The 137,357-nt window shown below is 53.4% G+C and overlaps 5 protein-coding genes and 1 pseudogene across 5 annotated transcripts; all 6 read left to right on the top strand.

Moving 5' to 3' along the window:
- Positions 1-23,456: 23,456 nt before the first annotated feature.
- LOC133626772 (forkhead box protein J1-like) lies at positions 23,457-35,429 on the top strand (annotated as a pseudogene).
- A 2,413-nt stretch (positions 35,430-37,842) lies between these two features.
- On the top strand, positions 37,843-58,616 carry LOC133626771 (histone-lysine N-methyltransferase EHMT1-like). The gene is made up of 11 exons (XM_062007827.1): positions 37,843-38,031; positions 40,717-40,818; positions 44,289-44,365; positions 53,898-54,065; positions 54,453-54,597; positions 55,069-55,146; positions 55,965-56,080; positions 56,795-56,881; positions 57,358-57,433; positions 57,988-58,163; positions 58,427-58,616. The coding sequence occupies exons 1-11, from the start codon at positions 37,843-37,845 to the stop codon at positions 58,614-58,616; spliced, it is 1,404 nt and encodes a 467-aa protein (XP_061863811.1).
- A 7,604-nt stretch (positions 58,617-66,220) lies between these two features.
- On the top strand, positions 66,221-82,531 carry LOC133626770 (histone-lysine N-methyltransferase EHMT1-like). The gene is made up of 11 exons (XM_062007826.1): positions 66,221-66,346; positions 68,713-68,789; positions 70,734-70,931; positions 77,734-77,901; positions 78,288-78,432; positions 78,904-78,981; positions 79,881-79,996; positions 80,711-80,797; positions 81,274-81,349; positions 81,904-82,079; positions 82,342-82,531. Exons 1-11 carry the CDS (start codon positions 66,221-66,223, stop codon positions 82,529-82,531), a joined length of 1,437 nt encoding a protein of 478 aa, XP_061863810.1.
- Positions 82,532-90,106: 7,575 nt separating this feature from the next.
- On the top strand, positions 90,107-106,063 carry LOC133626769 (histone-lysine N-methyltransferase EHMT1-like). The gene is made up of 10 exons (XM_062007825.1): positions 90,107-90,232; positions 92,599-92,675; positions 101,346-101,513; positions 101,901-102,045; positions 102,517-102,594; positions 103,413-103,528; positions 104,243-104,329; positions 104,806-104,881; positions 105,436-105,611; positions 105,874-106,063. Exons 1-10 carry the CDS (start codon positions 90,107-90,109, stop codon positions 106,061-106,063), a joined length of 1,239 nt encoding a protein of 412 aa, XP_061863809.1.
- Positions 106,064-113,670: 7,607 nt separating this feature from the next.
- LOC133626768 (histone-lysine N-methyltransferase EHMT1-like) lies at positions 113,671-129,980 on the top strand. The gene is made up of 11 exons (XM_062007824.1): positions 113,671-113,796; positions 116,160-116,236; positions 118,181-118,378; positions 125,178-125,345; positions 125,732-125,876; positions 126,348-126,425; positions 127,325-127,440; positions 128,159-128,245; positions 128,723-128,798; positions 129,353-129,528; positions 129,791-129,980. Exons 1-11 carry the CDS (start codon positions 113,671-113,673, stop codon positions 129,978-129,980), a joined length of 1,437 nt encoding a protein of 478 aa, XP_061863808.1.
- Positions 129,981-135,825: 5,845 nt separating this feature from the next.
- LOC104552933 (olfactory receptor 14J1) lies at positions 135,826-136,770 on the top strand. Its single transcript, XM_062007207.1, has one exon. It carries the CDS (start codon positions 135,838-135,840, stop codon positions 136,768-136,770), a length of 933 nt encoding a protein of 310 aa, XP_061863191.1. The 5' UTR covers positions 135,826-135,837.
- The last annotated feature ends 587 nt before the right edge of the window (positions 136,771-137,357 follow it).

Genomic DNA, 137,357 nt, shown 5'->3' with positions numbered 1-137,357 from the left:
ACTCAGTTTCTCCTGAGCTTGCCAGGCAGCAGCCAGCTAGAAAGGAGGGACAAGGGGAAGGCAGAGAAACAAAACAATCGGCATCAACACAGGATAGGTGTGACAGACGTGAACGTTTGTTTATGCTGGAAAAGGCCAGAAGCTGAGCTCCCCCAGCCCAGGCAGGCAGGAAACACAGTCTTGGCTAGAGCCAAGGGGTGAAACACCAAAGACAAAGGGATACTGCCATGGCTGGATGAAGAAACAGAAAGAAGAGGGAAGGAAAGCCAGTGTCTCTCGCCCATCTCACACCTAAGCCAGAGAAGCTAAACCTTGACTTGGAAAGAAGGAACCAACACCTTCCATGTAGAGCCTCCAGAAGAGTTCAGCCAAAGGACATTCTTACCCAAGCACCAGACATCACTATGAGCCACCAAAGCCCCTCACAGAAGCCCCTCAGAGACTGAAACCGCACGTGTGACGATGGCATCAAGATGACAAGTAGGTCTGGGAAATGGAGCAAATCTGTGTCCCTATTGCAGGCAGGTTGGTCCATCTGTATGGAGCAGGAGGGGCCATCCCCCAGTGGCCTGGGCCCAAACACAGCACTGCCTGCTGGTCAGCTCTCAGTGCTGTGGAGAACCTTCCTCCTGATTTCAGTGACACCTGCTGGTGACCCAGGTGGGACTGAAGTGAGCACAGAAAGCTCAGTGGGCTACCCAAACCCAGAGAAGCTACATCTCAGCTTTCTCTAGGTGAAGTACATTTGCTGGCAGCTGGAGAGACCCCTCAGTCCTTTTCTTCCTTTTCAGAGCCCAGGACAAGCAGGACACTTTCCAGAGCTGCTTCAACTGGTGCCTGGGTCAGCCTTTGGAAAACAGAACCATTCAAAATACACAACAGTGTGGATCTTCTGCCAAAGAAGGAAAGGCAATAGATTTGAAACACAGATACTCTTCAGTGAAGTCAAAACACAGACCAATCTATTTTACAGCCTTTGGTAAGAACTTGCCCCAGAAAGGAGCTGCAGTGTCCTGTGATTACAGTGGGATGCTCCTGTGCTACAGGAAACCCAGGAGCGTGGGGCAAGTCGTAAAAGCCACCAGAACAAGATGAGACGGGACAGGAGGTCAGGGCACTGTCCCACGCAGGGATGGCTCCATTTGTCTTCTCCTCTGTGTTTTCACCCTCCCTTTACACCCGTGCCCAGTGGTGCAAGTCAGCAGCTACAGCCAGGTACTGCATGAATGTCCTTGTCACTGAGCACACCTGGCAGCATCAACTCACTGCACTGGTATTCCATCCCTAGCAACAGAAGGAAGGGATGGCTTTCACTCCTGAAGCCCTCCTGCCTTCACAGCCTCTGCCCCAGCTCACCCTGTGCCTGCTGAGCTCTTCTCCATGTCAGCCATTCTCTGCTTTAAGCCTCTGCTTTTTTTCCTGGGCACCAGGCTGGAGCTTCCCATTCTCCGTCTTTTCCTCTCAGACACGGCAGCAGCTGGAAAACAGAAGAAAAACAAACCCCAAGTTTGGTCAGCAATGACAAGATGAAGAGCTGCAGAGGAGAGGCTGTCCTGGGGGGAATCACATTGGAGGGCACGATCTGAGAAAACCGCTTCCCACTCCAACGAGCTGATTGACAAGTCAACCAAAAGGTGACACACACCCCCGTGCCAACACACCAAGAGCTTTCTGTCAGTGCAGAACCCACTGCAACCCTGAGAATCCTCCACAGACTCCTTCTGGTCCCTACACCACCACACACAGGATCAACTCCTTCCATTACCCGTGTTTGGCAGCGCTGCTGATGCCGCAGGAGGCTGAACAGAAGCCAACTCACTCCAACAGATACTGACAGGCCACTGGCAGAGAAGTGGCTGCACAAAATGACATCTGTCCAACCAGGTCCGTGGCAGCAGCCCTGCTGACACCAGCAGGAAAGGAAACCCTGGAGAGATTCAGTGAGCAAAAGGTGCCAGCAGAGAATTCAGTCCCTGCTAACCTGCCTCACCCTCCACTCAACCACACAGACACATGTTTGGGAGGTGGGTGCTGTGAGGGATTTTAACTCTGTCCTTTTTTACCTGTCTGGGACTTCAGGGGGGCCACATAGCTCTGGTTCCCAGGCCCTGACTGCTGAAGGCCTGGCAGACAGGGCAATGGCACTGGCTTCCCAACCTCCAGGATGGTTTTGCTGCATTCCTCCTGGGATTCCTTTGGTGTGGAGTCTTGACTTGCATTCTGGAAAACAACCTGCAGTTACATTGAGCTTCGGCATTGAAACACAATCAGCAAAGAGATGCAATGCCTTTCTCTCAACTATAATCACTTCCATGGAAGACAGCACCACACATTCAAAGCAAAAGCACACAGACCCTCCTCCGGCACAGAACTTTGCCAAACGACTCCAAGCGACTCCCAGGCTGCTGCTCCTTCCCCTCCTGAAGGCTCCTGCCTTGGAGGGTGAGTGGCCACCTCACAGAAGCAGACTGGCAGGGCCAGAGTAGCCACAGATCATGAAAAGGATCAGACACTACTGACACAGGCATTTGCTTGGCTCTGGAGAAGGCAAACAAGTGCATCAGAGACAGCTGTTCCCTGACACGTGCCTCGAGCGCGGCTGTCACGTCCAGCACGTGTGACACCAGCCCTGCAGACACGTTGCAGAAGAGTAGGCAGCAATGGGAAGGGATCCTTCCTCTGGGGCAGCATTTGCCACAGCCCAGGCTGACCAAAGGCTGCCCACTCTAAGCTGGGCTTCCAGTGTGACTTGATGCCAATTGCACCCATTTGTGGGCAGTCACTTATTCTCTAAGAGCATGGCCCTCTAGGCTGCCAGGCACACTGTCCTTAAGGGCAGATGTTCCTCAACCAGGCTGCAAGCCTGTGAAGGGTTTCTGAACCAGCATCCTTCAGAGGTGTGGACTCTGCCAGGCAGAGATACCCCTCTTGGCTTCTGTCCCCTCCTACATCCAGCAGCTCCAGGGGAAGGGAGCAGCACACATCCCTCACAACTGAACAGGGCAGCTCAAACCACTTCCAACCACAAACCTCCTGACAGAAATCCCTCTGATGGGGACCTGGCACTGGCAGGCTTCTTTCTGCAGGCTGTGCTCAGCAGCTGGGGCAGCACCTTCAGCAGCACGGCCCAGTCACCAGCACCAGCACAACCAATCCAACACCAAACTGAAAGCACTGCACAACACTCAGTCACTTTCTACCTCCCTCTGCAGCGAATCCTCTGCACAAGAAGTCCGGTGGCACTCTATGGCCTTGCCGCTCCTGAAGGAGATTTCCCACAGGAGATATTGAACTGCAGCCAAGCTCACACACACATGGAATCCACAGGTCTCAGTGAGCTCCTGCACATATGGGACCCATGGATGGGTGACCTTTGAAGTTCAGGCAAGCTGACAGTCAGAGGGACAGCTCTATTTCACTAGAACCTGTACTCTTTCTTTCTCTTTTTCTCCCCATGGAGACAATAACCTCACCAACATCCCCATTAGGACCTGCCCTGCAGTTGCCACCTGCCTGGCTCCAGAAGATGAACACAAGATGCAGCAGCAGCAGCAACCCCAAGCACTTCACCAGCCCTGGCATCAGAGACTCAATTGCAACACTGCTTAAAGGGATCACTGGCTCTCACACCCTCCTCCAGGCCACAGCAATTCACAGCTTGGAGACCTTCCCATCATATCACTGCTGTGCTGCAACACCTGGGGGATAGCTGAGCACCACTTGCCATTGTCTTGTCCATAATACACTGGTAGCTGACAGCAATCCACTGCACCAACCCTGAAAGACACCTTTCTCTTCACCTCACTCCAACATCAACACACCAGGTGACCTCACGTCTCCTTTTCATTCCTAAACAAAAACACAGAGCTCTGTTCTAGTCAGGGATGGCAAATCCACCAGTGAAGGTCTCGGAACAAGTTGCATTACTGTGGGCAACAGACACCGAGAGAGAACATGATCTGGTTTGCCACTGTAATGGTAGAGCAATGCAAGCAAGTTGCCTGACACCTCAGTTTCTTGACAGCTTCCAAGCTTAGGAGAAGCCTCAAGTTCACGTGTCATCCTTAATCTCCTTGGTGCAACTCACAAGAAGTCTGCTTTGTTTCACAAGCAGCTCTGGCTTTCAGCAGACAGATGATGAGCAACAGAGCCAAGAGAGAAAGGCCCTTTAGTGTCTCTCATGGATCTGTTGCACAAGGTATGTGATCAATTATGTATTTAGACCCACATGGAGGAAGAGAGCTGAGGGTGGCCTTGAGACTCTGTTTTAACACCTCTGTCCCTCTGCAGGAAGAGAAGAAATAGCAGGAGGGACGTGGATGCTGAAAAGCCACCATTGCTAACGCTGAAGTCAAGGTCCAAAGAGCAGGAGAGGCAATGGCTAACCCCACCCCCAGCCTGGTGATGGATATCCCCAGCAGCCAGTGTGGCTGCAGCTGCTGCTGCTGTGGGTGCTCTGGGCTCTCCTGGAGTGCATGAGAGGGATGCTTTGCTGCACACTCTGTGTAAAGTCATTTGCTTCCACATGGCTTTGCTTCCCAGGCTCAGCATGGCCTTCAGAAATGCCCCTTTCTGCTCTCCTATGGAATGCAGTGTATCTCAGCTGGGTCTGGCTGGCCACCAGCTTCACTGACCTCACAGGAAACGTTGGGGTCACCATCTACTTCTGCTTTTCCTTCCTCTGCTTGCTGTTCTGCAGCACTTGCATCTTCAGCTGTGACATGAAACCCTGCAGAAGGAGGGAGGAGAAGGAGGATGAGAGGAGAAAGTGCAAGTTCCTGGCAGGACCTGGGCACCTGTGCAGAAAGGAGCACAGGCCAGACCAGGTTTGCTGCCAGGACTTGTGATCTCAGGGGGACCCACGCTGGAGCAGTCTGCTCCTGAAGGACAGTTTCCCCCGTGGATGACCCACGCTGGGGGCTGTACCCTGTGGGAAGGAGCCCTGTGGGAGCAGCTCATGAAGAACTGTTGCCCATGGGAAGGAGCCACGCTGGAGAAGGTCCTGGAGGACTGTCTCCCGTGGGAGGGACCCCACACTGTGGCAGGGGGAAGGGTGAGGAGGCCTCCCCCTGAGAAGAAGCAGCGGCGACGTCCATCTGTAACAAACTGACCCCAACCCCCATCCCCCATCCCCTGGGCTGTTGGACAGGGAGGAGTGGGAGTCCTGCACAGAAGGACTCCCCCCAGGTCAGGGGGAGTTTAGGATTCCCAGGGTTTTAGGATTCAGGTTTTACTTCCCATTTTCCTTGCCGTGTTCTGATTATTTGTTAATAAATCAAACCATTTCTCCCCAAGTTGAAGCTGCTTGGGGTGATCTCCCTGTCCTTATGTTCTATCAGGAACCTCTTGATACATTTCTCTCTCTCCTGTCCAGTGTAGGAGGAGAATGACAGAACGACTTGGTGGGCACTTGGCACCCAGCCAGGGCTAAACCACCACCAGCACTTTGAAAGCCATTCTAGACTAAAACAACCACAGGGCTCAAACACAGAAAGATTCCTGCAGACTGCCCAGAAGCTCACACGTGGGGACAACAGCAGCTTCTTTTCTGAACTCCCTTCCACACATTTCCATGCTCCCCATCAATCAATCTTTCCCAGCACACATTGCAGACCTGAGATGGACCACAGCCAAGTCTGAACACCATGGACTCACAGAAAGGTTTCTGACATGACCCCACACTGTGGCAGGGGGAAGGGTGAGGAGGCCTCCCCCTGAGAAGCAGCAGCGGCAACGTCCGTCTGTAACGAACTGACCCCAACCCCCATCCCCCATCCCCTGGGCTGTTGGACTGGGAGGAGTGGTTGTCCTGGGAAGAAGGGCCTTGAAGCTCACACATGGGGAGAACAGCAGATTCCTTTCTGAGCTCCCTTCCCAACATTTCCATGCTCCCCCATCAATCAATGCCAGCAGGCATTGCAGACCTGAGATGAAACCCAGTCCAGAACAAACGCTGTGCACTCGCAGGAAGGATTCTGACATGACAACCCATCAGCTCCCCAGGCCAGCAGCAGTGACAACACCTCACTGGCACCATCAGCCAGGTGGTGCCATGGACCTGCTCTTAGGGACTCCCGCTGTGCTTTTCCCTCCAGAGGCCAGAGAGGAAAAGCATCCCAGGCACGGCCAGACAGAGCTGTGCCCCAGGGGGCCGGCAGAGCAGGTAGGGCCGATGGCCAGGAGCTCCAGGAGGGGCGATTCTCACTTACAGCACCGGGAAAGCTCCCGCCGCAGAGCGGAGGAGAGCTCAGCCAGCCAGGACAGCATGTCGGGACCCCTCGGCAGGGCGGCGCGGGGCAGCGCAGGGACCTCTCGCTCTCTTACAGCGCTCGGACGCTCCGCAGGAGCCGCGGCAGCAGCCCCCGGACGAGCGGCCGCAACTCGCCGTTGGGGCGGCAACTGCCAGCGGGCGCCGGCGAGCGCGGGCACAGCGGCCCCAGGGACAGCTCCGGCTGCCGCCCGTCCCGCGCCGCCCCCGCAGCGCAGCGCAGCGCAGCGCCGCTCGCACGCCTCACACCGTTCCTGCAGCAAAGACACCGCGGGCACCTGTGCTCACACTGTCACCACGCACCCAAACAGCAACTTAATTCCTTCTGGCTTGAAAATCAATCCCGGACTGTGACTATTACGGCTCCCATTGCCCAGGGACAGCGTGACCCTAATGCTCCTCAGGAGCTGATAAAGATGAGTCCACTGGTGCTTCTGGAAAACTACAGAGCAGGAGAAACTCTCAGCAATGTCACAGGGTGTGAACAATGATAGGAAAAGCCACCTTTAGAACGGGAGAGGAAACAGTCAATTGCAGTTGGGAAAGTTCCACTCTGCTGTAAATTAGATAAAGATATTAGATATAGATATTAGATTAGATACCAGTCAAGGTATTGAGAAGGGCAAATTCTCTTCCCAGCCCATAAAGCTCAAGTAAAAGCCACAAACCTTCCTGCAGAAGGTGGAGTTCAACTCTCACCTCTTAGGGAAGGCTGTGGGAGCTGACAGCTCTCCTTATCCAGCAAGAGAAAGCTCCCTGGCTTCAGAACGGGATGTTCCTCACACCCTGTGAACCTTTCTCTCCTCCTGGCACTCCAGAGCAGAGGTGCAGAAGGAGTTAGAGCTAGGAGAGGGACACACAGCCCAGTCACACAGCTCCATGTGGCATGGCACCAGCTCTCTCCATCTCTCTTGCCTGCTGAGAACTTGGAGGTACTTCCCACAGGGATTGATCCAAATGACTCTCCTGCAACCACACACTGAAGATTGACATCTGTATGTTGAAGTTGCCTCCACTTCCAGTCTCTGCTGCAGGTTACCTCCCCCTTCCCTCGGGCACTTTCCACACATACACACTCACACACACAGACACACAGACACACACACACAGAGACACACAAAGACACAGACACACAGACACACATCCCCCCACACACACCCCAAGCAATGGGGGTTGGCATGGCAAAACTTGCAGTGCTCTGAAGGATTACACTCCATCTTCTGCCTTCTTTAACAACACTCAAAAAGCCAAACTACAACTATCTAACGAGCTCCTAAAGCCCAACCAGCCCTTGCTGTCTGTTGTCAGGGTCATGTTCCACTAGGGACCTGGCTTCAAGTCAAGGGCAAAGGACAGTCCCCATTAACCGCCCTGTGGTCGCTCACCCACACCCCAGCACAGCTACGGGGCTGATGTGCTGAAGAAGAGCAACGTATTTGGGTACCAGCTCTCCAGCAGGGTCTGATCCTGACATCCTTGTTCCTTGCACAGTGCTGATGGCACCAAGCTCAGGATGCTTCTGCTGGAAGCACAGACTTCACCTAACCCTAACCAAGCCCAATCAGGATCCTGACTCTCACACAGACAGAGCCTTAAATATACACACCTTAAGTTATCCTGGAAATGAAACCTCAATAGGGTCTTAAAACCAGCTTAAACCTGAAATCAATCTCGCATCAGTTAACACTGAACCAGCCCAAAACCCAGCAGTGCTTTAAGCATTCACCATTCATAGTCCTAAATGGGCAGGATTTGAACTCAGCCTAACCTAGCTGAAACCCCAACATCCTAACCTAGTCCTGATCCTACATATACAGCAGTTCAATTCATCCTACACCAGTCCCAGTCCCAGGGGGTACAAACCCAGGCCTAACCATTAATAGATAGATTTAACCTCATCCTGACACGGTCAAAACCCCCATGGGACTCCAACCCAGTCCTAACCCTAAACAGACAGGATTTAACCTAAAGCCCAGCAGGGCTCTAAGCCCAACGCAGCTGTAACGCTCACCCAAGGGGATGCTCAGCAGCCGGGGTTGTGTCTCCACTCAGGCTCAGCCCCAGTTTAGGGAATGTCACAGCCCCAGCTCAGGGCTGATCCCCTCATTTGCTGTGACTCCCTCCTTACCAGGCTGTCTCTCCTCCTCCAAAGGCTCCACCTATTTCAGGAACTCTTGCCATTGTCACTGCAGCATTGTCTATTGTTCCTGGGACAATGCTGACCCTGATGCTGTGTCCCAGGCAGGCAGCTGCTGGAAGTGGGTGGCTCTGAGGTGAGCAGGGACACTGTGATGCCTGAGGGGGGCTTTGTGGGGATGGGATGATCTTCAGAGGGATGAGGTGCAGCTGGAGGGAAGCCCATAAAGCCAGGTTTGGGGTCAAACCACTTTTCCCACACACTGCTGTCCCAGCCAGACACCCTCTGTTTGAGGCAACACCCGCAGCACCTGAGACATTTCTACAAGCTGGGACGGAGATTCCCAGGGTCAGAAGCGCCTCTTCTGCTGCTTGCACAGAAGCACTGAGCCACCTGCCTGCCTGTGAGCCTTTGCAGGGCCCAGCTCACAGCAGCACGGCCTCGGGACTGCTGCTGCCCTGCACCCTGACACAGGCCGAGACGCCGGGGCTGTGCAGACACCGACCCGCTCTGCGCTGGGGCATCTCCCCCAGGCTGCTCAGAAGGGGCTCCACACGAGCCAGGCGTCCTGAGAGCTTCAGCCAGAGTGTCACCACCACCTCCAAAGCACCAGTGAACATCTGGTACTTGGCCAACTCCCTGGGGCTGCAGAGCTTGCTGATCAAGAGCTCCAGCTCCTCCCCAAGAGCATGACTCCTCTTCATTTTGTCCATCAGGCTCTCCCTGGCTTCCTTCAGGATCTCCAGCTTGTGGGTCAGGCTCCAATGAGCTCAGCCCGTTGGAAGGGAAACATTGCCAGTGTGCTCATCACCACCATCACCCGGGTCACAGGGATGTCAGCAAGAAGCTGATGTGGCCACAGGGCCTGAGGAGCAGGGTCACATCAGCAACAGCTGACAAAGAAAACATTGAGGAGGAAACAGAAAACTCCACATGCAGGTGACAAACTGAGCACCTGATCAGATTGCATGAAGAGGTATTTGCTCTACCAGCAATGAACATTTAGGGAAGAGATGTTTGGTTTGTTGGGCCATATTCTGACTCCCCAGTTCTAGAAAGTGTCTGAGGAACAAGAGCTGCAGCCACATCTCCTGCACGGCCCCCACTCCCTGCTCCAGCCTGACATTGCCTGCTTGGATGTGACCCAGCAGGAACCTGCAGAGGCTTTCAGGAAGACTGAGCTGCTGAGAGGTGGCTGTTGTTCCTCCCTGCTCAGGGAGCTTTGCTTAAGGTGCAGACCTGCCCTCCAACCCTGCTGGGAGGGATGGACCTTTCTGCTGCAGGCGTGGGAGCTGGGACTCACTTTGTGTTCATTCAGGGGTGACTCTCGTGTCGTCCCAGATGCTGCTTTGCATATTTACAAGGGAAGGGAGCTTGGTTTATGCCAAGGACCTCTCAGAGTAGCTGCCTTCTCAGACATGGCCTATGCAAGCGTTCTTTCACACAGACCATCAACATGACAGGCAGACCTTGCTGCCTGGACCACATCACTCCCCTTTTTGTCTGGGTTTCCATGCAAAGGGAACCTTGGGGGCCCGGCACGTGTCCTCCAGGGCAGGCTCCCATCTCCTGGCAAGGCTGTCAAGAGGCCTGAGCACGTGCTGCAAGGAAAGGCTGCGGGACCTGGGACTGTTCAGCCAACAGAAGACTGAGGGGAGATCTCATCAGCACTTACCAGGATTTCAAAGCTGGATGTCAAGAGGATGGGATGGCACTTTTTTCTGCTGTCTCCAGTGACAGGACAAGGGGTAATGGACAAAAGCTGGAACACAAATAGTTCTACATAAACACAAGGAAAAGCTTTTGAGTGTGAGGTGAGGAAGCCCTGGCCCAGGCTGCCCAGGGAGGGGCTGGAGGCTCCTTCTCAGGTGCCTTTACAAACTCACCTGGACATGTCCCTGTGTGGCCTGATCTTGGTGGATCTGCTTTAGCAGAAGTTTGAGCTGGATGAGCTCTAGAGGTCCCTTCCCACCCCCACCACTCTGGCATTCTGGGACTCCTTGGAGCAGTTCTCTCATCATGGTTCATCACTCCCTGCCTTTCCTGTCAGGATGAGCAGGCAGACAGGGCTGGGGCACCCCAAGAACCCACCAAATGCTACAGACATGGCAGGGGCAGCCATCACCTTTGCAGCACACTGCTCTACAGCCAGTATCTTGGGACAGAGAATTACAGTAGCAAAAGCCACAGGGAAATGCTTTGGATTAGCAACACACAGGGTGTGTGGGCACTCTCTGTGGACACTCTCTGTGTGCAGTGGCTGTGCAGAATCTGAGCAGGGACACAGCAATAAGAGGTGGCAGCCACGTGCATGTCTCTCACCCATTCCAGCACCACAGGATGACAGCCTCCAAAGACTTGACAGGCTCCTGCCTATAGCTCCCATGCTCCACAGAACAGGGCTCATCTACTCATTTAGCGCTCATGCTCTGTGTTAAAGAGCACTCTGACATAGGTCCCATTCCAGCACTCATTCCATGAAAGCCTGGTGGGGAGCAGACTTTGCCGAGCAGAAAAAAGCTGAGAGCAGAAACACTGAGGCCATATGAAAATGAGAGGGCAGCTGTCCCAGCCAGAGCAGCAGGACAAGCTGCAGACTGGCACCTCCCTTCTGTGTCATCGTCTGTGTCCTACGATTAGGACTTCTATTACTACACTCTTCTGGTTTTAAAAGCATTTCTCTCTCCCCTGTTGCTGAGCAACATATCCTGCCTGCACAAACAACAGCAGCCTAAAGCTAAGTTCCCAAGTCAGCAAGCTCAAGGACATCTCCTGCTTTCCATCCACACAAACGTGCACTTGCTTTTGGGGAGACACAGTCCTCAGCTGGAGAAACCCAGACAGTGGCACTGCAAGGCAGCTTTCCTATAGAACCCTCCAGTTCTGACAGCAGCTGGATGGGAGCTCTTACATTACACCAAACACACTTTGGAAGCCACACAACGGGAAAGTTGCCCCAGAGACATGCTCCAATACATGAGGAAGAGCTGAGTGTGAATCCACGTCTGGATTGAAACAAAGCTCACAGCAGCTCACTGCTCCCAAGGGCTGGGCACAGCCCACCCAGAACCATGCACGTGCAGACGCTTTCTCTAAATGCTGATGATCCCTCCATTGACACAGGCAACACACAACAACTGCTGCTGGCAGCAGGATGGCAGGAGCCCATCCTGCAGGGACACAGGGGCCGTTACCACACACCTACCTGGCTCCTGTGCTGACCACGTGGAAATGAGCTCTCAGGACAGGGCACAAGCCAATGCTTTCCCTTCTCAGCATAGCCTGCAACACAAAGACAGTGTTAGCAGAAAGCACACCACCACAAGCAGAAAGCACAACAAACCAACACAACACTGATGCTGCCCAGGAAGCAGAGAGCACACCATGTGCCAAAGACAGCCAGTGGAAACTCTGTTGTAGTGTACCACTCTCCAGCAGCCTACTTCTGCTTGGAGGAGCTGTCTGCCTGTTTCTGGATGCACTGTGGGATAGACTGAAGAGAGATCTGTGCAGAAAAGGGGGTTTAAAACCTCTCAGCAAGTCCTTGTCTCTTCTGAAAACACTCTCAGAGTGTGACCAGTGCTGTCAGACACAGGTACCATGTTATTCCAGTTTCAGGTTATCATGGAAATCCAGCAGGTTACTGCTTGAAATATGCCAAGATATTTGGAAGGAAAAAGAAATGCAAGAAGCACCTCTCTATCAACTCCAGCACTCATGGTTCAGAGCAGAGTGTTTCTTCCACTGACACCTTCTCTTTCCACACCTTCAGGCAGTTTCCTGCCTGAGGCAAAGCACCTCCTCCCTTCTCCAGTCAACTGGAAGGCATATTTCAAATGGGCATGTGCCAAAGCCACACTGTAATCAATTGTAACAAAGCCCAGCAGCTCAGGCTGCAAAAGAAGGATACTTGCCCTGATCTCCTGGGAGTGCCACTGGGGAGTTGTCTCAGTGAAATACACATTTCTTGGCTTCCCCAAACAGAAGCAGCAGCTACAGAAATGGAAACCACTGCCTAGCCGTGACTCCAGGACCATACAGGAGGTGCAAAGGATGCCAGGCTAGAAGGTCATTGAAGCAGTCAATTCATCAGGTCTGGCTTTGTTTCCTCTGCCCTGAGCCACCAAGGGAGAGAATGTTTCAAATAGGGCTGCCATGCTGTTTGGCATCACACCCCCACAACGCTTAAAAGGCACAAGGAAGGAGCAACATACTCAGAAAAACACCTTCTCTTCCCTTCTCTGCCCAGAATGGCTCTGCTGTGGCTCTTTGGCACTTCAGCAGAGGAAGGCAGGAGGGTACAGAAAAAAGAAACAGAGGTTCCAGCAGTCAGTGAGAACACTGTGAATCCCATGCACCAAGTTAACGTGCTGTGCTGGCTCTGTTGTACCTGCGCCAGACTCAAACAACGTGTCTCGTCTTCGATGGGAGTGACAGAGAAAAGCATTCCTGTCAGCTACAGACACGCTTCCATCTCTCTGTACAGGACTATGGTCTGGTCAAAGTACCAGAGCATTCTACCATTCTTCTACCATTGCAGCAAGTGGCACACATGCTTTTTTGTTCATACTCTGGATAACAATCTGAGCCTTTATGGGACACTACTGCATAAATGATGAAAGAAATACTTGCTGGGATCCTTTGTCACAACTGACAGAGGAGTTCTCCAAAGCACTGCTGCACGTCTGGAACAAAGGAACCAGAGCAGTCAGTCGGGCACCTTCCTTCCTGCCCCTGATGGCAATGATCCTGCCTTTTCCCACAGTACTTTGTGTCCATGAGAGAGCATCGTTGCCTCATGTTTTCACCACAAACACTGTGGTTATGGCCAGCTTATGTCTAACTCTTCATACAGACTCATGACTAACTCACTACTGCCAGAGAAGCAGTGGTTGGCTTTAGTGCTCTTCCCTGAAACCGCCTTAAGATGAGAGGAAATGTTCAGTGCACTTCTGAAAACACAGAGCTCCAATGTCTGCATGAACCTGCCAAAGTTCCTCTCCAGTGACTCTCTTATGACACTATTGAAAAACAGACTCAAATTTATTCCAGTATCAGAGTCCCAGGAGTCTCAACAGAACTCCTTGCTGCAATGGCTGTGCTTGATGAGAATTCAGTGTGTGCCTTGTGCATGAAAGAAGTCCCAGAACTCCCCAGACAGTGACGCTGTACATCACAGTCTGGGAATGGCTGGGACACACAGAAGCGTGCAAGTGGCAGGTTTCCTTCCAAACTCCCTGGAAAGGATTTGTTCTGATGAGCTGCAAAGCACACACACACCTGATGGCATAAGGGAACCCTCCCCAAAGGGCCTGCACCCAATCCCACTAGTTCTTCTCTTTACTTAGACAACAGAAACTGAGGAAGCTTCATGGTGTTCTCAGCTTCTTTTCACTTTCAGGGTTTGAAAGGCTGTAGGCAACACACCATGGCTGCAGGAACAAATCAATAACTAATAACCCAAATTCAAGGCAAAGCTTTTAGAACTAGAAAGCAATTAGGGAAACGTGCCTCTCCCTCCACTTCCCTGGCCTGCGTTGGTCTCACAGATGTACCCACTGCTTAAGGAGTACTTCCACCATTGGAAAGAACTCTTACGACTAAACCTCCGTAACCTGAATAATCAGTCACTCGGTGGCTTCCTCTGGAAAATAACTCTCTATTGCACACTGCTGTCACATATAAACAAGCACAGAACCTTGCAGCATGCACCATATAAGCATTTCAACCACAACATCATGCAACCCCCTAGCCGAATGCAACCCCGCTAGTGAGATGTCTAGTTGCCTCTGATCTGCTTGCAGGACAAAAAACTTACCAGGAATGCTACAGAGCTAATTGACTGATTGGATTCACACAGATGATTCCCTGGCCTAAAAATCAGAAAAGTGAAACAAGTCAATACTAAACGTTTACTCATCAGCCTGCCAAAGCTCTGCTGTGCATTTGTGTAGCCTGAAGAAACCACTCCAAAAGTTCAGGACTCACCACGCTTCTCCTGCAATCCTGCCAAATGCATGTGTTAGCTCAGGTCCTTCATGTGCCTGTTCCAATATACAAGTTACCCTGTCAACAAATTAAAACCAAGCTGTTGTTCTGCTGAAGGCCACAAAGTCTGCACCTATCTGCAGCATCACTTCCCTATGGCAGGATCAAATTGGCCAGTCCACACTTCTACAGAACAAGCCCATTCTTGCTTCTCTCGTCTACATTTTGAGAGCAGCATTCCCAAATGCAGTAGCAAACATTCCCTTCTGCTAAAGGCTGCAAAACCAAGGCTGCTGCTGACTTTGAGCTGCGTGTCATGAAGGTGTTGAGGTAGATCTTTGCCAGGACAGGAGTGTTTCACCACCAAGGCACTCTCAGGAGAAACACAGACTTTGTAGAGAAATAGAGAGAACGGACAATCACAAAAGGACAGGTGGAGATTGCCAACACACCAACTGTAACCCAGCTGTACTGTGCCTCATCACTACTACCTTGTCAAGCCTGGATGTTGGCTCATACACACAAGAACTGGACTGACCCCAAAATAACAACCTTGGCCCTTCAGCACCGATGATCCAAGTGAGTTCAGGTGGAAGCACACGTCCCAGTCAGACACAAACTCAAACAGGCTGCAGAAGCATCCCAAGAAGTCCATCCTCTGAATACACTTCTGACTTGGCAGAATATTACTTCCTTGTTTTAACTGTGGTAACTCACCTCTCCTTTACTGAGCCATAAAAAAGAGCCAGAATGGCTGCTACAGTGAGTAAAACCTGTTAATTTGATGTACAAGTTGGAAATGTAATAACAGATGGTAATATATGATGGAGCAGATTGGGAGAGTGTGATTGGGAAATGATCTCTTGGGGAAAAAAGGAACTGTTACAACTGATGGCTTGTTCATTGGATTACCAAACAGACTGGTGGGTACAAGTAAAGCAAAGTCAAGGTTGCTCTCAAAATAGTGAAAAGAAATCTGAGTGACCCTGACTCAATGGCACCTTGTAGCAAATGCTTTCCATTCATGGCTGTTCATGTGAGCAGGAAAAAAAACACCTGAGATTTCCTGCACAAGCTCAATGGAACACAAACAAAACCCTTCAAAAAGGGCTGTTTGGAATTCCCCAAGGTTAGGAAGAGAAGCAGCACTACAAATGTCATGTTGAAAAGACGTGAATAGTGATCATGAGAAAAAGATGCAACAAGGAACAAGAGGAAAGTTGTAAAGATCACTTATGAAAATAAACTCCTGATGCCTCTTATGGTTGTGTTTACAAGGGCATATGTCCCCCAAATCCCTTCCCCAAATGGACAGCTGGATTCCACACACCACAGAGGAGAGTCACTGGGCTGCTGGGATCAGTCACAGATGTGACTGAGGGAAACAAAGGCATCCGAAAGAAGGGATTTGACCAAGGGAACCAAACACAGACCAAAACATCCCCTGTGTTGCTTTCACCAGCAAATAGAAATCATATTGTCTTTCCCTAGCGTGGTGGGAACAGCAGCTCAGCAGTGGGTTCCAGCTGCACCTCAGGGCAGCAGTCAGCACAGGCTGAACTGCAAATGTCTGCTGAAATCCCAACAGCTGCCTCTGCAAGGTCACATCAATCCCAGAGATACAACAACAACCACCACCAGTCAACACTACCCTGTGTTTTTCACTCCTGAAGGACATCAGGTTGGCATCAAACCAGGGTCCCTACCTGGGTGTGTGAACTTGCCCGTCTGCAGCCAGCAAGGCAGAGCTTTTGTCCCCTCCTACCCCGCGGCGGCTGCCAAAGCAGCGGCACAGCCAGGACGGCGAGCTCCCGGCCGGGCTGTGCCTGCGAAACCTCTGGCCCAGCACCTGTGGGGAGAAGGGAAATGGAGTGAAAGCCCTGCCAGAGCGACCAGCACCACACACTGCTGCTGTCAGGGCAGGGACTGAGATGCTGGGGCGGCTGCGGGGGCTCTGGCAGCTGGGGCACCCGGGGCCTGTGCCCGGGGCCTTGTCTCCATCTCCTGCCCCTCCCCAGCTCTCGGGTCACCAAGGGGCTGCCCCAGCCAGGCCCAGCTCCAGCCTGGAGCTCCCATCACCAGCCCCGGGTGGGCAGCAGGCAGGAGACACCCCCAGAGCTGCCCAAGGGCCTGGCTGGCCCCAGCCCTCACCTCAGCCAGGCCACAGCTGCAGCACAGCCTGTGCCTCACAGCACCGACACGGCTGTGGGCAGCTGAGGGGGCAGCGACAGCTCCCAGAGCGCCCAGCAATGAACAGGGACGGCTGGCAGCCCCTGCCCAGGGCTACAGCTCCCACATGGCCCAGGAGCCAACATGGCTGGCCGGTAGCCAGTGCCCCAGGCCTACAGCTCCCACGTGCCCCGGGGCCTCCTTCCTGCTGCCTGACCCTGCAGGGACACCAGCCCCTGGCCAGGCCCCCCTGACCCTGCAGCCCCATGGCCGCCTCCCCGGGGCTGCACAGGCCCAGCCCCAGGAGGAGCCAAAGGAGGAGGAGGAGGAAAATACGGGGAGGAGCAGGGCAGAGGGACAGAGCAGGAAAGGGATGGAGCTTAGGGAACTACATTAGCAGGAACCTCCAGAAATGTGGTGCCTGCAAAAGGCCTGTCCTGGGCCCAGCCCTGCACCCTGAGATTGGTGTCGACCAGCACCTTGTTGAGTGGCCAGCACTGGGGAAGGGAAATCACCCAGTTGTATCTTTGGTCATCTTTCTCTTTCTCTTTGCTCTTGTGTTTCCCACAAGTGTCACATTTCCCCCATGGGAAGAGTGTTTTGGTTTTCTCTTTACCTCTATCATGGATGGTGAGTTCTGCGTGGGGCTGTGGTGGTTCAGCCCTGACTGGGTGCCAGGTGCCCACCAAGTTATAACATCACTCCTTCTCCTAAACGGGACAGGGGATAGAAATATAACGAGTGGGTTTGTGTGTTGAGATAGGGACAGGGAGCTGGCTCGGCAATCACAGTCATGGGCAAAACAGACTCAACTTGTAGAGATGAAACACAGCCCGGTGCCGTCGCTGATGAAACACAGCCCGGTGCCACCCGGCGCTGATGAAACACGGCCCGGTGCCGCCCGTCGCCGCTGAAACACAGCCCGGTGCCGCCCGTCGGTGATGAAACACGGCCCGGTGCCGCCCGTCGGTGATGAAACACGGCCCGGTGCCGCCCGGCGCTGATCGGGGCGTTCTGCGAGGAAAAAAAACTCTACACAAGAGTTTTTACAAAGTCAGAGAGGCGAAGGGGCTCCGGAGCAGAGCCCCCGCGGGAGAGCTGCTGCCCATTCGAGCCCAGCCCGCCGAGTTACCCCTGGGACGACTCGCAGGGGAATGCCGAGCGGGCAGAGTCGGGCGGGGTGCGGCGCAGGACGATCAGAAGAGTGGGGGAGCGCGACCCCGTGTTAGACTGGGCACCATCGGGCACGCGAGGGGAGACAAAGAAAACACGGGAGAGAGTAACAGCGGCTGCGCCGCCGGCGCCGGGGCCGGCACGGAGTGAGCCAGACGCCCCCCGCCCCTTCCATCCGCAGCCGCCGCCGCGCAGCCGCTTCCCGCGCCCGGTCGGTGTCTCCGGAGCCCCCCCACACACACCGCGCCGACACCGCCGGCCCCGGCCCTTGCAGACCTCTGGGCTCGTCCTTTCCATCCTCAGTCCCTTGCCTCAACGAGTGTAAAAACTGTTGGTCGTGATGTTATGCATTTTGCTGTAAATGTGATGATGAACAGTGGTTTTCTGACAGTGGAAACTTTCTGAGGTGGTTTAGGTGCCAGGAATGGAATGTGGAAGAACAGAACATTTTGGCATTGAGCAGCCAGTGACACAGTAAAGGAAAAAACAGTGAAAAAGGTTTATAAAAAGTGGTTTGTGTTTTAGACTCACTGGTGAAGGATTTTTTTTGATCAGGAGTAAAAACTGGTTTTGTCACACTGTTGATGCTTCAGATGATTGTGGTAAATGGTTTTAGGCAATTTCAACACCCCAAGCAAAACACGTGGCCAAAGCAACCAATCAGTCTACAGTATGTTTATCAATGGAGTTTTGAGGGGAAAAAAGTAGACACTTTGGTGAAGGTTTGAGGGAAAAGTTGAGGTTTTGGGGGGAAAAGTAGGTATTTTGGTGGGTTTCTGAAGGAACATGAAGTAATGATTGATGGGACAGGAGGAAATGGGCAGGAGTTGCCCCAGGGGAGGTTGTGATTGGAACTGAGGCAGACTTTTTTCCCTGAGAGGGTTGTCAGCCCCCCGTGCCGGGCTGCCCAGGGAGCTGGGGCAGTGCCCAGCCCTGGAGCTTCTGCAAAGCCGCAGAGCTGATGGCCAAGAGCCTCCATCTCATGCCCAAGGAAAAAAGACACGACTCGCTGGATCATCTTCCTCTACACACACAGCACAAAGTACAAGGCGATGACGAGGACCACGCAGCCCATGATGGCCACAGCTTCTGCTGCGAAAAACGTCGTCAGATATTTGGGATCCACAACATTTCTCTCGCCATCCACACCTGGAGCGACAATTCCACAGGTTATGGTGTTGATTTGGGGGAAAATATGGGATTTTGGTGGAGTTCTGAGAGAAAAGGTGGAGTTTTGAGGGAAAAGGTGGGGTTTGAGGTGGGATTTTGGGGGAAAAAAATGGGGTTTTGGTGGTGTTTTGGTAGCATTTTAAAGGAAAAAATGGGGCTTTCTGGTAGAGTTTTGAAGGAAAAAGTGGGGTTTTGGTAAAGTTTTGAGGGAAAAAAAGTGAGGTTTGGTGGTATTTTGAGAGAAAAGTTGAGGATTTAGGTAGAGTTTTGTGGGGGAAAAATGGGATTTTTTTAAATTTTAAGGAAAAAAGTGATGTTTTGGTGGACATCTGAGGGAAAATTTGATGGTTTTGGTGGTATTTTGAGGGAAAGGGGTTTTTTTTCCATATGGTTTTGAGGGAAAGGATGGAATTTTGGTGGACAATTGGGGAAAAGTGCAAAATAAAAGGTTATTGGTGGAGTTCTGAAGGAAAGAGGAGGGTTTTGGTGAGCAACAGAGGGAAAAAGTGTGGTTTTGGTGGAATTTTTGAGGGAAAAAGTGGGGTTTTGGTTGACACTTGGCGGAAAAAGTGGTTTTTTTGGTGAGGTGGGTTTACTTCTCCCTCCCCATCATCACCCACAGCCTGAGGCCACAGAGTCATCCAATCAGAGAATCATTTTGGTTGGAGAAAACCTTTCAGCTCCTCAACCAACTGCCAAACAACCAACTCAACCAGCCAACCACTGCCAAAGCTGCCACCAAACCAGTGCATCCAGAGCTAGGGCATCCTTTTGGAGCTCAGTTCTCAGGCAGCTCTGGGATGCAGGGACTGAGAGACATTTCCCATCATCTCGTCAGTGGGCTTGAAAGGTTCCCAGAGTGGCAGAGGGATGAAATTCCCCATCCACAGAGGGTCATGAGTGCATGTCCCTCTGGCACGATGTTGACAACAATCTCCACACCCCCAGAGGTGACAGTCAACCTCAGAGAGATGTTCCTGTCTTTTAGAACACTTGTTCTGCTCTGAGAGTTGGGCTGTGGACACCACGGTCCACATTCCACCACGGAACCAGGGGAAGAGCTTGCAGAACCTCTTGGCTTTGATTCATGACTCTGAGGGACAACAATCACCTGGCACTGCTGCTGGTGGAATTGCCCCTGCTTTGTCCTCAGAGACACCCACGGCCCGGTTGCCTCCTTCCAGAGCTGACATCTTCTTGACGACCTTATGGTCTGTCTCTGCAGAAAGAAACAGAGTCAGAGTGGTCAGAAAGAACAGTTTAATTGGGAAGAAAGAGGGCTGGTTAATTAGAAAGAGGGTTTAAGTAGGAAGAGATTAGAAAGTTTAATTAGCAGGAGGGGAGGGGAGGGGAGGGGAGGGGAGGGGAGGAGAGGAGAGGAGAGGAGAGGAGAGGAGAGGAGAGGAGAGGAGAGGAGAGGAGAGGAGAGGAGAGGAGAGGAGGCTGATCAGCAAAAGCGCCTTTGGGAGAAGCACTTCCCATCCTGCCAACTCCATCTCACATCCAGGGGAAGAGACTCACAGAGTGGATGGAGCCCCAGGGTCTTGCAACCACACTCTGGGCACGTTCACAAGTGGCAGTGAAGAGCCCACAGTCATGGAACCACAAAGTGGTGGGAGTGGAAAGGACCCTGCAGAGCTCATCCTGCCCATGCCCCTGCTAAGGCAGGTTCCCCTTGATCACGGGGCACAGGAACGTGTCCAGGTGGATTTGGAAGGCACCAGAGAAGGAACCTCCACCCCCTCCCTGGGCAGCCTGTGCCAGGGCTCCCTCAGCTCAACACCAAACAGGTTTCTCCTTGGGTTTAAGTGGAATTTTTTTGTGTACCCACCATCCAAGAGCTTCATAAATGTCTTTGAGAAGCCTGTGGAGAGCTGGGGAGGTTTTCCAGATTCAGGTTGATTCTCAGCTCTTTCAAGACCTGAAGGGAGAGAATCAAGTGAAATTTCTGAGGAATAAATATGTAAATGGAGGGTGTAGTCTGTGAGGTCAACCAAGAGGGAGCACTCACTGTTGAGATCTGAGGTGGCTTCCAGAGCAAGATCCTTCTCAGGAGCTGGAGCCACATCTGCAAGGAAACCCCTATGATGAGCATTGAGAGATTCACCCAACAGCAGAATCCCCCCCACTCTGGGCACCATCACAAGGGGTAGTGAAGAGTCCACAGACCCCAAAAGAAGAGGAAAACCTCAGCCAACTTCTCTAAACCACAACCACAAGCACAGAGACGCAAAGCACCCAAGGCTGAGCTCAGAGACGTTGATTTTAGCTCCTTTAAGGTGTCTGACCTTGAGCTGGAGGGCAACTTCCACTTCTCGCTGACCCCAAGGTGCCACCAAAAGACTGCTCGTAATGAAAAGTACTCTACTTATATTAATTATTAATGATTTACTAATTATTGAGCAACAGGCTCTCATGAGGAACACCAGATCCTCAGGAGACACGGGCTTATCAGCCCCTCTGTGCTGGGCCTGATGGATTAACGCACCATCCGGTAATTTCTCCATGTCCTCCATAAATTTCCTTACGACATCTGTGGATGGTTGGGAGGATTTTCCAGATTCAGATTTATTCTCAGCTCTTTCAGGTCCTGTGGGGAGAGAACAGAGTCGAATTCCTCAGGAATAACGATGGAAATCGAGTGTTTAGTCTGTGCAGTCTTTCAGGATGGACCACTCACCTTTGTGATCTGAGTTGACTTCTGGAGCAAGAGCAACCTCAAGAGCTGGAGTCACCTCTGCAAACAAACCCACGTGAGATGTTTCCCTCAAGTATTGGGAGGATCACTCAACAGCAGAATCCCCCACACTCTGGGCACCATCACAAGGGGCAGTGAAGAGCCCACAGACCCCAAAACAAGAGGAGAAGCTCATCCATCTTTTCTAAACCACAACCAGAAGCACCCACAACTGCATCACAGCCCTTGATTTTAGCTCCTTCACGGTGTCCGACCTTGAGCAGGGGAGCGACTTCCACCTATCCCTGACCCTGAAGTGTCACTAAAGGCCAACAAACCCAAGAGAGAAGCTCCCATGACACATCATTTCAATAAATCTCCTCAGATCTGAAGGACGGGGAGCGCAGGGCAGAGCTGGGACAGTGGCTCTAGGGCACTCGCTTCACCCTCCTGCTCAGAAGTATCGTGCAGACAGTTCCTGGACCATCCTGATCTAAACCAAACCCAAAAGATGGCAAAGTGCACGGAGCTGTCAGGAGAAGGGACTCCCTGGAGGTCACACACGCTCTGAACCCCACCCCAAGGGCACCTTTAGCTTTGCAGCAGCCACTGGATCAGCGCAGAGAGAGCAAGAAGCTGGCAAAGAGCTTTGTGAGGCAGAGCCCCCGAGGCACAGCCCTGAGCCCACCCATTCCCTCTCTGCTCCTCCATGAGTTTGAGCATTTGCCAAGAAAATATGGAGTTAAAATTACAACTGAACTCCATCTTTCAACCCAGCTGCTGGTTCCTTCCAGGGACAGACCTATGGGACAGCCCTGAGGCTCCTGGGCCGCATCTGGCTGAGGCGGCGGGTGCCCAGTGCCCGTGGGCAGAGCTGCAAACAAGCACATTGCCAACAGAGGTTGCCATCTCCTCCTTCCTCAAGGACTGCAGGAGTGGGGTCAGGGAATGAGGTGAGACTGGGGCCTGCGGGGCCATTGCTGCAGCCACAGAGGGGCCCGAGGGACCTGTTCAATGGCACCCAGGAGCTCCCAAAGCCCCATCTGCAGGCCCTGGGCAAACCCCCCTCAGGGAGCAGAGGGGCCAACGCGCAGCCCCGTGGGGGTTCCTCCTGGGAGGTGTCTCCTGTGCCCCACAGAAGCCCACGGGCACGCAGGGGAGGGACAAGACGCTGGCTGGCACGGGGCTGGGGGAGAAGAGAGAGGCGGCAGCAGCAGCACCGGGGCTGCGCGCCGGGCACCCAACTGCAGCCACGCAGAGCAGAGCGGGGCTGGAGCAGGAGCTGCCCCGTGCCCCAGGGACACTGCCAGGGACGGACGGGCCCGGGGCTGGAACCCAGGAAGCAGTGCAGAGCCATGGCCCCCATGACGGCTGTGCCCAGGCTGGGGGGACAATCAGCCCCGGCCCTGCCCCACCACGGCCACAGCCCCGCTGACACCCTCAGGGCTGCCACACCTGATGGCCGCGCTTGACACGGAGCTGCCCGGGCGTCCTGGGCTGTCAGGGCTGCCAGGGCGAGGAGGAGAAGGAGGTTGGTGGGAGCCCCCTGTGCTAGTGCCATAGTGACAGTGCTGCTGATGCTGCCGCTGCCGCGGTGGCGGGGTAGGGCCTGCACCTGGCTCAGCACGTGGGGCACGGCACAGGGGCTCTGTGACATCGCCAAGGGCCAAGGAATGGCCAAGAAGGTCCCGCCCTCCTTGGGAACCCGAGCGAGGGGAGGAGTGGGGCTGCAACTCAACCTCATCCTCTTCCCATAAAGCAATGACCAACCTGCTGTTCTGTGGGATTCTGAGGGGAGACGTGGGGTTTCAAAGGGGTGGTGAGGGGAGAAGTGGCGTTGTGGTGGGCATCTGAGGAATGGCAGATAGGGTGGGATGGCAGGTAGGGTTTGGAGGGAAAAAAGTTGGGTTTTGGTAGAGGTATGAGGGAAAAAATGGGATTGTAGGTCACGTGAAGGGAAAATGGGAGTTTTGGTGGGGTTTTGAGGGAGAAGGTGGAGTTTAAATAAAATCTTGAGGATAAATGGGGTTTTGAGTGGAAAGTTGGGGTTTTGGTAGAGTTATGAGGTAAAGAAGGGGGTTTTGATAGACATCTTAGGAAGAAAGTGAAGTTTTGACGGGTTTAGGGGTGTTCTGAAAGCAAAAGGGGAGTTTTAAGGGGAAAGTTTGAGGCTTGGTGGTGTTTTAATGGAAGAAACGGGGTTTTGGAAGAATTTTGAGGGAAACAGGATTTTGTGGAATTTTGAGGGGAAAAGTGAGGAATTGGTGGACTTTTGAGGCTGCATCTGCAGCTTCCGAATACCTGAGCCATGGCCCACCATGCCAAAACCCGAGGCAGGAGAGGCTGCTGGGCAAGCTGGGCTACAGGCTGGGCCAGACCTTAGGGGAGGGCAGTTTCTCCAAGGTGAAAGAAGCCACCTCCACCAAATACAAGGGCCCCTTGACCATCAAGGTGGTGGACCGCCACCAGATGTCCTCAAGGCTCGTGCACAAGTTCGTGCCACAGGAGCTCTCCATCGTGCGCCAGATCCGGCACCCTAACATCGTGCGTGTCTTTGAGGCGGTCGAGGTCTGCAGGAGATGGGGACCAGGGACTGTGATGGAGAGGCAGCTCTCAGCTGTTCGTAGAAGGCCTCATCCACTTCCTCCTCCTGATCAGGCAGCCTGTAGCAAACTGCTACAACAACCTGCCTTGCCCTGACCATGAATCTTCACCCACATGTTTAAATTATGTTTAATTGGAACTTTGTGTTGCAGCTGATGTCCAGTACCCCTTGTCCTATCACTGGAGACAACATAAAAAAGTGTCACCTCATCCTCCTGACATTCACCTTTTCAATATTTGTGTACTGAACTGTTGCTGAGGTGCCCCTGAGCTCAGGCTTCTCTTCCCCAGGCTGAACACCCCCAGGGCTGCAGCCTTTCCTCCTCACACACATGTTCCATCCCCTCAGCATCTTGAGAACCCTGCACTGGCCTCTCTCCAGCAGTTCCCTGTTTCTCTGCAACTGGAGAGCACAAAAATGAGCTGCAGCTTTCTCATAGTGTTTCTGCAGACCTTCCTGTCTTGGAGACAGAAATGGTGTGGCTGTGTCTCTCCTCCATCTCTACTTCCCACAGAGCTCTGGTTTTCATTTTCCAAATGGAGGCATGGGACAGGGATGTGAGGTGCCCAGGCACCACAGGGCAAGAGACAGAGGCACAAGGACATAAATGGTACAAGGCCCAAAGTCACAACAACAGGCAACACCGGCACGGGGTGCAGGGCTTCACTCACCAGCCGGGCGACCTGAGGAATGGGCAGAGGAACTGCTCGGGGGTCCCAAAAGGGACCTGTCAAGTGCTGCCTTGGGAAGGAAGACCCTGGTGCTCCCGAGTGAGCTGGGGCCTAGCCAAGTGGAAAGCAACTTGACAGGACAGCAAAGAAAGTCCAGTGCAGGGCCACTGAGATAATCAGGGGACCGGAACATTCTTCTTACGAGGAAAGGCTGTGGGCATGGGGGCAGGTGGGATGGGAAAGGCTCACTGGGAAGCACAGTGAAGACCTGATAGGGCCCAATGTCTGCAGGCAACACTTCTGCAGGTGCTTCCTACAGGTCTCACTGCATCAGACAATAAAAGCTGGTCTGTCCTGGCTGCAAGTGGATGGAGGAACAGCTTCACTGCCACTTCAGCTGCCCTTAGGAGCTGCTGCCTCAGATGGTTTCCTCTGGAAATGCTCCTGGGGAGCTGCTGCAGTATCCAGACTCATCTGATGATCTGGGCACCACTTGCTTCATCCCCCTCATCCTCACATCCCTTACGCAGCATCCAATCCTCATGACACACATTACCCTTTGCCTGAACAGCTGGGCCTGTGCTTTAGGAAGAGAAATGCACGAGAAGAACACAGGATGAACAGAAGGTTCCCTGCTGTGAACACAGCAGCCAGGCCAGGTGTGGTCACTCAGCAGTTACCATCACAGGCAAAACAGACTCAGCGTTGGGAGAAATGGTTTGATTTGTTAATGAAGAATCAAAACAGAGCAAATGAGAAATGAAATCTGAATCTTCAAACACCTCCCCTGATGCTAAGAAGGTGCCAGTCGGATTCAGTAGCCAAAGTGACTGTCAGGCAGGTGTTCTTTGTTGCAGCACTGGGCACACAGGGGATCGCTGCTTTGTTCTGCTCCCATCTTACTTAGGAAACTCAGTTCTCTCCTGTCCCTGAACTAACACAACAGAGCTCAGCAATATAATACACCTTCCATCCCTCACCATTCTGTGATTCTATGATTCTATATCTGACAGAGGGATGAAGCAGTGGCCTCACTCTCAGTGCTGTGGCCCCACTGAAACTGTTTTGATGTGGTTTGTCTGCTCGGTCCCACAATTTGTAGTCAAACCAGAAGTGTCTGCTGCTTCTCAGGCTGATTCTGAGGGCCTCTTGCTCACAGGTGTCTGCACAACAGATGAGTGGGCACTGGCACTTTTAAATCCTTTTAACCCTTTGCTTACAATTCTCTCATCATTCATCCCTCAATCCCGAGTCATACTTGTATGAAATAGTAAATGAGGATCGGGATTTGAGGTCTATAAATGAGAAATCTCTGAAGTCTGGTCTCCCAGGAGTGGCTTGGTGCCCTTTGGGACTTGCCAGCTCTGACTTGAGGCTCATCAGCAGTGCTTTTGCACCTCTTGGATACTCTTTCCCAGTGCCCCTTGTGCTCCCACCCCCTACCCCAGATGCATGGAGCAGTTTTGGAGAATGGAAACAACAAAAGGACTCAAAACCACACACAGCTCCTACTCCCTGCATCCCCATCTCAACACTGTGGTGAGTCTCTCTCCTGCCACCCCTGTGCTGGCTGCCAGAGCCCTGCGCTTGCTGCACGGCTGTGAGGAGCTGCCCTTTTTCTACTTCTTCCTCTGCTGCTCTGACACAGCTGGGTGGGACAGCCAGTTCTCCATCCACCTCACCTCCACTCATCCAAGCCACACTGCCTGAGCTTTCTGATGAGGATGTAGTGGGAGATGGTGTCAAAACGGGATTTCTCCTTGGTGAATCCATGTTGACTCTCCCTGATAACCACCTTTGCCTTCATATGTTCAGTGATAACATTCAGGATGAGCTGTTCCATCACCTTTCCAGGGATGGAGGTGAGGCTGACCGGCCTGGAGTTTCCTGGGTTGTCCTTCCTGCCCTTTTTGCAGCCTGCAGTGACATTGGCCTTTCTCCATCCCTCAGGCACCTCACCTGTCTTCCATGAGTGTTCAAACATGATGGAGAGAGGCTTAGCAATCACATCAGCAGCTCCCTCAGCACTCTCAGATGCATCCCATCAGCACCCATTGACTTATGAGCCTTAAGCTTGGCCAACAAGTTTTTAACCTCTTCCTCTTCCACCCGGGGCAAGTCCTCTGCTGTCCAGACCATCCTACGATCCTTGCTGGACTGTTGGAAACCACATTGCCAGCCACCTGCACCAGATGATTTGTAGTTAGTGTGTGTAGTGTAGTGTGTGTTCATGCTTTAGATGTAAATAAAAATCAACCTGTTTTTTTTGACTTGGTGCCCGTGTCCTTTGTGCTGACCCCACTGTTACCAGAACAACTCTTGATCTGCTGATGGGTTTTGCCTCCAGAATCCTTGCAAAAGTATTTGAGATGTTCATTTTGCACGTCCATTTGTAGTTCCCTGATGCTCAATTTTAACTGTTTCCTTATTGCCCTAATTGCTTTTAGTTTTGCCTGTTGCTTTTAATCCACTCACTGCCTTTGTGGTGCTCTATTTGCTTCCCTTTTCCGTTGCCTTTCCTCGGTTCTTTTTTTCTTTGCACATCCATTTTAGTCTCTTTCCCCATTCCATCACGCTTTTTCCTGAGTTCCCAAACACCCATGGAGTTTTCATTGCTCTTTCTGTGCCTGTTTTGTTCCCTTTACTACTTCTTGGTGTTTTCCTTACTTCCTTCATCACTAGGCATTGTTTTCTTCCCATTTCTTTTCTCTTTTCTCTCTATTTTCTCCTTCCCTTTCCCTTTCCTTTGCTTTCCTTTGCTTTACTTCCCCAGCCTTTGCTTTGCTTTCCCAAGCTTTTGCATCCCCAACGTTTTTCTTCCCCAAACTTTGGCTTCCCCAAACATTGCTTTACTTTCCCAAACTTTGTTTTCTCAAATTTTACTTTCCTTTACTTTGCTCCCCGAAACGTTGCTTCCCCAAACTTTGCTTTGCTTTGCTTCCTGAAACTTTTCTTTGCTTTCCCAAAATTTCCTTTGCTTTCCTTCCCTAAACTTTGCTTTGCTTCCTCAAACTTTTTCTTCCCCAAACTTTTACTTTCCCAAACTTTTGTTTCCCCAAACCTTTGCTTCCCAAGCTTTTACTTCCCCAAACTTTGTTACCACAAACTTTTGCTCCCACAAACTTTTGCTTCTCCAAATTTCTGCTTTGCTTTCCCAAGCTTTGCTTTGCTTACCCAAACCTTGCTTCCCCAAACTTTTGCTTGCCTAAATTTTGCATCCCCAAACTTTGCTTTGCTTTACTTTGCTTGCTCAAGCTTTGCTTTTCTTTCATCCACTTGCTTTCCTTTTCCATTGCTTCCCCAAACTCTGCCTTCCCCACATTTTGCTTCCCCAAACTTAGCTTCCCCAATCTTTGTCTTCTGCAAGCTTTTGCTTCCCCAAGCTTTTAATTCACCAAACTTTGCTTCCCCAACATTTTGCTTCCTGTCTTTTCCACAGCAGCTCTTGCAATGCTGTGCTTACTGTTGGTATTGATAGCACATCCACATTTTGGCTATTGCTCGCCCAGCATCAGGGCTGTCCCTCCAGCATTCCTTCCCCCACCTTCACCCATAGCTGCGGCTGGGAAGGATCTTGGCAGGGGCCATGGCCAGGACAGCTGACCCAGGCTGACCAAGGAGATATTCCATCCCATATGACATCAGCTCAGCAAGAGAAACTGGGGGAGAGGAGCAGGAAGAGGAGGGCAAGATTCATTTTTGGCCTTCCACAAGCAACCGTTCCACATCCCGCAGCCTGGCTTCTCGGGAGGCAGCCGGACGTGGCTGCTGATGGGAGGGAGAGAGGAACAGCTTGATTTGCTTTTGCTTCGCTTCTTGCACGCGGCTTGCTGCTTCTTTGTTAAACTGCTTTTATCTCAACTCAGGAGACTCTCATTTTCTCTCCTCCCTGGCTTGCTGAGGAGGTGGATGACAGAGCGCAGTGGTGGGCACCTGGCATCCAGCCAGGGTCAAACCACCACACACCTTGTTAGCGCCCAAGATGGGGCAAGATAACAGCAGTTTCACATCAAATGCATTGTAATTATAGTAAGCTCATGAGTGCAAAGCTCCTGTGCTGGTCACAGAGCCTTGCTGTAATGCAGCTTATCTCTCACTTCCCAATGTTTGGGAACACGCTGCTACTAACCCTGGCTCTGAGCTGGGCTCTAACCTTGATAGCTTTGCTAAGTTGGCTGCATGACTTTGTGCAAAGGATGAAGGGGCCTGGGAACGTGATGGCCCAAATAATAGCTGTGTACTGTGGGAGCTGTCTTGTGGAGGTCTTGAGGCAAAGCACCTCTTTCCCCTCAGCTCGGACTGATGGAGACAATTTTGTTACACAGACTTCCCAGATCCATAGTCACCCTTAGATGAGAGTTGTAATATTGGCTGCTGTGTTACATATTTTGTGGAATCTGGACTCATCTGGGTATCAGAGAGGACAAATTTGGGATGGAAAGATGTTAAAGTGCCCCCTGAAGCGGCCAGTCCCTGGGTGGGGTTATCACCTCCTGTAATCTGGGATTTTACACCTGAACAGATAAAAAACCTGCTTTACTGGCACGCCACCTGACAGAAGGGTGTCTTGCCTACCCCAATGAGGCCCATCAGGTTCAGGCACTATACTGGGGCCTAGACTCTGCCTACTGAGACATTGTCCAGTCCTCTCAGAGAACTATGGTTGAGGTGGAAACTCAAACTGTATCTGAATCAGGGAATCAAACAACAAGCACAGTGGTTGCCTGATAGTGAGAAAGAAACGGTGGGTAAGGAGGTCAACAAGTCCATATCATCTATTAGCAAGGGCAGAAAAGGAAGAGGAAAGGTTAGAAGAAGAAGCTGGTCCTTCAGTAAGGAGATCAGGAGAAGGAGTGAAAGAAATCAAAAAGGAAATGGAAACTCCTCGGTCCCTGACCTCATCAGAACTTGGAGAGATGCGAAAAGGTTCCAGTCGCAGCCAGGTGAGCGGATCAGTGCCCGGCTGCTCCGATGTTGGGATAATAGGGCTGACAGTCAGCAATTGGAAGGGAGAGAGGCCAACAGCTGGGATCTCTTGCTAGGGACCGGGCAATTGATAGAGGCTTTGGAAAGAAGACGTCAATTTGCAGTCTCTGGAAATGGCTCCTCTCAAGTCTAAGGGCAAGATACCCATTCAAGGAAGATGTTGTAAATGCCCGAGGAAAGTGGACTAGAGCAGGTGAAGCCATCATTCCCACCTAAGGGAATTAGCTGTGGGGCCTGGGCTATAATGAACGTTATGGAGTCAGGCAAAGTCGGAGGAGGTCAGCAGTTCATCTCTGGATCACCTTTGGCAGCAGAGAAAGAAAAGAAAGGAATGCCCATGGGACAGCAAGTTTGAGCAGGGAGGAACCCAAAACTACAGACTGTGACGGAGGCAAGGTCACACAAGAAGACAGGACAGAGCATTCACTAAGCATTGTTAGAAGACAAGATAGAGCATTCAGTTAATCATTGTGTGATGCATGTACGTAACTAACAATAGTATAAAGCTGAGCAAAATGTCTAAGTTGTTACAGAAATGAAACCTTCTGCACAGCGCGTGATCCTCAGTGGTAACTAATTGCCATGAACTGTAGCACGTTACAGCATTTGGATGAGTATATGTGATGATTATGTGACCATAAATTTGGAGTTGATGCACATCATATTGGTCGATGCATATCATATCTCTGTCTCTTTTTGCGTGGCCAAGGAGAGGATATGAGGAAGTGGGATGGTGAACCCACTTTTAAGCTGGAAGCCTGTATACGTGAACTAAGGGGGAAGACAGCTGTTAGAAAAGGACCACCCAAGAGGGCTGTCAGCATAGTAGCTGCCAGAACAAAAGAAGACAATCAGCAACCTCCCAGACATAGAACTGCAACCACCTCCTTTGATGCCAATGAGGAGACTTCAGGTCTGCAATTGCAAGGATCAGATAGCGAATACTCTGATGAGGAACAGAAATAGAGGGTCCCTGCCTCCAGCCAGGAGGAGGAAAGGCATGACCGAATCTACTGGACTGTGTGGGTTCGATGGCCTGGCACATCAAACCCACAAAGGTATAAAGCCTTAGTAGACACAGGGGCACAGTGTACATTGATGCCATCAAGGTATAGAGGCACAGATTCTGTCTGGATCTCTGGAGTGACAGAGGGATGTTAAGAATTATCTATATTAGAGGCTGAAGTGAGCTTAGCAGGGGACAGATGGGAAAAACACCCCATTGTGACTGGTCCAGAGGCCGTATGTATTGTTGGCACAGATTAACTCAGGAGAGGCTACTGCAAAGACCCCAAGGGCTATCGATGGGCTTTTGGTATAGCTCTTGTAGACACAGAGAAAATCAAACAACTCTCCAGTTTACCTGGTCCTCTCAGAAGACCCTTTTGTTGTGAGATTGCTGCGAGTTCAAGAGCAACAGGTATGAATTGCTACCAGGACGGTGCACCGGAGGCAATATCACACGAACCAAGACTCCCTGGCTCCCATCCGTGAGTTGATTCATCAACTGGAGGCTTGAGGGGTAATCAGCAAAACTCATTCCCCATTTCATAGTCCCATATGACCTCTGAAAAAAATCTGATGGAGGGTGGAGGTTAACAGTAGACTGTCGTGGCCTGAATGAGGTGACACCACCACTGAGTGCTGCTGTACCAGACATGTTAGAGCTCCCCTATGAATTGGGGTTCAAAGCAGCCAGGTGCTATGCTACTATTGACATTGCCAATGCATTGTTCTCAATTCCATTGTCAGCAGAGTGCAGGTCACAGAGTGCAGGTCACGTCCCGGGCCGCGTGTGCTGCCGGCGCGGGGCTGGGCACGGGCTGTGGCTGCCCTGAGCCTCGTGTCGGGGCAGAAAAGGCCGTTTGTGTGTGCGCGGGGCAGCGCCGGCCCCGTCCCGCGCCTGCGGCGTCTTTTGAAGCGCGGGCCGCGCGGCTCGGGCCGGGGACCGGTGCGCGGCTGCGGGGGCTCGGCCGGGAGCGGGGCCCGCACTCACAGCCGGCTGCTCGGGCTGCTCGCTGCCCGCTGCCTTCTGCCTCACACACGCCGGCGCTGCGGCTTTCGAGCCGAGAGAAAACAGCCGCGGAGCCTCGGGGAGCCTCAGCCCGCTGCCTCTCGCCCGTGCAGCGGCTGCCCCGGGTCTCCTTCCCTTCCCTTCCCTTCCCTTCCCTTCCCTTCCCTTCCCTTCCCTTCCCTTCCCTTCCCTTCCCTTCCCTTCCCTTCCCTTCCCTTCCCTTCCCTTCCCTTCCCGTGGGCTCGGGGAATGGAGGAGCAGCCAGCACGCCCAGACATGGCTCAAGGCAGCTAGCAGCGACTGGGAAGCCACTGCGGCAGGGAGGAGCTTCACCTTGGAGGACTCAGACCACAACCTGACCAGTCTCCTGTGGCTGAAGGACTTCTCCTTGGCCAACACCAGCTTGGCCAAGTCCTCCTGCTGCCTGGGCGGCCCTGACCCCCCCAGCTCTCAGCGCTGCTCCACTTTGGCTGCCCCGTGCTCAGCCCTGGCTGCTGAGCCCGTGTGTGTGGCTCTGTCCCACACCCCCTGCAAGTCCATCTCCTCCTGCAAGTCCAGAACAGAGCATCACACCACGATGCTGAGCCCTCAGCTTGCACAGGACATTGACTACATGAGCAACCCTTAGATGGCCACCCTACACCTACGCCAGCCTCATCTGCATGGCCATGGAAGCCAGCCAGAAGCCCAGCATCTCCCTCTCTGCCATCTACAAGTGGATCAGGGACAACTTCAGCTACTTCCGACACGCTGATCCCAGCTGGCAGGTAGGAGACTGGCAGAGCTCTTGCCTTTGAGCCCCTGTGCCCACAGGGCTGGGGAGGCTTTGCAGAGCCCCAGCGTGCAGGGGAAGGGTCTGCGGGGATGCTGGGTGCTGCTGGGAGGAGAGCAGCACGGGCAGCTGCTGAGGAGGGGCTGGGATGGGCAGCAGCTTGGGGCTGAGGCTTTGTGGGCCGGGGCAGGGCAGGAGGGACCCGGGTGGCTCATCCTTCCCCTTGTGTTCCTGCCAGCCCAAAGCCAGAGCATGCCAACCATCCTGGGGGCTGCTCCAGGCAGGGCTGGGCACGACCCTGCAACCCCCTGCCCAGATGTGGCCACCTTGTCCTCAGGCAGGGGGGTGTGCAGCAGCTCCTGAAGCCCAGCACAGGGAAGGGAAGGGGACCTGCTGGTTCCTCTCCAGGCCCACCTGGGCCGTGGCCATCCCCTGTGCTGGGCGCAGCTATGGGAGGGATTCAGGACAGGAGCTGTGTGCCAGTGAGGTGGCTTCTCCTCCGACTCACGGCTGCATCCTCACCATGCTTCTCATGAACTGTGCTTAGTAACAAAGGCAGGAAGGTTTCTAGCCCTTCTCTGCAAAGGGCTGTTGCAGGCAGGAATGCTCAAGGTGTGAAGCAGCCAGGGAAGAACAGAGGCAGCCCGGGCTGAGGGGAGTTTGGGCTGAGGAGGGCAGATGGGGAGCAGAGACTTGAGCTGCAATTCTGTGACCATTAAAGTTCCGTTCAGCTGTCCCTGTGCAGTGACCACAGCCTGGGTTGTTTGCATTTCTGTGCTCCTGCTCTTGATTTACACTTCTTCTTTTTTCCTGTTTTTTAGTGTTTTTTCAACTTTGTTTTTGTTTGTGTATTTTCCCCTTTTTAAAAATTTTGCTTGCTTGCTTTCCCAATTCTTTCTTCTTTTCTCTTTCTTTTCCTTTCCTTTCCTTTCCTTTCCTTTCCTTTCCTTTCCTTTCTTTCCTTTCCTTTCCTTTCCTTTCCTTTCCTTTCCTTTCCTTTCCTTTCCTTTCCTTTCCTTTCCTTTCCTTTCCTTTCCTTTCCTTTCCTTTTCCTTTCCTTTCCTTTCCTTTCCTTTCCTTTCCTTTCCTTTCCTTTCCTTTCCTTTCCTTTCCTTTCCTTTCCTTTCCTTTCCTTTCCTTTCCTTTCCTTTCCTTTCCTTTCCTTTCCTTTCCTTCCCTTCCCTTCCCTTCCCTTCCCTTCCCTTCCCTTCCTTCCCTTCCCTTCCCTTCCTTCCCTTCCCCTCCCCTTCCCTTCCCTTCCCCCTTCCCCTTCCCCTTCCCTTCCCCTTCCCTTCCCTTTCCCTTTCCCTTTCCCTTTCCCTTTCCCTTTCCCTTTCCCTTTCCCTTTCCCTTTCCCTTTCCCATTCCTCTTGCTTTGTTTCTTGTTTTCCTTTTTTTTTGGCTATGCTCCTAACCAAGCTCTGCACATGACACACAAAAGCTTCTTCTGCCCATGGAGCCCAGGATGCCCTGACATTGCTGTCTCCTCTCTTTGCCCCCAGGGCACAATGTGCCTTTCCCCAGCCCCACGCCTCTTGGTGCTGCGGCACCAGCCCAATGTTCACCATTGCTTTTGCTTTGCTGCTTCTCTTCTGGCTCTAGAGCTCCATCCGGCGCAACCTTTCCTCGAGCAAGTGCTTCATCAGGGTGCCCCGGGAGAAGGGGGAGCCAGGCAGAGGCGGCTTTTGGACATTTGACCCCCAATATGTCAAGAGGCTCAAGAGCGGGGCCTGCAAACAGCGCAGGATGCCACCAGCAGACAGCCACCCAGCCTGGCCCGCGACAGCCCCGCAAGGCACAGGCAGCCTGGCCACCACAGACACCTCTGGCACCTACACTTCCATCCTCAGTGTCAACAGGGAGATGCTGCAGCTGCTGGAAGACTTTGAACAAGCCACCAGCAGCGAGACCCTGACTGCAGCAGATGGCAAAGCAGGGCAGAGGCGCAAGAAGCCATCGCCCTCACGAACAGCCGAAGTGTCTTGGCTTTGCAGCCCTGTCCTGCTGAGCCAGGAGCAGCAGCCTGAGCTGGGGGCACTGAAAGAGGATTTTGACTGGGAAGCCACCTGCAACACCAAATCATGTGGAGACCTTGACACCAAACTGAGCAGAGACAATACTTTCAAACAGTGGGGGATGCCCCCAGCACACAGCCACCCGGCCTGCCCTGCAACAGCCCCGCAAGGCACAGGGAGCCTCACCAGCACAGACATCTCCTCTGACACCTACATTTCCATCCTCAGTGTCAACAGGGAGTTGCAGCAGCTGCTGGAAGACTTTGAAGAAGCCACCAGCAACGAGATCCTGACTGCAGCAGATGGCAAAGCAGGGCAGAGGCACAAGAAGCCATCGCCCGCAGCAACAGCCAAGGTGACTCGGCTTTGCAGCCCTGCCCTGCTGAGCCAGGAGCAGCAGCCTGAGCTGGGGACACTGAAAGGGGACTTGGACTGGGAAGCCATCCTCAACATTGACCCATGTGGAGGCTTTGACACTGAAAGCAGCTTCAACAGCAATGTGAAGAGTGACTCTGACTCAGAAAGCAGGTTCATCACCGTCTCAAGCAATGACTCCCCCACTTCTGTTGATCTGGAGCTCCCAGAAGCAAACAGCTCTGCAGAACATGACCCAGAGCTGACGGCACACGGACACCAGATCGACCATCTCCAGGATGGACAGGAGCAGGAGCTGCTCCTCAGCAAATCCAACATGAACAACATGGCCTTTGATGAAACATTCATGGATACTTATTTCCTGCAACAGGAGTTGGCCAAAGAGCCAAACGACTGCCTCCACAACTGAGTCAACATAGAGCAGTTGTTTGAAGACACCAATGCCTCTTTGCAAGCAGCTGTGAGTGAGTGGAGGCAGAGAAGCAGGGAGGAAAGGACCTTTTCAGATGGTGCTGAGCAGCTAGAGAGCTGTGGTGAGCCCGTGGATGCATGGCAGCAGGATGAAGCAGCTGCATCATGAGAGCACAGTGCCAGACAAGAGGCTGAAAATGAAGTGGGGAATCCCAGCATGTGGGTGATGCCTCTGCCAGGAAAGTGAGGAATGGGAGAAAGTGAGAGAGACAAAGAGGCCAACAGAAACTGAGATGAAATGTGAATTCTGACTTTAATACAAGAGAAGAGAAGAGAAGAGAAGAGAAGAGAAGAGAAGAGAAGAGAAGAGAAGAGAAGAGAAGAGAAGAGAAGAGAAGAGAAGAGAAGAGGAAGAGAAGAGAAGAGAAGAATCTGCACTGTCCTTTGGAGAGAGTCACCAGGAAGCACAGCCTCTCTCTGCAGCAGTAAATGGTGTCACAGTTTACTGGTGAAATGTCTCATATTCACTTCCTTTGGGTTTCCAGCAGTGAGGGTGTGCAGGGCATCACCAGGCCATAACAGCCATGTGCATCACTCACTGCAGAGCTGGTTTGATGTGTTGTGCCAATTCCATCCTGACCTTTTTAGAGCAATAAAGCGTGAAATCCTCACAGAGTTATTCTGTCTTCTGTCTGAGTTATTAATGCTCATTGCAGGTCCTCTGGAGTTCTTTACCTCCTGGCTCCTTTGGTGCTCCACTTGTCAGACTCTTTCCCTCAGAAAACTGTAGTGTGAAACTGGAGATTGAGCTGTGCAGCTTTGGTGGGAGCTTGTGTAAAACTCCTTTACATTTCAAGTGCACTATATAAAACCATCGAATAGCTCCATGAGAGGCAAGAAATGCTTGCTGACTCGTGCAAGACTCCTCCTGACATCACTGGGCAGGGTGAGCCTGAGGAGTTTACAGGCACAGCTCAGACCTGCTGTCCCTCCAGCATTCCTTCCCCCACCTTCAGCAGTAGCTGTGGCTGGGCAGGATCTTGGCAGGGGCCATGGCCAGGACAGCTGACCCAGGCTGACCAAGGAGATATTCCATCCCATATGACGTCAGCTCAGCAAGAGAAACTCGGGGAGAGGAGCAGGAAGGGGGTGTAATTCATTTTGGCCTTCCACAGCAGGCGTCTTGCGTCCCGCAGCCCGGCTTCTGGGGAAGGGGCCGGACGTGGCTGCTGATGGGAAGGAGAGAGGAACAGCTTGATTTGCTTTGTTTCCCTTCTCACATGCGTGGCTTTGCTATTTCCTTCTAAAACTGCTTTTATCTCAACCCAGGAGGCTTCCATCTTATTTTCTGCCCTCCCTGGCTTGCTGAGGAGGGGCTGATAGAGCACTGGCATCCAGCCAGGGCCAAACCACCAAAGATTCTCTGATTGTGGCACAACACCAATATGACTGAACTGGAAATATATTTTAGATACAGCCCCAATCAAGATCCAAAATCTATGTTTGCACAACACACATTCCCCAGTTGGCTTTGGGTTTCTTCCTCTCCATATGTTTATGTCAAAGTGGCTTTCAGCTGCTGACATAATAGGACTGCAAACTGAAGAAGTTACTGACAGGGGAAAACTTCTGTGCACAAGACAGAGCAGCTGGTGTGTTGTTAGAACAGCACAGGAAGGGCAGGTCCATTTCCACTTGCTCCCATCACATGAACTGCCACAGCTGTTGATTGGCCTCAGGTGGGGCAGCCTGGCCTCAGCTGGAATGTGAACACCCACATTGGTCACTACTCCACAAGTACACGCAGGACAAATCCCTTTTGTGTCAGTAAGATGCTGAAAGAGCAAGTCAGTGGCTACAGTGCAGCACCAAACATCAAGAACACACGATTTCGCCTGAAGGCTGGAAAACTCAGCTTGAGAATTCCAGCTTAGTCCTGTCCCAGTCCTTCTGTGGCACCTGGTACAGGACCCACATTTAAAAACCAGCAGCTGCCTCTGTTTGTTCTTCATAGGTTTTTCTTAGCTTTTAAGGAACTTTTACATGATTCCACACACGTTCTTCAGCATCATTCCCCCTCTGAAGGTCTTTTGTCAGTTTCAGACTGATGCAGCAGAAACTAATTGGCTTCATAACATTTAGCAGCCGTGGTGTGGACGGTCCTTAAAAGGCTGCTGGAAGGACTAATCTTTGTGGTTGGAACCATGACTGGGATTGGGATTTGCACAGGTTGTGGAATATGTGGAAGTAGTAAGAAAATCTGCCTCCTCCCAAAGGGGCAATTGAGAGCAAAGCCTCAACCAAACTATTTAGCAGAGAAAACGGAGAAGCACAGAGCCCTTTGTGTCAATAGCTTCTGATACTGTTCTCCTCCTTCCTTTGCCATTTGCCTTCATTATCTCTGGCTGCCCATGGAGGCTGCGGCTTTCGGGGGGGCCGGTGGGCCAGACGCGCTGCAGGAGGTGCCAGGGTGCTGTGCAGCTATGGGGCAGAGCTGCCCTGGCTCTGTCTGTGCTGCTGACTTTGCCTTCCCCTCCCAGGAGGGTGGTGGGAGCCAGTCTGCCCTGGCCAAGCACCCGCTTTGGACGTGGACACCCCAGGTGGGGAGGGATCAGGGCTGGGGCTGAAGGCACCAGAGACACAGCCGGCACCCAGCAGCAGCCAAGGGAGCAGCCAGGGCACTCCAGGGATACAGCCTGGCTCCTTGGGCCTACAAGCAGAGATGCAGGGAGCACCAGAATGTCACAGCATCACAGGATCTCAAAGACTGGAAGGCACATCAAAAGCTCATCCAGTGCAACTCCCCTGCCAGAGCAGGACCACCTAGAGCAGGGCACACAGGAACACATCCAGGGGAGTTTGAATGTCTCCAGACGTGAGACTCAGCAACCCATCTGGGCACCCCCTTCCAGTGCTTTGGAACCTCTTCTGTTCCAGCTTGTACCTGTTGCCCCTTGTCCTATCACTGGCCATCACTGAGCACAGCCTGGCTCCAGTCTCCTGACACCCACCCTTGATGGATTTGTAAACATCAATCAGGTCACCCCCTCAGTCTCTTCTCCAAGCTAAAGAGCCTCAGCTCCCTCAGCCTTTCATCACAAGGGAGATGCTCCAGTCCATCATCTTTGTAACCCTGCACTGAACTTTCTCCAGCATCTCCCTGTCCTTCTAGAACTGAGGGACCCAGAACTGGACACAATATTCCAGATGTGGTCTCACAGGGGGAGGAGAACCTCTCTTGATACCGCCCACAGTCCTTCTTATCCAGCCCATGATGCCATTGACCTTCTTACCCACGAGGGCCCGTTGCTGGTTCATGCTCATCCTGCTGCCCACCAGCACCCCCAGCTCCCTTTCCCCTACATGACTCTCTAACAGTTCATTCCCCAGCCTGTACTGGTACACAGAGTGATTCTTTCCCAGATGCAAGACTGGCTACACTGGCCTTGGTTGAATTTTATGAGATTTTTTCCCCCACCTCCTTCAACCCTCCAGCCTCTCCAGGTCTGGTTGGATGGCAGCACAGCTCTGGAGTGTCAGCCACTGGCTGTGCTGCCAGTCAGCAGGATCTCGATGGATTGGAGAGTTAGGCAGAGAGGAACCTCCTGAGGTTCACCAAGGAGAAGTGCAGAGTCCTGCATCTGGGAAGGAAAAACCCCCTGCACCATGACAGGCTGGGGGTTGAACTGCTGGAGAGTAGCTCTGCAGAGAGAGACCTGGGAGTGCTGGCTGGTAATAACAGCTGGGTGATTTCCCTTCCCCAGGGCTGGCCACTGGACAAGGTGCTGGTCGGCAGCACTCTCAGGGTGCAGGGCTGGGCCCAGGACAGGCCTTTTGCAGGCACCACACTTCTGGAGGCTCCTGCTAATGCAGTTCCTGGGCACTGCTCAGAGAATGAGGGCACTTGTCCATAATTGCTAATTTTGGTCTCTCCCCATCACTCAGTCTGGATCCCTGCCCTCTTCTTTCACCTCCTTCCCCTGTAGGACTCCTTGTCTGTGTTTTCTAACCCCTCCCTGTGTGTCCTACATTCTGTTGCTGTTTTTCCTTTCTCCTCTCCTGCTCCCTGCCCTTTGCCTTTTTCTATCACCATGTTGTGCTTCCTGCCCTTATTTTCCCTCTCTCCCCCACAGCCTGTCCCCACTTTCCTGCCTGTCTCTCTTGCTCAGCTGGCTGGAACTTGTCTCTTCTCTCCAGGCCTCCATCCTGCTCCTCACCCCCTTTTAGCTCTTCCTCTGACTCTCTCAGCCCGTCGCTGTTCCACCTTCCTGCGCCTCCTTCTGCTGATCCACATCCCTCTGGTCCTCGCTCTCTCCAGATGCCTTCCCTTCTCTTCTCTGCACCCTGCCTTGTTTCCCTGCCTCTCTCTCTCCTTTCCCTTTTCCCTCTGTCCTAATCCCTGTCCCATTGCTCTGTCACTCCACTCTCCTGCTGCCTTTTCTGTCTCTCTGCCCCCTGTCCCGCTCCCTCTCCCTGCCTGTGTCTGTGTATCCCATGTCCTCCTTTCTGCCCTTCCAATCCTCTCTCTGTCCCTCTCTGCTGCTGCTTGTTGCTCTTTTTCCTCCTGCACTCGCTGTCTCCTTAAGCTCCATCCCTTTCCTGCTCTGTCCCTCTGCCCTGCTCCTCCCCATATTTTCCTCCTCCTCCTCCTTTGGCTCCTCCTGGGGCTGGGCCTGTGCAGCCCCGGGGAGGCGGCCATGGGGCTGCAGGGTCAGGGGGGCCTGGCCAGGGGCTGGTGTCCCTGCAGGGTCAGGCAGCAGGAAGGAGGCCCCGGGGCACGTGGGAGCTGTAGGCCTGGGGCACTGGCTACCGGCTGGCCATGTTGGCTCCTGGGCCATGTGGGAGCTGTAGCCCTGGGCAGGGGCTGCCAGCCGTCCCTGTTCATTGCTGGGCGCTCTGGGAGCTGTCGCTGCCCCCTCAGCTGCCCACAGCCGTGTCGGTGCTGTGAGGCACAGGCTGTGCTGCAGCTGTGGCCTGGCTGAGGTGAGGGCTGGGGCCAGCCAGGCCCTTGGGCAGCTCTGGGGGTGTCTCCTGCCTGCTGCCCACCCGGGGCTGGTGATGGGAGCTCCAGGCTGGAGCTGGGCCTGGCTGGGGCAGCCCCTTGGTGACCCGAGAGCTGGGGAGGGGCAGGAGATGGAGACAAGGCCCCGGGCACAGGCCCCGGGTGCCCCAGCTGCCAGAGCCCCCGCAGCCGCCCCAGCATCTCAGTCCCTGCCCTGACAACAGCAGTGTGTGGTGCTGGTCGCTCTGGCAGGGCTTTCACTCCATTTCCCTTCTCCCCACAGGTGCTGGGCCAGAGGTTTCGCAGGCACAGCCCGGCCGGGAGCTCGCCGTCCTGGCTGTGCCGCTGCTTTGGCAGCCGCCGCGGGGCAAGTTCACACACCCAGGTAGGGACCCTGGTTTGATGCCAACCTGATGTCCTTCAGGAGTGAAAAACACAGGGTAGTGTTGGCTGGTGGTTGTTGTTGTATCTCTGGGATTGATGTGATGTGCCTTTGTTTCCCTCAGTCACGTCTGTGACTGATCCCAGCAGCCCAGTACAGGTGGGTTACAGTTGGTGTGTTGGCAATCTCCACCTGTCCTTTTGTGATTGTCTCTTCTCTCTATTTCTCTACAAAGCCTGTGTTTCTCCTGAGAGTGCCTCGGTGGTGAAACACTACTGTCCTGGCAAAGATCTACCTCAACACCTTCATGACACGCAGCTCCAAGTCAGCAGCAGCCTTGGTTTTGCAGCCTTTAGCAGAAGGGAATGTTTGCTACTGCATTTGGGAATGCTGCTCTCAAAATGTAGACGAGAGAAGCAAGAATGGGCTTGTTCTGTAGAAGTGTGGACTGGCCAATTTGATCCTGCCATAGGGAAGTGATGCTGCAGATGGGTGCAGACTTTGTGGCCCTCAGCAGAACAACAGCTTGGATTTAATTTGTTGACAGGGTAACTTGTATATTGGAACAGGCACATGAAGGACCTGAGCTAACACATGCATTTGGCAGGATTGCAGGAGAAGCGTGGTGAGTCCTGAACTTTTGGAGTGGTTTCTTCAGGCTACACAAATGCACAGCAGAGCTTTGGCAGGGTGGTGAGTAAACCTTGAGTACTGACTTGGTTCACTTTTCTGATTTTTAGGCCAGGGAATCATCTGTGTGAATCAAACCAATCAATTAGCTCTGTAGCATTCCTGGTAAGTTTGTTGTCCTGCAAGCAGATCAAAGGCAAAGAAGTGGGGATCCCCATCTGAACCATATGTGAAAGCCTCAGTGCCCAAGTCTGCAAAGTGTCCCAAGGAAGGGTCTAAGCCTTCAAATGTAAAGGAAATGGTTGAAGCCAGAAATCTGAGTCTTTGCCATTGAGGCCAGTGTGGAATGAAACAAAATCTGAAATGCTTTATCAAAGGGTTCCCTCTGATCAGAGGGAAAACTGAAGCTGGCAGCTGTGTGAAAGGTATGGTGGGTGAGAAGATGTTTTAGAAATGCAGATTTCTCTAGAGCAGCAAATCTTTGTCTCCTGTCAATGGCCTTTGTCTGGTGGGGTCAGTGCTGGTGACCTCAAGAGCATGCATCTGCCTCAGGGACCTCGTGAAGCTTCAGGGCCCACAGGAATGAGACTGTGCAATGGACCGTGCTCCCCAGAGGAGATTTCAGAAGAGCCCTTTCAAACTGGTACAGGATTACCCTTTTAAACTGTCGGGATTTGGGGTTTTTTTGTACACAGAGCAGGAAAGGGTGTGTGGTGATGTGCATGTCAGGAGGTGACACAGCATGCAGACAGTAACCAGACATCTCACTAGCAGGGTTGCTTTTGGCTAGGGGGTTGCATGATGTTGTGGTTGAAATGCTTATCTGGTGCATGTTGCAAGGTTCTGTGCTTGTTTATATGTGACAGCAGTGTGCAATAGAGAGTTATTTTCCAGAGGAAGCCACCGAGTGACTGATTATTCAGGTTACGGAGGTTTAGTCATAAGAGCTCTTTCCAATGGTGGAAGTACTCCTTAAGCAGTGGGTACATCTGTGAGACCAACGCAGGCCAGGGAAGTGGAGGGAGAGGCACGTTCCCCTAATTGCTTTCTAGCTGGCCATAACCACAGTGTTTGTGGTCAAAACATGAGGCAACGATGCTCTCTCATGGACACAAAGTACAGTGGGAAAAGGCAGGATCATTGCCATCAGGGGCAGGAAGGAAGGTGCCCGACTGACTGCTCTGGTTCCTTTGTTCCAGCCGTGCAGCAGTGCTTTGGAGATCTCCTCTGTCAGTTGTGACAAAGGATCCCAGCAAGTATTTCTTTCATGATTTATGCAGTAGTGTCCCATAAAGGCTCAGATTGTTATCCAGAGTATGAACAAAAAAAGCATGTGTGCCACTTGCTGCAATGATAGAAGAATGGTAGAATGCTCTGGTACTTTGACCACACCAGAGTCCTGGTCTGGCAGTGGCTGCTAAACCTATTGCAGAGGAAGGAAAACCAACTGTGTAATATTTGTGAGTAATTTTATCAGCCTTTTAGGCTGATAGTGACCTGGTTAGTGACCTGAATCACCTTTTCTAATGTGCTGTATCTCTGGAACCACTCTTGCAGAATCAAGTAGCGATGTGCTTGCTAAAACCCTGTGGATGGCTGAACAGGTCTCATTCAGGTGAATGTCTAAATGGTCCCATTTGAAAATCCTTTCTTTGTGTGTTGAGACTTTTCTCCATGGAAGTTTTGCCCAGAAAAACCCCCAACCCAAACCCTTTGGTGAGTTCAGTGCATCAGTCCTGGAAATATCTCCTGTTAGTTCCCCAGTGCTGGCTGGGTGCTGTCACAGTGACAAGAACAGGCACTCTAGAGCAGATCTCCTACTGGGGACCTATTCTGATAACAGAGAAGCAGTTGGATCAATGACCTTCCAGATTCCAGGTGCCTGGTGTTACCAAAAGTAAAGCCCCTGTGTTCTTTCTCTGAGCAGAGTGAAAAATGAACAGAAAATGTGTTTGTTTTCCACTTTCATGTTGATAAGTCAGAACCAACCCTCCTGTCTGCTCTGGATCCTTCTGCCAGACCCATTCTGTCTGTGCCCTAGAGGTTTATGAGCCTGACTTGCTTATTCCAGAAGGATTTACTCTCTAGGACTGCCTTTGAATCCCATCTGCTACTACAGGGCCTTCTCCTGGATATGAGTTTCTGGTAGTGTCCTAGAGAGACTCTTGTCCTTGTTTCAGGTGGGACGTGCTTACAGTTGCCTGATGTGTTTTTCCCAGTCACTCTTGATCTTCCCAGCAGGACACATTTCTTTGTCTCACCCAGAGTATTGATTCTGGATCCATTCCAGTTTGTGGTGAGATTTCTTGTACTAAGCCAAAGTGGGACAGATCTTCCCGAGGCTTTTCTTTGCCAGACTTGGGGATGTTTTCCAGCAGCTCTGCCTGTGCTGGAGTTCCCAAGCTTTGTGGTGTTCAGCATCTCTGAGGTGTTTCAGTCCTGTTTGGACACTGGGCTTGGGCACAGGTTGGTCACTGGCTCAGGCTGCTTCAGTGATGTCTCAGCTTCTTGCTTGCATGTAAAGCAGAGGGGAATGGCCAGGGCCCGTTGATAGCACTGAGAGTGTTTTCAGAAGAGGCAAGGACTTGCTGAGAAGTTTTAAACCCCTTTTTCTGCACAGATCTCTCTTTAGTCTGTCCCACAGTATGTCCAGAAACAGGCAGACAGCTCCTCCAAGCAGAAGTAGGCTGCTGGAGAGTGGTACACTACAACAGAGTTTCCACTGGCTGTCTTTGGCACATGGTGTGCTCTCTGCTTCCTGGGCAGCATCAGTGTTGTGTTGGTTTGTTGTGCTTTCTGCTTGTGGTGGTGTGCTTTCTGCTAACACTGTCTTTGTGTTGCAGGCTGTGCTGAGAAGGGAAAGCATTGGCTTGTGCCCTGTCCTGAGAGCTCATTTCCACGTGGTCAGCACAGGAGCCAGGTAGGTGTGTTGGTAACAGCCCCTGTGTCCCTGCAGGATGGGCTCCTGCCATCCTGCTGTCAGCAGCAGTTGTTGTGTGTTGCCTGTGTCAATGGAGGGATCATCAGCATTTAGAGAAAGCGTCTGCACGTGCCCGGTTCTGGGTGGGCTGTGCCCAGCCCTTGGGAGCAGTGAGCTGCTGTGAGCTTTGTTTCAATCCAGACGTGGATTCACACTCAGCTCTTCCTCATGTATTGGAGCATGTCTCTGGGGCAACTTTCCCATTGTGTGGCTTCCAAAGTGTGTTTGGTGTAATGTAAGAGCTCCCATCCAGCTGCTGTCAGAACTGGAGGGTTCTATAGGAAAGCTGCCTTGCAGTGCCACTGTCTGGGTTTCTCCAGCTGAGGACTGTGTCTCCCCAAAAGCAAGTGCACATTTGTGTGGATGGAAAGCAGGAGGTGTCCTGGAGCTTGCTGAAGTGTGAGCTGGCCTTTAGGCTGCTGTTGTTTGTGCAGGCAGGATATGTTGCTCAGCAACAGGGGAGAGAGAAATGCTTTTAAAACCAGAAGAGTGTAGAAATGTCTCAGGTGCTGCTGGTGTTGCCTCAAACAGAGGGTGTCTGGCTGGGACAGCAGTCTGTGGGAAAAGTGGTTTGACCCCAAACCTGTCTTTATGGGCTTCCCTTCCAGCTGCACCTCATCCCTCTGAAGATCATCCCATCCCCACAAAGCCCCCCTCAGGCATCACAGTGTCCCTGCTCACCTCAGAGCCACCCACTTCCAGCAGCTGCCTGCCTGGGACACAGCATCAGGGTCAGCATTGTCCCAGGAACAATAGACAATGCTGCAGTGACAATGGCAGGAGTTCCTGAAATAGGTGGAGCCTTTGGAGGAGGAGAGACAGCCTGGTAAGGAGGGAGTCACAGCAAATGAGGGGATCAGCCCTGAGCTGGGGCTGTGACATTCCCTAAACTGGGACTGAGCCTGAGTGGAGACACAACCCCGGCTGCTGAGCATCCCCTTGGGTGAGCGTTACAGCTGCGTTGGGCTTAGAGCCCTGCTGGGCTTTAGATTAAATCCTGTCTGTTTAGGGTTAGGACTGGGTTGGAGTCCCATGGGGGTTTTGACCATGTCATGATGAGGTTAAATCTATCTATTTATGGTTAGGCCTGGGTTTGTACCCCCTGGGATTGGGGCTAGTGTAGGATGACTTAAACTGCTGTATACGTAGGGTCAGGACTAGGTTAGGATGTTGGGGTTTCAGGTAGGTTAGGCTGAGTTCAAATCCTGCCCATTTAGGACTATGAATGGTGAATGCTTAAAGCACTGCTGGGTTTTGGGCTGGTTCAATGTTAACTGATGCGAGATTGATTTCAGGTTTAAGCTGGTTTTAAGACCCTATTGAGATTTCATTTCCAGGATAACTTAAGGTGTGTATATTTAAGGCTCTGTCTGTGTGAGGGTCAGGGTCCTGGTTGGGCTTGGTTAGGGTTAGGTGAAGTCTGTGCTTCCAGCAGAAGCATCCTGAGCTTGGTGCCATCAGCACTGTGCAAGGAACAAGGATGTCAGGATCAGACCCTGCTGGAGAGCTGGTACCCAAATACGTTGCTCTTCTTCAGCACATCAGCCCTGTAGCTGTGCTGGGGTGTGGGTGAGCGACCACAGGGCGGTTAATGGGGACTGTCCTTTGCCCTTGACTTGAAGCCAGGTCCCTAGTGGAACATGACCCTGACAACAGACAGCAAGGGCTGGTTGGGCTTTAGGAGCTCGTTAGATAGTTGTAGTTTGGCTTTTTGAGTGTTGTTAAAGAAGGCAGAAGATGGAGTGTAATCCTTCAGAGCACTCCAAGTTTTTCCATGCCAACCCCCATTGCTTGGGGTGTGTGTGGGGGGGTGTGTGTCTGTGTATCTGTGTGTCTGTCTGTGTCTGTGTGTGTGTATCTGTGTGTGTGTCTCTGTGTGTGTGTCTCTGTGTGTGTGTCTGTGTGTGTGTGTCTGTGTCTGTGAGTGTGTATGTGTGGAAAGTGCCCAAGGGAAGGGGGAGGTAACCTGCAGCAGAGACTGGAAGTGGAGGCAACTTCAACATACAGATGTCAGTCTTCAGTGTGTGGTTGCAGGAGAGTCATTTGGATCAATCCCTGTGGGAAGTACCTCCAAGTTCTCAGCAGGCAAGAGAGATGGAGAGAGCTGGTGCCATGCCACATGGAGCTGCATGACTGGGCTGTGTGTCCCTCTCCTAGCTCTAACTCCTTCTGCACCTCTCCTCTGGAGTGCCAGGAGGAGAGAAAGGTTCACAGGGTGTGAGGAGCATCCCGTTCTGAAGTCAGGGAGCTTTCTCTTGCTGGATAAGGAGAGCTGTCAGCTCCCACAGCCTTCCCTAAGAGGTGAGAGTTGGACTCCACCTTCTGCAGGAAGGTTTGTGGCTTTTACTTGAGCTTTATGGGCTGGGAAGAGAATTTGCCCTTCTCAATACCTTGACTGGTATCTGATCTAATATCTATATCTAATATCTTTATCTAATTTACAGCAGAGTGGAACTTTCCCAACTGCAATTGGCTGTTTCCTCTCCTGCTCTAAAGGTGGCTTTTCCTATCATTGTTCACACCCTGTGACATTGCTGAGAGTTTCTCCTGCTCTGTAGTTTTCCAGAAGCACCAGTGGACTCATCTTTATCAGCTCCTGAGGAGCATTAGGGTCACGCTGTCCCTGGGCAATGGGAGCCGTAATAGTCACAGTCTGGGATTGATTTTCAAGCCAGAAGGAATTAAGTTGCTGTTTGGGTGCGTGGTGACAGTGTGAGCACAGGTGCCCGCGGTGTCTTTGCTGCAGGAACGGTGTGAGGCGTGCGAGCGGCGCTGCGCTGCGCTGCGGGGGCGGCGCGGGACGGGCGGCAGCCGGAGCTGTCCCTGGGGCCGCTGTGCCCGCGCTCGCCGGCGCCCGCTGGCAGTTGCCGCCCCAACGGCGAGTTGCGGCCGCTCGTCCGGGGGCTGCTGCCGCGGCTCCTGCGGAGCGTCCGAGCGCTGTAAGAGAGCGAGAGGTCCCTGCGCTGCCCCGCGTCGCCCTGCCGAGGGGTCCCGACATGCTGTCCTGGCTGGCTGAGCTCTCCTCCGCTCTGCGGCGGGAGCTTTCCCGGTGCTGTAAGTGAGAATCGCCCCTCCTGGAGCTCCTGGCCATCGGCCCTACCTGCTCTGCCGGCCCCCTGGGGCAAAGCTCTGGCTGGCCGTGCCTGGGATGCTTTTCCTCTCTGGCCTCTGGAGGGAAAAGCACAGCGGGAGTCCCTAAGAGCAGGTCCATGGCACCACCTGGCTGATGGTGCCAGTGAGGTGTTGTCACTGCTGCTGGCCTGGGGAGCTGATGGGTTGTCATGTCAGAATCCTTCCTGCCAGTGCACGGCGTTCATTCTGGACTGGGTTTCATCTCAGGTCTGCAATGCCTGCTGGCATTGATTGATGGGGGAGCATGGAAATGTTGGGAAGGGAGCTCAGAAAGGAATCTGCTGTTCTCCCCATGTGTGAGCTTCAAGGCCCTTCTTCCCAGGACAACCACTCCTCCCAGTCCAACAGCCCAGGGGATGGGGGATGGGGGTTGGGGTCAGTTCGTTACAGATGGACGTTGCCGCTGCTGCTTCTCAGGGGGAGGCCTCCTCACCCTTCCCCCTGCCACAGTGTGGGGTCATGTCAGAAACCTTTCTGTGAGTCCATGGTGTTCAGACTTGGCTGTGGTCCATCTCAGGTCTGCAATGTGTGCTGGGAAAGATTGATTGATGGGGAGCATGGAAAGGTGTGGAAGGGAGTTCAGAAAAGAAGCTGCTGTTGTCCCCACGTGTGAGCTTCTGGGCAGTCTGCAGGAATCTTGCTGTGTTTGAGCCCTGTGGTTGTTTTAGTCTAGAATGGCTTTCAATGTGCTGGTGGTGGTTTAGCCCTGGCTGGGTGCCAAGTGCCCACCAAGTCGTTCTATCATTCTCATCCTACACTGGACTGGAAAATGGGAGATAAAACCTGAATCCTAAAACACGTCCCTGACCCGGGGGAGTCCTTCTGTCCAGGACTCCCACTCCTCCCTGTCCAACAGCCCAGGGGATGGGGGATGGGGGTTGGGGTCAGTTCATTACAGATGGACGTCACCGCTGCTTCTTCTCTGGGGGAGGCCTCCTCACCATTCCCCCTGCCACAGTGTGGGGTCCCTCCCACGGGAGACAGTCCTCCAGGACCTTCTCCAGCGTGGCTCCTTCCCATGGGCAACAGTTCTTCATGAGCTGCTCCCACAGGGCTCCTTCCCACAGGGTACAGCCCCCAGCGTGGGTCATCCACGGGGGAAACTGTCCTTCAGGAGCAGACTGCTCCAGCGTGGGTCCCCCTGAGATCACAAGTCCTGGCAGCAAACCTGGTCTGGCCTGTGCTCCTTTCTGCACAGGTGCCCAGGTCCTGCCAGGAACTTGCACTTTCTCCTCTCATCCTCCTTCTCCTCCCTCCTTCTGCAGGGTTTCATGTCACAGCTGAAGATGCAAGTGCTGCAGAACAGCAAGCTGAGGAAGGAAAAGCAGAAGTAGATGGTGACCCCAACGTTTCCTGTGAGGTCAGTGAAGCTGGTGGCCAGCCAGAGCCAGCTGAGATACACTGCATTCCATAGGAGAGCAGAAAGGGGCGTTTCCGAAGGCAATGCTGAGCCTGGGAAGCAAAGCCATATGGAAGCAAATGACTTTACACAGAGTCTGCAGCAAAGCATCCCTCTCATGCACTCCAGGAGAGCCCAGAGCACCCGCAGCAGCAGCAGCTGCAGCCACACTGGCTGCTGGGGATATCCATCACCAGGCTGGGGGTGGGGTTAGGCATTGCCTCCCCGGCTCTTTGGACCTTGACTTCAGCGTTAGCAATGGTGGCTTTTCAGCATCCACGTCCCTCCTGCTATTTCTTCTCTTCCTGCAGAGGGACAGAGGTGTTAAAACAGAGTCTCAAGGCCACCCTCAGCTCTCTTCCTCCGTGTGGGTCTAAATACATAATTGATCACATACCTTGTGCAACAGATCCATGAGAGACACTAAAGGGCCTTTCTCTCTTGGCTCTGTTGCTCATCATCTGTCTGCTGAAAGCCAGAGCTGCTTGTGAAACAAAGCAGACTTCTTCTGAGTTGCACCAAGAAGATTAAGGATGACACATGAACTTGAGGCTTCTCCTAAGCTCGGAAGCTGTCAAGAAGCTGAGATGTCAGGCAACTGGCTTGCATTGCTCTACCATTACAGTGGCAAACCAGATCATGTTCTCTCTCTGTGTCTGTTGCCCACAGTCATGCAACTTGTTCCGAGACCTTCACTGGTGGATTTGCCATCCCTGACTAGAACAGAGCTCTGTGTTTCTGTCTAGGAGTGAAAAGGAGACGTGAGGTCACCTGGTGTGTTGATGTTGGAGTGAGGTGAAGAGAAAGGTGTCTTTCAGGGTTGGTGCAGTGGATTGCTGTCAGCTACCAGTGTATTATGGACAAGCTCCTGGCAAGTGGTGCTCAGCTGTCCCCCAGGTGTTGCAGCACAGCAGTGATATGATGGGAAGGTCTCAAAACTGCGAATTGCTGTGGCCTGGAGAAGGGTGTGAGAGCCAACAATCCTTTTAAGCAGTGTTGTAACTGAGTCTCTGATGCTGGGGCTGGTGAAGTGCTTGCTTTCTGTGTGCACACAGGGGTTGCTGTTGCTGTTGCATCTTGTGTTCATCTTTTGGAGGCAGGCAGGTGGCAGCTGGTGGTTTGCAAGCATCTGGGGTTGCTCAGCAAGCTCCGACCCTCTAATCGGCAGAAACATCAACCCCAAGGGCAGGTCCTAATGGGGATGTTGGTGAGGTTATTGTCTCCATGGGGAGAAAGAGAGAAAGAAAGAGTACGGGGTCTACTGAAACAGAGCTGTCCCTCTGACTGTCAACTTGCCTGAACTTCAAAGGTCACCCATCCATGGGTCCCATATGTGCAGGGGCTCACTGAGACCTGTGGATTCCATGTGTGTGTGAGCTTGGCTGCAGTTCAATATCTCCTGTGGGAAATCTCCTTCAGGAGCAGCAAGGCCATAGAGTGGCACCGGACTTCTTGTGCAGAGGATTCGCTGCAGAGGGGACAGGAGCCAAGAGGGGTATCTGTGCCCCTGACCTGGCAGAGTCCACACCTCTGAAGGATGCTGGTTCAGGAACCCTTCACAGGCTTGCAGCTTGGTTGAGGAACATCTGCCCTTAAGGACAATCTGCTCTTAGAGAATGTGACTGCCCACAAATGGGTGCAATTGCCATCAAGTCACACTGGAAGCCCAGCTTAGAGTGGGCAGCCTTTGGTCAGCCTGGGCTGTGGCAAATGCTGCCCCAGAGGAAGGATCCCTTCCCATTGCTGCCTGCTCTTCTGCAACGTGTCTGCAGGGCTGGTGTCACACGTGCTGGACGTGACAGCCGCGCTCGAGGCACGTGTCAGGGAACAGCTCTCTCTGATGCACTTGTTTGCCTTCTCCAGAGCCAAGCAAATGCCTGTGTCAGTAGTGTCTGATCCTTTTCATGATCTGTGGCTACTCTGGACCTGCCAGTCTGCTTCTGTGAGGTGGCCACTCACCCTCCAAGGCAGGAGCCTTCAGCCGGGGAAGGAGCAGCAGCCTGGGAGTCGCTTGGAGTCGTTTGGCAAAGTTCTGTGCCAGAGGAGGGTCTGTGTGCTTTTGCTTTGACTGTGTGGTGCTCTCTTCCATGGAAGTGATTATAGTTGAGAGAAAGGCATTGCATCTCTTTGCTGATTGTGTTTCAATGCAGAAGCTCAATGTAACTGCAGGTTGTTTTCCAGAATGCAAGTCAAGACTCCACACCAAAGGAATCCCAGGAGGAATGCAGCAAAACCATCCTGGAGGTTGGGAAGCCAGTGCCATTGCCCTGTCTGCCAGGCCTTCAGCAGTCAGGGCCTGGGAACCAGAGCTATGTGGCCCCCCTGAAGTCCCAGACAGGTAAAAAGGACAGAGTTAAAATCCCTCACAGCGCCCACCTCCCAAACATGTGTCTGTGTGGTTGAGTGGAGGGTGAGGCAGGTTAGCAGGGACTGAATTCTCTGCAGGCAGCTTTTGCTCACTGAATCTCTCCAGGGTTTCCTTTCCTGCTGGTGTCAGCAGGGCTGCTGCCACGGACCTGGTTGGACAGATGTCATTTTGTGCAGCCACTTCTCTGCCAGTGGCCTGTCAGTATCTGTTGGAGTGAGTTGGCTTCTGTTCAGCCTCCTGCAGCATCAGCAGCGCTGCCAAACACGGGTAATGGAAGGAGTTGATCCTGTGTGTGGTGGTGTAGGGGCCAGAAGGAGTCTGTGGAGGATTCTCAGGGTTGCAGTGGGTTTGCAGCACTGACAGAAAGCTCTTGGTGTGTTGGCACGGGGGTGTGTGTCACCTTTTGGTTGACTTGTCAATCAGCTCGTTGGAGTGGGAAGCGGTTTTCTCAGATGAGCCCTCCAATGTGATTCCCCCAGGACAGCCTCTCCTCTGCAGCTTTTCATCTTGCCATTGCTGAGCAAACTTGGGGTTTGTTTTTCTTCTGTTTTCCAGCTGCTGCAGTGTCTGAGAGGAAAAGACGGAGAATGGGAAGCTCCAGCCTGGTGCCCAGGAAAAAAAGCAGAGGCTTAAAGCAGAGAATGGCTGACATGGAGAAGAGCTCAGCAGGCACAGGGTGAGCTGGGGCAGAGGCTGTGAAGACAGGAGGGCTTCAGGAGTGAAAGCCATCCCTTCCTTCTGTTGCTAGGGATGGAATACCAGTGCAGTGAGTTGATGCTGCCAGGTGTGCTCAGTGACAAGGACATTCATGCAGTACCTGGCTGTAGCTGCTGACTTGCACCACTGGGCATGGGTGTAAAGGGAGGGTGAAAACACAGAGGAGAAGACAAATGGAGCCATCCCTGCGTGGGACAGTGCCCTGACCTCCTGTCCCATCTCATCTTGTTCTGGTGGCTTTTATGACTTGCCCCACGCTCCTGGGTTTCCTGTAGCACAGGAGCATCCCACTATAATCACAGGGCACTGCAGCTCCTTTCTGGGGCAAGTTCTTACCAAAGGCTGTAAAATAGATTGGTCTGTGTTTTGACTTCACTCAAGTGTATCTGTGTTTCAAATCTATTGCCTTTCCTTCTTTGGCAGAAGATCCACACTGTTGTGTATTTTGAATGGTTCTGTTTTCCAAAGCCTGACCCAGGCACCAGTTGAAGCAGCTCTGGAAAGTGTCCTGCTTGTCCTGGGCTCTGAAAAGGAAGAAAAGGACTGAGGGGTCTCTCCAGTTGCCAGAAAATGTACTTCACCTAGAGAAAGCTGAGATGTAGCTTCTCTGGGTTTGAGCAGCCCTCTGAGCTTTCTGTGCTCACTTCAGACCCACCTGGGTCACCAGCAGGTGTCACTGAAATCAGGAGGAAAGTTCTCCACAGCACTGAGAGCTGACCAGCAGGCAAGTGCTGTGTTTGGGCCCAGGCCACTGGGGGATGGCCCCTCCTGTTCCATACAGATGGACCAACCTGCCTGCAATAGGGACACAGATTTGCTCCATTTCCCAGACCTACTTGTCATCTTGATGCCATCGTCACACGTGCGGTTTCAGTCTCTGAGGGGCTTCTGTGAGGGGCTTTGGTGGCTCATAGTGATGTCTGGTGCTTGAGTAAGAATGTCCTTTGGCTGAACTCTTCTGGAGGCTCTACATGGAAGGTGTTGGTTCCTTCTTTCCAAGTGAAGGTTTAGCTTCTCTGGCTTAGGTGTGAGATGGGCGAGAGACACTGGCTTTCCTTCCCTCTTCTTTCTGTTTCTTCATCCAGCCATGGCAGTATCCCTTTGTCTTTGGTGTTTCACCCCTTGGCTCTAGCCAAGACTGTGTTTCCTGCCTGCCTGGGCTGGGGGAGCTCAGCTTCTGGCCTTTTCCAGCATGTTTGTTCACGTCTGTCACACCTCTCCTGTGTTGATGCCGATTGTTTTGTTTCTCTGCCTTCCCCTTGTCCCTCCTTTCTAGCTGGCTCCTGCCTGGCAAGCTCAGGAGAAACTGTGTCCTGCCTTTGGCATTGAAGCACAAACCCAAGCTGGGCTGGGAGGCTTGTTTCTTCGTTGTCCTGCTCCTGGGGGCAGTGGTTCAGACCCCTGAGCTGCTGCTGCTAGAGCTGCGGTCAGAACGATAAGAAACGGTGGAGCGTTGGTGGAGGCTTGGGCAGAGGGTTTGAGGGGCTGTGCTCAGCCTGGGCTTCCCAGCAGGAAGGCCTCAGGCATCCTTGATTCAAGCTGCTTTTTCCCCCAAGCTAGCAGGGAATAAGACGGTACTAGGGCTTTTCCTTTCCTTCATGACTGCTCTGAATAAAGCCCCATGTGCACTCCCCAAAGACTGGTCAGTATGAACAAGGGCCAAGTCCAACAGCAGCTTCCCGTGGGCCGCTTCTCTTTGCAGCCTGCTCTTTCCAGCCCACCTCTTTGCCTGTGATTATATAGTGCTGCAGCCTCTTCCTTGTTGTTGAAGGGCTGGCTGGAGGATGGGATTCAGCTGATGTTCCTCTTGCACGCTTTCTCATGGGGAATGCTGCTTCTCTCTTGCTCTTTTGCAGTCTCTTTGATTCTGTTGGCATGGATGTCAGTTTAAAGAACATGGAGAGTGAGACTCCAGCCCAGTGCACTGGCCTGAGCTCTGAGGTCTGGGTGGCCCTGGAGACAAAGAAGACTCTTGAAGAAACATCTAATGAGAGGCCTACCCAGACAGAGAAGGTGCTGAGCAGGTGAGAAGATGGATGGCTTTGCTTGTGGGTCACGAAACAGAGCCCTTGCACGGGAGAGGCTGGGAGCCTGGCTTAAGACAGCACTGCAAGTGCTTGCTCAGCTTTTGACAGGGCTGTGGAGGGCAGTTTGTGCTTTGCAAGAGCTCAGCACCTGTTGATTCAGAGCGTGGCTTGTGAGGTCCTGCTCCAAATGGGAATATTCCCGAGCACACAGAACGATCTGTAAGGCAGGGTGGGGACAAAGGAACCCTGTTGTGTCCTGAATGGCTTTCAGGCTTTGACTGCTCCATGATCCCAGGCAGTAACGCTGGGCCAGGATGGCACTGGAGGGGCCCATGGCTCTGGGGAGCTTTCCTTGTGTGACACTTCTCTTTGTGCCCCTGGCAGAGACATCTCCCGGGGTTACGAGCGGGTCCCGATTCCCTGTGTCAATGCTGTGGACAGTGAGCCGTGTCCCAGCAACTTCAAATACATCGTGAAGAGCTGCTTCACCTCCGCAGTGGCCGTTGACAGCAACGTCACTCATTTACAGGTGAGGCTGCTGTGTGTCCTGTGTGTTGTCCTGCCCTGGGCTGTGCATTCAGAGGTGCTGCAGTGCACTGCAGCTCAGAGTGGGGTTTCCATTCCAGATGGGATTGTCTGGTCCCAACGTTGCCAGCAAATTGCAGCTGGGGCCGTAGCCCAGCTCTTGCCGTAGGAGACAGGTTCTGCTGGTCTTTGTTTCCGAGCCCTGAGCCATGCTCTGAGCTCAGCCGTGTGCTGTAGCATCAGACATGTGGCGCTGGCTGCTGTGGCTCCTGTTCAGCCTTCTGCTCTGTTCTGTGTCTGGAGAGTCAGTGAGTTGTTTGGGGCCCCTCCTCGTGCTGTCGCCCTCTGAGCGCAGCGTCCGGCCGAGGTGTCCACTGTGATACCAAAGTCCTCCAAGGGCTGAGGGCTGTGAGAGCAGAGGTGAGGAAGTGTGGGGTGAGGGTGAGCCTGTCTGAGCCCTTGTCTCCTGTTGCAGCGCTGCGCGTGTGCGGACGACTGCTCCTCCAGCACCTGCGTGTGTGGGCAGCTCAGCGGGCGCTGCTGGTACCGGCAGGTGAGGACACAGAAGCGTCTCTTGGGTCAGAGCAGCGCTTGGAGCTGCCACTCGCAGCCTTGGGGCTGGATAAGAGCGCCTTCCAAACAGCTCCTGGCACAGCAAATCTCTCCCTGTTGGAAAATGCCTCAAGTTGCAGTCTCAGCTCAGAGGGGTGTGTGGCAAGAACAAGATGTGAACTCGGGGAAGCTGCTGCTTGTTATTGGAGAGTGTTACTGCCATGGGAACCCAGCCATCAATGATGGCCACGTGCTAGAGAGCATGTAACAACCCTTCTGTGAAATCAGCTTCCGTTTGTGAAGCACACAGCAAATGCTGCCATGTGTAAACCAGGGGAGGGGAGAGCAGAGGCATTCTGCCTGCTTCACTTTGTTGTGATCCTTGGGGATGGGGGCAAAGAAAAGGTGTCTTAACTGCAGTATTGCCAGAAGCCTGGTTGGGTTTGGGTAAGTGCTTTTGGAGCTTTGGGGGAGTGTTGTTTGGGAAGAGAATGTGGTTCCCAGAGCTTGGGAGCACTGGGCTAGCGCTCGGGAAGTGTCGGCTTTGTTGCAGAGATAGACTGAGCATCAGCTTGTCCCCTGCAGCACTGCAGAATGCTCCTAGTGACGATGCACAGCGTTCTGGTGCTGCACAGGGTGATGCCAGGCAGCAAAAGTGGAGATGGTGCCTTGCTGGTTTGAGGGAGGTCGGGGTGAGGCTCTGCCTTGGGATTCTCTGGGCTGTGTTTCTACTTGGGCAATCTGTGCTCCTGCTTGCCCTGGTCACAGTGGGTGACAGGAAGAGCCACTAACCCAGTCCTGAATGCCTCTCCACGTCAGGACGGCCGACTGCTGCCCGGATTCAACCAGAGGAACCCCCCGTGTATCGTCGAGTGCAACCCCATGTGCTCGTGCTGGCGAACCTGCAGGAACCGCGTGGTGCAGAACGGGCCCCGGTGAGAGGAGGGGCCAAGCGCAGCTTCCCTTGGCAAGACCAACACCAGCCCCTCTGGGCCTGCCATAACCCAGGGAGCCCAGAGGGAGCTTTCCCCAGCCCTGGAGATCATCCTGCCCTGAACTCCAGTGCTGGCTGAGCAGGAGGCAGGGTGACTCACAGGATTCTTTCTCTGCCCATACACTCCCTCAGTAAAATGCCACAGAGCAGCTCTTACCCAACAAGTTTGCAGCTGCAGCGTTTCTTCCTTGTGTTGCAGCCAGGGAGCTGGAGATGATGGAGCTGCTCAATGCGCTGGGCCTAGCAGAGGGCTAAAGGATCAGAGCACTTCCCCCTGCATCCTGCAGAGCTCTGCTGCCTTCAGTCGCCGTGGCCCTTCCCTGCCTTCCCCTGAGTGCTGCCTGTGCACATGGAAGGGAACTGCTGAGGGTGGGATTCTGGTGTCCCACGTGCCCAGCCCCAGGGAGCACCTTCAGCTGTAGCAGGGGGTTGTGCTGGATGATCTCTGGAGCTCCTTTCCAGCCCCCCCTGCTGTGGCATTCCGTGATTCTGTGCCCAGAGCGGTGCTGGAGTGAGCTCTGTCAGGGCTGGGGATGGAAATGCTCTTGTCTGTGTGATGATGGGAGGTTGCTGCCTTTCTGCTCCCGTCTCTGGGACAAGCCATTGTCTTCCTGCAGAGGGCTGCCATCAGCATGTTTCCTTTGCTCTTTTGCAGGGTTCAGCTACAGCTGTTCCGCACACGAGAGATGGGTTGGGGCGTGAGAACCATGGAGGACATTCCAGCAGGAACCTTTGTGTGCGAGTGAGTGATTCAGCTCTGGCCAACCCATCCCTGTCCAAAGGCCTGGGGGCTGCTGCCCTTTGCCATCGAGTTGGAACGGAGCCGAGCGCTGGCTCTCAGGCAGGAGCTGTTGTAGGCTTTAAACTGGCCCATGGGCTCTGTGACATGGTTTGCAAAGGGTTTCCTGGGTTGCAATAGTGTGGTGAGTTCAGAGCTTCTACACAATGGAACTGGTCACAATAGCTGGGGAAACACAGGAAGGGCAGACACAAGCATCTTGCTTTGGGCTGTGAACAGCACAGACCCTGCAGTGGGGTGCAGGAGAGCCAGGGCCTGAGCCTGACCATGAACGTGAGGAGAATGGGACTCACGTGCTGATCTTGGCCAACTGCTGTGCCTGGGCCGTTCCCTTCTCTTCCCTCTTCCTACAAGGAGAGATTGCAAGCCAGGGCTGTGATGCCCCAGCCTCTCACTGCTGCCTTCCCTGTGTGCCGCAGGTACGTTGGTGAGGTGATCTCCGATGCCGAGGCAGAGCTCCGTGAGGACACCTACCTGTTCGACCTGGACAACGAGGTGCTGTGTCTGAGGGGTGTGTCGAGGCCAACCCGGGCTCTGGCCTCTCCAGGAGAGCAAAGAGCCCGTTTGCCTCCATCCTGCTGCGCAGCAGGATCCGAATCCCCCTCTAGAGGAGGGCTGTGACCTCCCTGGCTTTTAGTTAGGAGAGAGTGTGTGTGAGGCGAGGCTGAGGCTGGTTCAGGGGCCACAGCCCAGCAGCGCTGGGCCACCGCGGCACGTGCTGCCAGCCCCGGGTTTGGTGCTCGACAGAGGCTTGTGTGAAAGCCGTTTGGGCAGCCTGAGCTGGGCTGCTCAGGGTTTGTCCCTCGAGTGTGGACACGCAGTGTCGGCTGGGTGGGCTGTCAGCTCTGTAAGTTCCTGCGAAAGAGCTGAGCTGGGAGACTGAGCAGAGCCCGCTGCCTTCTCAAGGGCTGCAGCAGGTCAGGCTGGCAGGGAGCCGAGGCCTGTTGTGCTGGGAGCTGGCCTGTGCTGCCCTGTGCGGGCTGTCTCACAGCAGAAATGTCAGCTTGGGAAGTGCCACCTAAAGCTTAGAAGCAACGGTTTCACTTCAGGCAGGAGACGTGTACTGCATCGATGCGCGTTTCTATGGCAACATCGGCCGCTTCATCAACCATCACTGCGAGCCCAACGTCTTCGCTGCCAGGGTCTTCACATCCCATCAGGACGTGCGCTTCCCCAGGCTGGTCTTCTTCAGCGCGAGGGACATCAGAGCTGGAGAGCAGCTTGGGTAGGTGCCGGCCCTGGGCCGCAGGGAGGATGGAGAGCAGAGGGACGAGCGCTGGGCCGCTGCGAGCTGCTGGGCTCCAGCGCTGTGTTCCCGGGGCCGTGCCCCCGCCGGCACTCGCCATCCCCTGAAGCTTTGCCGAGCCCCAAACGGTGGCGGCGCCGCGGGCTGCCGCCCCCCCCATCCTGCAGCTCGGGCTGCCCCATCCCTTTGGCTGCCCCGTGCTGCTGCTCTGCACTGAGCCCGGCTCCGTCTCTCTCCCGCAGCTTCGACTACAAGGAGGATTTCTGGGCCGTCAAAGGCAAATCCTTCAGCTGCAAATGCGGCTCTGGCAGGTGCAAGTACACGAGCTGGGCGCTGGCCAAGCGCCAGGCGCGCGCCCTGTCCCGCAGCAGGAAGCCAAAGGAGGCCCCTGTCAGCAGCTGGGCGGCAAAGGCTCCACGGCACAGGCACTGAGTGGGTGTCACCCTGTGTGCTGGGCTTGGCAGGGAGAGGGTGAGCTGTCCCTGGCACTGCAAGGGGCTGTGGGCAGGAGAGAAGAGAGAGAAGAGAGAAGAGAAAAGAGAGAAGAGAGAAGAGAGAAGAGAGAAGAGAGAAGAGAGAAGAGAGAAGAGAGAAGAAGAGAGAAGAGGGAAGAGGGAAGAGAGAAGAGAGAAGAAGAGAGAAGAGGGAAGAAGGAAGAGAGAAGAGAGAAGAAGAGAGAAGAGGGAAGAGAGAAGAAGAGGGAAGAGAGAAGAAGAGAAGAGAGAAAAGAGAGAAGAGAGAAGAGGGAAGAGAGAAGAAGAGGGAAGAGGGAAGAGAGAAGAAGAGAAGAGAGAAGAGAGAAGAGAGGAGAAGAGGGAAGAGGGAAAAGAGAGAAGAAGAGAAAAGACAGAAGTCAGAAGAGGGGATTAGGAGAGGAGAGGAGAGGAGAGGAGAGGAGAGGAGAGGAGAGGAGAGGAGAGGAGAGGAGAGGATGGGGGTTTGGAAAGGAGACGGGTGAGAAACGGAAGAAGAGGACAGGACAGGGAGAAGGGAAGGGAAGGAGAAGGACAGGAGACAAGGGGAGTGAAGTAGAGGAGGAAGACTAGGTGAGGGGAGGGTAGGGGAGAGGAGGGGATACAGGGAGGAGAGGAGAGAAGGGGACTGAAGTAGAGGTGGAGGATTAGGGGAGGGGAGGGGAGAGGATTGGAATTGGGGGAGGAGACGGGATAAAATGGGATGAGAGGAGAGGATCGGGGAGGATCGGAGAGGAGAGAAGAGAAGAGAAGAGAAGAGAAGAGAAGAGAAGAGAAGAGAAGAGAAGCCCACAGCCTGACCTGCAGCTCTCCATCAGTGTGGGACCTGCTGCCATCAGAGGAGCATCTTGTCACATTTGATTTTCTGTTTCTATTCTATATCATTATATTTTGTTCTGTTACAGAAACACTTTTCCCCAGCATTGTTTCAAAGTTCAAACACGGCTCCTTGTGTTACCATTAAAAGTATTTGCCCCAGCTTGAAAGAACATTTAGTTCTCAATCTCCACATGTTGTCTCTAGGAGCTTGCTCTGACATATTCTATTGTCCCTCCTGTCCTCCACTTGCTGGAGAAGAAACAGGCACAGTACTGCTCAAGTGGCTGGGTGTGACATGTGCTTGAGGCACAGCATCTGTCTCAAGGGCTGTGTTGAGGAGACAGCCTGGAAAGCAAAGGCAGAGCCCGATTCCCCGTTCTGCTGTGCAGCTTTGCAGCCCTGGCACTCTCCTGCTGTGGGGCTGAGCCTGAAGCCCCGAGGCTTTCCTGGGAGGGAGCAGCACTGAGGCCTGAGAAGAGGAAAGATTGCCCAGCATGAAGCTGCTGTCAGCCTTTGGCAGGCAGGGTGGGGTTTCTGAGCTGCCTGGCGCTGCCCTTCCTGGGGAGCACTGAAGGGCCAGGGCGGCTGCCTGTATCCGCAGGCAGGAGCGTGGGCAGCAGCAGTGAGCGGGGCTGTGTGCAGCTGGGGAACGGCTTTGGCACCGGCACCGGGACTGAAGTGCCCGAGCCCAGGGCAGCATCGGCAGCGTCGTTCCTTTCTGTCAGCGCCGGCTGCTCGGGGCATCGCTGCACCCAGCGTGCCCCTGGGAAAGGAAACAACACAGCTCCCATCCCTTACGGAGAGACGAAGCCACGATCCCACTGTGGGCACTGTGGCCTGGCTGGAAATGCTTGCAGCTGCTTTGGCTGCTTGGTCCCACCATTTACAGCCCAAACACAACTGACTGGCCCCCATAAGGCTCGCTCCCTCGGCCCTTCCCAGGCTGATTGCAAAGGGCTCCTGCTCACAGGCGTCTGCTCAACACACAAGTGGCTCCTGGCACTATTAAACACTTCCAGCCCTTGGCTTGCCATTCTCTCCCCGTTCATCACTCAACTCCTCGTCTAAGTCCACACCTGCTGGCATGAAATAGCAACAGAGGACAGGGATCTGGGGCCTGTGAATGGGAAAGCTCTCAAGTCTGGTACCTGGTTCAGGCATGAAAGGTGTCCCACCTGGAAGCCTGTTCCCTGTTCCTTGCAGGTGCTATTTACAGCTGAAACAGTTGCTTTTTAAAAGCAAAACCAGCACAAAAAGCCCAAAGAAACAGCTGGGTGATTTCCCTTCCCCAGGGCTGGCCACTGGACAAGGTGCTGGTCGGCAGCACTCTCAGGGTGCAGGGCTGGGCCCAGGACAGGCCTGCTGCAGGCACCACACTTCTGGAGGTTCCTGCTAATGCAGTTCCTGGGCACTGCTCAGGGAATGAGGGCACTTGTCCATAATTGCTAGTTTTGGTCCCTCCCCATCACTCGGTCTGGCTCCCTGCTCTCATCTTTCACCTCCTCCCTCTCTGTCTTTACCCCATCACTGCTTTTTCTTTCTCTTTCTCTGTACCACTCCTTGTCTGTATTTTCTAACCCCTCCCTGTGTGTCCTACATTCTGTTGCTATTTTTCCTTTCTCCTCTCCTGCTCCCTGCCCTTTGCCTTTTTCTATCACCATGTTGTGCTTCCTGGCCTTATTTTCCCTCTCTCCCCCACAGCCTGTCCCCACTTTCCTGCCCGTCTCTCTTGCTCAGCTGGCTGGAACTTGTCTTTTCTCTCTGGGCCTCCATCCTGCTCCTCACCCCCTTTTAGCTCTTCCTCTGACTCTCTCAGCCCATCGATGTTCTGCCATCCCGCGCCTCCTTCTGCTGATCCACATCCCTCTGTTCCTCGCTCTCCCTGGATGCTTTTCTTTTTCTCCCCTCCCCTCCTCTCCCATCCGCTCCCTTTCTCTCTCCCTAGTCCCTTCTGTCCCAATTCTCTGTCACTCCACTCTCCTGCTGCCTTTTCTGTCTCTCTGCCCCCTGTCCCACTCCCTCTCCCTGCCTGTGTCTGTGTATCCCATGTCCTCCTTTCTGCCCTTCCAATCCTCTCTCTGTCTCTCTCTGCTGCTGCTTGTTGCTCTTTTTCCTCCTGCACTCGCTGTCTCCTTAAGCTCCATCCCTTTCCTGCTCTGTCCCTCTGCCCTGCTCCTCCCCGTATTTTCCTCCTCCTCCTCCTTTGGCTCCTCCTGGGGCTGGGCCTGTGCAGCCCCGGGGAGGCGGCCATGGGGCTGCAGGGTCAGGGGGGCCTGGCCAGGGGCTGGTGTCCCTGCAGGGTCAGGCAGCAGGAAGGAGGCCCCGGGGCACGTGGGAGCTGTAGGCCTGGGGCACTGGCTACCGGCCAGCCATGTTGGCTCCTGGGCCATGTGGGAGCTGTAGCCCTGGGCAGGGGCTGCCAGCCGTCCCTGTTCATTGCTGGGCGCTCTGGGAGCTGTCGCTGCCCCCTCAGCTGCCCACAGCCGTGTCGGTGCTGTGAGGCACAGGCTGTGCTGCAGCTGTGGCCTGGCTGAGGTGAGGGCTGGGGCCAGCCAGGCCCTTGGGCAGCTCTGGGGGTGTCTCCTGCCTGCTGCCCACCCGGGGCTGGTGATGGGAGCTCCAGGCTGGAGCTGGGCCTGGCTGGGGCAGCCCCTTGGTGACCCGAGAGCTGGGGAGGGGCAGGAGATGGAGACAAGGCCCCGGGCACAGGCCCCGGGTGCCCCAGCTGCCAGAGCCCCCACAGCCGCCCCAGCATCTCAGTCCCTGCCCTGACAGCAGCAGTGTGTGGTGCTGGTCGCTCTGGCAGGGCTTTCACTCCATTTCTCTTCTCCCCACAGGTGCTGGGCCAGAGGTTTCGCAGGCACAGCCCGGCCGGGAGCTCGCTGTCCTGGCTGTGCCGCTGCTTTGGCAGCCACCGCGGGGTAGGAGGGGACAAAAGCTCTGCCTTGCTGGCTGCAGACGGGCAAGTTCACACACCCAGGTAGGGACCCTGGTTTGATGCCAACCTGATGTCCTTCAGGAGTGGAAAACACAGGGTAGTGTTGGCTGGTGGTTGTTGTTGTTGTATCTCTGGGATTGATGTGACCTTGCAGAGGCAGCTGTTGGGATTTCAGCAGACATTTGCAGTTCAGCCTGTGCTGACTGCTGCCCTGAGGTGCAGCTGGAACCCACTGCTGAGCTGCTGTTCCCACCACGCTAGGGAAAGACAATATGATTTCTATTTGCTGGTGAAAGCAACACAGGGGATGTTTTGGTCTGTGTTTGGTTCCCTTGGTCAAATCCCTTCTTTCGGATGCCTTTGTTTCCCTCGGTCACGTCTGTGACTGATCCCAGCAGCCCAGTGACTCTCCCCTGTGGTGTGTGGAATCCAGCTGTGCATTTGGGGAAGGGATTTGGGGGACATATGCCCTTGTAAACACAACCATAAGAGGCATCAGGAATTTATTTTCATAAGTGATCTTTACAACTTTCCTCTTGTTCCTTGTTGCATCTTTTTCTCATGATCGCTATTCACGTCTTTTCAACATGACATTTGTAGTGCTGCTTCTCTTCCTAACCTTGGGGAATTCCAAACAGCCCTTTTTGAAGGGTTTTGTTTGTGTTCCATTGAGCTTGTGCAGGAAATCTCAGGTGTTTTTTTTCCTGCTCACATGAACAGCCATGAATGGAAAGCATTTGCTACAAGGTGCCATTGAGTCAGGGTCACTCAGATTTCTTTTCACTATTTTGAGAGCAACCTTGACTTTGTTTTACTTGTACCCACCAGTCTGTTTGGTAATCCAATGAACAAGCCATCAGTTGTAACAGTTCCTTTTTTCCCCAAGAGATCATTTCCCAATCACACTCTCCCAATCTGCTCCATCATATATTACCATCTGTTATTACATTTCCGACTTGTACATCAAATTAACAGCTTCTACTCACTGTAGCAGCCATTCTGGCTCTTTTTTATGGCTCAGTAAAGGAGAGGTGAGTTAGCACAATTAAAACAAGGAAGTAATATTCTGCCAAGTCAGAAGCGTATTCAGAGGATGGACTTCTTGGGATGCTTGTGCAGCCTGTTTGAGTTTGTATCTGACTGGGACGTGTAGTCTTGGAGAAAGGAGCATGGCTCAGAAATGTGCTACCACCTGAACTCACTTGGATCATCGGTGCTGCAGGGCCAAGGTTGTGATTTTGGGGTCAGTCCAGTTCTTGTGTGTATGAGCCAACATCCAGGCTTGACAAGGTAGTAGTGATGAGGCACAGTACAGCTGGATTACAGTTGGTGTGTTGGCAATCTCCACCTGTCCTTTTGTGATTGTCTCTTCTCTCTATTTCTCTACAAAGCCTGTGTTTCTCCTGAGAGTGCCTCGGTGGTGAAACACTACTGTCCTGGCAAAGATCTACCTCAACACCTTCATGACACACAGCTCCAAGTCAGCAGCAGCCTTGGTTTTGCAGCCTTTAGCAGAAGGGAATGTTTGCTACTGCCTTTGGGAATGCTGCTCTCAAAATGTAGACGAGAGAAGCAAGAATGGGCTTGTTCTGTAGAAGTGTGGACTGGCCAATTTGATCCTGCCATATGGAAGTGATGCTGCAGATGGGTGCAGACTTTGTGGCCCTCAGCAGAACAACAGCTTGGATTGAATTTGTTGACAGGTTAACTTGTATATTGGAACAGGCAGATGAAGGACCTGAGCTAACACATGCATTTGGCAGGATTGCAGGAGAAGCGTGGTGAGTCCTGAACTTTTGGAGTGGTTTCTTCAGGCTGCACAAATGCACAGCAGAGCTTTGGCAGGGTGGTGAGTAAACCTTTAGTACTGACTTGGTTCACTTTTCTGATTTTTAGGCCAGGGAATCATCTGTGTGAATCCAATCAGTCAATTAGCTCTGTAGCATTCCTGGTAAGTTTGTTGTCCTGCAAGCAGATCAAAGGCAAAGAAGTGGGGATCCCCATCTGAACCATGTGTGAAAGCCTCAGTGCCCAAGTCTGCAAAGTGTCCCAAGGAAGGGTCTAAGCCTTCAAATGTAAAGGAAATGGTTGAAGCCAGAAATCTGAGTCTTTGCCGTTGAGGCCAGTGTGGAATGAAACAAAATCTGAAATCAAAGGGTTCCCTCTGATCAGAGGGAAAACTGAAGCTGGCAGCTGTGTGAAAGGTATGGTGGGTGAGAAGATGTTTTAGAAATGCAGATTTCTCTAGAGCAGCAAATCTTTGTCTCCTGTCAGCTGGCCTTTGTCTGGTGGGGTCAGTGATGGGGACCTCAAGAGCATGCATCTGCCTCAGGGACCTCGTGAAGCTTCAGGGCCCACAGGAATGAGACTGTGCAATGGACCGTGCTCCCCAGAGGAGATTTCAGAAGAGCCCTTTCAAACTGGTACAGGATTACCCTTTTAAACTGTTGGGATTTGGGGTTTTTTTGTACACAGAGCAGGAAAGAGTGTGTGGTGCTGTGCATGTCAGGAGGTAACACAGCATGCAGACAGTAACCAGACATCTCACTAGCAGGGTTGCTTTCGGCTAGGGGGTTGCATGATGTTGTGGTTGAAATGCTTATCTGGTGCATGCTGCAAGGTTCTGTGCTTGTTTATATGTGACAGCAGTGTGCAACAGAGAGTTATTTTCCAGAGGAAGCCACCGAGTGACTGATTATTCAGGTTACGGAGGTTTAGTCGTAAGAGTTCTTTCCAATGCTGGAAGTACTCCTTAAGCAGTGGGTACATCTGTGAGACCAACGCAGGCCAGGGAAGTGGAGGGAGAGGCATGTTCCCCTGATTGCTTTCTAGTTCTAAAAGCTTTGCCTTGAATTTGGGTTATTAGTTATTGACTTGTTTGTGCAGCCACAGTGTGTTGCCTACAGCCTTTCAAACCCTGAAAGTGAAAAGAAGCTGAGAACACCATGAAGCTTCCTCAATTTCTGTTGTCTAAGTAAAGAGAAGAACTAGTGGGATTGGGTGCAGGCCCTTTGGGGAGGGTTGCCTTATGCCATCAGGTGTGTGTGTGCTTTGCAGCTCATCAGAACAAATCCTTTCCAGGGAGTTTGGAAGGAAACCTGCCACTTGCACGCTTCTGTGTGTCCCAGCCATTCCCAGACTGTGATGTACAGCGTCACTGTCTGGGGAGTTCTGGGACTTCTTTCGTGCACAAGGCACACACTGAATTCTCATCAAGCACAGCCATTGCAGCAAGGAGTTCTGTTGAGACTCCTGGGACTCTGATACTGGAATAAATTTGAGTCTGTTTTTCAATAGTGTCATAAGAGAGTCACTGGAGAGGAACTTACTTTGGCAGGTTCATGCAGACATTGGAGCTCTGTCTTTTCAGAAGTGCACTGAACATTTCCTCTCATCTTAAGGCAGTTTCAGGGAAGAGCACTAAAGCCAACCACTGCTTCTCTGGCAGTAGTGAGTTAGTCATGAGTCTGTATGAAGAGTTAGACATAAGCTGGCCATAACCACAGTGTTTGTGGTGAAAACATGAGGCAACGATGCTCTCTCATGGACACAAAGTACTGTGGGAAAAGGCAGGATCATTGCCATCAGGGGCAGGAAGGAAGGTGCCCGACTGACTGCTCTGGTTCCTTTGTTCCAGACGTGCAGCAGTGCTTTGGAGAACTCCTCTGTCAGTTGTGACAAAGGATCCCAGCAAGTATTTTTTTCATCATTTATGCAGTAGTGTCCCATGAAGGCTCAGATTGTTATCCAGAGTATGAACAAAAAAGCATGTGTGCCACTTGCTGCAATGGTAGAAGAATGGTAGAATGCTCTGGTACTTTGACCAGACCAGAGTCCTGTACAGAGAGATGGAAGCGTGTCTGCAGCTGACAGGAATGCTTTTCTCTGTCAATCCCATCGATGCCGAGACACGTTGTTTGAGTCTGGCGCAGGTACAACAGAGCCAGCACAGCACGTTAACTTGGTGCATGGGATTCACAGTGTTCTCACTGACTGCTGGAACCTCTGTTTCTTTTTTCTGTACCCTCCTGCCTTCCTCTGCTGAAGTGCCAAAGAGCCACAGCAGAGCCATTCTGGGCACAGAAGGGAAGAGAAGGTGTTTTTCTGAGTATGTTGCTCCTTCCTTGTGCCTTTTAAGCGTTGTGGGGGTGTGATGCCAAACAGCATGACAGCCTTATTTGAAACATTCTCTCCCTTGGTGGCTCAGGGCAGAGGAAACAAAGCCAGACCTGATGAATTGACTGCTTCAGTGATCTTCTAGCCTGGCATCCTCTGCACCTCCTGTATGGTCCTGGAGTCACGGCTAGGCAGTGGTTTCCATTTCTGTAGCTGCTGCTTCTGTTTGGGGAAGCCAAGAAATGTGTATTTCACTGAGACAACTCCCCAGTGGCACTCCCAGGAGATCAGGGCAAGTATCCTTTTGCAGCCTGAGCTGCTGGGCTTTGTTACAATTGATTACAGTGTGGCTTTGGCATATAACCTGAAACTGGAATAACATGGTACCTGTGTCTGTTTGACAGCACTGGTCACACTCTGGAGAGATTTGCTAGGAAGAAATCCTTGGGTGGTAAAGTTTCAGCTTTAATGCAGCCATCCCAAAGGAGATCTTTAGTTGGTTTCTAATTGGTACCAGTAAGAAATGTCATGGTTATCATTTGCCCCCATCCTTCACTCCCTCCCCTGCTAGGTGAAAGCTGTTTTCACAAGGTCCTCCAGTGATTCCTGGGCACGTGGACATGCCCCTACTCTGGAGTGTCAGTCCCCAGGAGAACAGAGAAGGTTCAGCAAAGTGTCAGAACTATTCTCCTCTTGAACCTGGCCTCTCCTACCTTTGCCTGGCCTGGCAGTGGCTACTAAACCTATTGCAGAGGAAGGAAAACCAACTGTGTAATATTTGTGAGTAATTTTATCAGCCTTTTAGGACTCCATTGGGATTGGTTAGTGACCTGAATCACCTTTTCTAATGTGCTGTATCTCTGAAACCACTCTTGCAGAATCAAGTAGCGATGTGCTTGCTAAAACCCTGTGGATGGCTGAACAGGTCTCATTCAGATGAATGTCTAAATGGTCCCATGTGAAAATCCTTTCTTTGTGTGTTGAGACTTTTCTCCATGGAAATTTTGCCCAGAAAAACCCCCAACCCAAACCCTTTGGTGAGTTCAGTGCATCAGTCCTGGAAATATCTCCTGTTAGTTCCCCAGTGCTGGCTGGGTGCTGTCACAGTGACAAGAACAGGCACTCTAGAGCAGATCTCCTACTGGGGACCTATTCTGATAACAGAGAAGCAGTTGGATCAATGACCTTCCAGATTCCAGGTGCCTGGTGTTACCAAAAGTAAAGCCCCTGTGTTCTTTCTCTGAGCAGAGTGAAAAAGGAGATTCAGGAAAAATGAACAGATAATGTGTTTGTTTTCCACTTTCATGTTGATAAGACAGAACCAACCCTCCTGTCTGCTCTGGATCCGTCTGCCAGACCCATTCTGTCTGTGCCCTAGAGGTTTATGAGCCTCACTTGCTTATTCCAGAACGATTTACTCTCCAGGACTGCCTTTGAATCCCATCTGCTACTACAGGGCCTTTTCTCCTGGATATGAGTTTCTGGTAGTGTCCTAGAGAGACTCTTGTCCTTGTTTCAGGTGGGACGTGCTTACAGTTGCCTGATGTGTTTTTCCCAGTCACTCTTGATCTTCCCAGCAGGACACATTTCTTTGTCTCACCCAGAGTATTGATTCTGGATCCATTCCAGTTTGTGGTGAGATTTCTTGTACTAAGCCAAAGTGGGACAGATCTTCCCGAGGCTTTTCTTTGCCAGACTTGGGGATGTTTTCCAGCAGCTCTGCCTGTGCTGGAGTTCCCAAGCTTTGTGGTGTTCAGCATCTCTGAGGTGTTTCAGTCCTGTTTGGACACTGGGCTTGGGCACAGGTTGGTCACTGGCTCAGGCTGCTTCAGTGATGTCTCAACTTCTTGCTTGCATATAAGGCAGAGGGGAATGGCCAGGGCCCGTTGATAGCACTGAGAGTGTTTTCAGAAGAGGCAAGGACTTGCTGAGAAGTTTTAAACCCCTTTTTCTGCACAGATCTCTCTTTAGTCTGTCCCACAGTGTGTCCAGAAACAGGCAGACAGCTCCTCCAAGCAGAAGTAGGCTGCTGGAGAGTGGTACACTACAACAGAGTTTCCACTGTCTGTGTTTGGCACATGGTGTGCTCTCTGCTTCCTGGGCAGCATCAATGTTGTGTTGGTTTGTTGTGCTTTCTGCTTGTGGTGGTGTGCTTTCTGCTAACACTGTCTTTGTGTTGCAGGCTGTGCTGAGAAGGGAAAGCATTGGCTTGTGCCCTGTGGTGAGAGCTCATTTCCACGTGGTCAGCACAGGAGCCAGGTAGGTGTGTGGTAACGGCCCCTGTGTCCCTGCAGGATGGGCTCCTGCCATCCTGCTGCCAGCAGCAGTTGTTGTGTGTTGCCTGTGTCAATGGAGGGATCATCAGCATTTAGAGAAAGCGTCTGCACGTGCCCGGTTCTGGATGGGCTGTGCCCAGCCCTTGGGAGCAGTGAGCTGCTGTGAGCTTTGTTTCAATCCAGACGTGGATTCACACTCAGCTCTTCCTCATGTATTGGAGCATGTCTCTGGGGCAACTTTCCCGTTGTGTGGCTTCCAAAGTGTGTTTGGTGTAATGTAAGAGCTCCCATCCAGCTGCTGTCAGAACTGGAGGGTTCTATAGGAAAGCTGCCTTGCAGTGCCACTGTCTGGGTTTCTCCAGCTGAGGACTGTGTCTCCCCAAAAGCAAGTGCACATTTGTGTGGATGGAAAGCAGGAGGTGTCCTGGAGCTTGCTGAAGTGTGAGCTGGCCTTTAGGCTGCTGTTGTTTGTGCAGGCAGGATATGTTGTTCAGCAACAGGGGAGAGAGAAATGCTTTTAAAACCAGAAGAGTGTAGAAATGTCTCAGGTGCTGCGGGTGTTGCCTCAAACAGAGGGTGTCTGGCTGGGACAGCAGTCTGTGGGAAAAGTGGTTTGACCCCAAACCTGTCTTTATGGGCTTCCCTCCAGCTGCACCTCATCCCTCTGAAGATCATCCCATCCCCACAAAGCCCCCCTCAGGCATCACAGTGTCCCTGCTCACCTCAGAGCCACCCACTTCCAGCAGCTGCCTGCCTGGGACACAGCATCATTGTCCCAGGAACAATGGATAATGCTGCAGTGACAATGGCAGGAGTTCCTGAAACCCAGCTGTGCTGGGGTGTGGGTGAGCGACCACAGGGCGGTTAATGGGGACTGTCCTTTGCCCTTGACTTGAAGCCAGGTCCCTAGTGGAACATGACCCTGACAACAGACAGCAAGGGCTGGTTGGGCTTTAGGAGCTCGTTAGATAGTTGTAGATTGGCATTTTGAGTGTTGTTAAAGAAGGCAGAAGATGGAGTGTAATCCTTCAGAGCACTCCAAGTTTTGCCATGCCAACCCCCATTGCTTGCTCTGAGAGCAGCTGTGTGTGTGTGTGTGAAATGTGGATCTTCCTTGGGGAAAGTGCCCGAGGGAAGGGGGAGGTAACCTGCAGCAGAGACTGGAAGTGGAGGCAACTTCAACATACAGATGTCAGTCTTCAGTGTGTGGTTGCAGGAGAGTCATTTGGATCAATCCCTGTGGGAAGTACCTCCAGGTTCTCAGAGGCAAGAGAGATGGAGAGAGCTGGTGCCATGCCACATGGAGCTGTGTGACTGGGCTGTGTGTCCCTCTCCTAGCTCTAACTCCTTCTGCACCTCTCCTCTGGAGTGCCAGGAGGAGAGAAAGGTTCACAGGGTGTGAGGAACATCCCGTTCTGAAGTCAGGGAGCTTTCTCTTGCTGGATAAGGAGAGCTGTCAGCTCCCACAGCCTTCCCTAAGAGGTGAGAGTTGAACTCCACCTTCTGCAGGAAGGTTTGTGGCTTTTACTTGAGCTTTATGGGCTGGGAAGAGAATTTGCCCTTCTCAATACCTTGACTGGTATCTAATCTAATATCTATATCTAATATCTTTATCTAATTTACAGCAGAGTGGAACTTTCCCAACTGCAATTGGCTGTTTCCTCTCCTGCTCTAAAGGTGGCTTTTCCTATCATTGTTCACACCCTGTGACATTGCTGAGAGTTTCTCCTGCTCTGTAGTTTTCCAGAAGCACCAGTGGACTCATCTTTATCAGCTCCTGAGGAGCATTAGGGTCACGCTGTCCCTGGGCAATGGGAGCCGTAATAGTCACAGTCTGGGATTGATTTTCAAGCCAGAAGGAATTAAGTTGCTGTTTGGGTGCGTGGTGACAGTGTGAGCACAGGTGCCCGCGGTGTCTTTGCTGCAGGAACGGTGTGAGGCGTGCGAGCGGCGCTGCGCTGCGCTGCGCTGCGGGGGCGGCGCGGGACGGGCGGCAGCCGGAGCTGTCCCTGGGGCCGCTGTGCCCGCGCTCGCCGGCGGCCGCTGGCAGTTGCCGCCCCAACGGCGAGTTGCGGCCGCTCGTCCGGGGGCTGCTGCCGCGGCTCCTGCGGAGCGTCCGAGCGCTGTAAGAGAGCGAGAGGTCCCTGCGCTGCCCCGCGCCGCCCTGCCGAGGGGTCCCGACATGCTGTCCTGGCTGGCTGAGCTCTCCTCCGCTCTGCGGCGGGAGCTTTCCCGGTGCTGTAAGTGAGAATCGCCCCTCCTGGAGCTCCTGGCCATCGGCCCTACCTGCTCTGCCGGCCCCCTGGGGCAAAGCTCTGGCTGGCCGTGCCTGGGATGCTTTTCCTCTCTGGCCTCTGGAGGGAAAAGCACAGCGGGAGTCCCTAAGAGCAGGTCCATGGCACCACCTGGCTGATGGTGCCAGTGAGGTGTTGTCACTGCTGCTGGCCTGGGGAGCTGATGGGTTGTCATGTCAGAATCCTTCCTGCCAGTGCACGGCGTTCATTCTGGACTGGGTTTCGTCTCAGGTCTGCAATGCCTGCTGGCATTGATTGATGGGGGAGCATGGAAATGTTGGGAAGGGAGCTCAGAAAGGAATCTGCTGTTCTCCCCACGTGTGAGCTTCAAGGCCCTTCTTCCCAGGACAACCACTCCTCCCAGTCCAACAGCCCAGGGGATGGGGGATGGGGGTTGGGGTCAGTTCGTTACAGATGGACGTTGCCGCTGCTGCTTCTCAGGGGGAGGCCTCCTCACCCTTCCCCCTGCCACAGTGTGGGGTCATGTCAGAAGCCTTTCTGTGAGTCCATGGTGTTCAGACTTGGCTGTGGTCCATCTCAGGTCTGCAATGTGTGCTGGGAAAGATTGATTGATGGGGAGCATGGAAAGGTGTGGAAGGGAGTTCAGAAAAGAAGCTGCTGTTGTCCCCACGTGTGAGCTTCTGGGCAGTCTGCAGGAATCTTGCTGTGTTTGAGCCCTGTGGTTGTTTTAGTCTAGAATGGCTTTCCCTGTGCTGGTGGTGGTTTAGCCCTGGCTGGGTGCCAAGTGCCCACCAAGTCGTTCTGTCATTCTCCTCCTAAACTGGACAGGAGAGAGAGAAATGTATCAAGAGGTTCCTGATAGAACATAAGGACAGGGAGATCACCCCAAGCAGCTTCAACTTGGGGAGAAATGGTTTGATTTATTAATGAATAATCAGAACACAGCAAGGAAAATGGGAAATAAAACCTGAATCCTAAAACACGTCCCTGACCCGGGGGGAGTCCTTCTGTGCAGGACTCCCACTCCTCCCAGTCCAACAGCCCAGGGGATGGGGGATGGGGGTTGGGGTCAGTTCATTACAGATGGACGTCACCGCTGCTTCTTCTCTGGGGGAGGCCTCCTCACGCTTCCCCCTGCCACAGTGTGGGGTCCCTCCCACGGGAGACAGTCCTCCAGGACCTTCTCCAGTGTGGCTCCTTCCCATGGGCAACAGTTCTTCATGAGCTGCTCCCACAGGGCTCCTTCCCACAGGGTACAGCCCTTCACAAGCTGCCCCAGCGTGGGTCATCCACGGGGGAAACTGTCCTTCAGGAGCAGACTGCTCCAGCGTGGGTCCCCCTGAGATCACAAGTCCTGGCAGCAAACCTGGTCTGGCCTGTGCTCCTTTCTGCACAGGTGCCCAGGTCCTGCCAGGAACTTGCACTTTCTCCTCTCATCCTCCTTCTCCTCCCTCCTTCTGCAGGGTTTCATGTCACAGCTGAAGATGCAAGTGCTGCAGAACAGCAAGCAGAGGAAGGAAAAGCAGAAGTAGATGGTGACCCCAACGTTTCCTGTGAGGTCAGTGAAGCTGGTGGCCAGCCAGACCCAGCTGAGATACACTGCATTCCATAGGAGAGCAGAAAGGGGCGTTTCTGAAGGCCATGCTGAGCCTGAGAAGCAAAGCCATATGGAAGCAAATGACTTTACACAGAGTCTGCAGCAAAGCATCCCTCTCATGCACTCCAGGAGAGCCCAGAGCACCCACAGCTGCAGCAGCTGCAGGCACACTGGCTGCTGGGAATATCCATCACCAGGCTGGGGGTGGGGTTAGGCATTGCCTCTCCTGCTCTTTGGACCTTGACTTCAGCGTTAGCAATGGTGGCTTTTCAGCGTCCACGTCCCTCCTGCTATTTCTTCTCTTCCTGCAGAGGGACAGAGGTGTTAAAACAGAGTCTCAAGGCCACCCTCAGCTCCCTTCCTCCGTGTGGGTCTAAATACATAATTGAGCACATACCTTGTGCAACAGATCCATGAGAGACACTAAAGGGCCTTTCTCTCTTGGCTCTGTTGCTCATCATCTGTCTGCTGAAAGCCAGAGCTGCTTGTGAAACAAAGCAGACTTCTGAGTTGCACCAAGGAGATTAAGGATGACACGTGAACTTGAGGCTTCTTCTAAGCTTGGAAGCTGTCAAGAAGCTGAGGTGTCAGGCAACTGGCTTGCATTGCTCTACCATTACAGTGGCAAACCAGATCATGTTCTCTCTCGGTGTCTGTTGCCCACAGTCATGCAACTTGTTCCGAGACCTTCACTGGTGGATTTGCCATCCCTGACTAGAACAGAGCTCTGTGTTTTTGTTTAGGAATGAAAAGGAGACGTGAGGTCACCTGGTGTGTTGATGTTGGAGTGAGGTGAAGAGAAAGGTGTCTTTCAGGGTTGGTGCAGTGGATTGCTGTCAGCTACCAGTGTATTATGGACAAGCTCTTGGCAAGTGGTGCTCAGCTATCCCCCAGGTGTTGCAGCACAGCAGTGATATGATGGGAAGGTGAGTGGCCACCTGTGAATTGCTGTGGCCTGGGGGAGGGTGTGAGAGCCAGTGATCCCTTTAAGCAGTGTTGCAATTGAGTCTCTGATGCTGGGGCTGGTGAAGTGCTTGGGGTTGCTGCTGCTGTTGCATCTTGTGTTCATCTTCTGGAGCCAGGCAGGTGGCAGCTGCAGGGCAGGTCCTAATGGGGATGTTGGTGAGGTTATTGTCTCCATGGGGAGAAAAAGAGAAAGAAAGAGTACAGGGTCTAGTGAAATAGAGCTGTCCCTCTGACTGTCAGCTTGCCTGAACTTCAAAGTTCGCCCATCCATGGGTCCCATATGTGCAGGGGCTCACTGAGACCTGTGGATTCCATGTGTGTGTGAGCTTGGCTGCAGTTCAATATCTCCTGTGGGAAATCTCCTCCAGGAGTGGCAAGGCCACCGGACTTCTTGTGCAGAGGATTCGCTGCAGAGGGAGGTAGAAAGTGACTGTGTGTTGTGCAGTGCTTTCAGTTTGGTGTTGGATTGGTTGTGCTGGTGCTGGTGACCGGGCCGTGCTGCTGAAGGTGCTGGCCCAGCTGCTGAGCACAGCCTGCAGAAAGAAGCCTGCCAGTGCCAGGTCCCCATCAGAGGGATTTCTGTCAGGAGGTTTGTGGTTGGAAGTGGTTTGAGCTGCCCTGTTCAGTTGTGAGGGATGTGTGCTGCTCCCTTCCCCTGGAGCTGCTGGATGTAGGAGGGGACATGAGCCAAGAGGCTCTGCCTGGCAGAGTCCACACCTCTGAAGGATGCTGGTTCAGAAACCTTTCACAGGCTTGCAGCCTGGTTGAGGAACATCTGCCCTTAAAGACAATCTGCTCTTAGAGAATGTGACTGCCCACAAATGGGTGCAATTGGCATCAAGTCACACTGGAAGCCCAGCTTAGAGTGGTCAGCCTTTGGTCAGCCTGGGCTGTGGCAAATGCTGCCCCAGAGGAAGGATCCCTTCCCATTGCTGCCTGCTCTTCTGCAACGTGTCTGCAGGGCTGGTGTCACACGTGCTGGACGTGACAGCCGCGCTCGAGGCACGTGTCAGGGAACAGCTGTCTCTGATGCACTTGTTTGCCTTCTCCAGAGCCAAGCAAATGACTGTGTCAATAGTGTCTGATCCTTTTCATGATCTGTGGCTACTCTGGACCTGCCAGTCTGCTTCTGTGAGGTGGCCACTCACCCTCCAAGGCAGGAGCCTTCAGGAGGGGAAGGGGCAGCAGCCTGGGAGTCGCTTAGAGTCGTTTGGCCAAGTTCTGTGCTGGAGGAGGGTCTGTGTGCTTTTGCTTTGACTGTGTGGTGCTGTCTTCCATGGAAGTGATTATAGTTGAGAGAAAGACATTGCATCTCTTTGCTGATTGTGTTTCAATGCAGAAGCTCAATGTAACTGCAGGTTGTTTTCCAGAATGCAAGTCAAGACTCCACACCAAAGGAATCCCAGGAGGAATGCAGCAAAACCATCCTGGAGGTTGGGAAGCCAGTGGCATTGTCCTGTCTGCCAGGCCTTCAGCAGTCAGGGCCTGGGAACCAGAGCTATGTGGCCCCCCCGAAGTCCCAGACAGGTAAAAAAGGAAAGAGTTAAAATCCCTCACAGCACCCACCTCCCAAACATGTGTCTGTGTGGTTGAGTGGGGGGTGAGGCAGGTTAGCAGGGACTGAATTCTCTGCTGGCACCTTTTGCTCACTGAATCTCTCTAGGGTTTCCTTTCCTGCTGGTGTCAGCAGGGCTGCTGCCACGGACCTGGTTGGACAGATGTCATTTTGTGCAGCCACTTCTCTGCCAGTGGCCTGTCAGTATCTGTTGGAGTGAGTTGGCTTCTGTTCAGCCTCCTGCAGCATCAGCAGCGCTGCCAAACACGGGTAATGGAAGGAGTTGATCCTGTGTGTGGTGGTGTAGGGGCCAGAAGGAGTCTGTGGAGGATTCTCAGGGTTGCAGTGGGTTTGCAGCACTGACAGAAAGCTCTTGGTGTGTTGGCACGGGGGTGCGTGTCACCTTTTGGTTGACTTGTCAATCAGCTCGTTGGAGTGGGAAGCGGTTTTCTCAGATCGTGGCCTCCAATGTGATTCCCCCCAGGACAGCCTCTCCTCTGCAGCTCTTCATCTTGCCATTGCTGAGCAAACTTGGGGTTTGTTTTTCTTCTGTTTTCCAGCTGCTGCCGTGTCTGAGAGGAAAAGACGGAGAATGGGAAGCTCCAGCCTGGTGCCCAGGAAAAAAAGCAGAGGCTTAAAGCAGAGAATGGCTGACATGGAGAAGAGCTCAGCAGGCACAGGGTGAGCTGGGGCAGAGGCTGTGAAGGCAGGAGGGCTTCAGGAGTGAAAGCCATCCCTTCCTTCTGTTGCTAGGGATGGAATACCAGTGCAGTGAGTTGATGCTGCCAGGTGTGCTCAGTGACAAGGACATTCATGCAGTACCTGGCTGTAGCTGCTGACTTGCACGACTGGGCACGGGTGTAAAGGGAGGGTGAAAACACAGAGGAGAAGACAAATGGAGCCATCCCTGCGTGGGACAGTGCCCTGACCTCCTGTCCCATCTCATCTTGTTCTGGTGGCTTTTATGACTTGCCCCACGCTCCTGGGTTTCCTGTAGCACAGGAGCATCCCACTGTAATCACAGGGCACTGCAGCTACTTTCTGGGGCAAGTTCTTAGCAAAGGCTGTAAAATAGATTGGTCTGTGTTTTGACTTCACTGAAGAGTATCTGTGTTTCAAATCTATTGCCTTTCCTTCTTTGGCAGAAGATCCACACTGTTGTGTATTTTGAATGGTTCTGTTTTCCAAAGCCTGACCCAGGCACCAGTTGAAGCAGCTCTGGAAAGTGTCCTGCTTGTCCTGGGCTCTGAAAAGGAAGAAAAGGACTGAGGGGTCTCTCCAGCTGCCAGCAAATGTACTTCACCTAGAGAAAGCTGAGATGTAGCTTCTCTGGGTTTGGGTAGCCCACTGAGCTTTCTGTGCTCACTTCAGTCCCACCTGGGTCACCAGCAGGTGTCACTGAAATCAGGAGGAAAGTTCTCCACAGCACTGAGAGTTGACCAGCAGGCAGTGCTGTGTTTGGGCCCAGGCCACTGGGGGAGGGTCCCTCCTGTTCCATACAGATGGACCAACCTGCCTGCAATAGGGACACAGATTTGCTCCATTTCCCAGACCTACTTGTCATCTTGACACCATCGTCACACGTGCGGTTTCAGTCTCTGAGGGGCTTCTGTGAGGGGCTTTGGTGGCTCATAGTGATGTCTGGTGCTTGGGTAAGAATGTCCTTTGGCTGGAGGCTCTAAATGGAAGGTGTTGGTTCCTTCTTTCCAAGTGAAGGTTTAGCTTCTCTGGCTTAGGTGTGAGATGGGCGAGAGACACTGGCTTTCCTTCCCTCTTCTTTCTGTATCTTCATCCAGCCATGGCAGTATCCCTTTGTCTTTGGTGTTTCACCCCTTGGCTCTAGCCAAGACTCTGTTTCCTGCCTGCCTGGGCTGGGGGAGCTCAGCTTCTGGCCTTTTCCAGCATGTTTGTTCACGTCTGTCACACCTCTCGTGTGTTGATGCCGATTGTTTTGTTTCTCTGCCTTCCCCTTGTCCCTCCTTTCGATGTGGCGGCTGCCTGGCAAGCTCAGGAGAAACTCTGTCCTGCCTTTGGCATTGAAGCACAAACCCAAGCTGGGCTGGGAGGCTTGTTTCTTCGTTGTCCTGCTCCAGGGGTAGTGGCTCTGACCCCTGAGCTGCTGCTGCCAGAACAATAAGAAACGGTGGAGTGTTGCTGGAGGCTTGGGCAGAGGGTTTGAGGGGCTGTGCTCAGCCTGGGCTTCCCAGCAGGAAGGCCTCAGGCATCCTTCATTCAAGCTGTTTTTTCCCCCAAGCTAGCAGGGAATAAGACGGTACTAGGGCTTTTCCTTTCCTTCATGACTGCTCTGAATAAAGCGCCATGTGCACTCCCCAAAGGCTGGTGAGTATGAGCAAGGGCCAAGTCCAACAGCAGCTTCCCATGGGCCGCTTCTCTTTGCAGCCTGCTCTTTCCAGCCCACCTCTTTGCCTGTGATTATATAGTGCTGCAGCCTCTTCCTTGTTGCTGAAGGGCTGGCTGGAGGATGGGATTCAGCTGATGTTCCTCTTGCACGCTTTCTCATGGGGAATGCTGCTTCTCTCTTGCTCTTTTGCAGTCTCTCTGTTTCTTGTGGCTCAGATGTCAGTTTAAAGAACACAGAGAGTGAGACTCCAGCCCAGTGCACTGGCCTGAGCTCTGAGGTCTGGGTGGCCCTGGAGACAAAGAAGACTCTTGAAGAAACATCTAATGAGAGGCCTACCCAGACAGAGAAGGTGCTGAGCAGGTGAGAAGATGGATGGCTTTGCTTGTGGGTCACGAAACAGAGCCCTTGCATGGAGGGGCTGGGAGCCTGGCTTAAGACAGCACTGCAAGTGCTTGCTCAGCTTTTGACAGGGCTGTGGAGGGCAGTTTGTGCTTTGCAAGAGCTCAGCACCTGTTGATTCAGAGCGTGGCTTGTGAGGTCCTGCTCCAAATGGGAATATTCCCGAGCACACAGAACGATCTGTAAGGCAGGGTGGGGACAAAGGAACCCTGTTGTGTCCTGAATGGCTTTCAGGCTTTGACTGCTCCGTGATCCCAGGCAGTAACGCTGGGCCAGGATGGCACTGGAGGGGCCCATGGCTCTGGGGAGCTTTCCTTGTGTGACACTTCTCTTTGTGCCCCTGGCAGAGACATCTCCCGGGGTTACGAGCGGGTCCCGATTCCCTGTGTCAATGCTGTGGACAGTGAGCCGTGTCCCAGCAACTTCAAATACATCGTGAAGAGCTGCTTCACCTCCGCAGTGGCCGTTGACAGCAACGTCACTCATTTACAGGTGAGGCTGCTGTGTGTCCTGTGTGTTGTCCTGCCCTGGGCTGTGCATTCAGAGGTGCTGCAGTGCACTGCAGCTCAGAGTGGGGTTTCCATTCCAGATGGGATTGTCTGGTCCCAACGTTGCCAGCAAACTGCAGCTGGGGCCGTAGCCCAGCTCTTGCCGTAGGAGACAGGTTCTGCTGGTCTTTGTTTCCGAGCCCTGAGCCATGCTCTGAGCTCAGCCATGTGCTGTAGCATCAGACATGTGGCGCTGGCTGCTGTGGCTCCTGTTCAGCCTTCTGCTCTGTTCTGTGTCTGGAGAGTCAGTGAGTTGTTTGGGGCCCCTCCTCGTGCTGTCGCCCTCTGAGCGCAGCGTCCGGCCGAGGTGTCCACTGTGATACCAAAGTCCTCCAAGGGCTGAGGGCTGTGAGAGCAGAGGTGAGGAAGTGTGGGGTGAGGGTGAGCCTGTCTGAGCCCTTGTCTCCTGTTGCAGCGCTGCGCGTGTGCGGACGACTGCTCCTCCAGCACCTGCGTGTGTGGGCAGCTCAGCGGGCGCTGCTGGTACCGGCAGGTGAGGACACAGAAGCGTCTCTTGGGTCAGAGCAGCGCTTGGAGCTGCCACTCGCAGCCTTGGGGCTGGATAAGAGCGCCTTCCAAACAGCTCCTGGCACAGCAAATCTCTCCCTGTTGGAAAATGCCTCAAGTTGCAGTCTCAGCTCAGAGGGGTGTGTGGCAAGAACAAGATGTGAACTTGGGGAAGCTGCTACTTGTTATTGGAGAGTGTTACTGCCATGGGAACCCAGCCATCAATGATGGCCACGTGCTAGAGAGCATGTAACAACCCTTCTGTGAAATCAGCTTCCGTTTGTGAAGCACACAGCAAACGCTGCCATATGTAAACCAGGGGAGGGGAGAGCAGAGGCATTCTGCCTGCTTCACTTTGTTGTGATCCTTGGGGATGGGGGCAAAGAAAAGGTGTCTTAACTGCAGTATTGCCAGAAGCCTGGTTGGGTTTGGGTAAGTGCTTTTGGAGCTTTGGGGGAGTGTTATTTGGGAAGAGAATGTGGTTCCCAGAGCTTGGGAGCACTGGGCTAGCGCTCGGGAAGTGTCGGCTTGGTTGCAGAGATAGACTGAGCATCAGCTTGTCCCCTGCAGCACTGCAGAATGCTCCTAGTGACGATGCACAGCGTTCTGGTGCTGCACAGGGTGATGCCAGGCAGCAAAAGTGGAGATGGTACCTTGCTGTTGTCAGCTGTGGGTGGTGGTGGGGAGTGTGCCACAGTCAGGGCAGAGCAAACCCCCTGTATTAGTTGAGGTCTGGTGCTGGTTTGAGGGAGGTCGGGGTGAGGCTCTGCCTTGGGGTTCTCTGGGCTGTGTTTCTACTTGGGCAATCTGTGCTCTTGCTTGCCCTGGTAGCAGTGGGTGACAGGAAGAGCCACTAACCCAGTCCTGAATGCCTCTCCACGTCAGGACGGCCGACTGCTGCCCGGATTCAACCAGAGGAACCCCCCGTGTATCGTCGAGTGCAACCCCATGTGCTCGTGCTGGCGAACCTGCAGGAACCGCGTGGTGCAGAACGGGCCCCGGTGAGAGGAGGGGCCAAGCACAGCTTCCCTTGGCAAGACCAACACCAGCCCCTCTGGGCCTGCCATAACCCAGGGAGCCCAGAGGGAGCTTTCCCCAGCCCTGGAGATCATCCTGCCCTGAACTCCAGTGCTGGCTGAGCAGGAGGCAGGGTGACTCACAGGATTCTTTCTCTGCCCATACACTCCCTCAGTAAAATGCCACAGAGCAGCTCTTACCCAACAAGTTTGCAGCTGCAGCGTTTCTTCCTTGTGTTGCAGCCAGGGAGCTGGAGATGATGGAGCTGCTCAATGCGCTGGGCCTAGCAGAGGGCTAAAGGATCAGAGCACTTCCCCCTGCATCCTGCAGAGCTCTGCTGCCTTCAGTCGCCGTGGCCCTTCCCTGCCTTCCCCTGAGTGCTGCCTGTGCACATGGAAGGGAACTGCTGAGGGTGGGATTCTGGTGTCCCACGTGCCCAGCCCCAGGGAGCACCTTCAGCTGTAGCAGGGGGTTGTGCTGGATGATCTCTGGAGCTCCTTTCCAGCCCCCCCTGCTGTGGCATTCCGTGATTCTGTGCCCAGAGCGGTGCTGGAGTGAGCTCTGTCAGGGCTGGGGATGGAAATGCTCTTGTCTGTGTGATGATGGGAGGTTGCTGCCTTTCTGCTCCCGTCTCTGGGACAAGCCATTGTCTTCCTGCAGAGGGCTGCCATCAGCATGTTTCCTTTGCTCTTTTGCAGGGTTCAGCTACAGCTGTTCCGCACACGAGAGATGGGTTGGGGCGTGAGAACCATGGAGGACATTCCAGCAGGAACCTTTGTGTGCGAGTGAGTGATTCAGCTCTGGCCAACCCATCCCTGTCCAAAGGCCTGGGGGCTGCTGCCCTTTGCCATCGAGTTGGAACGGAGCCGAGCGCTGGCTCTCAGGCAGGAGCTGTTGTAGGCTTTAAACTGGCCCATGGGCTCTGTGACATGGTTTGCAAAGGGTTTCCTGGGTTGCAATAGTGTGGTGAGTTCAGAGCTTCTACACAATGGAACTGGTCACAATAGCTGGGGAAACACAGGAAGGGCAGACACAAGCATCTTGCTTTGGGCTGTGAACAGCACAGACCCTGCAGTGGGGTGCAGGAGAGCCAGGGCCTGAGCCTGACCATGAACGTGAGGAGAATGGGACTCACGTGCTGATCTTGGCCAACTGCTGTGCCTGGGCCGTTCCCTTCTCTTCCCTCTTCCTACAAGGAGAGATTGCAAGCCAGGGCTGTGATGCCCCAGCCTCTCACTGCTGCCTTCCCTGTGTGCCGCAGGTACGTTGGTGAGGTGATCTCCGATGCCGAGGCAGAGCTCCGTGAGGACACCTACCTGTTCGACCTGGACAACGAGGTGCTGTGTCTGAGGGGTGTGTCGAGGCCAACCCGGGCTCTGGCCTCTCCAGGAGAGCAAAGAGCCCGTTTGCCTCCATCCTGCTGCGCAGCAGGATCCGAATCCCCCTCTAGAGGAGGGCTGTGACCTCCCTGGCTTTTAGTTAGGAGAGAGTGTGTGTGAGGCGAGGCTGAGGCTGGTTCAGGGGCCACAGCCCAGCAGCGCTGGGCCACCGCGGCACGTGCTGCCAGCCCCGGGTTTGGTGCTCGACAGAGGCTTGTGTGAAAGCCGTTTGGGCAGCCTGAGCTGGGCTGCTCAGGGTTTGTCCCTCGAGTGTGGACACGCAGTGTCGGCTGGGTGGGCTGTCAGCTCTGTAAGTTCCTGCGAAAGAGCTGAGCTGGGAGACTGAGCAGAGCCCGCTGCCTTCTCAAGGGCTGCAGCAGGTCAGGCTGGCAGGGAGCCGAGGCCTGTTGTGCTGGGAGCTGGCCTGTGCTGCCCTGTGCGGGCTGTCTCACAGCAGAAATGTCAGCTTGGGAAGTGCCACCTAAAGCTTAGAAGCAACGGTTTCACTTCAGGCAGGAGACGTGTACTGCATCGATGCGCGTTTCTATGGCAACATCGGCCGCTTCATCAACCATCACTGCGAGCCCAACGTCTTCGCTGCCAGGGTCTTCACATCCCATCAGGACGTGCGCTTCCCCAGGCTGGTCTTCTTCAGCGTGAGGGACATCAGAGCTGGAGAGCAGCTTGGGTAGGTGCCGGCCCTGGGCCGCAGGGAGGATGGAGAGCAGAGGGACGAGCGCTGGGCCGCTGCGAGCTGCTGGGCTCCAGCGCTGTGTTCCCGGGGCCGTGCCCCCGCCGGCACTCGCCATCCCCTGAAGCTTTGCCGAGCCCCAAACGGTGGCGGCGCCGCGGGCTGCCGCCCCCCCATCCTGCAGCTCGGGCTGCCCCATCCCTTTGGCTGCCCCGTGCTGCTGCTCTGCACTGAGCCCGGCTCCGTCTCTCTCCCGCAGCTTCGACTACAAGGAGGATTTCTGGGCCGTCAAAGGCAAATCCTTCAGCTGCAAATGCGGCTCTGGCAGGTGCAAGTACACGAGCTGGGCGCTGGCCAAGCGCCAGGCGCGCGCCCTGTCCCGCAGCAGGAAGCCAAAGGAGGCCCCTGTCAGCAGCTGGGCGGCAAAGGCTCCACGGCACAGGCACTGAGTGGGTGTCACCCTGTGTGCTGGGCTTGGCAGGGAGAGGGTGAGCTGTCCCTGGCACTGCAAGGGGCTGTGGGCAGGAGAGAAGAGAGAGAAGAGAGAAGAGAAAAGAGAGAAGAGAGAAGAGAGAAGAGAGAAGAGAGAAGAGAGAAGAGAGAAGAAGAGAGAAGAGGGAAGAGGGAAGAGAGAAGAGAGAAGAAGAGAGAAGAGGGAAGAAGGAAGAGAGAAGAGAGAAGAAGAGAGAAGAGGGAAGAGAGAAGAAGAGGGAAGAGAGAAGAAGAGAAGAGAGAAAAGAGAGAAGAGAGAAGAGGGAAGAGAGAAGAAGAGGGAAGAGAGAAGAAGAGAAGAGAGAAGAGAGAAGAGAGGAGAAGAGGGAAGAGGGAAAAGAGAGAAGAAGAGAAAAGACAGAAGTCAGAAGAGGGGATTAGGAGAGGAGAGGAGAGGAGAGGAGAGGAGAGGAGAGGAGAGGAGAGGATGGGGGTTTGGAAAGGAGACGGGTGAGAAACGGAAGAAGAGGACAGGACAGGGAGAAGGGAAGGGAAGGAGAAGGACAGGAGACAAGGGGAGTGAAGTAGAGGAGGAAGACTAGGTGAGGGGAGGGTAGGGGAGAGGAGGGGATACAGGGAGGAGAGGAGAGAAGGGGACTGAAGTAGAGGTGGAGGATTAGGGGAGGGGAGGGGAGAGGATTGGAATTGGGGGAGGAGACGGGATAAAACGGGATGAGAGGAGAGGATCGGGGAGGATCGGAGAGGAGAGAAGAGAAGAGAAGAGAAGAGAAGAGAAGAGAAGAGAAGAGAAGAGAAGCCCACAGCCTGACCTGCAGCTCTCCATCAGTGTGGGACCTGCTGCCATCAGAGGAGCATCTTGTCACATTTGATTTTCTGTTTCTATTCTATATCATTATATTTTGTTCTGTTACAGAAACACTTTTCCCCAGCATTGTTTCAAAGTTCAAACACGGCTCCTTGTGTTACCATTAAAAGTATTTGCCCCAGCTTGAAAGAACATTTAGTTCTCAATCTCCACATGTTGTCTCTAGGAGCTTGCTCTGACATATTCTATTGTCCCTCCTGTCCTCCACTTGCTGGAGAAGAAACAGGCACAGTACTGCTCAAGTGGCTGGGTGTGACATGTGCTTGAGGCACAGCATCTGTCTCAAGGGCTGTGTTGAGGAGACAGCCTGGAAAGCAAAGGCAGAGCCCGATTCCCCGTTCTGCTGTGCAGCTTTGCAGCCCTGGCACTCTCCTGCTGTGGGGCTGAGCCTGAAGCCCCGAGGCTTTCCTGGGAGGGAGCAGCACTGAGGCCTGAGAAGAGGAAAGATTGCCCAGCATGAAGCTGCTGTCAGCCTTTGGCAGGCAGGGTGGGGTTTCTGAGCTGCCTGGCGCTGCCCTTCCTGGGGAGCACTGAAGGGCCAGGGCGGCTGCCTGTATCCGCAGGCAGGAGCGTGGGCAGCAGCAGTGAGCGGGGCTGTGTGCAGCTGGGGAACGGCTTTGGCACCGGCACCGGGACTGAAGTGCCCGAGCCCAGGGCAGCATCGGCAGCGTCGTTCCTTTCTGTCAGCGCCGGCTGCTCGGGGCATCGCTGCACCCAGCGTGCCCCTGGGAAAGGAAACAACACAGCTCCCATCCCTTACGGAGAGACGAAGCCACGATCCCACTGTGGGCACTGTGGCCTGGCTGGAAATGCTTGCAGCTGCTTTGGCTGCTTGGTCCCACCATTTACAGCCCAAACACAACTGACTGGCCCCCATAAGGCTCGCTCCCTCGGCCCTTCCCAGGCTGATTGCAAAGGGCTCCTGCTCACAGGCGTCTGCTCAACACACAAGTGGCTCCTGGCACTATTAAACACTTCCAGCCCTTGGCTTGCCATTCTCTCCCCGTTCATCACTCAACTCCTCGTCTAAGTCCACACCTGCTGGCATGAAATAGCAACAGAGGACAGGGATCTGGGGCCTGTGAATGGGAAAGCTCTCAAGTCTGGTACCTGGTTCAGGCATGAAAGGTGTCCCACCTGGAAGCCTGTTCCCTGTTCCTTGCAGGTGCTATTTACAGCTGAAACAGTTGCTTTTTAAAAGCAAAACCAGCACAAAAAGCCCAAAGAAACAGCTGGGTGATTTCCCTTCCCCAGGGCTGGCCACTGGACAAGGTGCTGGTCGGCAGCACTCTCAGGGTGCAGGGCTGGGCCCAGGACAGGCCTGCTGCAGGCACCACACTTCTGGAGGTTCCTGCTAATGCAGTTCCTGGGCACTGCTCAGGGAATGAGGGCACTTGTCCATAATTGCTAGTTTTGGTCCCTCCCCATCACTCGGTCTGGCTCCCTGCTCTCATCTTTCACCTCCTCCCTCTCTGTCTTTACCCCATCACTGCTTTTTCTTTCTCTTTCTCTGTACCACTCCTTGTCTGTATTTTCTAACCCCTCCCTGTGTGTCCTACATTCTGTTGCTATTTTTCCTTTCTCCTCTCCTGCTCCCTGCCCTTTGCCTTTTTCTATCACCATGTTGTGCTTCCTGGCCTTATTTTCCCTCTCTCCCCCACAGCCTGTCCCCACTTTCCTGCCCGTCTCTCTTGCTCAGCTGGCTGGAACTTGTCTTTTCTCTCTGGGCCTCCATCCTGCTCCTCACCCCCTTTTAGCTCTTCCTCTGACTCTCTCAGCCCATCGATGTTCTGCCATCCCGCGCCTCCTTCTGCTGATCCACATCCCTCTGTTCCTCGCTCTCCCTGGATGCTTTTCTTTTTCTCCCCTCCCCTCCTCTCCCATCCGCTCCCTTTCTCTCTCCCTAGTCCCTTCTGTCCCAATTCTCTGTCACTCCACTCTCCTGCTGCCTTTTCTGTCTCTCTGCCCCCTGTCCCACTCCCTCTCCCTGCCTGTGTCTGTGTATCCCATGTCCTCCTTTCTGCCCTTCCAATCCTCTCTCTGTCTCTCTCTGCTGCTGCTTGTTGCTCTTTTTCCTCCTGCACTCGCTGTCTCCTTAAGCTCCATCCCTTTCCTGCTCTGTCCCTCTGCCCTGCTCCTCCCCGTATTTTCCTCCTCCTCCTCCTTTGGCTCCTCCTGGGGCTGGGCCTGTGCAGCCCCGGGGAGGCGGCCATGGGGCTGCAGGGTCAGGGGGGCCTGGCCAGGGGCTGGTGTCCCTGCAGGGTCAGGCAGCAGGAAGGAGGCCCCGGGGCACGTGGGAGCTGTAGGCCTGGGGCACTGGCTACCGGCCAGCCATGTTGGCTCCTGGGCCATGTGGGAGCTGTAGCCCTGGGCAGGGGCTGCCAGCCGTCCCTGTTCATTGCTGGGCGCTCTGGGAGCTGTCGCTGCCCCCTCAGCTGCCCACAGCCGTGTCGGTGCTGTGAGGCACAGGCTGTGCTGCAGCTGTGGCCTGGCTGAGGTGAGGGCTGGGGCCAGCCAGGCCCTTGGGCAGCTCTGGGGGTGTCTCCTGCCTGCTGCCCACCCGGGGCTGGTGATGGGAGCTCCAGGCTGGAGCTGGGCCTGGCTGGGGCAGCCCCTTGGTGACCCGAGAGCTGGGGAGGGGCAGGAGATGGAGACAAGGCCCCGGGCACAGGCCCCGGGTGCCCCAGCTGCCAGAGCCCCCACAGCCGCCCCAGCATCTCAGTCCCTGCCCTGACAGCAGCAGTGTGTGGTGCTGGTCGCTCTGGCAGGGCTTTCACTCCATTTCTCTTCTCCCCACAGGTGCTGGGCCAGAGGTTTCGCAGGCACAGCCCGGCCGGGAGCTCGCTGTCCTGGCTGTGCCGCTGCTTTGGCAGCCACCGCGGGGTAGGAGGGGACAAAAGCTCTGCCTTGCTGGCTGCAGACGGGCAAGTTCACACACCCAGGTAGGGACCCTGGTTTGATGCCAACCTGATGTCCTTCAGGAGTGGAAAACACAGGGTAGTGTTGGCTGGTGGTTGTTGTTGTTGTATCTCTGGGATTGATGTGACCTTGCAGAGGCAGCTGTTGGGATTTCAGCAGACATTTGCAGTTCAGCCTGTGCTGACTGCTGCCCTGAGGTGCAGCTGGAACCCACTGCTGAGCTGCTGTTCCCACCACGCTAGGGAAAGACAATATGATTTCTATTTGCTGGTGAAAGCAACACAGGGGATGTTTTGGTCTGTGTTTGGTTCCCTTGGTCAAATCCCTTCTTTCGGATGCCTTTGTTTCCCTCGGTCACGTCTGTGACTGATCCCAGCAGCCCAGTGACTCTCCCCTGTGGTGTGTGGAATCCAGCTGTGCATTTGGGGAAGGGATTTGGGGGACATATGCCCTTGTAAACACAACCATAAGAGGCATCAGGAATTTATTTTCATAAGTGATCTTTACAACTTTCCTCTTGTTCCTTGTTGCATCTTTTTCTCATGATCGCTATTCACGTCTTTTCAACATGACATTTGTAGTGCTGCTTCTCTTCCTAACCTTGGGGAATTCCAAACAGCCCTTTTTGAAGGGTTTTGTTTGTGTTCCATTGAGCTTGTGCAGGAAATCTCAGGTGTTTTTTTTCCTGCTCACATGAACAGCCATGAATGGAAAGCATTTGCTACAAGGTGCCATTGAGTCAGGGTCACTCAGATTTCTTTTCACTATTTTGAGAGCAACCTTGACTTTGTTTTACTTGTACCCACCAGTCTGTTTGGTAATCCAATGAACAAGCCATCAGTTGTAACAGTTCCTTTTTTCCCCAAGAGATCATTTCCCAATCACACTCTCCCAATCTGCTCCATCATATATTACCATCTGTTATTACATTTCCGACTTGTACATCAAATTAACAGCTTCTACTCACTGTAGCAGCCATTCTGGCTCTTTTTTATGGCTCAGTAAAGGAGAGGTGAGTTAGCACAATTAAAACAAGGAAGTAATATTCTGCCAAGTCAGAAGCGTATTCAGAGGATGGACTTCTTGGGATGCTTGTGCAGCCTGTTTGAGTTTGTATCTGACTGGGACGTGTAGTCTTGGAGAAAGGAGCATGGCTCAGAAATGTGCTACCACCTGAACTCACTTGGATCATCGGTGCTGCAGGGCCAAGGTTGTGATTTTGGGGTCAGTCCAGTTCTTGTGTGTATGAGCCAACATCCAGGCTTGACAAGGTAGTAGTGATGAGGCACAGTACAGCTGGATTACAGTTGGTGTGTTGGCAATCTCCACCTGTCCTTTTGTGATTGTCTCTTCTCTCTATTTCTCTACAAAGCCTGTGTTTCTCCTGAGAGTGCCTCGGTGGTGAAACACTACTGTCCTGGCAAAGATCTACCTCAACACCTTCATGACACACAGCTCCAAGTCAGCAGCAGCCTTGGTTTTGCAGCCTTTAGCAGAAGGGAATGTTTGCTACTGCCTTTGGGAATGCTGCTCTCAAAATGTAGACGAGAGAAGCAAGAATGGGCTTGTTCTGTAGAAGTGTGGACTGGCCAATTTGATCCTGCCATATGGAAGTGATGCTGCAGATGGGTGCAGACTTTGTGGCCCTCAGCAGAACAACAGCTTGGATTGAATTTGTTGACAGGTTAACTTGTATATTGGAACAGGCAGATGAAGGACCTGAGCTAACACATGCATTTGGCAGGATTGCAGGAGAAGCGTGGTGAGTCCTGAACTTTTGGAGTGGTTTCTTCAGGCTGCACAAATGCACAGCAGAGCTTTGGCAGGGTGGTGAGTAAACCTTTAGTACTGACTTGGTTCACTTTTCTGATTTTTAGGCCAGGGAATCATCTGTGTGAATCCAATCAGTCAATTAGCTCTGTAGCATTCCTGGTAAGTTTGTTGTCCTGCAAGCAGATCAAAGGCAAAGAAGTGGGGATCCCCATCTGAACCATGTGTGAAAGCCTCAGTGCCCAAGTCTGCAAAGTGTCCCAAGGAAGGGTCTAAGCCTTCAAATGTAAAGGAAATGGTTGAAGCCAGAAATCTGAGTCTTTGCCGTTGAGGCCAGTGTGGAATGAAACAAAATCTGAAATCAAAGGGTTCCCTCTGATCAGAGGGAAAACTGAAGCTGGCAGCTGTGTGAAAGGTATGGTGGGTGAGAAGATGTTTTAGAAATGCAGATTTCTCTAGAGCAGCAAATCTTTGTCTCCTGTCAGCTGGCCTTTGTCTGGTGGGGTCAGTGATGGGGACCTCAAGAGCATGCATCTGCCTCAGGGACCTCGTGAAGCTTCAGGGCCCACAGGAATGAGACTGTGCAATGGACCGTGCTCCCCAGAGGAGATTTCAGAAGAGCCCTTTCAAACTGGTACAGGATTACCCTTTTAAACTGTTGGGATTTGGGGTTTTTTTGTACACAGAGCAGGAAAGAGTGTGTGGTGCTGTGCATGTCAGGAGGTAACACAGCATGCAGACAGTAACCAGACATCTCACTAGCAGGGTTGCTTTCGGCTAGGGGGTTGCATGATGTTGTGGTTGAAATGCTTATCTGGTGCATGCTGCAAGGTTCTGTGCTTGTTTATATGTGACAGCAGTGTGCAACAGAGAGTTATTTTCCAGAGGAAGCCACCGAGTGACTGATTATTCAGGTTACGGAGGTTTAGTCGTAAGAGTTCTTTCCAATGCTGGAAGTACTCCTTAAGCAGTGGGTACATCTGTGAGACCAACGCAGGCCAGGGAAGTGGAGGGAGAGGCATGTTCCCCTGATTGCTTTCTAGTTCTAAAAGCTTTGCCTTGAATTTGGGTTATTAGTTATTGACTTGTTTGTGCAGCCACAGTGTGTTGCCTACAGCCTTTCAAACCCTGAAAGTGAAAAGAAGCTGAGAACACCATGAAGCTTCCTCAATTTCTGTTGTCTAAGTAAAGAGAAGAACTAGTGGGATTGGGTGCAGGCCCTTTGGGGAGGGTTGCCTTATGCCATCAGGTGTGTGTGTGCTTTGCAGCTCATCAGAACAAATCCTTTCCAGGGAGTTTGGAAGGAAACCTGCCACTTGCACGCTTCTGTGTGTCCCAGCCATTCCCAGACTGTGATGTACAGCGTCACTGTCTGGGGAGTTCTGGGACTTCTTTCGTGCACAAGGCACACACTGAATTCTCATCAAGCACAGCCATTGCAGCAAGGAGTTCTGTTGAGACTCCTGGGACTCTGATACTGGAATAAATTTGAGTCTGTTTTTCAATAGTGTCATAAGAGAGTCACTGGAGAGGAACTTACTTTGGCAGGTTCATGCAGACATTGGAGCTCTGTCTTTTCAGAAGTGCACTGAACATTTCCTCTCATCTTAAGGCAGTTTCAGGGAAGAGCACTAAAGCCAACCACTGCTTCTCTGGCAGTAGTGAGTTAGTCATGAGTCTGTATGAAGAGTTAGACATAAGCTGGCCATAACCACAGTGTTTGTGGTGAAAACATGAGGCAACGATGCTCTCTCATGGACACAAAGTACTGTGGGAAAAGGCAGGATCATTGCCATCAGGGGCAGGAAGGAAGGTGCCCGACTGACTGCTCTGGTTCCTTTGTTCCAGACGTGCAGCAGTGCTTTGGAGAACTCCTCTGTCAGTTGTGACAAAGGATCCCAGCAAGTATTTTTTTCATCATTTATGCAGTAGTGTCCCATGAAGGCTCAGATTGTTATCCAGAGTATGAACAAAAAAGCATGTGTGCCACTTGCTGCAATGGTAGAAGAATGGTAGAATGCTCTGGTACTTTGACCAGACCAGAGTCCTGTACAGAGAGATGGAAGCGTGTCTGCAGCTGACAGGAATGCTTTTCTCTGTCAATCCCATCGATGCCGAGACACGTTGTTTGAGTCTGGCGCAGGTACAACAGAGCCAGCACAGCACGTTAACTTGGTGCATGGGATTCACAGTGTTCTCACTGACTGCTGGAACCTCTGTTTCTTTTTTCTGTACCCTCCTGCCTTCCTCTGCTGAAGTGCCAAAGAGCCACAGCAGAGCCATTCTGGGCACAGAAGGGAAGAGAAGGTGTTTTTCTGAGTATGTTGCTCCTTCCTTGTGCCTTTTAAGCGTTGTGGGGGTGTGATGCCAAACAGCATGACAGCCTTATTTGAAACATTCTCTCCCTTGGTGGCTCAGGGCAGAGGAAACAAAGCCAGACCTGATGAATTGACTGCTTCAGTGATCTTCTAGCCTGGCATCCTCTGCACCTCCTGTATGGTCCTGGAGTCACGGCTAGGCAGTGGTTTCCATTTCTGTAGCTGCTGCTTCTGTTTGGGGAAGCCAAGAAATGTGTATTTCACTGAGACAACTCCCCAGTGGCACTCCCAGGAGATCAGGGCAAGTATCCTTTTGCAGCCTGAGCTGCTGGGCTTTGTTACAATTGATTACAGTGTGGCTTTGGCATATAACCTGAAACTGGAATAACATGGTACCTGTGTGTGTTTGACAGCACTGGTCACACTCTGGAGAGATTTGCTAGGAAGAAATCCTTGGGTGGTAAAGTTTCAGCTTTAATGCAGCCATCCCAAAGGAGATCTTTAGTTGGTTTCTAATTGGTACCAGTAAGAAATGTCATGGTTATCATTTGCCCCCATCCTTCACTCCCTCCCCTGCTAGGTGAAAGCTGTTTTCACAAGGTCCTCCAGTGATTCCTGGGCACGTGGACATGCCCCTACTCTGGAGTGTCAGTCCCCAGGAGAACAGAGAAGGTTCAGCAAAGTGTCAGAACTATTCTCCTCTTGAACCTGGCCTCTCCTACCTTTGCCTGGCCTGGCAGTGGCTACTAAACCTATTGCAGAGGAAGGAAAACCAACTGTGTAATATTTGTGAGTAATTTTATCAGCCTTTTAGGACTCCATTGGGATTGGTTAGTGACCTGAATCACCTTTTCTAATGTGCTGTATCTCTGAAACCACTCTTGCAGAATCAAGTAGCGATGTGCTTGCTAAAACCCTGTGGATGGCTGAACAGGTCTCATTCAGATGAATGTCTAAATGGTCCCATGTGAAAATCCTTTCTTTGTGTGTTGAGACTTTTCTCCATGGAAATTTTGCCCAGAAAAACCCCCAACCCAAACCCTTTGGTGAGTTCAGTGCATCAGTCCTGGAAATATCTCCTGTTAGTTCCCCAGTGCTGGCTGGGTGCTGTCACAGTGACAAGAACAGGCACTCTAGAGCAGATCTCCTACTGGGGACCTATTCTGATAACAGAGAAGCAGTTGGATCAATGACCTTCCAGATTCCAGGTGCCTGGTGTTACCAAAAGTAAAGCCCCTGTGTTCTTTCTCTGAGCAGAGTGAAAAAGGAGATTCAGGAAAAATGAACAGATAATGTGTTTGTTTTCCACTTTCATGTTGATAAGACAGAACCAACCCTCCTGTCTGCTCTGGATCCGTCTGCCAGACCCATTCTGTCTGTGCCCTAGAGGTTTATGAGCCTCACTTGCTTATTCCAGAAGGATTTACTCTCCAGGACTGCCTTTGAATCCCATCTGCTACTACAGGGCCTTTTCTCCTGGATATGAGTTTCTGGTAGTGTCCTAGAGAGACTCTTGTCCTTGTTTCAGGTGGGACGTGCTTACAGTTGCCTGATGTGTTTTTCCCAGTCACTCTTGATCTTCCCAGCAGGACACATTTCTTTGTCTCACCCAGAGTATTGATTCTGGATCCATTCCAGTTTGTGGTGAGATTTCTTGTACTAAGCCAAAGTGGGACAGATCTTCCCGAGGCTTTTCTTTGCCAGACTTGGGGATGTTTTCCAGCAGCTCTGCCTGTGCTGGAGTTCCCAAGCTTTGTGGTGTTCAGCATCTCTGAGGTGTTTCAGTCCTGTTTGGACACTGGGCTTGGGCACAGGTTGGTCACTGGCTCAGGCTGCTTCAGTGATGTCTCAACTTCTTGCTTGCATATAAGGCAGAGGGGAATGGCCAGGGCCCGTTGATAGCACTGAGAGTGTTTTCAGAAGAGGCAAGGACTTGCTGAGAAGTTTTAAACCCCTTTTTCTGCACAGATCTCTCTTTAGTCTGTCCCACAGTGTGTCCAGAAACAGGCAGACAGCTCCTCCAAGCAGAAGTAGGCTGCTGGAGAGTGGTACACTACAACAGAGTTTCCACTGTCTGTGTTTGGCACATGGTGTGCTCTCTGCTTCCTGGGCAGCATCAATGTTGTGTTGGTTTGTTGTGCTTTCTGCTTGTGGTGGTGTGCTTTCTGCTAACACTGTCTTTGTGTTGCAGGCTGTGCTGAGAAGGGAAAGCATTGGCTTGTGCCCTGTGGTGAGAGCTCATTTCCACGTGGTCAGCACAGGAGCCAGGTAGGTGTGTGGTAACGGCCCCTGTGTCCCTGCAGGATGGGCTCCTGCCATCCTGCTGCCAGCAGCAGTTGTTGTGTGTTGCCTGTGTCAATGGAGGGATCATCAGCATTTAGAGAAAGCGTCTGCACGTGCCCGGTTCTGGATGGGCTGTGCCCAGCCCTTGGGAGCAGTGAGCTGCTGTGAGCTTTGTTTCAATCCAGACGTGGATTCACACTCAGCTCTTCCTCATGTATTGGAGCATGTCTCTGGGGCAACTTTCCCGTTGTGTGGCTTCCAAAGTGTGTTTGGTGTAATGTAAGAGCTCCCATCCAGCTGCTGTCAGAACTGGAGGGTTCTATAGGAAAGCTGCCTTGCAGTGCCACTGTCTGGGTTTCTCCAGCTGAGGACTGTGTCTCCCCAAAAGCAAGTGCACATTTGTGTGGATGGAAAGCAGGAGGTGTCCTGGAGCTTGCTGAAGTGTGAGCTGGCCTTTAGGCTGCTGTTGTTTGTGCAGGCAGGATATGTTGTTCAGCAACAGGGGAGAGAGAAATGCTTTTAAAACCAGAAGAGTGTAGAAATGTCTCAGGTGCTGCGGGTGTTGCCTCAAACAGAGGGTGTCTGGCTGGGACAGCAGTCTGTGGGAAAAGTGGTTTGACCCCAAACCTGTCTTTATGGGCTTCCCTCCAGCTGCACCTCATCCCTCTGAAGATCATCCCATCCCCACAAAGCCCCCCTCAGGCATCACAGTGTCCCTGCTCACCTCAGAGCCACCCACTTCCAGCAGCTGCCTGCCTGGGACACAGCATCATTGTCCCAGGAACAATGGATAATGCTGCAGTGACAATGGCAGGAGTTCCTGAAACCCAGCTGTGCTGGGGTGTGGGTGAGCGACCACAGGGCGGTTAATGGGGACTGTCCTTTGCCCTTGACTTGAAGCCAGGTCCCTAGTGGAACATGACCCTGACAACAGACAGCAAGGGCTGGTTGGGCTTTAGGAGCTCGTTAGATAGTTGTAGTTTGGCATTTTGAGTGTTGTTAAAGAAGGCAGAAGATGGAGTGTAATCCTTCAGAGCACTCCAAGTTTTGCCATGCCAACCCCCATTGCTTGCTCTGAGAGCAGCTGTGTGTGTGTGTGTGAAATGTGGATCTTCCTTGGGGAAAGTGCCCGAGGGAAGGGGGAGGTAACCTGCAGCAGAGACTGGAAGTGGAGGCAACTTCAACATACAGATGTCAGTCTTCAGTGTGTGGTTGCAGGAGAGTCATTTGGATCAATCCCTGTGGGAAGTACCTCCAGGTTCTCAGAGGCAAGAGAGATGGAGAGAGCTGGTGCCATGCCACATGGAGCTGTGTGACTGGGCTGTGTGTCCCTCTCCTAGCTCTAACTCCTTCTGCACCTCTCCTCTGGAGTGCCAGGAGGAGAGAAAGGTTCACAGGGTGTGAGGAACATCCCGTTCTGAAGTCAGGGAGCTTTCTCTTGCTGGATAAGGAGAGCTGTCAGCTCCCACAGCCTTCCCTAAGAGGTGAGAGTTGAACTCCACCTTCTGCAGGAAGGTTTGTGGCTTTTACTTGAGCTTTATGGGCTGGGAAGAGAATTTGCCCTTCTCAATACCTTGACTGGTATCTAATCTAATATCTATATCTAATATCTTTATCTAATTTACAGCAGAGTGGAACTTTCCCAACTGCAATTGGCTGTTTCCTCTCCTGCTCTAAAGGTGGCTTTTCCTATCATTGTTCACACCCTGTGACATTGCTGAGAGTTTCTCCTGCTCTGTAGTTTTCCAGAAGCACCAGTGGACTCATCTTTATCAGCTCCTGAGGAGCATTAGGGTCACGCTGTCCCTGGGCAATGGGAGCCGTAATAGTCACAGTCTGGGATTGATTTTCAAGCCAGAAGGAATTAAGTTGCTGTTTGGGTGCGTGGTGACAGTGTGAGCACAGGTGCCCGCGGTGTCTTTGCTGCAGGAACGGTGTGAGGCGTGCGAGCGGCGCTGCGCTGCGCTGCGGGGGCGGCGCGGGACGGGCGGCAGCCGGAGCTGTCCCTGGGGCCGCTGTGCCCGCGCTCGCCGGCGCCCGCTGGCAGTTGCCGCCCCAACGGCGAGTTGCGGCCGCTCGTCCGGGGGCTGCTGCCGCGGCTCCTGCGGAGCGTCCGAGCGCTGTAAGAGAGCGAGAGGTCCCTGCGCTGCCCCGCGCCGCCCTGCCGAGGGGTCCCGACATGCTGTCCTGGCTGGCTGAGCTCTCCTCCGCTCTGCGGCGGGAGCTTTCCCGGTGCTGTAAGTGAGAATCGCCCCTCCTGGAGCTCCTGGCCATCGGCCCTACCTGCTCTGCCGGCCCCCTGGGGCAAAGCTCTGGCTGGCCGTGCCTGGGATGCTTTTCCTCTCTGGCCTCTGGAGGGAAAAGCACAGCGGGAGTCCCTAAGAGCAGGTCCATGGCACCACCTGGCTGATGGTGCCAGTGAGGTGTTGTCACTGCTGCTGGCCTGGGGAGCTGATGGGTTGTCATGTCAGAATCCTTCCTGCCAGTGCACGGCGTTCATTCTGGACTGGGTTTCATCTCAGGTCTGCAATGCCTGCTGGCATTGATTGATGGGGGAGCATGGAAATGTTGGGAAGGGAGCTCAGAAAGGAATCTGCTGTTCTCCCCATGTGTGAGCTTCAAGGCCCTTCTTCCCAGGACAACCACTCCTCCCAGTCCAACAGCCCAGGGGATGGGGGATGGGGGTTGGGGTCAGTTCGTTACAGATGGACGTTGCCGCTGCTGCTTCTCAGGGGGAGGCCTCCTCACCCTTCCCCCTGCCACAGTGTGGGGTCATGTCAGAAACCTTTCTGTGAGTCCATGGTGTTCAGACTTGGCTGTGGTCCATCTCAGGTCTGCAATGTGTGCTGGGAAAGATTGATTGATGGGGAGCATGGAAAGGTGTGGAAGGGAGTTCAGAAAAGAAGCTGCTGTTGTCCCCACGTGTGAGCTTCTGGGCAGTCTGCAGGAATCTTGCTGTGTTTGAGCCCTGTGGTTGTTTTAGTCTAGAATGGCTTTCAATGTGCTGGTGGTGGTTTAGCCCTGGCTGGGTGCCAAGTGCCCACCAAGTCGTTCTATCATTCTCATCCTACACTGGACTGGAAAATGGGAGATAAAACCTGAATCCTAAAACACGTCCCTGACCCGGGGGAGTCCTTCTGTCCAGGACTCCCACTCCTCCCTGTCCAACAGCCCAGGGGATGGGGGATGGGGGTTGGGGTCAGTTCATTACAGATGGACGTCACCGCTGCTTCTTCTCTGGGGGAGGCCTCCTCACCATTCCCCCTGCCACAGTGTGGGGTCCCTCCCACGGGAGACAGTCCTCCAGGACCTTCTCCAGCGTGGCTCCTTCCCATGGGCAACAGTTCTTCATGAGCTGCTCCCACAGGGCTCCTTCCCACAGGGTACAGCCCCCAGCGTGGGTCATCCACGGGGGAAACTGTCCTTCAGGAGCAGACTGCTCCAGCGTGGGTCCCCCTGAGATCACAAGTCCTGGCAGCAAACCTGGTCTGGCCTGTGCTCCTTTCTGCACAGGTGCCCAGGTCCTGCCAGGAACTTGCACTTTCTCCTCTCATCCTCCTTCTCCTCCCTCCTTCTGCAGGGTTTCATGTCACAGCTGAAGATGCAAGTGCTGCAGAACAGCAAGCTGAGGAAGGAAAAGCAGAAGTAGATGGTGACCCCAACGTTTCCTGTGAGGTCAGTGAAGCTGGTGGCCAGCCAGAGCCAGCTGAGATACACTGCATTCCATAGGAGAGCAGAAAGGGGCGTTTCCGAAGGCAATGCTGAGCCTGGGAAGCAAAGCCATATGGAAGCAAATGACTTTACACAGAGTCTGCAGCAAAGCATCCCTCTCATGCACTCCAGGAGAGCCCAGAGCACCCGCAGCAGCAGCAGCTGCAGCCACACTGGCTGCTGGGGATATCCATCACCAGGCTGGGGGTGGGGTTAGGCATTGCCTCCCCGGCTCTTTGGACCTTGACTTCAGCGTTAGCAATGGTGGCTTTTCAGCATCCACGTCCCTCCTGCTATTTCTTCTCTTCCTGCAGAGGGACAGAGGTGTTAAAACAGAGTCTCAAGGCCACCCTCAGCTCTCTTCCTCCGTGTGGGTCTAAATACATAATTGATCACATACCTTGTGCAACAGATCCATGAGAGACACTAAAGGGCCTTTCTCTCTTGGCTCTGTTGCTCATCATCTGTCTGCTGAAAGCCAGAGCTGCTTGTGAAACAAAGCAGACTTCTTCTGAGTTGCACCAAGAAGATTAAGGATGACACATGAACTTGAGGCTTCTCCTAAGCTCGGAAGCTGTCAAGAAGCTGAGATGTCAGGCAACTGGCTTGCATTGCTCTACCATTACAGTGGCAAACCAGATCATGTTCTCTCTCTGTGTCTGTTGCCCACAGTCATGCAACTTGTTCCGAGACCTTCACTGGTGGATTTGCCATCCCTGACTAGAACAGAGCTCTGTGTTTCTGTCTAGGAGTGAAAAGGAGACGTGAGGTCACCTGGTGTGTTGATGTTGGAGTGAGGTGAAGAGAAAGGTGTCTTTCAGGGTTGGTGCAGTGGATTGCTGTCAGCTACCAGTGTATTATGGACAAGCTCCTGGCAAGTGGTGCTCAGCTGTCCCCCAGGTGTTGCAGCACAGCAGTGATATGATGGGAAGGTCTCAAAACTGCGAATTGCTGTGGCCTGGAGAAGGGTGTGAGAGCCAACAATCCTTTTAAGCAGTGTTGTAACTGAGTCTCTGATGCTGGGGCTGGTGAAGTGCTTGCTTTCTGTGTGCACACAGGGGTTGCTGTTGCTGTTGCATCTTGTGTTCATCTTTTGGAGGCAGGCAGGTGGCAGCTGGTGGTTTGCAAGCATCTGGGGTTGCTCAGCAAGCTCCGACCCTCTAATCGGCAGAAACATCAACCCCAAGGGCAGGTCCTAATGGGGATGTTGGTGAGGTTATTGTCTCCATGGGGAGAAAGAGAGAAAGAAAGAGTACGGGGTCTACTGAAACAGAGCTGTCCCTCTGACTGTCAACTTGCCTGAACTTCAAAGGTCACCCATCCATGGGTCCCATATGTGCAGGGGCTCACTGAGACCTGTGGATTCCATGTGTGTGTGAGCTTGGCTGCAGTTCAATATCTCCTGTGGGAAATCTCCTTCAGGAGCAGCAAGGCCATAGAGTGGCACCGGACTTCTTGTGCAGAGGATTCGCTGCAGAGGGGACAGGAGCCAAGAGGGGTATCTGTGCCCCTGACCTGGCAGAGTCCACACCTCTGAAGGATGCTGGTTCAGGAACCCTTCACAGGCTTGCAGCTTGGTTGAGGAACATCTGCCCTTAAGGACAATCTGCTCTTAGAGAATGTGACTGCCCACAAATGGGTGCAATTGCCATCAAGTCACACTGGAAGCCCAGCTTAGAGTGGGCAGCCTTTGGTCAGCCTGGGCTGTGGCAAATGCTGCCCCAGAGGAAGGATCCCTTCCCATTGCTGCCTGCTCTTCTGCAACGTGTCTGCAGGGCTGGTGTCACACGTGCTGGACGTGACAGCCGCGCTCGAGGCACGTGTCAGGGAACAGCTCTCTCTGATGCACTTGTTTGCCTTCTCCAGAGCCAAGCAAATGCCTGTGTCAGTAGTGTCTGATCCTTTTCATGATCTGTGGCTACTCTGGACCTGCCAGTCTGCTTCTGTGAGGTGGCCACTCACCCTCCAAGGCAGGAGCCTTCAGCCGGGGAAGGAGCAGCAGCCTGGGAGTCGCTTGGAGTCGTTTGGCAAAGTTCTGTGCCAGAGGAGGGTCTGTGTGCTTTTGCTTTGACTGTGTGGTGCTCTCTTCCATGGAAGTGATTATAGTTGAGAGAAAGGCATTGCATCTCTTTGCTGATTGTGTTTCAATGCAGAAGCTCAATGTAACTGCAGGTTGTTTTCCAGAATGCAAGTCAAGACTCCACACCAAAGGAATCCCAGGAGGAATGCAGCAAAACCATCCTGGAGGTTGGGAAGCCAGTGCCATTGCCCTGTCTGCCAGGCCTTCAGCAGTCAGGGCCTGGGAACCAGAGCTATGTGGCCCCCCTGAAGTCCCAGACAGGTAAAAAGGACAGAGTTAAAATCCCTCACAGCGCCCACCTCCCAAACATGTGTCTGTGTGGTTGAGTGGAGGGTGAGGCAGGTTAGCAGGGACTGAATTCTCTGCAGGCAGCTTTTGCTCACTGAATCTCTCCAGGGTTTCCTTTCCTGCTGGTGTCAGCAGGGCTGCTGCCACGGACCTGGTTGGACAGATGTCATTTTGTGCAGCCACTTCTCTGCCAGTGGCCTGTCAGTATCTGTTGGAGTGAGTTGGCTTCTGTTCAGCCTCCTGCGGCATCAGCAGCGCTGCCAAACACGGGTAATGGAAGGAGTTGATCCTGTGTGTGGTGGTGTAGGGGCCAGAAGGAGTCTGTGGAGGATTCTCAGGGTTGCAGTGGGTTTGCAGCACTGACAGAAAGCTCTTGGTGTGTTGGCACGGGGGTGTGTGTCACCTTTTGGTTGACTTGTCAATCAGCTCGTTGGAGTGGGAAGCGGTTTTCTCAGATGAGCCCTCCAATGTGATTCCCCCAGGACAGCCTCTCCTCTGCAGCTTTTCATCTTGCCATTGCTGAGCAAACTTGGGGTTTGTTTTTCTTCTGTTTTCCAGCTGCTGCAGTGTCTGAGAGGAAAAGACGGAGAATGGGAAGCTCCAGCCTGGTGCCCAGGAAAAAAAGCAGAGGCTTAAAGCAGAGAATGGCTGACATGGAGAAGAGCTCAGCAGGCACAGGGTGAGCTGGGGCAGAGGCTGTGAAGACAGGAGGGCTTCAGGAGTGAAAGCCATCCCTTCCTTCTGTTGCTAGGGATGGAATACCAGTGCAGTGAGTTGATGCTGCCAGGTGTGCTCAGTGACAAGGACATTCATGCAGTACCTGGCTGTAGCTGCTGACTTGCACCACTGGGCATGGGTGTAAAGGGAGGGTGAAAACACAGAGGAGAAGACAAATGGAGCCATCCCTGCGTGGGACAGTGCCCTGACCTCCTGTCCCATCTCATCTTGTTCTGGTGGCTTTTATGACTTGCCCCACGCTCCTGGGTTTCCTGTAGCACAGGAGCATCCCACTATAATCACAGGGCACTGCAGCTCCTTTCTGGGGCAAGTTCTTACCAAAGGCTGTAAAATAGATTGGTCTGTGTTTTGACTTCACTCAAGTGTATCTGTGTTTCAAATCTATTGCCTTTCCTTCTTTGGCAGAAGATCCACACTGTTGTGTATTTTGAATGGTTCTGTTTTCCAAAGCCTGACCCAGGCACCAGTTGAAGCAGCTCTGGAAAGTGTCCTGCTTGTCCTGGGCTCTGAAAAGGAAGAAAAGGACTGAGGGGTCTCTCCAGTTGCCAGAAAATGTACTTCACCTAGAGAAAGCTGAGATGTAGCTTCTCTGGGTTTGAGCAGCCCTCTGAGCTTTCTGTGCTCACTTCAGACCCACCTGGGTCACCAGCAGGTGTCACTGAAATCAGGAGGAAAGTTCTCCACAGCACTGAGAGCTGACCAGCAGGCAAGTGCTGTGTTTGGGCCCAGGCCACTGGGGGATGGCCCCTCCTGTTCCATACAGATGGACCAACCTGCCTGCAATAGGGACACAGATTTGCTCCATTTCCCAGACCTACTTGTCATCTTGATGCCATCGTCACACGTGCGGTTTCAGTCTCTGAGGGGCTTCTGTGAGGGGCTTTGGTGGCTCATAGTGATGTCTGGTGCTTGAGTAAGAATGTCCTTTGGCTGAACTCTTCTGGAGGCTCTACATGGAAGGTGTTGGTTCCTTCTTTCCAAGTGAAGGTTTAGCTTCTCTGGCTTAGGTGTGAGATGGGCGAGAGACACTGGCTTTCCTTCCCTCTTCTTTCTGTTTCTTCATCCAGCCATGGCAGTATCCCTTTGTCTTTGGTGTTTCACCCCTTGGCTCTAGCCAAGACTGTGTTTCCTGCCTGCCTGGGCTGGGGGAGCTCAGCTTCTGGCCTTTTCCAGCATGTTTGTTCACGTCTGTCACACCTCTCCTGTGTTGATGCCGATTGTTTTGTTTCTCTGCCTTCCCCTTGTCCCTCCTTTCTAGCTGGCTCCTGCCTGGCAAGCTCAGGAGAAACTGTGTCCTGCCTTTGGCATTGAAGCACAAACCCAAGCTGGGCTGGGAGGCTTGTTTCTTCGTTGTCCTGCTCCTGGGGGCAGTGGTTCAGACCCCTGAGCTGCTGCTGCTAGAGCTGCGGTCAGAACGATAAGAAACGGTGGAGCGTTGGTGGAGGCTTGGGCAGAGGGTTTGAGGGGCTGTGCTCAGCCTGGGCTTCCCAGCAGGAAGGCCTCAGGCATCCTTGATTCAAGCTGCTTTTTCCCCCAAGCTAGCAGGGAATAAGACGGTACTAGGGCTTTTCCTTTCCTTCATGACTGCTCTGAATAAAGCCCCATGTGCACTCCCCAAAGACTGGTCAGTATGAACAAGGGCCAAGTCCAACAGCAGCTTCCCGTGGGCCGCTTCTCTTTGCAGCCTGCTCTTTCCAGCCCACCTCTTTGCCTGTGATTATATAGTGCTGCAGCCTCTTCCTTGTTGTTGAAGGGCTGGCTGGAGGATGGGATTCAGCTGATGTTCCTCTTGCACGCTTTCTCATGGGGAATGCTGCTTCTCTCTTGCTCTTTTGCAGTCTCTTTGATTCTGTTGGCATGGATGTCAGTTTAAAGAACATGGAGAGTGAGACTCCAGCCCAGTGCACTGGCCTGAGCTCTGAGGTCTGGGTGGCCCTGGAGACAAAGAAGACTCTTGAAGAAACATCTAATGAGAGGCCTACCCAGACAGAGAAGGTGCTGAGCAGGTGAGAAGATGGCTGGCTTTGCTTGTGGGTCACGAAACAGAGCCCTTGCACGGGAGAGGCTGGGAGCCTGGCTTAAGACAGCACTGCAAGTGCTTGCTCAGCTTTTGACAGGGCTGTGGAGGGCAGTTTGTGCTTTGCAAGAGCTCAGCACCTGTTGATTCAGAGCGTGGCTTGTGAGGTCCTGCTCCAAATGGGAATATTCCCGAGCACACAGAACGATCTGTAAGGCAGGGTGGGGACAAAGGAACCCTGTTGTGTCCTGAATGGCTTTCAGGCTTTGACTGCTCCATGATCCCAGGCAGTAACGCTGGGCCAGGATGGCACTGGAGGGGCCCATGGCTCTGGGGAGCTTTCCTTGTGTGACACTTCTCTTTGTGCCCCTGGCAGAGACATCTCCCGGGGTTACGAGCGGGTCCCGATTCCCTGTGTCAATGCTGTGGACAGTGAGCCGTGTCCCAGCAACTTCAAATACATCGTGAAGAGCTGCTTCACCTCCGCAGTGGCCGTTGACAGCAACGTCACTCATTTACAGGTGAGGCTGCTGTGTGTCCTGTGTGTTGTCCTGCCCTGGGCTGTGCATTCAGAGGTGCTGCAGTGCACTGCAGCTCAGAGTGGGGTTTCCATTCCAGATGGGATTGTCTGGTCCCAACGTTGCCAGCAAACTGCAGCTGGGGCCGTAGCCCAGCTCTTGCCGTAGGAGACAGGTTCTGCTGGTCTTTGTTTCCGAGCCCTGAGCCATGCTCTGAGCTCAGCCGTGTGCTGTAGCATCAGACATGTGGCGCTGGCTGCTGTGGCTCCTGTTCAGCCTTCTGCTCTGTTCTGTGTCTGGAGAGTCAGTGAGTTGTTTGGGGCCCCTCCTCGTGCTGTCGCCCTCTGAGCGCAGCGTCCGGCCGAGGTCTCCACTGTGATACCAAAGTCCTCCAAGGGCTGAGGGCTGTGAGAGCAGAGGTGAGGAAGTGTGGGGTGAGGGTGAGCCTGTCTGAGCCCTTGTCTCCTGTTGCAGCGCTGCGCGTGTGCGGACGACTGCTCCTCCAGCACCTGCGTGTGTGGGCAGCTCAGCGGGCGCTGCTGGTACCGGCAGGTGAGGACACAGAAGCGTCTCTTGGGTCAGAGCAGCGCTTGGAGCTGCCACTCGCAGCCTTGGGGCTGGATAAGAGCGCCTTCCAAACAGCTCCTGGCACGGCAAATCTCTCCCTGTTGGAAAATGCCTCAAGTTGCAGTCTCAGCTAGGAGGGGTGTGTGGCAAGAACAAGATGTGAACTCGGGGAAGCTGCTGCTTGTTATTGGAGAGTGTTACTGCCATGGGAACCCAGCCATCAATGATGGCCACGTGCTAGAGAGCATGTAACAACCCTTCTGTGAAATCAGCTTCCGTTTGTGAAGCACACAGCAAATGCTGCCATGTGTAAACCAGGGGAGGGGAGAGCAGAGGCATTCTGCCTGCTTCACTTTGTTGTGATCCTTGGGGATGAGGGCAAAGAAAAGGTGTCTTAACTGCAGTATTGCCAGAAGCCTGGTTGGGTTTGGGTAAGTGCTTTTGGAGCTTTGGGGGAGTGTTGTTTGGGAAGAGAATGTGGTTCCCAGAGCTTGGGAGCACTGGGCTAGCGCTCGGGAAGTGTCGGCTTTGTTGCAGAGATAGACTGAGCATCAGCTTGTCCCCTGCAGCACTGCAGAATGCTCCTAGTGACGATGCAGAGCGTTCTGGTGCTGCACAGGGTGATGCCAGGCAGCAAAAGTGGAGATGGTGCCTTGCTGGTTTGAGGGAGGTCGGGGTGAGGCTCTGCCTTGGGATTCTCTGGGCTGTGTTTCTACTTGGGCAATCTGTGCTCCTGCTTGCCCTGGTCACAGTGGGTGACAGGAAGAGCCACTAACCCAGTCCTGAATGCCTCTCCACGTCAGGACGGCCGACTGCTGCCCGGATTCAACCAGAGGAACCCCCCGTGTATCGTCGAGTGCAACCCCATGTGCTCGTGCTGGCGAACCTGCAGGAACCGCGTGGTGCAGAACGGGCCCCGGTGAGAGGAGGGGCCAAGCGCAGCTTCCCTTGGCAAGACCAACACCAGCCCCTCTGGGCCTGCCATAACCCAGGGAGCCCAGAGGGAGCTTTCCCCAGCCCTGGAGATCATCCTGCCCTGAACTCCAGTGCTGGCTGAGCAGGAGGCAGGGTGACTCACAGGATTCTTTCTCTGCCCATACACTCCCTCAGTAAAATGCCACAGAGCAGCTCTTACCCAACAAGTTTGCAGCTGCAGCGTTTCTTCCTTGTGTTGCACCCAGGGAGCTGGAGATGATGGAGCTGCTCAATGCGCTGGGCCTAGCAGAGGGCTAAAGGATCAGAGCACTTCCCCCTGCATCCTGCAGAGCTCTGCTGCCTTCAGTCGCCGTGGCCCTTCCCTGCCTTCCCCTGAGTGCTGCCTGTGCACATGGAAGGGAACTGCTGAGGGTGGGATTCTGGTGTCCCACGTGCCCAGCCCCAGGGAGCACCTTCAGCTGTAGCAGGGGGTTGTGCTGGATGATCTCTGGAGCTCCTTTCCAGCCCCCCCTGCTGTGGCATTCCGTGATTCTGTGCCCAGAGCGGTGCTGGAGTGAGCTCTGTCAGGGCTGGGGATGGAAATGCTCTTGTCTGTGTGATGATGGGAGGTTGCTGCCTTTCTGCTCCCGTCTCTGGGACAAGCCATTGTCTTCCTGCAGAGGGCTGCCATCAGCATGTTTCCTTTGCTCTTTTGCAGGGTTCAGCTACAGCTGTTCCGCACACGAGAGATGGGTTGGGGCGTGAGAACCATGGAGGACATTCCAGCAGGAACCTTTGTGTGCGAGTGAGTGATTCAGCTCTGGCCAACCCATCCCTGTCCAAAGGCCTGGGGGCTGCTGCCCTTTGCCATCGAGTTGGAACGGAGCCGAGCGCTGGCTCTCAGGCAGGAGCTGTTGTAGGCTTTAAACTGGCCCATGGGCTCTGTGACATGGTTTGCAAAGGGTTTCCTGGGTTGCAATAGTGTGGTGAGTTCAGAGCTTCTACACAATGGAACTGGTCACAATAGCTGGGGAAACACAGGAAGGGCAGACACAAGCATCTTGCTTTGGGCTGTGAACAGCACAGACCCTGCAGTGGGGTGCAGGAGAGCCAGGGCCTGAGCCTGACCATGAACGTGAGGAGAATGGGACTCACGTGCTGATCTTGGCCAACTGCTGTGCCTGGGCCGTTCCCTTCTCTTCCCTCTTCCTACAAGGAGAGATTGCAAGCCAGGGCTGTGATGCCCCAGCCTCTCACTGCTGCCTTCCCCGTGTGCCGCAGGTACGTCGGTGAGGTGATCTCCGATGCCGAGGCAGAGCTCCGTGAGGACACCTACCTGTTCGACCTGGACAACGAGGTGCTGTGTCTGAGGGGTGTGTCGAGGCCAACCCGGGCTCTGGCCTCTCCAGGAGAGCAAAGAGCCCGTTTGCCTCCATCCTGCTGCGCAGCAGGATCCGAATCCCCCTCTAGAGGAGGGCTGTGACCTCCCTGGCTTTTAGTTAGGAGAGAGTGTGTGTGAGGCGAGGCTGAGGCTGGTTCAGGGGCCACAGCCCAGCAGCGCTGGGCCACCGCAGCACGTGCTGCCAGCCCCGGGTTTGGTGCTCGACAGAGGCTTGTGTGAAAGCCGTTTGGGCAGCCTGAGCTGGGCTGCTCAGGGTTTGTCCCTCGAGTGTGGACACGCAGTGTCGGCTGGGTGGGCTGTCAGCTCTGTAAGTTCCTGCGAAAGAGCTGAGCTGGGAGACTGAGCAGAGCCCGCTGCCTTCTCAAGGGCTGCAGCAGGTCAGGCTGGCAGGGAGCCGAGGCCTGTTGTGCTGGGAGCTGGCCTGTGCTGCCCTGTGCGGGCTGTCTCACAGCAGAAATGTCACCTTGGGAAGTGCCACCTAAAGCTTAGAAGCAACGGTTTCACTTCAGGCAGGAGACGTGTACTGCATCGATGCGCGTTTCTATGGCAACATCGGCCGCTTCATCAACCATCACTGCGAGCCCAACGTCTTCGCTGCCAGGGTCTTCACATCCCATCAGGACGTGCGCTTCCCCAGGCTGGTCTTCTTCAGCGCGAGGGACATCAGAGCTGGAGAGCAGCTTGGGTAGGTGCCGGCCCTGGGCCGCAGGGAGGATGGAGAGCAGAGGGACGAGCGCTGGGCCGCTGCGAGCTGCTGGGCTCCAGCGCTGTGTTCCCGGGGCCGTGCCCCCGCCAGCACTCGCCATCCCCTGAAGCTTTGCCGAGCCCCAAACGGTGGCGGCGCCGCGGGCTGCCGCCCCCCCATCCTGCAGCTCGGGCTGCCCCATCCCTTTGGCTGCCCCGTGCTGCTGCTCTGCACTGAGCCCGGCTCCGTCTCTCTCCCGCAGCTTCGACTACAAGGAGGATTTCTGGGCCGTCAAAGGCAAATCCTTCAGCTGCAAATGCGGCTCTGGCAGGTGCAAGTACACGAGCTGGGCGCTGGCCAAGCGCCAGGCGCGCGCCCTGTCCCGCAGCAGGAAGCCAAAGGAGGCCCCTGTCAGCAGCTGGGCGGCAAAGGCTCCACGGCACAGGCACTGAGTGGGTGTCACCCTGTGTGCTGGGCTTGGCGGGGAGAGGGTGAGCTGTCCCTGGCACTGCAAGGGGCTGTGGGCAGGAGAGAAGAGAGAGAAGAGAGAAGAGAAAAGAGAGAAGAGAGAAGAGAGAAGAGAGAAGAGAGAAGAGAGAAGAAGAGAGAAGAGGGAAGAGGGAAGAGAGAAGAGAGAAGAAGAGAGAAGAGGGAAGAAGGAAGAGAGAAGAGAGAAGAAGAGAGAAGAGGGAAGAGAGAAGAAGAGGGAAGAGAGAAGAAGAGAAGAGAGAAAAGAGAGAAGAGAGAAGAGGGAAGAGAGAAGAAGAGGGAAGAGGGAAGAGAGAAGAAGAGAAGAGAGAAGAGAGAAGAGAGAAGAGAGGAGAAGAGGGAAGAGGGAAAAGAGAGAAGAAGAGAAAAGACAGAAGTCAGAAGAGGGGATTAGGAGAGGAGAGGAGAGGAGAGGAGAGGAGAGGAGAGGAGAGGAGAGGAGAGGAGAGGATGGGGGTTTGGAAAGGAGACGGGTGAGAAACGGAAGAAGAGGACAGGACAGGGAGAAGGGAAGGGAAGGAGAAGGACAGGAGACAAGGGGAGTGAAGTAGAGGAGGAAGACTAGGTGAGGGGAGGGTAGGGGAGAGGAGGGGATACAGGGAGGAGAGGAGAGAAGGGGACTGAAGTAGAGGTGGAGGATTAGGGGAGGGGAGGGGAGAGGATTGGAATTGGGGGAGGAGACGGGATAAAACGGGATGAGAGGAGAGGATCGGGGAGGATCGGAGAGAAGAGAAGAGAAGAGAAGAGAAGAGAAGAGAAGAGAAGAGAAGAGAAGAGAAGAGAAGAGAAGAGAAGCCCACAGCCTGACCTGCAGCTCTCCATCAGTGTGGGACCTGCTGCCATCAGAGGAGCATCTTGTCACATTTGATTTTCTGTTTCTATTCTATATCATTATATTTTGTTCTGTTACAGAAACACTTTTCCCCAGCATTGTTTCAAAGTTCAAACACGGCTCCTTGTGTTACCATTAAAAGTATTTGCCCCAGCTTGAAAGAACATTTAGTTCTCAATCTCCACATGTTGTCTCTAGGAGCTTGCTCTGACATATTCTATTGTCCCTCCTGTCCTCCACTTGCTGGAGAAGAAACAGGCACAGTACTGCTCAAGTGGCTGGGTGTGACATGTGCTTGAGGCACAGCATCTGTCTCAAGGGCTGTGTTGAGGAGACAGCCTGGAAAGCAAAGGCAGAGCCCGATTCCCCGTTCTGCTGTGCAGCTTTGCAGCCCTGGCACTCTCCTGCTGTGGGGCTGAGCCTGAAGCCCCGAGGCTTTCCTGGGAGGGAGCAGCACTGAGGCCTGAGAAGAGGAAAGATTGCCCAGCATGAAGCTGCTGTCAGCCTTTGGCAGGCAGGGTGGGGTTTCTGAGCTGCCTGGCGCTGCCCTTCCTGGGGAGCACTGAAGGGCCAGGGCGGCTGCCTGTATCCGCAGGCAGGAGCGTGGGCAGCAGCAGTGAGCGGGGCTGTGTGCAGCTGGGGAACGGCTTTGGCACCGGCACCGGGACTGAAGTGCCCGAGCCCAGGGCAGCATCGGCAGCGTCGTTCCTTTCTGTCAGCGCCGGCTGCTCGGGGCATCGCTGCACCCAGCGTGCCCCTGGGAAAGGAAACAACACAGCTCCCATCCCTTACGGAGAGACGAAGCCACGATCCCACTGTGGGCACTGTGGCCTGGCTGGAAATGCTTGCAGCTGCTTTGGCTGCTTGGTCCCACCATTTACAGCCCAAACACAACTGACTGGCCCCCATAAGGCTCGCTCCCTCGGCCCTTCCCAGGCTGATTGCAAAGGGCTCCTGCTCACAGGCGTCTGCTCAACACACAAGTGGCTCCTGGCACTATTAAACACTTCCAGCCCTTGGCTTGCCATTCTCTCCCCGTTCATCACTCAACTCCTCGTCTAAGTCCACACCTGCTGGCATGAAATAGCAACAGAGGACAGGGATCTGGGGCCTGTGAATGGGAAAGCTCTCAAGTCTGGTACCTGGTTCAGGCATGAAAGGTGTCCCACCTGGAAGCCTGTTCCCTGTTCCTTGCAGGTGCTATTTACAGCTGAAACAGTTGCTTTTTAAAAGCAAAACCAGCACAAAAAGCCCAAAGAAACAGCTGGGTGATTTCCCTTCCCCAGGGCTGGCCACTGGACAAGGTGCTGGTCGGCAGCACTCTCAGGGTGCAGGGCTGGGCCCAGGACAGGCCTGCTGCAGGCACCACACTTCTGGAGGTTCCTGCTAATGCAGTTCCTGGGCACTGCTCAGGGAATGAGGGCACTTGTCCATAATTGCTAGTTTTGGTCCCTCCCCATCACTCGGTCTGGCTCCCTGCTCTCATCTTTCACCTCCTCCCTCTCTGTCTTTACCCCATCACTGCTTTTTCTTTCTCTTTCTCTGTACCACTCCTTGTCTGTATTTTCTAACCCCTCCCTGTGTGTCCTACATTCTGTTGCTATTTTTCCTTTCTCCTCTCCTGCTCCCTGCCCTTTGCCTTTTTCTATCACCATGTTGTGCTTCCTGGCCTTATTTTCCCTCTCTCCCCCACAGCCTGTCCCCACTTTCCTGCCCGTCTCTCTTGCTCAGCTGGCTGGAACTTGTCTTTTCTCTCTGGGCCTCCATCCTGCTCCTCACCCCCTTTTAGCTCTTCCTCTGACTCTCTCAGCCCATCGATGTTCTGCCATCCTGCGCCTCCTTCTGCTGATCCACATCCCTCTGTTCCTCGCTCTCCCTGGATGCTTTTCTTTTTCTCCCCTCCCCTCCTCTCCCATCCGCTCCCTTTCTCTCTCCCTAGTCCCTTCTGTCCCAATTCTCTGTCACTCCACTCTCCTGCTGCCTTTTCTGTCTCTCTGCCCCCTGTCCCACTCCCTCTCCCTGCCTGTGTCTGTGTATCCCATGTCCTCCTTTCTGCCCTTCCAATCCTCTCTCTGTCTCTCTCTGCTGCTGCTTGTTGCTCTTTTTCCTCCTGCACTCGCTGTCTCCTTAAGCTCCATCCCTTTCCTGCTCTGTCCCTCTGCCCTGCTCCTCCCCGTATTTTCCTCCTCCTCCTCCTTTGGCTCCTCCTGGGGCTGGGCCTGTGCAGCCCCGGGGAGGCGGCCATGGGGCTGCAGGGTCAGGGGGGCCTGGCCAGGGGCTGGTGTCCCTGCAGGGTCAGGCAGCAGGAAGGAGGCCCCGGGGCACGTGGGAGCTGTAGGCCTGGGGCACTGGCTACCGGCCAGCCATGTTGGCTCCTGGGCCATGTGGGAGCTGTAGCCCTGGGCAGGGGCTGCCAGCCGTCCCTGTTCATTGCTGGGCGCTCTGGGAGCTGTCGCTGCCCCCTCAGCTGCCCACAGCCGTGTCGGTGCTGTGAGGCACAGGCTGTGCTGCAGCTGTGGCCTGGCTGAGGTGAGGGCTGGGGCCAGCCAGGCCCTTGGGCAGCTCTGGGGGTGTCTCCTGCCTGCTGCCCACCCGGGGCTGGTGATGGGAGCTCCAGGCTGGAGCTGGGCCTGGCTGGGGCAGCCCCTTGGTGACCCGAGAGCTGGGGAGGGGCAGGAGATGGAGACAAGGCCCCGGGCACAGGCCCCGGGTGCCCCAGCTGCCAGAGCCCCCACAGCCGCCCCAGCATCTCAGTCCCTGCCCTGACAGCAGCAGTGTGTGGTGCTGGTCGCTCTGGCAGGGCTTTCACTCCATTTCTCTTCTCCCCACAGGTGCTGGGCCAGAGGTTTCGCAGGCACAGCCCGGCCGGGAGCTCGCTGTCCTGGCTGTGCCGCTGCTTTGGCAGCCACCGCGGGGTAGGAGGGGACAAAAGCTCTGCCTTGCTGGCTGCAGACGGGCAAGTTCACACACCCAGGTAGGGACCCTGGTTTGATGCCAACCTGATGTCCTTCAGGAGTGGAAAACACAGGGTAGTGTTGGCTGGTGGTTGTTGTTGTTGTATCTCTGGGATTGATGTGACCTTGCAGAGGCAGCTGTTGGGATTTCAGCAGACATTTGCAGTTCAGCCTGTGCTGACTGCTGCCCTGAGGTGCAGCTGGAACCCACTGCTGAGCTGCTGTTCCCACCACGCTAGGGAAAGACAATATGATTTCTATTTGCTGGTGAAAGCAACACAGGGGATGTTTTGGTCTGTGTTTGGTTCCCTTGGTCAAATCCCTTCTTTCGGATGCCTTTGTTTCCCTCGGTCACGTCTGTGACTGATCCCAGCAGCCCAGTGACTCTCCCCTGTGGTGTGTGGAATCCAGCTGTGCATTTGGGGAAGGGATTTGGGGGACATATGCCCTTGTAAACACAACCATAAGAGGCATCAGGAATTTATTTTCATAAGTGATCTTTACAACTTTCCTCTTGTTCCTTGTTGCATCTTTTTCTCATGATCGCTATTCACGTCTTTTCAACATGACATTTGTAGTGCTGCTTCTCTTCCTAACCTTGGGGAATTCCAAACAGCCCTTTTTGAAGGGTTTTGTTTGTGTTCCATTGAGCTTGTGCAGGAAATCTCAGGTGTTTTTTTTCCTGCTCACATGAACAGCCATGAATGGAAAGCATTTGCTACAAGGTGCCATTGAGTCAGGGTCACTCAGATTTCTTTTCACTATTTTGAGAGCAACCTTGACTTTGTTTTACTTGTACCCACCAGTCTGTTTGGTAATCCAATGAACAAGCCATCAGTTGTAACAGTTCCTTTTTTCCCCAAGAGATCATTTCCCAATCACACTCTCCCAATCTGCTCCATCATATATTACCATCTGTTATTACATTTCCGACTTGTACATCAAATTAACAGCTTCTACTCACTGTAGCAGCCATTCTGGCTCTTTTTTATGGCTCAGTAAAGGAGAGGTGAGTTAGCACAATTAAAACAAGGAAGTAATATTCTGCCAAGTCAGAAGCGTATTCAGAGGATGGACTTCTTGGGATGCTTGTGCAGCCTGTTTGAGTTTGTATCTGACTGGGACGTGTAGTCTTGGAGAAAGGAGCATGGCTCAGAAATGTGCTACCACCTGAACTCACTTGGATCATCGGTGCTGCAGGGCCAAGGTTGTGATTTTGGGGTCAGTCCAGTTCTTGTGTGTATGAGCCAACATCCAGGCTTGACAAGGTAGTAGTGATGAGGCACAGTACAGCTGGATTACAGTTGGTGTGTTGGCAATCTCCACCTGTCCTTTTGTGATTGTCTCTTCTCTCTATTTCTCTACAAAGCCTGTGTTTCTCCTGAGAGTGCCTCGGTGGTGAAACACTACTGTCCTGGCAAAGATCTACCTCAACACCTTCATGACACACAGCTCCAAGTCAGCAGCAGCCTTGGTTTTGCAGCCTTTAGCAGAAGGGAATGTTTGCTACTGCCTTTGGGAATGCTGCTCTCAAAATGTAGACGAGAGAAGCAAGAATGGGCTTGTTCTGTAGAAGTGTGGACTGGCCAATTTGATCCTGCCATATGGAAGTGATGCTGCAGATGGGTGCAGACTTTGTGGCCCTCAGCAGAACAACAGCTTGGATTGAATTTGTTGACAGGTTAACTTGTATATTGGAACAGGCAGATGAAGGACCTGAGCTAACACATGCATTTGGCAGGATTGCAGGAGAAGCGTGGTGAGTCCTGAACTTTTGGAGTGGTTTCTTCAGGCTGCACAAATGCACAGCAGAGCTTTGGCAGGGTGGTGAGTAAACCTTTAGTACTGACTTGGTTCACTTTTCTGATTTTTAGGCCAGGGAATCATCTGTGTGAATCCAATCAGTCAATTAGCTCTGTAGCATTCCTGGTAAGTTTGTTGTCCTGCAAGCAGATCAAAGGCAAAGAAGTGGGGATCCCCATCTGAACCATGTGTGAAAGCCTCAGTGCCCAAGTCTGCAAAGTGTCCCAAGGAAGGGTCTAAGCCTTCAAATGTAAAGGAAATGGTTGAAGCCAGAAATCTGAGTCTTTGCCGTTGAGGCCAGTGTGGAATGAAACAAAATCTGAAATCAAAGGGTTCCCTCTGATCAGAGGGAAAACTGAAGCTGGCAGCTGTGTGAAAGGTATGGTGGGTGAGAAGATGTTTTAGAAATGCAGATTTCTCTAGAGCAGCAAATCTTTGTCTCCTGTCAGCTGGCCTTTGTCTGGTGGGGTCAGTGATGGGGACCTCAAGAGCATGCATCTGCCTCAGGGACCTCGTGAAGCTTCAGGGCCCACAGGAATGAGACTGTGCAATGGACCGTGCTCCCCAGAGGAGATTTCAGAAGAGCCCTTTCAAACTGGTACAGGATTACCCTTTTAAACTGTTGGGATTTGGGGTTTTTTTGTACACAGAGCAGGAAAGAGTGTGTGGTGCTGTGCATGTCAGGAGGTAACACAGCATGCAGACAGTAACCAGACATCTCACTAGCAGGGTTGCTTTCGGCTAGGGGGTTGCATGATGTTGTGGTTGAAATGCTTATCTGGTGCATGCTGCAAGGTTCTGTGCTTGTTTATATGTGACAGCAGTGTGCAACAGAGAGTTATTTTCCAGAGGAAGCCACCGAGTGACTGATTATTCAGGTTACGGAGGTTTAGTCGTAAGAGTTCTTTCCAATGCTGGAAGTACTCCTTAAGCAGTGGGTACATCTGTGAGACCAACGCAGGCCAGGGAAGTGGAGGGAGAGGCATGTTCCCCTGATTGCTTTCTAGTTCTAAAAGCTTTGCCTTGAATTTGGGTTATTAGTTATTGACTTGTTTGTGCAGCCACAGTGTGTTGCCTACAGCCTTTCAAACCCTGAAAGTGAAAAGAAGCTGAGAACACCATGAAGCTTCCTCAATTTCTGTTGTCTAAGTAAAGAGAAGAACTAGTGGGATTGGGTGCAGGCCCTTTGGGGAGGGTTGCCTTATGCCATCAGGTGTGTGTGTGCTTTGCAGCTCATCAGAACAAATCCTTTCCAGGGAGTTTGGAAGGAAACCTGCCACTTGCACGCTTCTGTGTGTCCCAGCCATTCCCAGACTGTGATGTACAGCGTCACTGTCTGGGGAGTTCTGGGACTTCTTTCGTGCACAAGGCACACACTGAATTCTCATCAAGCACAGCCATTGCAGCAAGGAGTTCTGTTGAGACTCCTGGGACTCTGATACTGGAATAAATTTGAGTCTGTTTTTCAATAGTGTCATAAGAGAGTCACTGGAGAGGAACTTACTTTGGCAGGTTCATGCAGACATTGGAGCTCTGTCTTTTCAGAAGTGCACTGAACATTTCCTCTCATCTTAAGGCAGTTTCAGGGAAGAGCACTAAAGCCAACCACTGCTTCTCTGGCAGTAGTGAGTTAGTCATGAGTCTGTATGAAGAGTTAGACATAAGCTGGCCATAACCACAGTGTTTGTGGTGAAAACATGAGGCAACGATGCTCTCTCATGGACACAAAGTACTGTGGGAAAAGGCAGGATCATTGCCATCAGGGGCAGGAAGGAAGGTGCCCGACTGACTGCTCTGGTTCCTTTGTTCCAGACGTGCAGCAGTGCTTTGGAGAACTCCTCTGTCAGTTGTGACAAAGGATCCCAGCAAGTATTTTTTTCATCATTTATGCAGTAGTGTCCCATGAAGGCTCAGATTGTTATCCAGAGTATGAACAAAAAAGCATGTGTGCCACTTGCTGCAATGGTAGAAGAATGGTAGAATGCTCTGGTACTTTGACCAGACCAGAGTCCTGTACAGAGAGATGGAAGCGTGTCTGCAGCTGACAGGAATGCTTTTCTCTGTCAATCCCATCGATGCCGAGACACGTTGTTTGAGTCTGGCGCAGGTACAACAGAGCCAGCACAGCACGTTAACTTGGTGCATGGGATTCACAGTGTTCTCACTGACTGCTGGAACCTCTGTTTCTTTTTTCTGTACCCTCCTGCCTTCCTCTGCTGAAGTGCCAAAGAGCCACAGCAGAGCCATTCTGGGCACAGAAGGGAAGAGAAGGTGTTTTTCTGAGTATGTTGCTCCTTCCTTGTGCCTTTTAAGCGTGGGGGTGTGATGCCAAACAGCATGGCAGCCCTATTTGAAACATTCTCTCCCTTGGTGGCTCAGGGCAGAGGAAACAAAGCCAGACCTGATGAATTGACTGCTTCAGTGATCTTCTAGCCTGGCATCCTCTGCACCTCCTGTATGGTCCTGGAGTCACGGCTAGGCAGTGGTTTCCATTTCTGTAGCTGCTGCTTCTGTTTGGGGAAGCCAAGAAATGTGTATTTCACTGAGACAACTCCCCAGTGGCACTCCCAGGAGATCAGGGCAAGTATCCTTTTGCAGCCTGAGCTGCTGGGCTTTGTTACAATTGATTACAGTGTGGCTTTGGCATATAACCTGAAACTGGAATAACATGGTACCTGTGTGTGTTTGACAGCACTGGTCACACTCTGGAGAGATTTGCTAGGAAGAAATCCTTGGGTGGTAAAGTTTCAGCTTTAATGCAGCCATCCCAAAGGAGATCTTTAGTTGGTTTCTAATTGGTACCAGTAAGAAATGTCATGGTTATCATTTGCCCCCATCCTTCACTCCCTCCCCTGCTAGGTGAAAGCTGTTTTCACAAGGTCCTCCAGTGATTCCTGGGCACGTGGACATGCCCCTACTCTGGAGTGTCAGTCCCCAGGAGAACAGAGAAGGTTCAGCAAAGTGTCAGAACTATTCTCCTCTTGAACCTGGCCTCTCCTACCTTTGCCTGGCCTGGCAGTGGCTACTAAACCTATTGCAGAGGAAGGAAAACCAACTGTGTAATATTTGTGAGTAATTTTATCAGCCTTTTAGGACTCCATTGGGATTGGTTAGTGACCTGAATCACCTTTTCTAATGTGCTGTATCTCTGAAACCACTCTTGCAGAATCAAGTAGCGATGTGCTTGCTAAAACCCTGTGGATGGCTGAACAGGTCTCATTCAGATGAATGTCTAAATGGTCCCATGTGAAAATCCTTTCTTTGTGTGTTGAGACTTTTCTCCATGGAAATTTTGCCCAGAAAAACCCCCAACCCAAACCCTTTGGTGAGTTCAGTGCATCAGTCCTGGAAATATCTCCTGTTAGTTCCCCAGTGCTGGCTGGGTGCTGTCACAGTGACAAGAACAGGCACTCTAGAGCAGATCTCCTACTGGGGACCTATTCTGATAACAGAGAAGCAGTTGGATCAATGACCTTCCAGATTCCAGGTGCCTGGTGTTACCAAAAGTAAAGCCCCTGTGTTCTTTCTCTGAGCAGAGTGAAAAAGGAGATTCAGGAAAAATGAACAGATAATGTGTTTGTTTTCCACTTTCATGTTGATAAGACAGAACCAACCCTCCTGTCTGCTCTGGATCCGTCTGCCAGACCCATTCTGTCTGTGCCCTAGAGGTTTATGAGCCTCACTTGCTTATTCCAGAAGGATTTACTCTCCAGGACTGCCTTTGAATCCCATCTGCTACTACAGGGCCTTTTCTCCTGGATATGAGTTTCTGGTAGTGTCCTAGAGAGACTCTTGTCCTTGTTTCAGGTGGGACGTGCTTACAGTTGCCTGATGTGTTTTTCCCAGTCACTCTTGATCTTCCCAGCAGGACACATTTCTTTGTCTCACCCAGAGTATTGATTCTGGATCCATTCCAGTTTGTGGTGAGATTTCTTGTACTAAGCCAAAGTGGGACAGATCTTCCCGAGGCTTTTCTTTGCCAGACTTGGGGATGTTTTCCAGCAGCTCTGCCTGTGCTGGAGTTCCCAAGCTTTGTGGTGTTCAGCATCTCTGAGGTGTTTCAGTCCTGTTTGGACACTGGGCTTGGGCACAGGTTGGTCACTGGCTCAGGCTGCTTCAGTGATGTCTCAACTTCTTGCTTGCATATAAGGCAGAGGGGAATGGCCAGGGCCCGTTGATAGCACTGAGAGTGTTTTCAGAAGAGGCAAGGACTTGCTGAGAAGTTTTAAACCCCTTTTTCTGCACAGATCTCTCTTTAGTCTGTCCCACAGTGTGTCCAGAAACAGGCAGACAGCTCCTCCAAGCAGAAGTAGGCTGCTGGAGAGCGGTACACTACAACAGAGTTTCCACTGTCTGTGTTTGGCACATGGTGTGCTCTCTGCTTCCTGGGCAGCATCAGTGTTGTGTTGGTTTGTTGTGCTTTCTGCTTGTGGTGGTGTGCTTTCTGCTAACACTGTCTTTGTGTTGCAGGCTGTGCTGAGAAGGGAAAGCATTGGCTTGTGCCCTGTGGTGAGAGCTCATTTCCACGTGGTCAGCACAGGAGCCAGGTAGGTGTGTGGTAACGGCCCCTGTGTCCCTGCAGGATGGGCTCCTGCCATCCTGCTGCCAGCAGCAGTTGTTGTGTGTTGCCTGTGTCAATGGAGGGATCATCAGCATTTAGAGAAAGCGTCTGCACGTGCCCGGTTCTGGATGGGCTGTGCCCAGCCCTTGGGAGCAGTGAGCTGCTGTGAGCTTTGTTTCAATCCAGACGTGGATTCACACTCAGCTCTTCCTCATGTATTGGAGCATGTCTCTGGGGCAACTTTCCCGTTGTGTGGCTTCCAAAGTGTGTTTGGTGTAATGTAAGAGCTCCCATCCAGCTGCTGTCAGAACTGGAGGGTTCTATAGGAAAGCTGCCTTGCAGTGCCACTGTCTGGGTTTCTCCAGCTGAGGACTGTGTCTCCCCAAAAGCAAGTGCACATTTGTGTGGATGGAAAGCAGGAGGTGTCCTGGAGCTTGCTGAAGTGTGAGCTGGCCTTTAGGCTGCTGTTGTTTGTGCAGGCAGGATATGTTGTTCAGCAACAGGGGAGAGAGAAATGCTTTTAAAACCAGAAGAGTGTAGAAATGTCTCAGGTGCTGCGGGTGTTGCCTCAAACAGAGGGTGTCTGGCTGGGACAGCAGTCTGTGGGAAAAGTGGTTTGACCCCAAACCTGTCTTTATGGGCTTCCCTCCAGCTGCACCTCATCCCTCTGAAGATCATCCCATCCCCACAAAGCCCCCCTCAGGCATCACAGTGTCCCTGCTCACCTCAGAGCCACCCACTTCCAGCAGCTGCCTGCCTGGGACACAGCATCATTGTCCCAGGAACAATGGATAATGCTGCAGTGACAATGGCAGGAGTTCCTGAAACCCAGCTGTGCTGGGGTGTGGGTGAGCGACCACAGGGCGGTTAATGGGGACTGTCCTTTGCCCTTGACTTGAAGCCAGGTCCCTAGTGGAACATGACCCTGACAACAGACAGCAAGGACTGGTTGGGCTTTAGGAGCTCGTTAGATAGTTGTAGTTTGGCATTTTGAGTGTTGTTAAAGAAGGCAGAAGATGGAGTGTAATCCTTCAGAGCACTCCAAGTTTTGCCATGCCAACCCCCATTGCTTGCTCTGAGAGCAGCTGTGTGTGTGTGTGTGAAATGTGGATCTTCCTTGGGGAAAGTGCCCGAGGGAAGGGGGAGGTAACCTGCAGCAGAGACTGGAAGTGGAGGCAACTTCAACATACAGATGTCAGTCTTCAGTGTGTGGTTGCAGGAGAGTCATTTGGATCAATCCCTGTGGGAAGTACCTCCAGGTTCTCAGAGGCAAGAGAGATGGAGAGAGCTGGTGCCATGCCACATGGAGCTGTGTGACTGGGCTGTGTGTCCCTCTCCTAGCTCTAACTCCTTCTGCACCTCTCCTCTGGAGTGCCAGGAGGAGAGAAAGGTTCACAGGGTGTGAGGAACATCCCGTTCTGAAGTCAGGGAGCTTTCTCTTGCTGGATAAGGAGAGCTGTCAGCTCCCACAGCCTTCCCTAAGAGGTGAGAGTTGAACTCCACCTTCTGCAGGAAGGTTTGTGGCTTTTACTTGAGCTTTATGGGCTGGGAAGAGAATTTGCCCTTCTCAATACCTTGACTGGTATCTAATCTAATATCTATATCTAATATCTTTATCTAATTTACAGCAGAGTGGAACTTTCCCAACTGCAATTGGCTGTTTCCTCTCCTGCTCTAAAGGTGGCTTTTCCTATCATTGTTCACACCCTGTGACATTGCTGAGAGTTTCTCCTGCTCTGTAGTTTTCCAGAAGCACCAGTGGACTCATCTTTATCAGCTCCTGAGGAGCATTAGGGTCACGCTGTCCCTGGGCAATGGGAGCCGTAATAGTCACAGTCCGGGATTGATTTTCAAGCCAGAAGGAATTAAGTTGCTGTTTGGGTGCGTGGTGACAGTGTGAGCACAGGTGCCCGCGGTGTCTTTGCTGCAGGAACGGTGTGAGGCGTGCGAGCGGCGCTGCGCTGCGCTGCGCTGCGGGGGCGGCGCGGGACGGGCGGCAGCCGGAGCTGTCCCTGGGGCCGCTGTGCCCGCGCTCGCCGGCGCCCGCTGGCAGTTGCCGCCCCAACGGCGAGTTGCGGCCGCTCGTCCGGGGGCTGCTGCCGCGGCTCCTGCGGAGCGTCCGAGCGCTGTAAGAGAGCGAGAGGTCCCTGCGCTGCCCCGCGCCGCCCTGCCGAGGGGTCCCGACATGCTGTCCTGGCTGGCTGAGCTCTCCTCCGCTCTGCGGCGGGAGCTTTCCCGGTGCTGTAAGTGAGAATCGCCCCTCCTGGAGCTCCTGGCCATCGGCCCTACCTGCTCTGCCGGCCCCCTGGGGCAAAGCTCTGGCTGGCCGTGCCTGGGATGCTTTTCCTCTCTGGCCTCTGGAGGGAAAAGCACAGCGGGAGTCCCTAAGAGCAGGTCCATGGCACCACCTGGCTGATGGTGCCAGTGAGGTGTTGTCACTGCTGCTGGCCTGGGGAGCTGATGGGTTGTCATGTCAGAATCCTTCCTGCCAGTGCACGGCGTTCATTCTGGACTGGGTTTCGTCTCAGGTCTGCAATGCCTGCTGGCATTGATTGATGGGGGAGCATGGAAATGTTGGGAAGGGAGCTCAGAAAGGAATCTGCTGTTCTCCCCACGTGTGAGCTTCAAGGCCCTTCTTCCCAGGACAACCACTCCTCCCAGTCCAACAGCCCAGGGGATGGGGGATGGGGGTTGGGGTCAGTTCGTTACAGATGGACGTTGCCGCTGCTGCTTCTCAGGGGGAGGCCTCCTCACCCTTCCCCCTGCCACAGTGTGGGGTCATGTCAGAAGCCTTTCTGTGAGTCCATGGTGTTCAGACTTGGCTGTGGTCCATCTCAGGTCTGCAATGTGTGCTGGGAAAGATTGATTGATGGGGAGCATGGAAAGGTGTGGAAGGGAGTTCAGAAAAGAAGCTGCTGTTGTCCCCACGTGTGAGCTTCTGGGCAGTCTGCAGGAATCTTGCTGTGTTTGAGCCCTGTGGTTGTTTTAGTCTAGAATGGCTTTCCCTGTGCTGGTGGTGGTTTAGCCCTGGCTGGGTGCCAAGTGCCCACCAAGTCGTTCTGTCATTCTCCTCCTAAACTGGACAGGAGAGAGAGAAATGTATCAAGAGGTTCCTGATAGAACATAAGGACAGGGAGATCACCCCAAGCAGCTTCAACTTGGGGAGAAATGGTTTGATTTATTAATGAATAATCAGAACACAGCAAGGAAAATGGGAAATAAAACCTGAATCCTAAAACACGTCCCTGACCCGGGGGGAGTCCTTCTGTGCAGGACTCCCACTCCTCCCAGTCCAACAGCCCAGGGGATGGGGGATGGGGGTTGGGGTCAGTTCATTACAGATGGACGTCACCGCTGCTTCTTCTCTGGGGGAGGCCTCCTCACGCTTCCCCCTGCCACAGTGTGGGGTCCCTCCCACGGGAGACAGTCCTCCAGGACCTTCTCCAGTGTGGCTCCTTCCCATGGGCAACAGTTCTTCATGAGCTGCTCCCACAGGGCTCCTTCCCACAGGGTACAGCCCTTCACAAGCTGCCCCAGCGTGGGTCATCCACGGGGGAAACTGTCCTTCAGGAGCAGACTGCTCCAGCGTGGGTCCCCCTGAGATCACAAGTCCTGGCAGCAAACCTGGTCTGGCCTGTGCTCCTTTCTGCACAGGTGCCCAGGTCCTGCCAGGAACTTGCACTTTCTCCTCTCATCCTCCTTCTCCTCCCTCCTTCTGCAGGGTTTCATGTCACAGCTGAAGATGCAAGTGCTGCAGAACAGCAAGCAGAGGAAGGAAAAGCAGAAGTAGATGGTGACCCCAACGTTTCCTGTGAGGTCAGTGAAGCTGGTGGCCAGCCAGACCCAGCTGAGATACACTGCATTCCATAGGAGAGCAGAAAGGGGCGTTTCTGAAGGCCATGCTGAGCCTGAGAAGCAAAGCCATATGGAAGCAAATGACTTTACACAGAGTCTGCAGCAAAGCATCCCTCTCATGCACTCCAGGAGAGCCCAGAGCACCCACAGCTGCAGCAGCTGCAGGCACACTGGCTGCTGGGAATATCCATCACCAGGCTGGGGGTGGGGTTAGGCATTGCCTCTCCTGCTCTTTGGACCTTGACTTCAGCGTTAGCAATGGTGGCTTTTCAGCGTCCACGTCCCTCCTGCTATTTCTTCTCTTCCTGCAGAGGGACAGAGGTGTTAAAACAGAGTCTCAAGGCCACCCTCAGCTCCCTTCCTCCGTGTGGGTCTAAATACATAATTGAGCACATACCTTGTGCAACAGATCCATGAGAGACACTAAAGGGCCTTTCTCTCTTGGCTCTGTTGCTCATCATCTGTCTGCTGAAAGCCAGAGCTGCTTGTGAAACAAAGCAGACTTCTGAGTTGCACCAAGGAGATTAAGGATGACACGTGAACTTGAGGCTTCTTCTAAGCTTGGAAGCTGTCAAGAAGCTGAGGTGTCAGGCAACTGGCTTGCATTGCTCTACCATTACAGTGGCAAACCAGATCATGTTCTCTCTCGGTGTCTGTTGCCCACAGTCATGCAACTTGTTCCGAGACCTTCACTGGTGGATTTGCCATCCCTGACTAGAACAGAGCTCTGTGTTTTTGTTTAGGAATGAAAAGGAGACGTGAGGTCACCTGGTGTGTTGATGTTGGAGTGAGGTGAAGAGAAAGGTGTCTTTCAGGGTTGGTGCAGTGGATTGCTGTCAGCTACCAGTGTATTATGGACAAGCTCTTGGCAAGTGGTGCTCAGCTATCCCCCAGGTGTTGCAGCACAGCAGTGATATGATGGGAAGGTCTCCAAGCTGTGAATTGCTGTGGCCTGGGGGAGGGTGTGAGAGCCAGTGATCCCTTTAAGCAGTGTTGCAATTGAGTCTCTGATGCTGGGGCTGGTGAAGTGCTTGGGGTTGCTGTTGCTGTTGCATCTTGTGTTCATCTTCTGGAGCCAGGCAGGTGGCAGCTGCAGGGCAGGTCCTAATGGGGATGTTGGTGAGGTTATTGTCTCCATGGGGAGAAAAAGAGAAAGAAAGAGTACAGGTTCTAGTGAAATAGAGCTGTCCCTCTGACTGTCAGCTTGCCTGAACTTCAAAGTTCGCCCATCCATGGGTCCCATATGTGCAGGGGCTCACTGAGACCTGTGGATTCCATGTGTGTGTGAGCTTGGCTGCAGTTCAATATCTCCTGTGGGAAATCTCCTCCAGGAGTGGCAAGGCCACCGGACTTCTTGTGCAGAGGATTCGCTGCAGAGGGAGGTAGAAAGTGACTGTGTGTTGTGCAGTGCTTTCAGTTTGGTGTTGGATTGGTTGTGCTGGTGCTGGTGACCGGGCCGTGCTGCTGAAGGTGCTGGCCCAGCTGCTGAGCACAGCCTGCAGAAAGAAGCCTGCCAGTGCCAGGTCCCCATCAGAGGGATTTCTGTCAGGAGGTTTGTGGTTGGAAGTGGTTTGAGCTGCCCTGTTCAGTTGTGAGGGATGTGTGCTGCTCCCTTCCCCTGGAGCTGCTGGATGTAGGAGGGGACATGAGCCAAGAGGCTCTGCCTGGCAGAGTCCACACCTCTGAAGGATGCTGGTTCAGAAACCCTTCACAGGCTTGCAGCCTGGTTGAGGAACATCTGCCCTTAAAGACAATCTGCTCTTAGAGAATGTGACTGCCCACAAATGGGTGCAATTGGCATCAAGTCACACTGGAAGCCCAGCTTAGAGTGGTCAGCCTTTGGTCAGCCTGGGCTGTGGCAAATGCTGCCCCAGAGGAAGGATCCCTTCCCATTGCTGCCTGCTCTTCTGCAACGTGTCTGCAGGGCTGGTGTCACACGTGCTGGACGTGACAGCCGCGCTCGAGGCACGTGTCAGGGAACAGCTGTCTCTGATGCACTTGTTTGCCTTCTCCAGAGCCAAGCAAATGACTGTGTCAATAGTGTCTGATCCTTTTCATGATCTGTGGCTACTCTGGACCTGCCAGTCTGCTTCTGTGAGGTGGCCACTCACCCTCCAAGGCAGGAGCCTTCAGGAGGGGAAGGAGCAGCAGCCTGGGAGTCGCTTAGAGTCGTTTGGCCAAGTTCTGTGCTGGAGGAGGGTCTGTGTGCTTTTGCTTTGACTGTGTGGTGCTGTCTTCCATGGAAGTGATTATAGTTGAGAGAAAGACATTGCATCTCTTTGCTGATTGTGTTTCAATGCAGAAGCTCAATGTAACTGCAGGTTGTTTTCCAGAATGCAAGTCAAGACTCCACACCAAAGGAATCCCAGGAGGAATGCAGCAAAACCATCCTGGAGGTTGGGAAGCCAGTGGCATTGTCCTGTCTGCCAGGCCTTCAGCAGTCAGGGCCTGGGAACCAGAGCTATGTGGCCCCCCCGAAGTCCCAGACAGGTAAAAAAGGAAAGAGTTAAAATCCCTCACAGCACCCACCTCCCAAACGTGTGTCTGTGTGGTTGAGTGGGGGGTGAGGCAGGTTAGCAGGGACTGAATTCTCTGCTGGCACCTTTTGCTCACTGAATCTCTCTAGGGTTTCCTTTCCTGCTGGTGTCAGCAGGGCTGCTGCCACGGACCTGGTTGGACAGATGTCATTTTGTGCAGCCACTTCTCTGCCAGTGGCCTGTCAGTATCTGTTGGAGTGAGTTGGCTTCTGTTCAGCCTCCTGCAGCATCAGCAGCGCTGCCAAACACGGGTAATGGAAGGAGTTGATCCTGTGTGTGGTGGTGTAGGGGCCAGAAGGAGTCTGTGGAGGATTCTCAGGGTTGCAGTGGGTTTGCAGCACTGACAGAAAGCTCTTGGTGTGTTGGCACGGGGGTGCGTGTCACCTTTTGGTTGACTTGTCAATCAGCTCGTTGGAGTGGGAAGCGGTTTTTTCAGATCGTGGCCTCCAATGTGATTCCCCCCAGGACAGCCTCTCCTCTGCAGCTCTTCATCTTGCCATTGCTGAGCAAACTTGGGGTTTGTTTTTCTTCTGTTTTCCAGCTGCTGCCGTGTCTGAGAGGAAAAGACGGAGAATGGGAAGCTCCAGCCTGGTGCCCAGGAAAAAAAGCAGAGGCTTAAAGCAGAGAATGGCTGACATGGAGAAGAGCTCAGCAGGCACAGGGTGAGCTGGGGCAGAGGCTGTGAAGGCAGGAGGGCTTCAGGAGTGAAAGCCATCCCTTCCTTCTGTTGCTAGGGATGGAATACCAGTGCAGTGAGTTGATGCTGCCAGGTGTGCTCAGTGACAAGGACATTCATGCAGTACCTGGCTGTAGCTGCTGACTTGCACGACTGGGCACGGGTGTAAAGGGAGGGTGAAAACACAGAGGAGAAGACAAATGGAGCCATCCCTGCGTGGGACAGTGCCCTGACCTCCTGTCCCATCTCATCTTGTTCTGGTGGCTTTTATGACTTGCCCCACGCTCCTGGGTTTCCTGTAGCACAGGAGCATCCCACTGTAATCACAGGGCACTGCAGCTACTTTCTGGGGCAAGTTCTTAGCAAAGGCTGTAAAATAGATTGGTCTGTGTTTTGACTTCACTGAAGAGTATCTGTGTTTCAAATCTATTGCCTTTCCTTCTTTGGCAGAAGATCCACACTGTTGTGTATTTTGAATGGTTCTGTTTTCCAAAGCCTGACCCAGGCACCAGTTGAAGCAGCTCTGGAAAGTGTCCTGCTTGTCCTGGGCTCTGAAAAGGAAGAAAAGGACTGAGGGGTCTCTCCAGCTGCCAGCAAATGTACTTCACCTAGAGAAAGCTGAGATGTAGCTTCTCTGGGTTTGGGTAGCCCACTGAGCTTTCTGTGCTCACTTCAGTCCCACCTGGGTCACCAGCAGGTGTCACTGAAATCAGGAGGAAAGTTCTCCACAGCACTGAGAGTTGACCAGCAGGCAGTGCTGTGTTTGGGCCCAGGCCACTGGGGGAGGGTCCCTCCTGTTCCATACAGATGGACCAACCTGCCTGCAATAGGGACACAGATTTGCTCCATTTCCCAGACCTACTTGTCATCTTGACACCATCGTCACACGTGCGGTTTCAGTCTCTGAGGGGCTTCTGTGAGGGGCTTTGGTGGCTCATAGTGATGTCTGGTGCTTGGGTAAGAATGTCCTTTGGCTGGAGGCTCTAAATGGAAGGTGTTGGTTCCTTCTTTCCAAGTGAAGGTTTAGCTTCTCTGGCTTAGGTGTGAGATGGGCGAGAGACACTGGCTTTCCTTCCCTCTTCTTTCTGTATCTTCATCCAGCCATGGCAGTATCCCTTTGTCTTTGGTGTTTCACCCCTTGGCTCTAGCCAAGACTCTGTTTCCTGCCTGCCTGGGCTGGGGGAGCTCAGCTTCTGGCCTTTTCCAGCATGTTTGTTCACGTCTGTCACACCTCTCGTGTGTTGATGCCGATTGTTTTGTTTCTCTGCCTTCCCCTTGTCCCTCCTTTCGATGTGGCGGCTGCCTGGCAAGCTCAGGAGAAACTCTGTCCTGCCTTTGGCATTGAAGCACAAACCCAAGCTGGGCTGGGAGGCTTGTTTCTTCGTTGTCCTGCTCCAGGGGTAGTGGCTCTGACCCCTGAGCTGCTGCTGCCAGAACAATAAGAAACGGTGGAGTGTTGCTGGAGGCTTGGGCAGAGGGTTTGAGGGGCTGTGCTCAGCCTGGGCTTCCCAGCAGGAAGGCCTCAGGCATCCTTCATTCAAGCTGTTTTTTCCCCCAAGCTAGCAGGGAATAAGACGGTACTAGGGCTTTTCCTTTCCTTCATGACTGCTCTGAATAAAGCGCCATGTGCACTCCCCAAAGGCTGGTGAGTATGAACAAGGGCCAAGTCCAACAGCAGCTTCCCATGGGCCGCTTCTCTTTGCAGCCTGCTCTTTCCAGCCCACCTCTTTGCCTGTGATTATATAGTGCTGCAGCCTCTTCCTTGTTGCTGAAGGGCTGGCTGGAGGATGGGATTCAGCTGATGTTCCTCTTGCACGCTTTCTCATGGGGAATGCTGCTTCTCTCTTGCTCTTTTGCAGTCTCTCTGTTTCTTGTGGCTCAGATGTCAGTTTAAAGAACACGGAGAGTGAGACTCCAGCCCAGTGCACTGGCCTGAGCTCTGAGGTCTGGGTGGCCCTGGAGACAAAGAAGACTCTTGAAGAAACATCTAATGAGAGGCCTACCCAGACAGAGAAGGTGCTGAGCAGGTGAGAAGATGGATGGCTTTGCTTGTGGGTCACGAAACAGAGCCCTTGCATGGAGGGGCTGGGAGCCTGGCTTAAGACAGCACTGCAAGTGCTTGCTCAGCTTTTGACAGGGCTGTGGAGGGCAGTTTGTGCTTTGCAAGAGCTCAGCACCTGTTGATTCAGAGCGTGGCTTGTGAGGTCCTGCTCCAAATGGGAATATTCCCGAGCACACAGAACGATCTGTAAGGCAGGGTGGGGACAAAGGAACCCTGTTGTGTCCTGAATGGCTTTCAGGCTTTGACTGCTCCGTGATCCCAGGCAGTAACGCTGGGCCAGGATGGCACTGGAGGGGCCCATGGCTCTGGGGAGCTTTCCTTGTGTGACACTTCTCTTTGTGCCCCTGGCAGAGACATCTCCCGGGGTTACGAGCGGGTCCCGATTCCCTGTGTCAATGCTGTGGACAGTGAGCCGTGTCCCAGCAACTTCAAATACATCGTGAAGAGCTGCTTCACCTCCGCAGTGGCCGTTGACAGCAACGTCACTCATTTACAGGTGAGGCTGCTGTGTGTCCTGTGTGTTGTCCTGCCCTGGGCTGTGCATTCAGAGGTGCTGCAGTGCACTGCAGCTCAGAGTGGGGTTTCCATTCCAGATGGGATTGTCTGGTCCCAACGTTGCCAGCAAACTGCAGCTGGGGCCGTAGCCCAGCTCTTGCCGTAGGAGACAGGTTCTGCTGGTCTTTGTTTCCGAGCCCTGAGCCATGCTCTGAGCTCAGCCGTGTGCTGTAGCATCAGACATGTGGCGCTGGCTGCTGTGGCTCCTGTTCAGCCTTCTGCTCTGTTCTGTGTCTGGAGAGTCAGTGAGTTGTTTGGGGCCCCTCCTCGTGCTGTCGCCCTCTGAGCGCAGCGTCCGGCCGAGGTCTCCACTGTGATACCAAAGTCCTCCAAGGGCTGAGGGCTGTGAGAGCAGAGGTGAGGAAGTGTGGGGTGAGGGTGAGCCTGTCTGAGCCCTTGTCTCCTGTTGCAGCGCTGCGCGTGTGCGGACGACTGCTCCTCCAGCACCTGCGTGTGTGGGCAGCTCAGCGGGCGCTGCTGGTACCGGCAGGTGAGGACACAGAAGCGTCTCTTGGGTCAGAGCAGCGCTTGGAGCTGCCACTCGCAGCCTTGGGGCTGGATAAGAGCGCCTTCCAAACAGCTCCTGGCACAGCAAATCTCTCCCTGTTGGAAAATGCCTCAAGTTGCAGTCTCAGCTCAGAGGGGTGTGTGGCAAGAACAAGATGTGAACTTGGGGAAGCTGCTACTTGTTATTGGAGAGTGTTACTGCCATGGGAACCCAGCCATCAATGATGGCCACGTGCTAGAGAGCATGTAACAACCCTTCTGTGAAATCAGCTTCCGTTTGTGAAGCACACAGCAAACGCTGCCATATGTAAACCAGGGGAGGGGAGAGCAGAGGCATTCTGCCTGCTTCACTTTGTTGTGATCCTTGGGGATGGGGGCAAAGAAAAGGTGTCTTAACTGCAGTATTGCCAGAAGCCTGGTTGGGTTTGGGTAAGTGCTTTTGGAGCTTTGGGGGAGTGTTATTTGGGAAGAGAATGTGGTTCCCAGAGCTTGGGAGCACTGGGCTAGCGCTCGGGAAGTGTCGGCTTGGTTGCAGAGACAGACTGAGCATCAGCTTGTCCCCTGCAGCACTGCAGAATGCTCCTAGTGACGATGCACAGCGTTCTGGTGCTGCACAGGGTGATGCCAGGCAGCAAAAGTGGAGATGGTACCTTGCTGTTGTCAGCTGTGGGTGGTGGTGGGGAGTGTGCCACAGTCAGGGCAGAGCAAACCCCCTGTATTAGTTGAGGTCTGGTGCTGGTTTGAGGGAGGTCGGGGTGAGGCTCTGCCTTGGGGTTCTCTGGGCTGTGTTTCTACTTGGGCAATCTGTGCTCTTGCTTGCCCTGGTAGCAGTGGGTGACAGGAAGAGCCACTAACCCAGTCCTGAATGCCTCTCCACGTCAGGACGGCCGACTGCTGCCCGGATTCAACCAGAGGAACCCCCCGTGTATCGTCGAGTGCAACCCCATGTGCTCGTGCTGGCGAACCTGCAGGAACCGCGTGGTGCAGAACGGGCCCCGGTGAGAGGAGGGGCCAAGCACAGCTTCCCTTGGCAAGACCAACACCAGCCCCTCTGGGCCTGCCATAACCCAGGGAGCCCAGAGGGAGCTTTCCCCAGCCCTGGAGATCATTCATCCTGCCCTGAACTCCAGTGCTGGCTGAGCAGGAGGCAGGGTGACTCACAGGATTCTTTCTCTGCCCATACACTCCCTCAGTAAAATGCCACAGAGCAGCTCTTACCCAACAAGTTTGCAGCTGCAGCGTTTCTTCCTTGTGTTGCAGCCAGGGAGCTGGAGATGATGGAGCTGCTCAATGCACTGGGCCTAGCAGAGGGCTAAAGGATCAGAGCACTTCCCCCTGCATCCTGCAGAGCTCTGCTGCCTTCAGTCGCCGTGGCCCTTCCCTGCCTTCCCCTGAGTGCTGCCTGTGCACATGGAAGGGAACTGCTGAGGGTGGGATTCTGGTGTCCCACGTGCCCAGCCCCAGGGAGCACCTTCAGCTGTAGCAGGGGGTTGTGCTGGATGATCTCTGGAGCTCCTTTCCAGCCCCCCCTGCTGTGACATTCCGTGATTCTGTGCCCAGAGCGGTGCTGGAGTGAGCTGTGTCAGGGCTGGGGATGGAAATGCTCTTGTCTGTGTGGTGATGGGAGGTTGCTGCCTTTCTGCTCCCATCTCTGGGACAAGCCATTGTCTTCCTGCAGAGGGCTACCATCAGCATGTTTCCTTTGCTCTTTTGCAGGGTTCAGCTACAGCTGTTCCGCACACGAGAGATGGGCTGGGGCGTGAGAACCATGGAGGACATTCCAGCAGGAACCTTTGTGTGCGAGTGAGTGATTCAGCTCTGGCCAACCCATCCCTGTCCAAGGGCCTGGGGGCTGCTGCAATTTGCCATCGAGTTGGAACGGAGCCGAGCGCTGGCTCTCAGGCAGGAGGTGTTGTAGGCTTTAATCTGGCCCATGGGCTCTGTGACATGGTTTGCAAAGGGTTTCCTGGGTTGCAATAGTGTGGTGAGTTCAGAGCTTCTACACAATGGAACTGGTCACAATAGCTGGGGAAACACAGGAAGGGCAGACACAAGCATCTTGCTTTGGGCTGTGAACAGCACAGACCCTGCAGTAGGGTGCAGGAGAGCCAGGGCCTGAGCCTGACCATGAACGTGAGGAGAATGGGACTCACGTGCTGATCTTGGCCAACTGCTGTGCCTGGGCCGTTCCCTTCTCTTCCCTCTTCCTACAAGGAGAGATTGCAAGCCAGGGCTGTGATGGCACCAGCCTCTCACTGCTGCCTTCCCCGTGTGCCGCAGGTACGTTGGTGAGGTGATCTCCGATGCCGAGGCAGAGCTCCGTGAGGACACCTACCTGTTCGACCTGGACAACGAGGTGCTGTGTCTGAGGGGTGTGTCGAGGCCAACCCGGGCTCTGGCCTCTCCAGGAGAGCAAAGAGCCCGTTTGCCTCCATCCTGCTGCGCAGCGGGATCCGAATCCCCCTCTAGAGGAGGGCTGTGACCTCCCTGGCTTTTAGTTAGGAGAGAGTGTGTGTGAGGCGAGGCTGAGGCTGGTTCAGGGGCCACAGCCCAGCAGCGCTGGGCCACCGCGGCACGTGCTGCCAGCCCCGGGTTTGGTGCTCGACAGAGGCTTGTGTGAAAGCCGTTTGGGCAGCCTGAGCTGGGCTGCTCAGGGTTTGTCCCTCGAGTGTGGACACGCAGTGTCGGCTGGGTGGGCTGTCAGCTCTGTAAGTTCCTGCGAAAGAGCTGAGCTGGGAGACTGAGCAGAGCCCGCTGCCTTCTCAAGGGCTGCAGCAGGTCAGGCTGGCAGGGAGCCGAGGCCTGTTGTGCTGGGAGCTGGCCTGTGCTGCCCTGTGCGGGCTGTCTCACAGCAGAAATGTCAGCTTGGGAAGTGCCACCTAAAGCTTAGAAGCAACGGTTTCACTTCAGGCAGGAGACGTGTACTGCATCGATGCGCGTTTCTATGGCAACATCGGCCGCTTCATCAACCATCACTGCGAGCCCAACGTCTTCGCTGCCAGGGTCTTCACATCCCATCAGGACGTGCGCTTCCCCAGGCTGGTCTTCTTCAGCGCGAGGGACATCAGAGCTGGAGAGCAGCTTGGGTAGGTGCCGGCCCTGGGCCGCAGGGAGGATGGAGAGCAGAGGGACGAGCGCTGGGCCGCTGCGAGCTGCTGGGCTCCAGCGCTGTGTTCCCGGGGCCGTGCCCCCGCCGGCACTCGCCATCCCCTGAAGCTTTGCCGAGCCCCAAACGGTGGCGGCGCCGCGGGCTGCCGCCCCCCCATCCTGCAGCTCGGGCTGCCCCATCCCTTTGGCTGCCCCGTGCTGCTGCTCTGCACTGAGCCCGGCTCCGTCTCTCTCCCGCAGCTTCGACTACAAGGAGGATTTCTGGGCCGTCAAAGGCAAATCCTTCAGCTGCAAATGCGGCTCTGGCAGGTGCAAGTACACGAGCTGGGTGCTGGCCAAGCGCCAGGCGCGCGCCCTGTCCCGCAGCAGGAAGCCAAAGGAGGCCCCTGTCAGCAGCTGGGCGGCAAAGGCTCCACGGCACAGGCACTGAGTGGGTGTCACCCTGTGTGCTGGGCTTGGCGGGGAGAGGGTGAGCTGTCCCTGGCACTGCAAGGGGCTGTGGGCAGGAGAGAGAGAAGAGAGAAGAGAGAAGAGAGAAGAGAGAAGAGAGAACAGGGAAGAGAGAAGAGAGAAGAGAGAAGAGAGAAGAGAGAAGAGAGAAGAGAGAAGAGAGAAGAGAGAGAAGGAGAGGGAAGAGGGAAGAGAGAAGAAGAGGGAAGAGAGAAGAGAGAAGAGAGAAGTGGGAAGAGGGAAGAGAGAAGAGAGAGAAGAAGAGGGAAGAGGGAAGAGAGAAGAAGAGGGAATAGAGAAGAGAGAAGAGAGAAGAGAGAAGAGGGAAGAGGGAAGAGGGAAGAGGAGAGAAGAGAGATGAGAGAGAAAGAAGAGAGAAGAGGGAAGAGAGAAGAAGAGAAAAGACAGAAGTCAGAAGACCGGATTAGGAGAGGAGAGGAGAGGAGAGGAGAGGAGAGGAGAGGAGAGGAGAGGATGGGAATTGGGGGAGGAGGTGGGATAAAAGGGGAGGATAAGAGAGGATCAGGGGAGTGGAGAAGAGGAGAGGAGAAGATGGAAATTGGGGGAGGAGAGAAGGGGAATTAGGGGAGGGGAGAGGAGAGGTGGAGAAAAGAGAAGAGAGGATGGGTATTGGGATAGGAGATGGGAGAGAAAGGGAAGAAGAGGACAGGACGGGGAGAAGGGAAGGGAAGGGAAGGGAAGGGAAGGGAAGGGAAGGGAAGGGAAGGGAAGGGAAGGGAAGGGGATAAGGGGAAGAGAAGGAGAGGAGACAAGGGGAGTGAAGTAGAGTAGGAAGATTAGGTGAGGGGAGAGGAGGGGATATGGAGAGGAGAGGAGAGGAGAGGAGAGGAGAGGAGAGGAGAGGAGAGGAGAGGAGAGGAGAGGAGAGAGAAGAGAAGAGAAGAGAAGAGAAGAGAAGAGAAGAGAAGAGAAGAGAAGAGAAGAGAAGAGAAGAGAAGAGAAGAGAAGAGAAGAGAAGAGAAGAGAAGAGAAGAGAAGAGAAGAGAAGAGAAGAGAGAAGCCCGCAGCCTGACCTGCAGCTCTCCATCAGTGTGGGACCTGCTGCCATCAGAGGAGCATCTTGTCACGTTTGATTTTCTGTTTGTATTCTATATCATTATATTTTGTTCTGTTACAGAAACACTTTTCCCCAGCATTGTTTCAAGTTCAAACACGGCTCCTTGTGTTACCATTAAAAGTATTTGCCCCAGCTTGAAAGAACATTTAGTTCTCAATCTCCACATGTTGTCTCTAGGAGCTTGCTCTGACATATTCTATTGTCCCTCCTGTCCTCCACTTGCTGGAGAAGAAACAGGCACAGTACTGCTCAAGTGGCTGGGTGTGACATGTGCTTGAGGCACAGCATCTGTCTCAAGGGCTGTGTTGAGGAGACAGCCTGGAAAGCAAAGGCAGAGCCCGATTCCCCGTTCTGCTGTGCAGCTTTGCAGCCCTGGCACTCTCCTGCTGTGCGGCTGAGCCTGAAGCCCCGAGGCTTTCCTGGGAGGGAGCAGCACTGAGGCCTGAGAAGAGGAAAGATTGCCCAGCATGAAGCTGCTGTCAGCCTTTGGCAGGCAGGGTGGGGTTTCTGAGCTGCCTGGCGCTGCCGTTCCTGGGGAGCACTGAAGGGCCAGGGCGGCTGCCTGTAGCTGCAGGCAGGAGCGTGGGCAGCAGCAGTGAGCGGGGCTGTGTGCAGCTGGGGAACGGCTTTGGCACCGGCACCGGGACTGAAGTGCCCGAGCCCAGGGCAGCATCGGCAGCGTCGTTCCTTTCTGTCAGCGCCGGCTGCTCGGGGCATCGCTGCACCCAGCGTGCCCCTGGGAAAGGAAACAACACAGCTCCCATCCCTTACGGAGAGACGAAGCCACGATCCCACTGTGGGCACTGTGGCCTGGCTGGAAATGCTTGCAGCTGCTTTGGCTGCTTGGTCCCACCATTTACAGCCCAAACACAACTGACTGGCCCCCATAAGGCTCGCTCCCTCGGCCCTTCCCAGGCTGATTGCAAAGGGCTCCTGCTCACAGGTGTCTGCACAACACACAAGTGGCTCCTGGCACTATTAAACACTTCCAGCCCTTGGCTTGCCATTCTCTCCCCGTTCATCACTCAACTCCTCGTCTAAGTCCACACCTGCTGGCATGAAATAGCAACAGAGGACAGGGATCTGGGGCCTGTGAATGGGAAAGCTCTCAAGTCTGGTACCTGGTTCAGGCATGAAAGGTGTCCCACCTGGGAATCCTGCTTCCCTTTTCCTTGCAGGTGCTATTTAGAGCTGAAACAATTGCTTTTTAAAAGCAAAACCATCACAAAAAGCCCAAAGAAACAGCTGGGTGATTTCCCTTCCCCAGGGCTGGCCACTGGACAAGGTGCTGGTCGGCAGCACTCTCAGGGTGCAGGGCTGGGCCCAGGACAGGCCTGCTGCAGGCACCACACTTCTGGAGGCTCCTGCTAATGCAGTTCCTGGGCGCTGCTCAGGGAATGAGGGCACTTGTCCATAATTGCTAGCTTTGGTCTCTCCCCATCACTCGGTGTGGCTCCCTGCCCTCATCTTTCACCTCCTCCCTCTCTGTCTTTACCCCATCACTGGTTTTTCTTTCTCTTCCTCTGTAGCACTCCTTGTCTGTATTTTCTAACCCCTCCCCTGTCTGTCCTACATTCTCATTGCACAGCTGCAGCTCCTTCATCAAGCAAGCAGTCAGGTTGCTGTGCCATGACTGGCTCTTGGGAAGTCCCTGCCCACTGCACTTGGACACATTCTTCTCTTGTAGGTGCCCAGGAAGGTCACCTGAGAAGACTCCAACTGATGGCACCCTCCTCCCTACAGTGACCTTGTACAGCCTGGGAGTTCCCTGGGTGGCACTTTGGGGCTCCGTCCAAGGTGGATGCAACATGGGTTTGTCCTCACTCACAGGAGACTTCGACCAGTCCCATCACCTTTCCAAGGGGATATCCCAAGGAAATACCAGTCTTCCAGTGTAGCTTCATGACCACTCTTCTGCCTGGTGTATTCAAGTGTATTTAATTCCTCAACTCTTTTCTATATTTGTACCTGTTCTGATACAGTGGCCGTTACTGAAGGGAGTTTCTCAGATGCAGTCTGCTGAAACATAGACTTTTTCTGTTATTCTCAAATACACTCACCCCCCTACTCTTTTTTTGTTCACATTCCTTCCACTGATGCAGGTGCTTTGAGCTTTTGGGAGTTAAAAGCTTTCCTGTATTTCTGTAGTCAGTTTTGTTCATATCTACCTTATTTTATCCATCTATCCTAACACATCTCAGAAGATCATCCCTCGTGGAGACGGAACCTCGTTAGAAACAGCTTGTAAAGAATATGTGAGTGCGTTTTCTTGTTCACAAAATGTTATCATTCTGTATTTTGCTCTCCTTTCAAATAGGGAAAACCCTGCTGTGCCTGTGTGCATGCAGGTCTCTAAGGAAGAGAGGTGGAAGTTGGTGGGAGTTGGAAGTTGGAGCTGTAACTTGCATCTGCAGCCTTCGGTGGAGACATCTGATGTAAGGAAAAAGGATGTAAATCACAGATGGCCTCAGAAATGGGAAGGGAGGTGAGGAGGAAAGCTGTCCGTACAGTGCTAGACATCAAGGGTCCACTTCTCCTGCCTGTCCAGACCTTCTTACGAGACACTTTTGGTCAGTATCAAATGCAGACTGCTGCTACCACCTCTTTGTATTAAGCTCACTTTGAAATTGTTCTCCTTAACTACACAATGAAATGACTCCAATTGTCTGAGGAAGTCTTGAACTTGAAAAGAAATGTCAAGAAGTCTTTCAGGCTTCCTATACTTTTTAATGAGCCCCATGGTGTATGTCGGGATGAGTGCTTCAGTCTCTGATGATGGAGAGTGAAGAAAATTGCTCCAGAAGTGAAAGTCAGGAGCAAAACTGCAAGTATCTTGAAGCTTTAATGAGTCCCATTGAGGGCTGTTACTGACAAAGCCTCCCCGGGGACTCGTTAGAGCAAGGAGTTGGAGGCCATGACTGCAGGGACCCTGCAAGGCCCTGTGCAGGTGGCTCTGATGCTGAGAAAAGCCTGGGGTGGTTTTCTGAAGCAGAAAGGCCAAGGCCTGACCCCCAGGCCATGGGAGGGCAGATCCTCTCCCTCCCGTGTGGCTCAGATCTTCCTGGGGCACAGGGATGTGAGGGTGACCAATGTCTGAAAGTGGTGCAACAACTCCCAGCTCCCCAAGCAGCAGAGGAGAAGAAACTAAGTCCAGATACTCAAAATAGTTTCTCCATGTTGGCCATACAATTGCCATAGCAAGTGCCATAGCCAAGGGCCAAAGACTTCTTTTGGATCTTTTGGTTCTTTCAGCCTTGCTTGTCCTGATCAATGATGAGACAATGAAAGTTTGGTCTTTGACCTAACTCTGTCTCTGAGGGGAGAAATGCTGCTGCTTTTGGAAAGAAGAGTCTCTCCACAGCTGAGGGAGGGATCATCAGGGATGACTTCAGCCTGTTTTAAAATTAGAGCCACAGGGACACTTGAAAGGAGCCCAGAGGGGACAGGGAGGAGAGGAGGGAAGTGGGAGAGATGTTAAAATCATCTCCTGGAAAGAAAAAGGTCCTTTTACTCTCAGATTATGTGCTTCTTGGGTCAGGGCTGCTACCAGCTCTGGACCACTTCCAGGACATTTCTGAGGACACTTTTCCAGGGGAAGCTTAATGAGAAGGAGGTCTCATAATTGAACAAGAAACTGGGACACTTGACCTATAGCTTGGACTGATCATTCTATCTGTCAGAAATTCATTACAGAGCCTTCAGCCTCTCCTCTGCCTATGGAAAGCACCAGCATCACCTGTGCTGGACCCATTCAGCTGCTTCTGAGCTGCCCTTTGCCACTGCACACAGGAGCGTGTGCCCAGGCAGTGCCTTGACAACAGGCAGCTTTCTGTAGGGCCAAGGTGAGTGCATAGAGACAGGGATGGGCTCTGGGAGTGACGTGGCACAAGGACAGACATGACACAGGGAAACAGGTCTCAGGAGGCAGCAGGGACAGAAAACTAAACCTAAGTATGTTGTGGGAGGGAGAACTCAGTGTATCATACCCTTCAGTGCAGACCCTTTCCTATGAGAATTCCCCTCTCCCACCCAGGAAAGCCTCTACTCTCAGGGCTGTGTGGAACAAAGCGTGAGCAATGTCCTGTGTGGGCAGAGCTCCAGGAAAGCCCCTGTGCAGCCATGGGGTCTGTTCCCTCAGCAGAGCACAGGGACTGAGAAAAGCTGCCTGAGCTGTCGGGGTCTGGGAGGTGGTGGCAGAGCTGGGTAAGGATCGTGCTGGTGCCCTCTCTACTTAGCTCTCTCACGGGACCCTCACTGTGCTTTCCTTTGATTCCCCACTGCGATAATGTTATTGTTCCCTTGTTCTCGCTATTGGGCTCTAGGAATGGGAGCAGCAGCCTCTGAGTCAGACGCTGCTCCTGGGGTTCCTCCATGCATGTGTGCCGTTGTGAATGACGTTTCCAAGCTTTCCTCTGAGATGTGGGCCTGTGGGGCTGTGGGCACTCTGTGGTGCTGAAGATTTCTGACTGCAGAGAATGAGCCCCGAAATCCTGCCTCGTTCCCACATCCCCACAGCAGCAGGGCAGGCATGGCTCCACAAAAGCCCACAGGCAGACATCTGGCTGCTCATGGCACACTCAGCCAGCACAGAATGAACCTCAGGTCAGTGACCTGAATGAAGATTTCTTCCAGAGAGAGGAAAAAGATGGATGTGTTCCAGGGGGACATTGAGGATGCACTTATGTTTTGCACAGAGTCCTGTCTAAACCTGTCACTGTCTTTTCCTTCTTCAGCATTGCTGAATGCTCAGAGGCAGCAGATGTCCAACAGCAGCTCCATCAGCCAGTTCCTGCTCCTGCCCTTTGCAGACAGGCGGGAGCTGCAGTTCCTGCACTTCGGGCTCTTCCTGGGCATCTCCCTGGCTGCCCTCCTGGCCAACGGCCTCATCATTAGTGCCATAGCCTGCGACCACCGCCTCCACACCCCCATGTACTTCTTCCTCCTCAACCTCTCAGTCCTTGACCTGGGCTCCATCTCCACCACTGTCCCAAAATCCATGGCAAATTCCCTCTGGGGCACCAGAACCATCTCCCACACAGGGTGTGCTGCCCAAGTCTTTTTCTTTGTTTTTTTGATCACGGCAGAGTATTGTCTCCTCACTGTCATGTGCTACGACCGCTACGTTGCCATCTGCAAGCCCCTGCACTACGGGACTCTCCTGGGCAGCAGAGCTTGTGTCCACATGGCAGCAGCTGCCTGGGGCTCTGGGTTTCTTAATTCTCTCCTGCACACAGCCAATACATTTTCACTGCCCCTCTGCCAGGGCAATGCTGTGGGACAGTTCTTCTGTGAAATCCCACAGATCCTCAAGCTCTCCTGCTCAGACTCTTACCTCAGGGAAGTTGGGCTGATTGTCGTTAGTGCTTATTTAATTTTGCTGTGTTTTGTGTTCATTGTGGTGTCCTATGTGCAGATCTTCAGGACCGTGCTGAGAATGCCATCTGAGCAGGGACGGCACAAAGCCTTTTCCACGTGCCTCCCTCACCTGGCTGTGGTCTCCCTGTTTGTCAGCACTGGCATATTTTCCAATCTGAAGCCCCCCTCCATGTCTTTCCCATCCCTGGATCTAGCTTTGTCATTCCTATATGTGGTGGTTCCTCCAGCAGTGAATCCTCTCATCTATAGCATCAGGAACAAGGAACTCATGGACTCCCTGAGGAAAATGGTATCTGGAGTTTTTCAGAGAAAATAGAGCTCCCACAGGCCCAGCCTGTTTTCTGACATTTGTTGCTTTTGGTTTTTTTTCTCTATGCTTGTGATAATGATTTCCACAAATCAATGCCATTAGTTATACAATTTCTACATCACTGGTCTTATGTACCCAAAAGACTCTCAAGAGCCACAATCTCTGCACATTTAAATAAAAGGAAGTACTTGCACTGCCTCGTTTGTCCAAGATCCTTGCTCAGACCTTCTGTGGAACTGCAGGGCCAGAACCTGTGTGCAAAAGTGGAGAGGAAGAGTCCCAGCATAGAGCTATGGCCAGGGAAAACTGGGGCTTGCTCTTCCCAAATTTGCTCTTCCTCTGAGCCCTTCTGTTTGTTTAAGGCCTGACTGCTCCTGCAACTTTGTCACACACCTCCATGTGGCTTGTGACCACAAGCAGGTACAGATAGTGATCTTTGATGTGTCAGAGGAGCTTCACAACAGCATTTCTATCATGAAGGGGAATCTCCTAACAGCACCTGAAGATCTTTCAAAGTTGCTGTCAAGAACATGTCCAGGAAACAGACTCATAAGAGTCTCATTTGCCCATTTCCCATGAGCTCGGTGTGATGA

This window comes from Colius striatus, chromosome 14 (assembly GCF_028858725.1).
Source record: "Colius striatus isolate bColStr4 chromosome 14, bColStr4.1.hap1, whole genome shotgun sequence".
Taxonomy (NCBI): domain Eukaryota; kingdom Metazoa; phylum Chordata; class Aves; order Coliiformes; family Coliidae; genus Colius; species Colius striatus.
Note: the sequence above shows the minus strand (reverse complement) of the source record. Positions and strands in the feature narration are given on the sequence as shown.

Bases quoted from the DNA above. Each gene is read 5' to 3' on its own strand.
- LOC133626771 (XM_062007827.1), top strand. From the start codon at position 37,843: ATGGAGGCTGCGGCTTTCGGGGGGGCCGGTGGGCCAGACGCGCTGCAG. The intron at 56,882-57,357 runs GTGAGTGATTCA...TGTGTGCCGCAG, and splicing joins GCAGGAACCTTTGTGTGCGA to GTACGTTGGTGAGGTGATCT. The intron at 58,164-58,426 runs GTAGGTGCCGGC...TCTCTCCCGCAG, and splicing joins AGAGCTGGAGAGCAGCTTGG to CTTCGACTACAAGGAGGATT.
- LOC133626770 (XM_062007826.1), top strand. From the start codon at position 66,221: ATGCTCTGGTACTTTGACCAGACCAGAGTCCTGTACAGAGAGATGGAA. The intron at 70,932-77,733 runs GTAAGAGAGCGA...GCTCTTTTGCAG, and splicing joins CTGCGGAGCGTCCGAGCGCT to TCTCTCTGTTTCTTGTGGCT. The intron at 78,982-79,880 runs GTGAGGACACAG...TCTCCACGTCAG, and splicing joins GGCGCTGCTGGTACCGGCAG to GACGGCCGACTGCTGCCCGG.
- LOC133626769 (XM_062007825.1), top strand. From the start codon at position 90,107: ATGCTCTGGTACTTTGACCAGACCAGAGTCCTGTACAGAGAGATGGAA. The intron at 101,514-101,900 runs GTGAGAAGATGG...TGCCCCTGGCAG, and splicing joins ACAGAGAAGGTGCTGAGCAG to AGACATCTCCCGGGGTTACG. The intron at 104,330-104,805 runs GTGAGTGATTCA...CGTGTGCCGCAG, and splicing joins GCAGGAACCTTTGTGTGCGA to GTACGTCGGTGAGGTGATCT.
- LOC133626768 (XM_062007824.1), top strand. From the start codon at position 113,671: ATGCTCTGGTACTTTGACCAGACCAGAGTCCTGTACAGAGAGATGGAA. The intron at 125,346-125,731 runs GTGAGAAGATGG...TGCCCCTGGCAG, and splicing joins ACAGAGAAGGTGCTGAGCAG to AGACATCTCCCGGGGTTACG. The intron at 127,441-128,158 runs GTGAGAGGAGGG...GCTCTTTTGCAG, and splicing joins GTGGTGCAGAACGGGCCCCG to GGTTCAGCTACAGCTGTTCC.
- LOC104552933 (XM_062007207.1), top strand. From the start codon at position 135,838: ATGTCCAACAGCAGCTCCATCAGCCAGTTCCTGCTCCTGCCCTTTGCA.